Source organism: Hylobates moloch, unplaced genomic scaffold, assembly GCF_009828535.3.
Source record: "Hylobates moloch isolate HMO894 unplaced genomic scaffold, HMol_V3 SCAFFOLD_9, whole genome shotgun sequence".
Taxonomy (NCBI): domain Eukaryota; kingdom Metazoa; phylum Chordata; class Mammalia; order Primates; family Hylobatidae; genus Hylobates; species Hylobates moloch.
In genome coordinates, this window is record NW_026652284.1 from 23,526,904 (window position 1) to 23,671,011 (window position 144,108).

Consider the following 144,108-nt stretch of genomic DNA (forward strand, 5'->3'; position numbering starts at 1 on the left):
TTACTGTATGATTCCATGTATATTATCTCAGTTCATTTTCTGTTGCTATAACAGAATAACACAGAATGGGGAATTTATAAAATAAGTATATATAGCTCATGGTTCTGGAGGCTGGGAAGTCCAAGAGCATGCTGCTGGCATCTGTTGAGGACCTTCTTGCTGTGCCATAACATGGCAGACGGTATCACATGGCAAGAGGGCAACAGCATGTCAGCTCAGGTCTCTCTTCCTCTTGTAAGCCACCAGTCTCATCATAGGGGCCCCACCCTGATGACTTTATCTAATCCTGGTTACCTCCCAAAGGCCTCAACTCCAATTTCATCAACATATGAATTTGGAGATTAAGTTTCCAACACATGAAATTTGAGGGATGCATTCAAACCATAGCATTCTGCCCCAGCTCCCAAAATGCATGTCCTTCTCACATGCAAAATTCACCCCAATAGCACCAAAGCCTTTTTTTTTTTTTTTTTTAGAGATGGGATTTTGCTCTATCATCCACACTGGAATGCAGTGGCATGATCATAGCTCACTGCAGCCTCAAACTCCTGGGCACAAGTAATCCTCCTGTCTCAGTCTCCTGAGTACCTAGGACTACAGATGTGTGCCACCATATCCAGCTAAGTTTATTTAATTTTATTTGTAGAGACAGAGTCTCACTCTGTTGCCCTGGCTGGAATGCAGTGGCACGACCATAGCTCACTGCAGCCTCAAACTCCTGGGCTCAAGTGATCCTCTCACCTCAGCCTCCTGAGTAGCTAGAATTACAGGCACATGCCACAATACCTGGCTAATTTTTTTATTTTTATTTTTTGTAGAGACAGGTCTCACTATGTTGCCCAGGCTGGTCTTGAACTCCTGGGCTCAAGAAATCCTCCCACCTCGGCCTTCCAAATCACTGGGATTACAGGCATGAAACACCATACTTAGACAACCCCCAAAGTCTTAACTTGTTCCAGCACCAACTGAAAAGTCCAAAGTCCATGGTTTCATCTAAATCAGATGTGGGTGAGACTTAAGGTACAATTCATTCTATGGGAGATTCCCTCTGGCTGTAAGCCTATAAAGTCAAAACAAGTTAGCGACTTCCAAAATACAACAGTGGAACAGGCATAGGACAGACATTCCCATTCTAAAAGGAAAAAGAGGCAAGGGAAAAAGGGTAACTGGTTCCAAGAAAGTACAAAACCCAACATAGAAAACAACATGAAACCTTAAACCTTCAGAATGATCTTTTACCCTATGTGCCACCTCCTGGACACACTATGGAATTTGGACCCCGAAGCTTCGGGGAGCTCTGTCCCTGTGGTTTCGCTGGGCTCTGCCCATCTTGCAGTTCTCACAGGTTGGAGTCTCATGCCTGCAGTTCTCCCAAGCTGGCATTGCACTATGATAGCTCTACTGTTCTGGGGTCTTGGCAGTGGCCCCACCCTTGTAGCTCCACTAGACACTGCTCTACTAGGGGCTCTCTGTGGTGGCTGTTCGCAGCCTCCTTTGAAATGTAGGTGGAAGAAGGCATGCCCCCTCAGCTTTTGCATTCTGCACACCTGCAAAATTAGTGCCATGTGTATGCTGCCAAGGTTTATGACTTGTACCTTCCACATCACACCTGTGGCCACTTGAGCCACAGCTGGGATGGCTGAAGAATGCTGCACCAGAAATGTGGGGAGCAGAGACCCAAGGCAGCCCTGGGCAGCAGCTGGTCATTCCAAACCATTCTGCCCTCTTAGAGCTCTGAGCCAGTAATGGGAGGGGCAGTCTTGAAGATCTCTGAAATGGCTTTAGAGTTTTTCTCCCTTGTCCTGATGAACAGCCTCTGGCTTTGTTCTATATATACTAATTTTCTTTTTTTTTTTTTTTTTTTTGAGACGGAGTCTCGCTCTGTCGCCCGGGGTGGAGTGCAGTGGCGCAATCTCGGCTCACTGCAAGCTCCGCCTGCCGGGTTCACGCCATTCTCCTGCCTCAGCCTCTCCGAGTAGCTGGGACTACAGGCGCCCGCCACCACGCCTGGCTAATTTTTTGTGTTTTTTAGTAGAGACGGGCTTTCACCGTGGTCTCGATCTCCTGACCTCGTGATCCGCCCGCCTCGGCCTCCCAAAGTGCTGGGATTACAAGCGTGAGCCACTGTGCCCGGCCTATATATACTAATTTTCTTTCTTCCTTTTTTTTTTTGTTTTGAGACAGAGTCTTGCTCTGTCTCCCAGGCTGGAGTGCAGTGGCGTGACCTCGGCTCACTGCAAGCTCTGCCTCCCGGGTTCATGCCATTCTCTTGCCTCAGCCTCCCAAGTAGCTGGGACTACAGGCGCCCGCCACCACGCCTGGCTAATTTATGTGTACTAGTTTTCTTATCAATCGGTAGCTTGGTCACACTCTCAGTTTTCTCAGCTGAAAATGTTCTTTCATTCTCTACAACATGGCTGACCTACAGATTTTCTGCCTTCTATAAATAACTCTGGCACAGATGAAGTTCAGCTAAGATCTTCGCTTCTTTATAAGAAGGATGACCTTTGCTCCAGTTTCCAACACGTGGTTCTTCAGTTCTATCTGAGACCTCATCAGAATGGCCTTTACCAGCCATATTTCTATCAGCATTCTGATCTCAACGGCTTAAGTAACCATTAAGAAGTTCCAGACTTTCCCTAGTTCTGGGGTCTTCTTTTAAGCCCTCACCAGAACTGCAGAACTGTCTTTAATGCTCCATTCTTTTTCTTTTTCTTTTTTTTTTTTTTTTTTTGAGATGGAGTTTTGCTCTTGTTGCCCAAGCTGGACTGCAATAGCATGATCTCAGCTCACTGCAACCTCTGCCTCCTGGGTTCAAGTGATTCTCCTGCTTCAGCCTCCTGAGTAGCTGGGATTACAGGCGTGTGCCACCACACCCAGCTAATTTTTTGTATTTTTGGTAGAAACAGGGTTTCACCATGTTAGCCAGGCTGCTCTCGAACTCCTGACCTCAGGTGATCCACCTGCTTCAGCCTCCCAAAGTGCTGGGATTATAAGCCTGAGCCACCGTGCCTGGCCTAATGCTCCATTCTTGACAATACAGGCTTTTTCTAGCCTGCTCCTCAAAACTCTTCCAACCTATTCCCATCACCCAGTTCCAAAGCCAGTTCCACATTTTCAGGAATCTGTTACAGTAAAAACTTTACTTCTTGCCTTAATTTTCTTTCTTTGTCCATATTCTGTTGCTATGACAAAATATCAAACTGGGTGATTATAAAGAAAATAAATTTATTTAGCTCACAGTTTTAGAGGCTGGGAAGTCCAAAAGCATGGTGCCACCATCTGGTGAGGGCCTTCTTGTTGCATCATAACATGGAGAAGTCATCACACGGTGAAAGGGCAAGAGCATGCCAACTCAGATTTCTCTTTCTCTTCTTACAAGTCACCAGTGCCATCATACCTCAGCCCATGACCTTATCTAATCCTAATTACTTCCCAAAGACCCTTCCTCCAAATACCATCAACATAGGAATTGAAGGATTAAGTTTCCAGCACATGAAATTTGGGGGACACATTCAAACCATCACATATATAATGTACAAAAACAGACAAAACTGACCGATGCTGTTAGAAGTCAGGTTAGTGATTATCCTGGAATGAGACAAGAAGAGGTTCTGGGTGTTGGTTATGTGGGGATATCAGAAGATTCATCAAATGGTACTTGTATGATATTTGCACTTTTCTGGATATAGCTTATACTATGTAAGTTGGGTTTTGTTTTGTTTTGTTTTTAAGTAATAAGTGGCAGAATACAGGATAAAGCCAAACCTGCTGACTGCCACCCGACAACTCATTCTATACGATGCTGCCTGGATAAAGAAACAAATGAAGCAGAAATTCATCACCACGACAACAGTCTCCCTGCACAGGGTCTCCCCTGGCCAGACCCTCAGCTCAACACATATCCTCACAGCAGCCCTATGAGTGAGCTATTAGTGTCCCTATTTCACAGAGGGCAAGTTCAGGTTAGGGAAGTGAACCAAGAATTCCAATGTTTTGTGGCTTGGAATGGGTGGCTCTTGGGATTCAAACTAGGCAGGCCTGTCCACAAAGCTTGGCCAGATGCTTCCCAGATTTCAGCATTTGAGGACAACATTCATGAATTTAGCCATACTGGCATTCCAGAGATGCTATTAAAAATTTTATTTTCTCCAAATAGACTTATTTTTACATTTAAATAAATGAATTTAAAAGAAAACTGTGTTACTAGCTTGAAATAGAAGGGAAATGGGAGGTAGCTGTAAAAAGAGATACAATGAAAACAAAATGTTGCTAAAATCTCTCCCAGATATGGCAGTCTGAGGTTTTCTCTGCTATTCAAAAGAGTGGTTAACAAGAGCTAGAAGGGTGCAGAGATTCTCAGCCCAAGTGGGGACTTTCTTTTCTCCCTGATGTAATCAAAGGACTGAGAATTGAAAAAGACTATCTGCAACTGCATGATTCAATGCCATTTCACTGTGCCTTCCCATCACTTAAAAATCCCACAGTCTGTGGGAAATGCTCCATCCTGGCTCTGATCACGGCATCTGACTCAATCACATATGCTCATCTGAATAGGAAATTGGGAAATATTGTTCATGGAATTAATGCAAAGTCAACCGACTTGCCCAATGCCACCAAGTAGCTAATCCACAGTTCCCATTAAGTGTTGTGACTTTACACTTAATCCTCTCTCCATCTTTCCATTACATAGAGACGTCCTCATACTGATGCAGCATCAGTCATCGTGAAGAAAGGGGCTATGTTCTATTGCTAAATCTGCACAGCAACCCTGTGACATAGGTCTTATTTTCCCATTTTACAGATAGAAAACTGAGATTTAGAGAGTTTGAGTACCAGGACTAAGGCTGCGTGACTGGTTTCACGACTGGTGAAGTCCACGCCTTTTACTCTCAGCAGACCAAAGGCCTCCGGAAGAGAGATCATCACTATCACTATGCCCTTCCCTTTGCCTGGGTCCTGCAAAGGCAAGAGGATAACTGCTTCTTGGTCCTCAACTCACTCACCCTGATGAGAGTTGACTTGCAGAGATGTGCTGGAGCCAGTTCCCATAGGCTCAGTGTGCTGATTGTTCTCATCTCTTCCCAAGTCCATGTGCAGTGATGTCTCCCTGATGGCTTGAACTCAGTCACGTGGGAAGCGTTTGTACCATAGAAATTGCAAGTGCTACCAATCAAGGCTTTATTTTCTTGGAAAGCCAGTTGTTAAGTTAATCCTTTACCAGCAAACCACTGATTGGCTTTTTCTTTTTTGGCTACAGGTCAGTGGTTCTAAAATTTGAGCTTGCAAGAGAACACTTGTGGGGCTTGTTCAAACATGGACTGATAGGTCCCACCCTCAGATTTCTAACTGGGTAGATCTGGGGTGGGGCCGTAAGTAGTGCTTGCATTTCTAACAAGTTTCCATGTGATGCAGGTGCTGTGGAGAACCAATGCTTCCAGAGAACCACAGAATCACAGAATTGGGAAGCTAGGCAGCCCACAAGCAGAATTTAGCCACACAGTGTTACTAACAATCTTGAATTTTCTGCCAGTACTTGGGAGAGCACATGCAAAACTCTAGATTTTGAGCTCTTGAGAAGTCATTGCATCTGGCAACACTGAGCCTGAGTCCCTGCACTGTGATGGTGGGTGCAAGCTGAAGAGCTTCCCTTCCTTCACTGGCTTTTTTTTTTTTTTTCTAACTTCCCCTGCCTGTTCTCTACAGGCATCTGAGTGGGACCTTGCTAGGTCAAGTCCTCATCTTACAGAGGGGAACTCTCAGGCCCAGAGAGAAGAAAGGTTCTGCTTAGAATTGCACGGTTATTAAGATAGTGGCAGACACATCACTGGAACCCATTACAGAGGCGCCTTGCTTCACACAGGCCATCCCCTCCTCATCCCAAGCAAGGATCTCTCACCCACTGATACGTTATCCCTATAATTTGGGGCTACAGTTGTCTCTGTAGAAGGCATCCAAGAACGAGAAGGAACCCCAGCGCCTCCATGATTTCTCTGAGACACCTCCAAACACATCAGCTCCTCATCACCTGCTTCAGCCATTTTTACAGCCAGGTTCCAGCCGAGTGACCTTGGGCAGATAACTTCTCCTAAATTTCATTTCTTAGAGTCTGAGAATACCTCAGTAGGCGGTTGTGAGAATTCAAGGAGATAATGCATATAATGGTTTTTAGCACAATGCCCAACACTTTTAAAGCAGTCAATAACAGTAGTAAATGTTATCAGTGAATGTGATTATCATCATGCTATCAGTTCATCTCTAAAAATCTATCCCTATATCGTGCCCAATTCACTTTTTCATTTTATATAAGCCATGTCTAGAAAATATTCACACAACATCCAGGAGGTAATGGCTAGAGCTCTGGTGTGTCAAACTGACCATTGCTGTCCACTGTCTAGGGGCTACAGGACCTACCTCTGGTCTGGAGGCCCACATTCCCACCTCACAGAGAGACCTCAGCCAAGGTCCACCCCTCTCTGGGCCTCAGGGATGGGTTGTGCTTAGTGTGTTCCTGCATTAGCTTATGAAATCCAGTAGCATCCCAACAGCCCTGTGAGGGGAGATAGTATCATTATCTCCACTTACAATGGGGCGACTGAGGCCGAGAAAGGTTAAGCCACAAGCCCAGCCAGTACGCAGTGGGAGCAGGTCCACAGCAAAGCTCTGCATCATGACCTGAACCACAGTCTCAATTGGCTTGGGCCTATTTGACCTGCTCTGTGTTTGTGGGGTCTCAGATTTCGCGTCTTTGTCCTACACCTAGGCTGCCCTATTTGGAAAGAAGAGGTGGCCTGGAGAGGTGATAAATCCATCCAAGGTAGGGGCTGGACAGAATTTCTGAATAAATCAGCCAATAAATATTCACCAAAGCCTACTGAGCACCTGGCCCTGAATGCACACGCCCCAGCTAAGGACTCTGTGCACATTTCTTCCTGAGTTGGAGGGGAGTGTTAAGGGGATGGGGGGTAAGCCCAGTGACCCACATGTAATTGCCGGCCCAGACGGTACGAAGCACCACCAGCACAATGCAGGTGATCTCTCCAAGCAGAGCCGGCAAGCCGAAGGTGTAGTGCACGCCGTGGCTGTCGTGAATCCCCAGCACTCTGTTAAAACACACCTGTGGACAAGTGTTATTATAAGCAGACTGGCAGGAGAGACCCATATTCCCTACCCACCCCTTTCACACACCATTGGTATCCAGGGCACCAAAGGGGGATGAACACTAAGGCTCACCTCAAAGAAGCCCTTCTCGGACTTGAATGTGCACTCACATCATCGGGGAGTTTGTTGAAATGAAGAGTTGGCTTTACTGGATGTGGGGTGGGGTCTAAGAGCATTTCTAACAAGGTCCCTGATGATGCCGATGCTGCTGGTCCACAGACCACACTTTGAGTAGCAAGGGTCTAGTGTAGGCACTATTCACAATTTCAGCTGATAATTCCTTGTGGTGGGGGCTGCTCTGTGCACTGTAGGATGTCAAGCAGCATCCCTGGTCTCTCCCCACGAGCTGCCAGTAGCAGCCCTCACCCCACTGTGTCAACCAAGAACGCCTCCAGGCATTGTCAGATGTCCCCTGGGGGGTGACCGAGACCCACTGGTCTAGCCCAAATTTAAGCACCATCCCAAAGACAACACAGCTGGTTAGAAACAAAGCATGAGGCCACACCTCCTGATCCCTACTCAGTAATCCTTCCTCCCCATCACTCAGCCTCCCACACAGCCATGAGCCAGCAGATGTGGACACATGTGCAAATCCAATCAGGCTGGTTCCTTCCTTAGGATCCCCATTAGTCTTCAGAATAAAAATCCAGGTCGGGCGCGGTGGCTCACGCCTGTAATCCCAGCACTTTGGGAGGCCGACGTGGGCGGATCACCTGAAGTCGGGAGTTCAAGACCAGCATGGCCAACATGGCGAAACCCCGTCTCTACCAAAAACACAAAAAATTAGCTGGGCGTGGTGGTGGGCGCCTGTAGTCCCAGCCACTCAGGAGGCTGAGGCAGGAGAATGGCGTGAACCCGGGAGGCGGAGCTTGCAGTAAGCCGAGATCGCACCATTGCACTCCAGCCCGGGCAACAGAGCGAGGCATCGTCTCAACAACAACAACAACAACAACAAACAAAAAACACACACACACAAAAATTAGCCAGGCGTGGTGGTGGTCACCTGTAATCCCAGCTACCCAGGAGGCTGAGGTAGGAGAATCACTTGAACCCGGGAGGTGGAGGTTGCAGTGAGCCGAGATTGCACCACTGCACTCCAGCCTAGGTGACAGAACGAGACCCTGTCTCAAAAAATAAATAATAAACAAATAAATAAAAATCCAGACTCCTCAACTAGCCCAGGAAGTGTGCCTGAGCACCTCCCATCTTTCAGGGATCTGGGTCCACCACGCTCCTGGGTGGACCCTATGCCTTTAGAATGCCTGTTTCCTGGTTGGGCCACACACTCTTCTTACCATTAAGCTTTCATACATACTGTTCCTTCTGCCTGGAATACATTCCCCATGTCTCTGCCTGGCTAATACTACTTATCTGTCAGCACTTGGCTGTTAACTGTTTCCTCTGCTCCAGGAAGCATTTCCGGACCCATCCCAGGCTAGCTTAGACGTGCCCTGTAGCTGTTCTCACACTGTATTGTGTTTATCCATTTCCCTCACTAAACTATAGCTTGAAAAGCAAGATGAGTGTTAAAACGTATGTGTTGAATGAAGGAATGATGAATGAATGAATATATGAATGAATGAGTGAATCATTTTTGAACAGTCTTGCCAGTGACGAAGTCAAGGAAACAGGCTCAGGGAACGCGATGGGGCTGAGCCTGATGATAACTTGCTATGTGTTCTTTTTTCTGCCCTTCCTCCTTTCATTTCAGGGTTTCAAAGCCAGAGGAGATAAACGAAATTTGTTCCCCTTGCAAAGATGAAAATCAGATTTGCCCTGGTTTTGGCCAAATCAAAGTATTGATACGTTTTTCCTTATTTATTTTATTTTATTTTTTAATGACCTCCAATTCCATCCATGTTGCTGCAAATGGCAGGATTTCATTCTTGTTATGGCTGAATAATATTCCACTGTGTATATAAACCACTTTTTTTTTTTTTGAGACAGAGTCTTGCTCTGTCGCCCAGGCTGGAGTGCAGTGGCGTGATTTCGGCTCACCGCAACCTCTGTCTCCCAGGTTCAAGTGATTCTAGCGTCTCAGCCTCCTGAATAGCTAAGATGACAGGTGCCTGCCACCACGCCTGGCTAATTTTTGTATTTTTAGTAGAGATGGGTTTCACCATGTTGGCCAGGCTGGTCTTGAACTCCTGACCTCAGGCGATCTGCCCGCTTCGGCCTCCCAAAGCGCGTGAGCCACCGCGCCTGGCCAGTTTTTCCTAATTTTAGGTTGAAATGGACTCCCTGAATAGCCACGGTTCATCCAAATCCAGCCTTCGAAAATCTACTCCTTTTTCCTCCATCAAGCCTTCAAACCCATGAAGATTTGCTGTCCCTAAATATTTCTCTTAGAGAAGCACATTATAACCAATTGGCTATAATGAAGTCTTCTGGAATGATCAGGATTTGCTGAGTATTGGAGAAAGATCCATCCACTTAGAAGAAGAATTAAACAATCAGAAGTAGACACGACCTGGACCATCAGCCCAGCACTCCCTCTTCTGGGTGCTGCTCCTCTCACATCATCCACGTGGTTCCCCAGCAGCAGTGACATATGCACGATGTGCCCACCCCCAGCTGAAGACAACATTATCCAAGTTAAACCAAAGAGCCCCTTCTCCAGAGAATTTGGGATTGGGGCCAAGAGATTCCATCCACCAGGCTGCTTTCTTGAAGCAAAAGATTATAGCCCACAATGTGGGGTGAAAGAGGAGGAAGCAGGTCTACAGAGTAAGAATAAAGCAGATATTCAGGAAAAGCAAAGAAAGAAGTAAAACAGGGGCTTCTGGGCTCCCCACAACACTCCAGTCCCTGTCCTTGAGTTCTGTGACACCCCAGTAGCCTGATAACAAATTCTCCCCAATGCCCAAGCAAGCTCAAATGGGTTCTGCCACCTGCTCCCCAGCATCCTAACAAATGCACCACCGAGCCAGGATGGATCCCTCACTAGGCGTTGAAGCCAACAAGAGAACGCGCCAACACCTGCCTAATGCAGCTGTGCACTGCACAGTGGCCCATCAGGTCCCAGCGTCCTGCTGGCCTTCAGCCAAAGCAGAGAGGGTTAGTTGTCTAGTTTCTTACCGGCAGGCACTTGGCTCCCCCGATGGAGATCAGCCCAGCCACAAGACCCAGCACCATGGCAAGCCATGGAGAAGAGATCAGGTGACACGAGGTACCCACAGCCACGCCTCCTGCCAACACCGCATTGTGCATATAAGTCTGCAAAGAAATAGCTTGTGGGTAAAGGAAGCAAGGTAGAGAGAGAACACCATCTTGCTGCGAGTGACCAGCGCGCTGGGAACAAGTCAACCCTGTAACATCCTCCCTGCTTTGCTGATCCTGAAACCACCTCTCCCCTGTGTTGGGGCAATGTGTCCTTCATCAGTGGACATGATGGGCCAGCTCACTACTGCCTCTTAGGCTCAGGGCACAGTTACCCTGATTGTGCAGCATTTAGGGAATGAGCTGGGAAATCCAGGTGCTCAGCATCCTAGCCACCCATCACGCTCATTAGTGATGTGTCCCCGGGCAGTGGGGAGAATGGGTTTTTGTTTTATTTTTCAGAGAGAGGGTCTCTGTATGTTGCCTGGGCTGGTCTTGAACTCCTGGCCTCAACCAATCCTCTTGCCTCAGCCTCCCAAAATATTGGGATTACAGGTGTGAGCCACTGCACCTGGCCTAGAAGAATGGGGTTTTGGATGTACCTTCTTCACAAGGTTATTTTAAGGATTAAATGAGTTTCCACATATAAAGCTCTTGGCCCAGTGTCTGGCATAGAACATGACTAAATGCCCAGTAGACACAAATCATTGTTATTGTTTTTATTATTATTATTGGCTACTTGGTGCCTGTGCCACCCTGTATGACTGGGCCCAGTTCCAATAACCTGGGCCTTGTTGCTGGGTCATAGCTCTGCTATGTCCTTCACTGCTCCAGAACCGGAGTCTGGCCTTGCTCTTATCTGACACCCTCAGCTGTCACCTAGGATTAGCCTCTGGGCTTCCCTGAGCTGACACCCACTCCTGCCTTGCTGGGTGTCTTAGACTTGCTGTCACCATGGAACTCATGGCCACTCACTTCCTCTTAGCACTGAATTCTGCTGAAGCTGTCATCTGTGGCCACATTCTTTCCACTCCAGCCCCCGAGTCCCTCCCACCCCAGCCCCACCACTGGTCTGTCCAGACTTCCCTCCAACACCACCAGCTGGACCCCCTGCCCCCATCATCATGAGAACTTGTTTTGTCTCCCCTCTCACCCATCTCTGCCCACAAGACTCACACACACCATCCTCTCTCTGTATTAATAGCAGCAGCTAATGTTTGCCTACTGCTTACTCCCCGTTAAGCACTCTACATGCACCATCTCTTAATTCCCACTTTACAGATGAGGCCACTGAGACTCAAAACGTTGAAGTGGCTTGACCAGGGCCACATGGCTAGTGTCACATACTTCTCAACTTCTGATTCTGATGGTTCCATTCTTGAGATTTGTTGGGGGGAAGAGAGAGGCTGGCTAATTCTAGTCTAGTCTGTTGCTGCTGACTCTTGCTCATGGTGACAGACTTTTAGCAACTAGCAGAAACGGGGTTCAAACTCAGGTTGGTTTCATGTTAGCGTGGATGGATCTAATCACTCCCCCCAGAAAGGCTTTGGTCACTGGACAGTCTCCTGAGTCCCAGGCCCACTGTGACCCACCGTTCTTCCTAGAGCTCCACTGTAGAGGCAGGCACAGCTCCACCACCCGGCATGCCCTCTCCCAACCCACGTTGGCCCTGGGGTGGGGAGGAGCATAAATATGTGTGTCAGTCCTGTTAGACCCAAGTGCTGCCCAAGGGCAGCACCCTACTCACCATGTTGATCTTCCCTTGAGGGTGAGCCAAGGATGACACTGAGATGGCTGTCACTGTGCTGACTGCTAGAGCATAGTAGGTGTTGAACACGGCATTCTTCCTTTCGATTGGATTTGTCAGCAGAGCAGAGTTGAAACTTGGCCAGAATATCCACAAGAGGAGGGTGCCTGGGGGCCAGAGAGGGTGGTTGGCCAGAACCACACTCCTGCTCCAAAGGTCTGAGCCTCAAGGGGTTTTGGATGAGAATCCTAGGGCTGGAGAGTCTCAGCCTTGTCACTTAAGAGTTAGATGGGGAAGTCACGTCTCCCCTCCAAGCTCTCAAGCTGATACCAGCTAACCACATTTTACAGACAAGGAAACAAAGGCCAGGAGGGTTGAAATCTGCATACCCCAGGCCTCCTGAACCTGCTCTGTGATGGTCAAATGCTTATTTTTATTTTTTTATTTTTCTTTTTAATTCAGATGGAGTCTTGCTCTGTTGCCCAGGCTGGAGTGCAGTGGTGCGATCTTGGCTCACTGCAACCTCCACCGCCTGGATTCAAGAGATGATCCTGCCTCAGCCTCCCAAGTAGCTGGGATCACAGGCGTGCACCACCACGCCCAGCTAATTTGTTTGTATTTTTAGTAGAGATGGGCTTTCGCCCTGTTGGCCAGGCTGGTCTCGAACTCCTGACCTCAGGTGATCCCCCTACCTTGGCCTCCCAAAGTGCTGGGATTATAGCTTGAGCTACCATGCCTGGCCCAAATGCTTATTTGTTTTTAAATGAATGTGCTGCTTTAACTTGACCCCATGGCCTGACAGTCCTTTGCCTACTATCAAGCTCACTGCCTGATTTTCTATTAGCCTCTCCCAGCAGTCTAAGTTCATCATTTTCAAAGCAGATTTTCAAAGTACAACATTATTACTATTCCCACCCTTGTTCCTTCACTCCTGGGCCCTACTTTCTTCACTTGTCCATTTCCCTCCTTTCAGTTGAAAATAAAGGGATTGGATAAACTTATTGAAACTCACACATAATGAGTCTCTCCTTTCTAGTGGATATTAATGAAGAGAGGTCCCTAAAAGGAAACGCTTAATTCAAAGGTATGAATTTAACAAACACTACTCAAAGACATGAATCATGATGAAAGGGCTTCAGACACGCAGGGGAAGTTGGTAGAGTGAGATTTTTCAGCCAGAGCCTTTTCTGAGCCATTGTGCTCAGCCCAAGTATGAGACCACTCACCCCACCTTGTCCTTACCCAGCATGGCAGACAAACTGGGGCTGTTTCGTATCTGTTCTTTATCCTCCGTTCCCTCGGGTGGAGGCTTTGGCAGGCACCAGGCCACAGTCAGCCCAAAATAGGCTGCGAACACGTGGATGTGCATTATGTTCACGTGGTAGTCTGTCTGCAATAAAACCCAGTAAGAGCAGTGAGTGTCGGCATCCTCTGCCCACAGGCAAGCCCTGATGGTCCTTGGAGAAAGTTCAGAGCTTCACTTAGGAGGTGTGACTTGAAGCCATGAGACTGGTGGTCAGAGCTTACCCAGCCCAACCCAGCAGGCTTTGCCCAGACTGGAGTGCAATGGCGCAATCTTGGCTCACTGGAACCTTTGCCTCCCAGGTTCACGCGATTCTCCTGCCTCAGCTTCCCTAGTAGCTGGGATTACAGGCATGCGCCACCATGCTGGGCTAATTTTGTAGTTTTAGTAGAGATGGGGTTTCACCGTGTTTGCCAGGCTGGTCTCAAACTCCTGACCTCAGGCGATCCACCCGCCTCAGCCTCCCAAAGTGTTGGGATTACAGGCATGAGCCACCGCACCGGCCTTTTTTTTTGATTGTTTGTTTTTTCTTTTTTTGAGACAGAGTCTTGCTTCATTGCTCAAGCTGGAGTGCAGTGGTGTGGTCACAGCTCACTGTAGTCTCCAACTCCCGGGCTCAAGCAATCCTCCCACCTCAGCCTCCTGAGTAGCTGGGATTACAGGAGTGCACAACCATGCCTGGCCAATTTTTAAATTGTGTGTAAAGATGGAATCTCGCTATGTTGCTCAGGCTGGTCTCGAACTCCTGGGCTCAAGAGATCCTTCCCTCCCAAAGTGCTGGGATTACAAGCATGAGCCACCACACCCGGCCTATCAGTAGCTCTTATATGCTTTTGACCAAGGTTCACTTAGGTGTGGCAAAAACCCACATGGACATGCACCTCACTGATTCCTACTTCTCAGCAGAATTTTAACTCTGCAGGGAGTGATGAGTGATACAAATTTTGCAACATGAAGCAGCCAGACTTCTTATAATACCAAACTAAAGTCTTTGGTAAATTCTAGATATATTCTAATTTTGCATCATGACTATCACATTTTAGTAATGCTTAATAACTTACTTAGTGGGCTACTGGAGAAAGCTGGCAGCTGTGCTTTCTAAAAATACCCAGAATTGGCAGGATTTTTAGCACCATTTCCCACTGACCCCATCTTGGTTTAAGCCACCATCACCACTGCCCCAAATTGTTACAATAACCTCCTAACTGGTCTCCCCATTTCCACCCTTGTCTCCCTGTGGACTGTTCTCCACACAGCAGGCAGAGTGACCCTGTTAAAATGCTAGTCCGGCTGGGTGTGGTGGCTCACGCTTGTAATCCCATGTAATACCAGCACTTTGGAAGGCTGAGGTGGGTGGATCACCTGAGGTCAGGAGTTTGAGACCAGCCTGGCCAAGATGGCAAAACCCTGTCTCTACTAAAAATACAAAAATTAGCCGGGCGTGGTGATGCTTGCTTGTAATCCCATATACCTGGGAGGCTGAGGCAGGAGATTCACTGGAACCTGGGAGGCGGAGGCTGTAGTGAGCTGAGATGGTGCCACTGCACTCCAGCTTCGGCGACAGAGTGAGACTTTGCGTCAAATAAATAAATAAAATAAAATGCAAGTCAGATCGTACTACTCCTCTGCTCAGAAGCCTCCAGAGGCTCCCATGTCACTCAAAGTCAAGGTCCATGTTCTTGCCATGACCCTGCAGGATCCACTCTCGCCTGACCTCTCAGGCATCACCTCCTATTGCACTCCTCCACTTGCTCTTCTCTCATCCTCAAACCCACTAGCGTGTTCCCACTTTGGGTCATTCAGCTGCCTGAAATATTGACCCCCAGCCAGGGAGTAACAAGGGCAGGGTGGAGGGAGTAGTCCACCCTGGGTGCAAACAATCAGGGTGCCTTGTCTGTAGAGAGTTTCTAACAATTCTAAAGCCAACTAAAAAGTCTGTCTGCTTTTTATTTTTATTTACTTATTTATTTATTTTTGAGACGGAGTCTCGCTCTGTTGCCTGGCTGGAGTGCAGTGGCGCAATCTTGGCTCACTGCAACCTCCACCCGCTGGGCTCAAGTGATTCTCCTGCTTCAGCCTCCCAAGTAGCTGGGATTACAGGCGCCCACCACTGTGTCCGGCTAATTTTTGTATTTTTAGTAGAGACGGGGTTTCACCATGTTCCCCAGGCTGGTCTCTACCTCCTGACCTCAAGTGATCCATCTGCCTTGGCCTCCCAAAGCACTGGGATTACAGGCATGAGCCACCGCACCCAGCCTATTTTTTTATCACCATGTGCTGACAATTCTAAACAGCATGTGCGGCAAATAGCCCTCCCAGCGCCCTGCCGTTGTTCTGCCGCTGTTCTCAGGTACCCATGTGGCTTGTGCACTCGCTACCTTCAGGTCTGTACTCAAAAAACCACCCCCTTGATGAGATGAAGCTGCCCCTGGCCACCCTCTCAAACAGTTATCCTCTCTCCCCAACTTTTCGTGTTTCGTTTCTCCATTTTATTTTTCTCTGTGGTACTTACCACTTTCTAACATGCTATATCTTTTGCCTATTTTATCGCTTATTGGCAGTCTTTCCTTCTGGAACAGATGTTCCATGAGAGTTGTATTTTCCACTACCACAAGAGTGCCTGGTATATAGTAAATATCAAATAAATATTTGTGAAGTGAACAAATGATGGGAAAAAGCCCTCAGTCATACATAAAGATGAAAGTCCATGCAGTGCCCTGGTAAGAACTAAAAAGCAGGCTTGCGTTTTTCATCTCTTTGAGCTCCACCAGGAAGGAGTTCAGGAAGAACACTTGGGGATTCTTGGCCTGGTATATTCATTTCTTGAGCTGCCTGCACTGAAATGACTCTGGTCCCTGGCTCTGGTTCCCCCGAGCCCTCCTGCTGAAGAAACCCAGGATGAATTGAAGTTTTGAGGAAAATGAACACTCGAAATCAGTGCTAAGCCCTCCTCTAGACCAGTTAAGCTAGCAAGTCAAAGCTGCAGAGAAGAGAGGAGATGATATTACATGAATGCAGCCTTTTAAAGCAATCGTTATGAAGACTGCAACAAAGCAGGAAGAGGTTCGGGCTCACAGGGAGTGTTCTGCTTCTGAAATTTACCCCTCTTCTTGACAGCCATGTTTTTACTGTGTGAACTATCTCCCATGCCAGCTGCAGCTGGTTGGACCAGAGTGGAAAAATGACCCAGGGGACTGATCAGATTCTCTCTCCCTGGACTACAGAATTGAGACTAACTGAGAGAAAAGAGTAGTTTTCTGCAGGATCTGGGACATAGAAATGCAGGAACAAGTGGAGGTGGGTAGGTGGGTGGAGGGGACACGTTTTTTGCTAAAGAGAAAGCTGGTGTACAGAGATGTTAGATGTACAGAGAGAAACAGAGCCAAAAGATGGAGAGCACAGACTACCTGGGATCTCAGCGGCTTCTTATAGCCAGTTCCAGTGCCTTCCTGAGTCTGGCAGCACCTCCTGCCCTTGGAGGTTCTTTTTGTTTGTTTGTTTTTTAAAATTGTCCATACTACACAGATACGCCTTTATGGTTCTTACACTGAATTCTCTTCATTCTGCCTAAGAAAGCTCTGGTGACATTTTCTTCCTGGGAATCAGGGAGATCTCATTAATCCTTATATTAAACAGAGAGAAAAGGCAGAAAATGGGAGTGTGCAAACCGGAATCCAGGAGCCCATGGTGATATAAACAAATACATAGATGAGTGGATGAACAGAGAAGCGAAAGCTTTTCCTTACAGAAGAATGCCAACTATTGAAGGGAAGACGGAATTAGAAAACCAACATTGGCAATTATTATAGTACTAATTTATTCAGGGAACAATGAATGAACACTAAAATCAGTGGGTGAAAGTTGGATGATAAACAGGATTTCTGTAGGAAATTATCTCCTCACAAGATGTTTATTAATTACAAAGGGGAAAATAGTAACTTTGCAGTGGAAGATCCTGGCAGGTACCATCTTAACCCAATGATCACAGTTAACACACCTAGTAATGGGGCAAATTGATATCATGTCTTCTGATATGATATACTAAGAAGGGCACACACGGCTCTTGGGGAATTCCTACCAAAAATGCATACCCACAATCTATTCATGAGGAAGAGCAGACAAACCCACATTCTACAAAATAACTGGCTCAAAACTTCAAAACATGTCAAGGTCATGAAAGATAAAGAAAGATGAAGAAACTGTTCCAGATTGATGGAATTTAATAAGACATGAGAACTAAATGCAAGATGTAATCCTCAACCACAAAAAATATATGTATTTTTTTCTAGAAAGGATATCATTGAGAAAATTGGTGAAATGAGAATAAGGTAATCATAATATATCAATGTCAATTTCTCATTTTTGTTAACTGAACAATGGTTATGTAAGAGAATGTCCCCATGTTTTAGGAAATCGTGTTAGTCTGTTTTCACACTGCTATAAAGATACTTCCTGAGACTGGGTAATTTATAAACAAAAGAGGCTTAATTGACTCACAGTTTGGCATGGCTGGGGAGGCCTCAGGAAACTTAACAATCATGGTGGAAGGTGAAGGGGAAGCAAGGCACATCTTACCTGGTGGCAGGTGACAGAGAGACAGAAAGAGAGGAAGTGCCACACTTTCAAACCATCAGCTCTCCTGAAAACCCACTCACTGTCACAAGAACAGCATGGGGGAAACCACCTCTGTGATCCAATCACCTCCCACGAGGTCCTGCCCTCAACACATGGGGATTACAATTCGAGATGAGATTGGAGGGGGATACAGAACCCAACTGCATCAGAAATATACACTGAGGCTGGTTATGGTGGCTCACGCCTGTAATCTCAGCAATTTGGGAGGCTGAGACAGGTGGATCAACTGAGGCCAGGAGCTCAAGACCAGCCTGGCCAATATGGTGAAACCCCATCTCTACTAAAAATACAAAAATTAACTGGGCATGGTGGCATGCCTCTAATCCCAGCTACTCGGGAGGGTGAGGCACAAGAATTGCTTGAATCCAGGAGGTGGAGGTTGCAGCGAGCCGAGATCACACCACTGCACTCCAGCCTGGGTGATCTGGGTGATGGAGCAAGACTCTGTCTCAAAAAAAAAAAAAGAAATATACACTGAAGTATTTAGGGGTTAAAGTCACACACACAGATGAAGACAACCAAAAATTAATAAATACAAACTTCCATGCTGGGCGTGGTGGCTCACACCTCTAATCCCAGCACTTTGGGAGGCCAAGGTGGGTGGATCACCTGAGGTCAGGAGTTTGAGACCAGCCTGGCCAACATGGCGAAACTCTGTCTCTACTAAAAATACAAAAGTAGGCCAGGCGTGGTGGTGTGTGCCTGTAATCTCATCTACTTGGGAAGTTGAGACAGGAGAATCACTTGAACCTGGAAGGCAGAGGTTGCAGTGAGCTGAGATTGCAACATTGCAATCCAGCCTGGGTGACAACAGCGAAACTCCATCTCAAAAAAAAAAAAACTTCCCATATTCCCTCCCAGACCATTGTTCTTTTTTCCACCCCAAACATCCCCAGCTCCCTTGAAGAAGATGCCATCACACTCTCCCTTCCTTGCTGCGGTCTCAGCCTCCTGGCCGCCTCTTGGTCACTGATGATGTCAGTTCCTGCCCTCTAGCCTTTCTCTCCATCATTCTTCCACAAATGATCTTAGTTCACCCAACTCCTTCCTTCTCGGCTCCTTGACCGCTCATCTCTTTCCCTACGTTACACTTCTGCCACCCACTGTCAAGCCTTAGACCTTGTCATTACCAGCAACTGTGTTGCCTCCGAAGCCTCAGTTTCAAGCATTACACCTGATAACCACCACCACCTCCTATCTGTCCGGCTCACTTCCTTAAATTGCCTCCCTTCAGCAGCTCCAGTCAACAGAGCCTGAGAACAATGGTGATGATGAAAATAACAGCACTGCTGTAACACTTACCCCATGCCAGGCACTGTTCTAAATGCTTTAGAACAGTGTTCAAAATTGAACAAGTGTTCGTTCACTCGTTCAATTCTCACAACAGCCCTAGGAAGTAGCATTATTCTTATCCCCATTCTATAGATAGGGAAACTGAGGCACAGAGAGGTCAACTAAGGGGCCCAAATGGATTCAGCTAGTGTGGGTTGAGCTGAGATGTGTACCCAGGCTGCCAGGCTGGGCTCCCCATTTTCGCTCTCTCTCCTTTCTTAACCAGCTCACATTTTGTGGGCTACCGTTATACTTCCTCCTTTGCAAACAGCCCCATCTCTGGTCTCCCTTGGGCTTTGGGCTCACTCTGGGCAGCACCCCAGGCTAGGCAAGTTCAACTCTGCTTCTTCCACACCTGCCTGGAGCAGCTGCACACAGCCCTGGTCACTGATGCACTTTCCACCAACTACAAGCCCTAGGGACCCTGGCGCCAGCCTGCAGTCCCGCTGCACCCCTCCAGCCCTCTCACTCTCTTCCACTCCCACAGATGACCATACCACACCTTCCCTCTCCGCAAACCCCACCCCTCCTTCCCACCCTCACATGAGACTGATGATGGTGCCCCTTGTTTCTCTGAGAAAATACGAGTAATTAGTAAGGGATTTTCTCCTCTCCCTGCAGGAGACTGAACCTGTGGCACCCACCACCAAATCTGCCAGCCTATTCACAGTCCCTGCCATTTCTCTCGTTAAGATGAACTGTCCCTGCATCAGCCTAAAGGTATCAGTGCTCAAAATCCCACTCCTGCTTTCCAACTCAAAGGCTTGACTCTTACAATTCATCTCTCTTCTGTATCATCAGATTTTTCCTCTCGCTATCGGATTATTGCCCTCCTGCTTCTCCTCCATTTCTCTGTTCCCCTTTACAGCAAAGACCTTGGCAGGGCTGCCCCTGCATGCTGTCTCCACTTTCTCATCTCCCGCTCTTGAATCAGTCAAGCCAGGCTTTTGCCTTCATCCTCCTCTAAAACCATGCATGCCAAGGTCTCCTTGCCAAATCCAATGGCTACTTCTCAGCCCTCATCCTACTTGACCTCTCAGCAGCATTCAGCCCACCTGGGGCCCTCTCTTTCCTTGCCTTCCAGGACCTCACCCTCTCCTGGACTTCCTCCTGCCTCTCTAAGCACAATTCTGTCTCTTTTGCTGGCTCTTACACATGTCCCCCTCTAAAATGCAGGGTGTACTAGGACCCAGTCCTCAGACTTCTTCCCATCTCTCTTTATCCTCACTCCTGATGATCTCCTTGGGTCTCATGGCTTTAAACACCATCTGTATTGTAACAACCCCCAAATGTATATCCCTAGCCCTAACCGTTCCACTAAGCTTTAGACTTGTACATTTCCATTCAGTGTCTCCACTGGGGTGTTTCATACACATCTCTACCCCCACCCAACCTTAACCCTAACGCTACCACATTCGACACTGAACTCTGGGTTTTCCCTCCCAGATCTATCCCACCCCAGTGTTCCCCATCTCAGTAAATGGCACCAGCAGCCGCTGAGTTGTGCCAGATCAGAACCTTGAAGTCATCTTGACCCTCTCCCACCCCATGTGCAGTCCATCAGCAAATCCTGTCAATTCTGCCATTAAAATACAGTCAGGATCCAACCGCTTCCCACCACTCTCGCAGCTATTGTCCTAGTCTGAGTCTGGATGATGGCAGTCGCTGCCGCTCTGGTCTCCACCTGCTTCCTCTCTTGCCCCTTCAGTCTTTTCTGAACCCAGAAGCCAGAGTGATTATCTTAAAACATAAGTCAGATCATAGCTCTCCTCTGCCCAACACTCCCTAGTTCTCCCTGTATTTCTCAGAGTAAAATCCAAAGTCCTTTGGGATACTGAGGCACAGTAAAGGGGCTTCATGCTTTTTTTGGTAAACATGCATCATCTCATGTGATTAATTCAATTACTCCCTCAAAACCCTATGTGGTAGTACTGCTACCCTCATATTACAGACAAAGAAACTAAAGCTCTAAGAGGTTAAATTGCCCAGAGTCACAGGGGGATTTATGGCAGAGCTGGGATGCAAACCCCAGCCTTTGACTCCAAGTCCAGTGCACTTTCTTCTAAGCCAGGCTGGAACTGTGGGTTCTCGCTTGGGTTCTGCCACTATCTTGCTATGTGATCTTGGGCAGTCCCTTCCCCTCTCCAGGCATCAGCTTTCTCACCTATGAGATGGGAAGGTTGGCTATGTCCTCACTCAGGGTCAGGGTTACAGCAGAGGAGCTGGGAGAGCCATTTGGATTGGCCTTCCCTTCACAGCTGCCTTCAAACTTAGACTTTCGACAGGCTCTCCCAATGAGAGGACACGTGCAGTTACTGACACGCACTGACTGAAAGAAGATGCTGGCTGTACAAACTTGCTGGACCCACTGCTGGTGAGGCTCTGAGAATTAATTACTTTTATACAACCATAATTATGTCGTGAATAGCACAATCCTACAGGATTATACTGTAGTAGTTAAAGGCACTGGTTTGTTGTGTTTAAACATTTGCACAGACCACACTTTTGTAACCTCATTTGGGTATCTATCTATCTATCAATCTTTTCTTTTCTTTTTTCTTTTTTTTTTTTTTGAGATGAAGTCTTGCTCTTGTCCCCCAGGCTGCAGTGCAATAGCGCGATCTCGGTTCACTGCAACCTCCACCTCCCGGGTTCAAGCGATTCTCGTGCCTCAGCCTCCTGAGTAGCTGGGATTACAGGCACCTGCCACCATGCCCAGCTAAATTTTGTATTTTTAGTAGAGATGAGGTTCCACCATGTTGACCAGGCTGGTCTTGAACTCCTGACCTCAGGTGATCTGCCCTCCTCAGCCTCCCACAGTGCTGGGATTACAGGTGTGAGCCACCATACCCAGCCTGTCTGTCTGTCTATCTGTCTGTCTGTCTATCTATCTATCTATCTATCTATCTATCTATCTATCTGCCTATCTATTTATTTAGAGATGAGGTCTTGCTATGTTGCCGAGGTTGGTCTCCAACTCCCAGGCTCAAGCAATTCTTCCAACTCACATCTCAGCCTCCTGAGTAACTGAGACTACAGATGCATGCCACCACAACTGGATCATTTAGAAAAAATTACTTTTTAGAGATGAGGATCTTGCTATGATGCCCAGGCTGGTCTCAAACTCCTGGCCTCAAGTGATCTTCCCCCATCAGCCTCCCAAGTAGCTGGGATTACAGGTTGTCTTTATTTTTTAAAACCCTGGAAACCCCACCAAATGGAGATTTTGGCCCTTTTCTCCCAGGTCCCTCCTCCCAGCACCGTGACTCACTTTGAAGGTATTATTGATGACCATCCTCATGGTGCCAAAAGCTGTCAGCTCCACCAGCACCATCACCACCAACTGCACCAAGTTGACCTTCCCCAGGACAGCACCCACTGAGATCAGCGACGACATAGCACTCATGGTGGCCAGCCGAATACTGGGGGAGAGAGGGAGAGCCAGGATGACTGAGAAGGAAGGATGCCTCCCATTCATTCATTCATTCAACAAACACTGTTGGACACCTACTTCCTGTGGGAATAGAAGACAAGATTTCTACTCACCTGGACGCTGATGCTGCAGACTGGAGTGACCATCTCTTCTCCCGTTAAGGTGGCCTCTGCAGCCTGAGCCTTGTGGTCTGGCAGATGACTTAACCACCCTGTGCCTCAGTGCCTTCATCTATGAGGCATTGATCTACACACACTCATCCGACTGAGGATGATCAGGGTGACTGTTCCCTCAGGGGATCTGACAACTGGGATTCTGCCCAGTCTTCTTTTCTGCCGCCATCATTCAGATGCTCAACAGAGGGCACTCTTCCCCCACGGGCCTGCCCACATCCAGTCACCCCCATCCACATCTGGGGCCACTGTCCCTTCTCTCCCTCTCCGTGGCAGTGGAAAGAAACTGGATTTGGAATCAGGACAAGTCTGGCTTCCAGTCCCAGCCTTGCCACTCGAGTGGCTATTTCATCTCACTGAGCCTATTTCTCCTTCTGCAAATTAAGAATGATGATCAAACGTATCCCATGTTGGTGTCCTGGGGATGTGAAGGAGTATTCTTCCTATCGGTGTGTCTAGCACCAAGACTGGCACAAAGAACCAACTCCTGAAAAGACGCTAGCGTTATTAACACTATTACGATTCCTTCCTTCCCTCGACCAATGAGCATGCTCAGGAGGAGAAAATGATTTTTGTCTTGAAGGTACTTATGATCCAAAAAAAAAAAATGTACTTATGATCCAGACAGGCTACACCATTAGCCTGTCAACTAAGAATATATGTGATATCACAAGGCTAGTGGGGTTCATTGGAAGGAGAGGGTGATGCTGACTGGACTTATCAGGGAGGATTTCCTGGAGGAAGTGGTACTGAGCTGGACAATCCATGGACATCCAGTCTCCCCTGAGCACTTTGCTCTGAGACTCCCTCCTCCCTCTGGGAGTTAATGATGACGATGTTACAACCACAGCAACAGTGATGATCATGATTTATTATAAGAGCATTTTGTAAAACAGGCTTGTAAGAGCATCACCTCTTTTAAATTTTAACCCTATAAGGCTGGGCGCAGTGGCTCATGCCTGTACTGCCAGCACTTTGGGAAGCCAAGGCAGGTGGATCACTTGAGGCCAGGGGTTCAAGACTAGCCTGGCCAACATGGTGAAACTCTGTCTCAACTAAAAATACAAAAATTACCTGGGCATGGTGGCACATGCTTGTAATCCCAGCCACTCTCGAGGCTGAGGCACGGGAGTCACTTGAAACCGGGAGGCAGAGGTTGCAGTGAGCCGAGATCGCACCACTGCACTCCAGCCTGGGCGACAGAATAAGACTCTGTCTCACAAAAAGAAAAAAAAATGTAACTCTCTGTGCGACTCTCTGTGAAATCGTGCTAGCTTACCATTCAGTATCCCCATTTTACAGAGGGTCACGTAGAGGATTAAAATGGATTTTTTGGAAACAGTCATGCCAGCTGATCACAAATGTGAGGTTCAAATCCAGCTGGCCTAGATCCAAAGCCTGTGCTCTGAAGTCTGGACTCAGCTTCCCCAGTGTTTGCTGCAGACTATGCCCGCTTAAGCCTCAAGGACTTTAGGGGAAGGTCAGAAAAGGGCAAAGGGCATGGGGAACGACTCTTACAGGGACCAGGAATTTAGAATAAGGGGTTACTCAATGTTCCAACGTGCCCGGACAGGTTATTCCTTTTAAGTGGGTGTTCATTTCATTGACAAAGGCTTAACTCAGGAGCGTGTGTGCCAGCGGCAGTACTTCGTTCCTCAAGGGCCAGTTTGTGCTGGGGAGGTGCTAAGACAGTGATGTGCAGTGGTTAGGAGCGCGCTCTCAGGTCTAGGCTGCCTGGGCTGGAATCTTGACTCAGCCACTTTCTGGCTGTGTGATCGTGGGCAACTTATTTAATCACTCTGTGCCTTGGTGCCTCCATTTATAAGGTGGACCAAATGCCTCTGGAGCCACGGTAAGGGCAAAGTGAGTTGATATATGTCAAGTGCAATAAAAGAGTTGGTTATTGCTATTATCTTCTAGGGAGAGTCCTGGAGATTTCAAAATACATTAAAAATGTCGCACTTTTAAGGCCAGGAATGGTGGCTCACACCTGTAATCTTGGCACTTTGGGAGGCTGAGGTGGGAGGACTGCTTAAGGCCTGGAGTTTGAGAACAGCCTGGGCAACATAGTGAGACTCCATCTCTACAAAAAGCAAAAAAAAAAAAAAAAAAGCTAGGTGTGGTGGTGTGTGCCTGTGGTCTCAGCTACTCGGGAGGCTGTAATTCCAGTACTTGTCGGAGCCGAGGTGGGCAGATCACTTGAGCCCAGGAATTTGAGACCAGCCTGAACAACACAGTGAGACCCTGTCTCTGCAGAACACAGAAAAATCAGCTAGGCATGGTGGTGTGCACCCATAGTCCCAGCTACTTGGGAGGCTGAGGCAGGAGGATCACCTGAACCCAGTGAGGTTGAGGCTGAGTGAGCCATGATCGTGCCACTTCACTCCAGCCTGGACAACGGAGTGAGACTCTGTCTCAAAAACAGTTTTAGGCCAGCCACAGTGGCTCATGCCTGTAATCCCAGTACTTTGGGAGGCCTAGACGGGTGGATCACTTGAGGTCAGGAGTTCGAGACCAACCTGACCCACCTGGTGAAACCCCATCTCTACTAAAAATACAAAAATGAGCTGGGCATGGTAGCGGGTGCCTGCAAAAAAATTTAACTCAGGAGGCTGAGGTGGGAGGATCACTTGAGCCCAGGAGGCAGAGGGTGCAGTGAGCTATGATTGTACCACTGCACTCCAGACTGGGCAACAGAGCAACACCCTGTCTCTAAAAAAATACAAATAAAAATTTTAAAACATCCCACTTCAGGGTTCCGTTTATTTTCATTTTTGTTCCAATAGCCATTTGCTAAGTTATTAGTATGTGAGGAAAACAAAGAACAATGTTGAGTAAGATAGGCCCCTCCCCTGAAGGGACTCAAAACAGAACCAAATCAGTCTCAAGTCAAGTGGCACAAGCTGGAGTGTTGCCAAGGGGGAGTACCCCGTCCCCAGGGGCAGGCCTGGGCACCACCCATCAGCACAGCCCTGACGGTCAGGAAGGAGCCAGTTTCAGCAGGGGTCACCCCTAGGGGGATCCAAGCAGTCGGGGTGGGGCAGGGGAGTTCACTCAGGCTGTGAGTGACTTCTCTTCTCGTCTTCCTGGATTAAGTCAAGAACAAACAGGTCCCTGTGGACATCAGATGAAGGGAGCAGCCCTAGACGCCTCCTGCCCCATTCTGCTGTGGTGCAGAAGGCTGAAGGCTGGTGTGACCTTAAGCTAAGGCAGCGACACCAAACCAGGGCCACCACCGTTTGAATTCCCCCAGGGTGCCCTTTGTCACTTCCCAGGTGGATGCAGTGTGTGAATGTGTGCATGCGTGTGTGTGTGTGTGTGTGTGTGTGTGTGTGTGTGTGTGTGTGTATTGAATCCCCATGGGAATTAACTCTACGACTGCTTTTTTGTTTTGTTTTGTTTTGTTTTTGAGACGGAGCCTCGCTCTGTTGCCCAGGCTACAGTGCAATGGCACGATCTCGGCTCACTATGGCCTCCGCCTCCTGGGTTCAAGTGATTCACCTGCCTCAACCTCCCAAGTAGCTGGGATTACAGGCGCCTGCCACCACACCCAGCTAATTTTTGTGTTTTTAGTAGAGACAGGATTTCACCATGTTGTTCAGGTTGGTCTCGAATTCCTGACCTCAGGTAATCCACCTGCCTAGGCCTCCCAAAGTACTAGGATTACAGGCATGAACCACCACGCCTGGCCTAAAACTGGTTTTTTGTTTTTTTTTTGAGACGGAGCCTTGCTCTGTCGCCCAGGCTGGAGTACAGCGGCATGATCTTGGCTCACTGCAAACTCCGCCTCCTGGGTTCACGCCATTCTCCTGCCTCAGCCTCCCGAGTGGCTGGGACTACAGGCGCCTGCCACCACTCCCGGCTAATATTTTGTATTTTTAGTAGAGACAGGGTTTCTCCATGTTAGCCAGGATGGTCTCGATCTCCTGACCTCATGATCCACCTGCCTCGGCCTCCCAAAGTGCTGGGATTACAGGCGTGAGCCACCGCGCCCCGCCCCTAAAACTGTCTTTTGAGACAGGGTCTCACTCTGTTGTCCAGGCTGGAGTGAAGTGGCACAATCATGGCTCACTCAGCCTCAACCTCACTGGGTTCAGGTGATCCTCCTGCCTCAGCCTCCCAAGTAGCTGAGACTGTGGGTGCACACCACCACGCCTAGCTAATTTTTCTATTTTCTGCAGAGACAGGGTCTCACTGCATTGCTCAGGCTGGTCTCAAACTTCTGGGCTCAAGTGATCTGCCCACCTCGGCTCCCAAAAGTACTGGGATTACAGGTGTGACCCACCATGCCCAGCCTCTAAACCTTTTAAAAAAGAAAAATACATAGAGTTTTTTTCCCCCAGGGCCAATCGGGAGCTGGCTAGACTGTGTTTCATGTTCTGACCACTCTGCATCATGTGGAAAAGGTTATAATAAAAAGTTGGAGCCACCTCCACCACTTAGCTGTGTGGCCCTAGGCAATGCCTTGCCCTCTCTGAGCTTCCACTTCCTTAACTGTATACCAGGTTAGATCCCTACCTGGAAGAGTTAAACAAAATAATATTTGTGGAGTGCTCAGCACAGTTCCTGGCTCCTAGAGAAATGTTTAACAGCAGTGCCCAGAGGTTTAGCAGGGTCTTAGAAGGGGAGGCTGGAATGGCCTTGAGAGGTCCCTAAGATGTCTAGGATGAATGTTTACCATCATCTGGGCAGCACAGAGATTCAGAGTTTTGAACAAAACAAAACAATGTTTCAGGAAAAAATTTAGCCTAGTTCCTCCTATTAAGTGCCAATGCCCTTTTAATACGTGTATAGTTGATGTGTAACCATCACCCCGGTGAACATAGAGAATATTTTCTGCACCCCATGAGGTTATTTTGTGTTCCTTCCTAATCAATATCCACTTCCTGCCCAGGTAACCACTATTCTGACTTCTAGCACCATACATTAGTTGTGATGGTTCTTAGCATTTCACACAAATGCATCTAAACGAAGCACAGGTAATTTAATGAAAATAAAGGCGTGGCTATTTCTTGTCTAGCAGCATTAGGGGGCTGAAAGTCCTTTCTTTTCAAGAGAATGTCTCTCAGACTGGACGCATTGGCTCATGTCTGTAATCCCAGCACTTTGGGAGGCCGAGTCGGGCAGATCACCTGAGGTTAGGAGTTTGAGACCAGCCTGACCAACACGGAGAAACCCTATCTCTACTAAAAATACAAAATCAGCCAGGCGCGGTGGCACATGCCTGTAATCCCAGCTACTCAGGAGGCTGAGGCAGGAGAATCGCTTGAACCCAGAAGGCTGAGGTTGTGGTGTGCCGAGATAGCGCCATTGCACTCCAGCCTGGACAACAAAAGCGAAACTCCATCTCAAAAAAAAAAAAAAATAGAATGTCTTTCTAGGTGTGGCATGCCTATTTCTCTCTGTCTAACGTGTTTCTTTCTTACTTTTTCCATAAACTTATATTCATTATGTAACTTTACAAAATCATAATCGACAATAACAGGAAAGAAAGGATGCAGGAGGAATGTAGGCCTGGACTCCTTGTGATACACAGAGTAGGGCTGTCCAGTAAAATACAGGATGCCCAGTTAAATATGAATTTTAAACAATGAATAATCTTTTAGTATAAGGATGTCCTAAATATTGCACCGCATTGGTGCTAGACAGAGAGGGGGCAATAACCCAGATCTTTTGGAACCTGTCCTTTCGGGTTCCATTCCCTCTATGACCCAGAAGTGATCCAGCCACCATCCCAATACCTGAGCAGTTTGATGACCACCTTCCCGGGAGGGAACTGGCTCAGGAAGCCGTCCAGCAGGATTGCCCACTGCACACCAAGCGCCAGCATGAAGAGGTTGAAGGCCACACTGCTCCAGCTGTGTCTCCGCAAATTCGAGGTGAGGAAGCCCAAGCCAAGGGCCGCCATCACGGTCAGATCTTGGCCGACTGCTCAGTGGGGAGATGGCGAGAAGGAGGAGGGGGAAGCAGACGAGATTTAGGGTGGTGTGAAATTAGAGTCTTACAAAATGGCAGCTGGAAGGGACATGCGAGATCATTTAGAAGTATTTTGTCAAGTTACTTTGCCTCTTTGAGCCTCAATGTTCTCAGCTGAATAATGGGGATAACATACACATGCTGTGTGGGGATAAGGTAAGGATTAGAGGAGCTAAAGCTAATTAAGCACTTAGGGCAGGGCCTGGCCCATATGACTGCTCAGTAAATGTGGCAATTATTGTATTATTAAACCTAATAATAAGAACAAGTGTAAAGCACACGTGCTTGACGCACATGGACACTCAGTAAATAAAGGTCATTGCTGCTGTTATTGCATATCAGGGCCAACCCCCTGGCTGGGCACATGAGAAAATAAGGCCACAGAAGCCAAGTGACTTGGCCCAGGACACAGAAAAGAGAGGGCAGAGATAGGCCCAGTGCTCTTGTTTTTGGGAACCACATAATCTTCACAGCAAACCTCCCTCCCTTTGCCACCTGCTGTGACGGACCTGGGGAGCTGGCTGGCAGAAAACATCAGGGCCACCTGGGTAGCCCTCACCTTTCCCAGTCTCAGACCCTGGGCAGAGGCTGCTGTGGCAGGTGAGTGGAAGAGACGCACCTGAGGACAGGGAGGGGCCCAGCAAAGTGAAGAGGGTGAGCACTTTGGTTTAATTCCAGTTTTGAAACGGGTTAGCAGCTTAGCTCCAGAACAAGACAAACTTGGGTTCAAATCAGGACTCTGGCACCCTCTAACTATCTGGTCTTGATCTAGTTACTTAACATCTCTGAGCTTTATAACAGCCTACATTTCTTAAGCGTTTACCATGTGCCTACACTGTTTTAATCACTTTACACAGACTATCTTGTTTCATTCTCACAACACTTTGACGTGGGCGCTGTTACTGTCACCATTTTACAGATATGAAAACCAAGGCACAGAGGAGTTACGTAACTTGCCCCGGTAGGTAGAGCTAAGATTTTTTTTTTTTTAATTTTGAGATAGAGTTTCACTCTTGTCACCCAGGCTGGAGTAGAGTGGCGAGATCTCGGCTCACTGCAACCTCTGCCTCCAGGGTTCAAGTGATTCTCCTGCCTCAGCCTCCCAAGTAGCTGGGATTACAGGTGCCCGCCACAATGCCTGGCTAATTTTTGTATTTTTAATAGAGAAGGGGTTTCACTATGTTGGTCAAGCTGGTCTCGAACTCCTGACCTCAAGTGATCTGCCCACCTCGGTTTCCCAAAGTGATGGGATTACAGACATGAGCCACAGGGCCCGGCCTACAGCAAGATTTAAACCTACATAATCTGCTGGAGCCTGTGCCTTGGACTACCACACCATCTGTCTTGTTCTTGTCTGTTAAATAGGGGAAATGAGCATACCTCCTTCATTAGGTTGCCAGAATCAAATGGTATATGTAATGCACATAATTGCTCCAAATTGTAAAAGCCATTTTATCAATAATCACCAACTGTTTTCGCACATGAATAAATGACTGGAGAGAGATCTTGAAGAATTTTTTTTTTTCCATCATGAATATTGCCTCTAAGTTTGGGAGATGTTTTACTTTTTTAGTTTTAGTGTTTAAATTTTCTGCAACCAGCATGTAGACAATTTTATTTTTTTTCGAGACAGAGTCTCTCTGTTGCTCAGGTTGGAGTGCAGTGGTGTGATCTCGGCTTGCTGCAACCTCCGCCTCCGGGGTTCAAGTGATTCTTGTGCTTCAGACTCCTGTGCTTCAGCGGGAACCACAGGTGCGCACCACCACGCCTGGCTAATTTTTATATTTTTAGTAGAGACAGGGTTTCACTATATTGGCCAAGCTGGTCTCGAACTCCTGACCTCATGTAATCCACCCGCCTCCGTCTCCCAAAGTGCTGGGATTACAGGCATGAGCCACCGTGCCCAGCCTAGACAATGTTTTTTAAAAAGGTGGAAGGGGAAGCATAGGCTTTGAGTTCACAGAGCTCTGTTCGATCCCAGCTCTATCATTTCCTATTAGATTAAACCTCACTAAATTGCCACCAATTGACTCTTTTGGACATATCAAAATATTAATTTAGGAGGCTGAGGTGGGCGGATCATGAGGTCAGCAGTTCGAGACCAGCCTGGCCAACATGGTGAAACCCCATCTCTACTAAAATTACAAAAAAATTCGCTGGGTGTGGTGGCAGGCACCTGTAATCCCAGCTACTCGGGAGGCTGAGGCAGGAGAATTGCTTGAACCTGGGAGGCAGAGGTTGCAGTGAGCCGAGACCGCACCACTGCACTCCAGCCTGGGCGACACAGTAAGACTCCGTCTCAAAATAAATAAATAAATAAATAAAATAAAATAAAATATCAATTTTTGTGTTTCAACTTCATAGCCCTGTGGTCTTGTAAGTTGCTTACTTTCCTTATCAGCTAAATAAGGGTAATTAGACCCACCTCAGAGGTTGCTGGGAAATCCAAAGGAAATAATGTTTTGTTCAGGTGCTTAGTACAGTGCCTGGCACATGGAGAATGCTCAATAAATAGTGGCTATTCATCAACATCATCATGACAATCACAGCAATAGGAACTCACCTGCCACTGGTCTCCGGCCCTGGCTTTGATAACAATGAGAAGCTCTCATTACTGGAACTCTCCAAAGTCTCAGAAAAAGTCTTTGATTTATAAAGTACATTTAAAGTCACTTCCATTGAAACATACACACACCTAGGGTCTGCCAGAGAGGACAAGGGAGGACACTGACATTTCCAAATCAACCTGACACCACCAGGATATAGGAGACCCCCAAGGACCTCCACGGGACCTGGGGATTTGGGGCGTGGGTGAGAAGTGGGCATTAGGAAGGATTCAACTCTTTGCACTTCTTCTGACAGCAGGGAGGGAGGTGCAGGGAATGTTTCTGTCTCCTGCTTGCATCCTTAGGAATGGGGGTGTGTGGCCAGGGGACATTATATACAGAGGTTCCTCTTGGGATTACTCAAATTCCCTCAGGAGCCAAGCAGGAAATATATATATGAAGGTGCAATGCACATGTGGGAACAGTGAGGCTCGTGTTCAGTAGGAGACTGCACGCCCCACTTAAGATATGCAAATTCAACCTTGTATTAAACACGATTGTTAAAGTGCATCTGCCATTTTGCAGCAATGCTGTAATGCATGGGGTCCAGACTTACTGAAGATTCCATGAGTAGCGCCAATTCTCCCATTTTCCTCTCATTTTACAGAAGGGGACCAGAGAGAGCCTGTGAGGGGCGCCCATGACCGGGCCCAGAGGAGAATTGTACTTTCTAAGGAAGACCTTCAGGAAAAGTTTATGAAAGCCCCACAACTTGGAGAAAGAAAATCTAACCTGGTAGTTCAGCAGTGAACTAACTACCAGGCCCCAAAACATGCCAGCAGCAGAGCCCAGCTCTGAATGCCTGGAATATGTCCTTGCACAGGCTAGGCTGTCTCTAGCTCTTTTTCTCTCACCTCACTAAGCGATCTTAGGCAAGTCCATTACCCTTTTTAGGCCTCAGTTTCCCTGTCTGTAACACATAGGAGTTGGACTTGATACTCTCTAAGGCTTTTACAGCTCTGGAATATTCCAAAGAAGTTAGTGGAAGATGGGGAGAGGAGAGTTGCCTGGATAAGGGCAGAGGTGGGGCCCTAAAGATGAGGAAGTCAGACCGGGTGTGGTGGCTCATACCTGTAATCCCAGCACAATCCCAGCACTTTGGGAGGCCAAGGAGGGAGGACTGCTTGAGCTGAGGAGTTCAAGACCAGCCTAGGCAACATAGCAAGACCTTGTCTCTACAAAAAATACAAAATTAGTTGTGCGTGGTGGCGAGTGCCTGTAGTCCCAGCTACTCGGGAGGCTGAGGTGGGAGGATGGCTTGGGCCTAGGAGGTTAAGGCTGCAGTGAGCCGCGATCACACCACTACACTCCAGCAGCCTGGGTGACAGAGGGAGACCCTGTTTCAAAAAAAAAAAAAAAAAAAAGGCCGGGCACGGTGACTTATGCCTGTAATCCTAGCAATTTGGGAGGCTGAGGTGGGCAGATCACTTGAAGTCATGAGTTTGACACCAGCCTGGCCAACATGGTGAAACCCCAACTCTACTAAAAATACAAAAATTAGCCTGGCATGGTGGCGCATGCCTGTAATTCCAGCTACTCAGGAGACTGAGGCAGGAGAATCGCTTGAACCCAGAAGGCTGAGGTTGCAGTGAGCCGAGATCGCACCACTGTACTCCAGCCTGGATGACAGAGTGAGACTCTGGCTCAAAAAAAAAAGAGAGAGATGAAGAAGTCAGAGGATCCTGGGTGGGGGCTTTATCGGTCACAGCTGCTGCCCCTGATCCCGATTTCCTGATTCCAGGTAGAGGCGCTCGGGGCCTTCCTCCCCAAGGCTCCACACTGTCCCTGAGAGAGGAATTGTGCCTCAGCCAACAAGATGAAATTAAGGCAGCAGTTTCCATGAGCTGTTGACAGAGCTCATGCACCCCAAACTGGTCAGGAAATAACATTTGATCAGGCTTCTCCTCCCCCTGCCCCCTTATCCTCCCACCTCTCCTGGGCTCCAGGCCCATTTCCACCCCTCCATTATCTGGGCTCCCGCTTCAGGGCTGGGCCCTAGCTTGGAGCATCCTGATTGGTGTCAGCCTCCACCTCTCACAGTCTGCTCTGCACTCACATCAGCTGCTGGTTTGATAAGCTAATGGGCTCTAAGGTGTTCAGGGGTGATAAGAAGTGGATGTGCTACCTGGGCGCCCATGCCTGGGCCCAGAGGGGAATTGTACATTCTACGGAAAGCCTTCAGGAAAAGTTTATGAAAGCCTCATGACTTGCAGAAGGAAGTCTAACCTGGTAGTTCAGCAGCGAGAGATAAGGCAATACTCACCATCGTTGTAACCGCAGGCACATAGACAGTACCCCACGTTCCAGGCACTGTTCTACGTGCCTTACAGACTTAGCCCACAACGGCTTCAGGCAGGAGGTACGATTTATTATCCCCATTTTAGAGATGGGGAAAGGGAGGCACAGAGAGGTGCTATAACTAGTCCAAGTCACAGAGCTAGTAAATGGTAGCAGGAGGATTCGAACCCTACCTACCTAGATTTAACCATTATGCCATCCTGCCTTTCTATACAGCATATATAGCGTTAACAGTGATGAACAGTGTGGGTCTCTGAATCAGGTTGTCGGTGTTCAGAGCCTGGCTCTTCCCCTGTGTCCCAGCTTCCTGAGCTGTAAAATTGGGATGAAACAATGCCACCTGCTCAGAGGATTGCCATGAGCACTGAGCTCACTGGCTCATGCAAGTCACTTCGCCCAGCATTGGGTACGTAGTGAGTGTTAGTAACTATTACCCCGTGCCGGCTGCCGATTAGCGGTGTGACTTTACGCAAGACTGCTCTCCCCCAGGCCTATTGCAAGGAGACCACTTGCAAAGAGTTCGTTTGGATAACAGCATTTTGGCCTTCTGAGTCCATCCCCGTGGGCAGCTGCCTCCTCCGGTCAGCTGCCTCTGTGATTCTGGATCTGCGCCCCCTCCCACTCTTGCCCCTCCCTCTGGCCTGCAGAAACTTCAGCACCAACAGCTCTGAAGACAGACCCAGCTTCACTCCCCCAGGCTCTAGGGTTGACCTCCACGCTGTGCTCCCACTGCTGCCTGGGAAGACCTCTGCAGCCTCAGGCTGCCGCCACCTCCTCGCCCACAGCCTCTACTCTACCGGCGACTCTCACCCCTGCAGCAGCCTGGGAAGAAAAACAGATTTCCCAAAGGGGCAGACCAAAGCCGCAGTGTGGAAGGTGCCAGGGTTTGGAGTGTTTACATGTCACTGGGAAAACTCCTCTGTCTTCTAGTAGCCCCTCTCTCTGCCTTTGAGGAGTATGGGGTGGGGATGCGGGACTGAGTGGTATCCACAGCACAGGACCCAGGATAGTCTCCCAGTTTGGTAGCCTTAGGGAAGCTCTGCCTGGTAGGCAATTGTTATAGTAATGGCCCCCAATGAATCACCAACTGCCAAACATGTGAATGAGGTCATCTGAGGCCATCCTACCCCAAACTGCAGATGCATGAATGACCCTGGGTGAAACCAACAGAAGAACTGCCCAGCTGAACCCAGCCCAGTTGTTGCACCACAGAATCACCATCATGAGTATATTAAAAGGTTGCTATTTTAAGCCACTAAGTTTAGGGTGGCTGTTATGCAGCAATAGGTAACTGATACTCTCTGCTTCCCCTAAGCATATCATAGGCCCCTTAACTCCAAGCCCAGAATGAACATATCATTGTTCATTCATCCTCACAACCTGTCCCTCCCCTTCTGACTCACATCTCAGGAACTGGTACCTCTCTATGCCAAATCATACATCTGCAGCCAGCCTTAACTCCCCACTCTTTTCATCAAGTACAGCTGATTTTATCTCCTAAATATCTCTAGAATCTCCTCCACTGCCCCTGCCCATCTGGTCTCATCACAGGTCATCCAGACAAGTAGTCACTACAGCAAAGAACACACACCCCAGAAAATGCTCAAGACAATCACCAGGGTAGCTGGAAGAAAACAAGCAATTCTAGTTTTATTTTTATTTAAAAAATTAAGAAATTAAAGCTTTGGGGCCAGGCACGGTGGCTCACACCTGTAATCCCAGCACTTTGGGAGGCTGAGGCGGGTGGATCACCTGAGGTTGGAGGTTTGAGACCAGCCTGACCAACATGGAGAAACCCCGTCTCTACTAAAAATACAAAATTAGCTGGGCGTGGTGGCGCATGCCTGTAATCCCAGCTACTCGGGAGGCTGAGGCAGGAGAATTACTTGAACCTGGGAGGCGGAGGTTGCGGTGAGCCGAGATCGCACCACTGCAATCCCCTGGGCAATAAGAGCAAAACTCTGTCTCAAAAAAAAAAAAAAAAAAAAAAGCTTTTGATAATAAAAGCTAATACTCTTTATGTGTGTCAATTCATTTATCCTTTCAACAACTTAATGAAACAAGTACTATCATCCTCTGACAGAAGTTGAAACAGAGACAGAAATAAGTTGACTAATCTGCCCAAGGTCTCTAAGATACAGAGGCAAGATTTGAATCAGTCTAGCTCCAGGAATTCTCCAACTTTCATGCACAGAAGAATCACCCAGAGGGCTTGTGAAAACACTGATTGCTGGGCCCCAGGCCCAGAGCTTCTGATCAGTAGGTCTGGGCTAGGGCCTGAGAATCTGCATTTCTACTAAATTTCCAGGAGATGCTGAGGCAGCAGGTCTGGGGACCACACTTTGAGAAACATGAATGTAGGCTATTCTATCTCTAAAGGTACTTTGTGAAGTTTTCAATTCTGCAAATATTTAATATTCAGATTCACCCAGAAACCACCCCTCACTTGCTCAGGATGTCATACAGCCTTGAGTCTCCTAGCTTTGGAAGGTGCCCTAAGGGAATATTGGTCCAATGAGAAGGATTCGATATGCATTTTTCTATATTCATCATGTTGCAACTAATGGCAGGGTTTTATGTTTTATTTATTTTTACTTTCATTTTTTTTTTTTTTTTTTTGAGATAGAGTCTCGCTCTGTTGCCCAGGCTGGAGTGCAGTGGCGTAATCTCAGCTCACTGAAAGCTCCGCCTCCTGGGTTCACGCCATTCTCCTGCCTCAGCCTCCTGAGCAGCTGGGACTACAGGCACCCGCCACCACACCCGGCTAATTTTTTGTATTTTTAGTAGAGACGGGGTTTCACCGTGTTAGCCAGGATGGTTTCCATCTCCAGACCTCGTGATCTGCCCGCCTCGGCCTCCCAAAGTGCTGGGATTACAGGCGTGAGCCACCGCACCCAGTCTTTATGTTTTATTTATATTTTTAAATTTGTTATTACATCCTCGCTTCACTTCAAATATTTTTATTTTTTTTGAGACAGGGTGTTGCTCTGTCACCCATGCTGGAGTGAAGTGGTACAATCCCGTCTCACTGCAGCCTCAAGCTGCCAGGCTCAAGCAATCCTCTCACCTCAGCCTACTGAGTAGCTGGGACTACAGGCATGTGCCACCACACTCGGTTAAATTTTAAAGTTTTTTTGTTGTTGTTAGCAATGGGGGGGCATGTCTCCCTATGTTTCCTAGGCTGGTCTTGAACTCCTTGGTTTAAGCGATCCTCCCCACTTGGCCTCCCTAAGTGCTCAGCCAGGGTGGTTTTTTTTTAATTAACTATTATAGAACTTTTAAAGCATATACAAAAACAGAGAGAACAGCACGATGACCCTACGTGCCCATCTCCAAACTCTGATGATTGTCACATGAGATCAATCTTGTTTTTATAATCCTTTTCTACTTTTTCTTTTCTCTGGCATAAAAGCAAACCCCAGATATCATGTCATTTCAATGTGCCGCTCTAACAGATGGAGCTTTAAAAAAAAAAAACCCACCATGCTTTTATCATACCTAACAAAATTAACAATAATTCTTGTATATCATAAGACATTCATGCTATATTCAGATTTCCTGATTGTCTCAAAATGTCTTTTTAGAATTGGCAGGTTTTAATAATCTATTATAGCTTACCAGGACTGAATTCAATTAAGTGGATTGACAGATTAAGTTACCTAAGTTTAACTCAACAAACTTTCACAAAATGAAGTAATGGCTTAACCAACTCATGCAAAAAAACACAGATTGGAAGCATAGAAATAATGGCAGTCAAGTGAACAAAAAGGAAAAGGCAGAGTGAAACTTCTCCTCGTACAAGCTGTCAGTCACATTTGAGATTAAAAAAATGTCAATCTAATCAGATCTGACAAGTCAGTCAAGACAATTTCAAATTATCAAGAAGACTCTGAGGAGTGAATTTTCATCCACTATCATCAACTGTAGCAATGGACCCTGCCTGGAGATTGACACCATTATGATTAGTAATTTGAAAGTATTATATATTTCATTTTGATCTCTTTCAATTTCCCTAATTTGTATGTATTTATTATAACATACAAAATACATTAATGTAGTAATACTTAAAGTGTAACATACAACCATGGTACATGCTCAAAAAATGGTGTGTACACCATCAGAAGGTTGAAGCCCTCGAGTCAATACTACACTACAGCCTCCACGCTGGTCTTGTGTCTCAAGCCCCTTCCCCTGTCCCCTACACTAGCCCTGGCATGGCTTCCTCCATGACCCAAACCCAAACTTGTTGCGCTTCTGTTTACTATTCAGACCTCAGACTGAAGCCAAACTGCGTATGCAGCCCAGTGAGTCTACCACCCGCTGCTTCCCTCTTTATTTTTATTTATTACTATTATTTTTTTCAGACAGAGTCCCACTCTGTCACCCAGGCTGGAGTGCAGTGGCGTGTTCTCAGCTCAGCAACCTCTGCCTCCTGGGTTCAAGCAATTCTCCTGCCTCAGCTTCCCAAGCAGCTGGGACTATAGGCATGTGCCACCACATCCGGCTAATTTTTGTATTTTTAGTAGAGATGGGGTTTCACCATGTTGGCCAGGCTGGTCTCGAACTCCTGACCTCAAGTGATCTGCCTGCCTTGGCCTCCCAAAGTGTTTGGGATTACAGGCATGAGCCACCACGCCCAGTCCCTGCTTTCCTCTTTGTTTTTTTTTTGTTGTTGTTGTTGTTTTTATTGTTTGGTTTTTTGAGATGAAGTCTCGCTCTGTCACCCAGGCTGGAGTGTAATGGCCTCCCAAGTAGCTGGGATTACAGACGTGTGCTACCACACTCGGCTAGTTTTTATAATTTTAGTAGAGATGGGGGTTTCACCATGTTGGCCAGGCTGGTCTCGAACTCCTAACCTCAAGTGATTCCCCAGCCTTGGCCTCCCAAAGTGCCAGGATTACAGGCGTGAGCCACCTCACCTGGCCCCTTGATTCCCTTTTTAAGCTCCAGGGCAATGCAATGTTAAGCCCAGACTCAGTCTGCTCCCGTGTGTGCACACGCAATGGCACCCACCGTGCCCTCACTTGGATGACCCTCCTTTGTCCCACAGGTAATTCCTATTGAGGCTTCAAGACCTGGCTGGGCAGTCACCTCCCTCCAGAAGCCTCCCCTGACACCATCGTCTCCCCTGCCTGGGTTGTGGACCCTCCTCTGAGCTTCCATATAAAGTGAGTTTCTGAGGACAGTTTGTACCTAGCTTAGAAGCACGGTGCAGGGGTAAAGAACATGGACCCTAGGGTCAATCTACAGGGTTGGAATAGTGGCTGCTACACCTACTGGGTTATATGACAAATGACAACTCCACTGTAAAATGGGGCCATGATGCATAATGGTTAAGTGTAAGGAAACTAAATCCAGGATGGCTAAATTTAAATATGCTGTGCTATTGCTAGCTGAGCGACCTTGGGCAAATAACTCAACATCCATATGCCTAGTTTCCTCATATGAAAAACGAAGATCATAATAGTACCCACCTCATTGGGTTGTTGTGAGGGTTCAATGTAAAGCATTTAGAATAGTGCCTGGTAAATAGTAAGTGCTCATAAATACCAGCTCTAATCATCATGTGTTTGGATCCCACATTGGATATCATACATGGTTGAATGAATGGAATGCATTGAATTGTATTGGATTGAAATGAATTAAAGTAAATTGAAATGAATTAAAATTGTGCCGGCTCTTGTTTGTCTGTCACTGAAGGCTCCTCTCTGGGCCAGCCCTTTAAATGGTATAAGAGCTTCCCTCCCTAAGTCCTACTTGTCACTGCCATGGCCCCCAGGATGACTTCTCTTTGCCTGCAGTTAACTAGCCGTTAATATCACCTAGGAACAAGCAAGCACTCAACCAGGCTCAAGCTTCAACTTTGTCTCAGGGACATTCTTCAAGGAGGCCCTGTCCATTATCAACAACCTATCAGCCCACTGAGATGCCTGAAACTCATTTCAATATTTTTAAAAAAGCAAAGTCACACCATTGTGGACATCTGTCTTATTTACAGTTGTCTCATCACAGTCTGGGAATATTTTTAGCTGAATATAAAATAACCATCATCCTACCCTCCCTTTCAGCCATACCTTCTGGTTCTGGATTTACAAACAGCATGCAGACTTCCCAGCCCCTAAGTGAGAAGAAAGCTGGGGTCGGTGGGGGTGGGGGTGGGGGTGGGGGGTAGCAACAGGCTGAAGCTTCCAAAAGAAAAGTAGTATAGATATGAGCAAGAGAGCTGGGCACAGTGGTTCACGCCTGCAATTCCAGCATTTGGGAGACTGAGGCTGGAGGATCGCTTGTGTCCAGGAGTTTGAGACCAGTCTGGGAAACACAGGGAGACCCACATCTCTACCGAAAAAAAAAAAAAAAAAAAATTAGCCAGGCATGGCAGTGCACTCCTGTGGTCCCAGCTTCTTGGGAGGCTGATGTGGGAAGATTGCTTGAGCCCAGGAGGTCAAGGCTGCAGTGAACCATGATCATGCCACTGCACTTCAGCCTGGGCAACAGAGTGAGGCTCTGTCTCAAAAAGAAATAAGAAATGAGCAAGAGGCCACAAAAAGGAAACAAAAACCAAAAACCCAACAACAACATGAAATTGTTTGCATAAGATAGCTGCACTTGTATCCCCTAAATCTATAAAAATAAAAAATTTTAAATAAAAAGATTCCTTGCCACTAAGGAGAGAGAAGGGGAAGCAGAGAAGCAGAGAATTATGAAGACCATTTGGCAGAGGGAATTTGAGGAACACCAAAGAGGATGCCTCTCACTGCGCTGAAAAATCAAGGCAGGCTTCACGGAAGAGGGAATGCCCAGGCTGCTTCTAAAGGAAAGCTTACATTGTTGGCTGAATTTTGGTGCAGTCTACCGAAGAAGATGGCGGAATCTTTTTCCTTGGAATTTTGTAGAAAGGAACATCTTTGCCCCTGGAGAACCACAAGCCTCCCCCACCCCTGCCCCTGCTATTTGCTCCTGTGACCACTTTTCCAATGAACCCTCACCTTGATAGGTCGCCACGAGCCCCTTTTGATCTTCTAAGGAAGCGTCGTAGTGGGTAAAAAAAAAGAAGAGGAGAATGAGAGCTGCTTCCAGTGTTAGGGCCCAGAGGGGCAGGCAGCCCCGGACAGACCGCGGGTACTTAGAGCTCATCCTGTGTCCGTCTCTGTGCAGGGGTTCCACCAGAACCAGGCATCACCCCTCTCTCCAACACCTACTTGAGGGCTTGAGGGAGCGATAGGGGAGACACCCGCCAAAGGCCTTATCTCAGGCTGCAAGGCTGGCTGTGCTGGCCTGTCTATGGAGTTAACACGGAAGCAGAGGGACTGTGATGGGGAGGGGAGGAAATGTATGTTTTCCAATATTAAGTCATTCATTCAACAAGTTGCTGTGTTCCTGTTACAGGTTCCTGCTCTGCTCAGTTTGAAAGAAGGCATTCTATTCCTTTGACACCCAAACATAATCCTTCTTTACTCTGTACTTCAGTCATCTTCACCATATCCTTGTAAGAAAAGCAAGGAAGGGATCAATACTCCTATTTTATGAATAAGGAAACCGACGCTCAGAAGAGGCTTTCTTTTTAAAACCTTACAACATGACAGAGAGGGCACCCAGTGAGCTCTTAACAACAATGTATTGAATGAGAATGAATGAAAGCAAAGAATGGAGCTGAGCCCTGGGGAGGATACAGATAGGACCCACGTAGAATTGACTCCTCATAGTTACACAGTTGAAATTACTTACATTTGAATTTTTATTTAAATCTATGTGTTTCTAAGCATTTTAAGGGTGGGTGGCAGAAGGGAAAGGAGACGTGGGTTTGGCTTAGTAAAAACCTGGAGGGGATCCTGATCCAGCCTTAGGGTGAAGTTGCTCTACCTCTGGTCACCTCCTCACAGGGCAGCCCAGGACTCTGCCTGGGGCACTACAGTGCATTTGAGGAAGGCCACCAGCCTCAGCATCCCCATCCCTCAGTAGTGGACAGTCCAGTCCCCTGGCATGAGCTTTAGGGGACTTGGGACTTAGTTCTAACCCTGCAGCCAACTTCCCCTGTGGCTCCCATCCATGTGCCTGGCAGAAGGTCTGGTACATGGTGTCAAGGAAGGAAGGAAGAGAGAGAGGGATGGAGGGAGGGAGGGAGGAAGGGATGAAAGAGGAAGAAAAGAAGGAAGGAATTGGAGTTTCCTTATTTTCTACAATGGCCCCAGCCACTGGCCACTGAGTGTAAACCGAATGTGCGGAGCCCCAGAGAATAAAGCCAGGGCCAGGAGCTGCAGGGAGGTGGAAAGTGGAAAGTGGATACTTTATTGACCATTACAGTTGTCCACTGAAATACTCAGGAGGTAGTGAGCACCCTGTCACTAGAGGAATGCAGAAATGTCTTGAAAACAATTCCTATGTAGATCAGAGATTTTAATCACCCAGTAGAATCCTGTCATTTTGTTTTTAGACGAAGAAACCAAGACCCAGAGAGGTCATACCTAAGGTCATCTAGTCATTTGGCATCGGTCACTTCTTGCTTAGTGCAGCTTTATTTACAGAAGGAAAAAACTGAGACTAACCTAAATGTCCACTAGCAGGGGCTTGGTTAAGAAAACTACAGGACATGAAACTTGCTACCAATATGATGGCTCTGAACATATGCAGGAAAAGCAAGAGGAAAATGCTTTTATCAAAACTGACACAGAGGATATAGTTTAGTGAAAAAGCAAGTTATATAACAGTATGTACAATATACTCCCACTCTTATAAAATAATATGTTAGTACATGCATAGAAGAAAGTTGGCTGCAAACCACTAAAACATTGGTTAATTTTGCTTTATACATTTTCAGAGCTAACTGTTATTAAGTACTTGCTAGGCACCATTCTAAGCACTTTACATATATGAACTTAGTTCATGACACAGGGCTAGTAAGTAGTAGAGCTGGGATTTAAACCTAGGCAGCCTAACTTCAGGACCTGGGTGTTTGACCACTTAACTGTAGCCTAGATCAGGGGTCCCCAACCTTTTTGGCACCAGGGACGGGTTTTGTAGAAGACAATTTTTCCACGGACCAGGGTGAGGTTGGAGGGATGGTTTGGGGATGAAACTGTTCCACCTCAGATCATCAGGCATTAGTTAGATTCTCCTGAAGAGCATGCAACCTAGATCCCTCTCATGCGCAGTTCCCAGTAGGGTTTGAGCCCCTATGAGAATCTAATGCCGCTGCTGATCTGACAGGAGGCGGAGCTCAGGCGGTAGTGCTCGCTGGCCTACCTCTCATGCTGTGCGGTCAGGTTCCTAACGGGCCACAGCCTGGGGGTTAGGGACCCCCGGCCTAGATTACTTCTAAGTCTTCTTCTAAATCTAAAAGTCTAGGAACATGGGCTTCTAAGCCCTCTGCTACCCCAACAGCAATTAAGGGGGTGGGTACCCCAATCCCCAGAGGTCAGAAGTCTCCACTCCTCTCACAATTGCCTCCTGGTTCTGATTTCTGCTCTATTTCTGGCAGTCAGTACTTCTTATAAACTGGGTTTCCTGAGAAGGAACTCCCCTGTGCAGTGGGATAAATGGATGTGACCCCTGCTAACCTGGGCCCAGTACAAGCTCTGTAAACCAGGCAGCCAACTGCACTTACCTGCCCGAGGGCACCAGATGTCAGCAAGATGAACACTAAAGATTTCCAGGCAATGCCAACCCCTGGACCTGACAGGCATGTTTACCAGCTGGCAAACAGCATGGGTGGTGGTTGCTTCCAAGGCACTCCAAATCCCTGTGTGTCCTGATCCTGCCCCAGTAGGCAAGCAGCAGGGACTGACTGCTTGACAAGAGGACCCCGTTCCTCGCAGAACAGAAAGGCTTTCATTAAAAAAGGAGGTATCCCTGCAGTTGGCCTCTCCCGACAGATTTGTCAAAAGCAGAGTTTTTGCTCTTCCCCTCTGACTCTTATAAAAGGCCCCAGTTTCTGACTACATTTCCTGATATTCTGTCTTTAAATCTGAAGGCAGGTCACCTGCTACAGAAAGCACAAGGGATCTAGGATAGATAAGTCAAAAACCAAATACAGTAAAATGTTAATTGTTGATTCTAGCTGTGAGATGTATGGCTTTTCACCGTACAAGTCTTTCAACTTTTTTTGGTAGATGTTTGAAATTTTTCATAATAAAATGCTGGGAAAGAAGCCTCTGTGCACCTGCTGTTCTCTCTGTCTGAAACACTCCTCCTACCAGATACAGATGGCCCCCGACTTACGATGGTTTGACTTAACGCTTTTCAACTTTATGATGGCACGAAAGCAACACATGTGCAGTAGAAGCCGCGCTTAGAGTACCCATCCCACCACTCCATCTTTCGCTTTCCGTACAGTACTCAGTACATTACATGAGATATTCAATACTTTATCATAAAATAGGCTTTGTGTTAGATGATTTTGCCCAACTGTAGGCTAATGTAAGTGTTCTAAGCATGTTTAAGGCAGGTGACACTAAGCTATGATGTTCCGTAGGTTAGGTGTATTAAATGCATTTTTGACTTACAATATTTCCTACTTACTATGGCTTTATCAGGACATAACCCCATTGAAAGTTAAGGAACAACTGTACTGGCTTGCTCCCCACCTCACCTCCCTGGATCTGTACTCCACCATCCCCTTCTCAGGGAAGTTTTCCCTGACTGCCCTATTTTTTTTTTTTTTTTTTTTTTTTTTTTGAGATGAAGTTTTGCACTTGTTGCCCAGGCTGGACCACAATGGCACAATCTCGGCTCACTGCAACCTCCACCTCCCAGGTTCAAGCGATTCTCCCGCCTCAGCCTCCCAAGTAGCTGGGATTATAGGCGCACAATACCACACCCAGCTAGTTTTTGTATTTTTAGTAGAGGCAGGGTTTCACCACGTTGGCCAGGCTGGTCTTGAACTCCTGACCTCAAGTGATCCACCCGCCTCGACCTCCCAAAGTGCTAGGATTATAGGTGTGAGCCACTGTGCCCGGCCTCTGACTGGCCTATTTAAAAGGACAGCATCAACTCCCCTTTCTGCTCCCATTGACAAGGGTTCCTTGTGTTCCCCTTTTAGTTTCCTTCACAGCACTTACTAGCATCTGACGAAGTCTATATTTTTACTTGTGTATTTAGGTTTTTTTTTTAGACGGAGTACTCTGTCACCCAGGCTGGAATGCAGTGGCACGATCTCGGCTCATTGCAACTTCTGCCTTTTAGGTTCAAGCGATTCTCCTTCCTCAGCCTCCCAAGTAGCTGGGACTACAGGCATGAGCCACCACACCTGGCTAATTTTTGTATTTTTAGTAATGACAGGGTTTCACCATGTTGGCTAGGCTGGTCTCGAAATCCTGACCTTAGGTGATTTGCCCACCTTGGCCTCGCAAAGTACTGGGATTACAGGCGTGAGCCACTGTGCCTGGCCGTGTGTTTGTTTATTATCTGCGTTCCCCTATGAGAATCTGAGCAACACGAAGACAGGGACTTTTGACTGCTGTGGTTGCTGTTGTACCCTCAGCACCATGGAAGTCCATAGTAGGTGCTCAATAAATATTTGTTGGCTGAATAACAGCTACCATTTCTGGAATGCCAAGCACAGAACCAATCATTTTGCATATGTTATTTCATCAGATCTTCCTCTCAAGCCTGTGAGTGTAGGCATCATTACGCTTACAAAAGAGGAAACTGCTGCTCAGAGAGGTGGCGTGAGTACCCAAAGCCACACAGCTAATAAATGGCAGAGCTGGGACCTAACCCAGATCCATCTGACACCATGGCTTGTGTTGCTAATTACTTTGCAATTCTGCCTCCCAAGTTACTAAATCGCCCAGTCTCAATTTCCTTATGAGTCAAATAAGATGATGTACTCTGGTCTCCTCACAGGGTTATTACAAATGTGAAAATTTGTCAGCAGGCCTGGCAGCCTGAATTACGGAAATGAAGCTGAGCAAGTGGTGCTACGACCGCGGCGTGCTGGTCTGAGCAGCCAGGCTTCCTGCAGGTGTGGTGAATCAAGCCAGGGAGCCCACAGCTTTCACGTGTAATCATGACTTTCCTGTAAAAACTGGACTCCATGAGAATACCTGCCATGCCCTCCTACCTGAGTCAAGCTCAGTCATGGGCAGTGACCAATGAGGTAGGAGGTCCTCTGGTCCCTCCCTGGAAATGTGTCCACGCCAAGGGTGTGGCCTTGCTCTGGGCACGTTTGGCTAAAGTGCAGCTAAGTCAGTCATTCACTGATTTAACACACATGAGCTTTGGAGTTAGACAACCTGGTTCAAATTCTGGCTTTGGAATGAGCTGTGTGACCTTGGGTAAAACAGTCAGTGTCTCTGTGCCTGTTTCCTCATCTGGAAAGGCAGAAAATCAGAGTGTCAATCTCAGTGCATAAAGTGTCAGATGTGTAGAAAGCACTCCATAAATGTTAGCAATTATGATTATCACACAAGCTTGGCAAGTTTACTGTAGAAACCTTTGAAAATACAGATGCATAAAGCTAACATAAAATGTCCATTTCAATCTCTCCAAAAACCAGCACTATGTTTTGAGTGTATATCCTTTCAGATGTTTTTCTATTCCTGTCGATTTAGGCCTTGTTTTTCTCCCTACAAAAATGGGATTACACAGCACATACTGTTTGGTAACTTGTTATTTTCATGAACTCTATATCATAAGCAGTTTCCAAGCCAGGAAAATCTTTCTACAACACTGTAACATGGTGGTTAAAGAGCCCAGGCTCTGAAAGCAGACTGCCTGGATTTGAATTCCCAACTCTGTGACTATGTGACCTTAGGTAAGTGCCTTAACTCCTCTGTGCCACAGTGTCCTCATCTGTAATATGGTGCCAGTAATCCCTATCTCATGGGATTGTTGTGAGGATTAAAACAAAATGTATCTGATACTTGGAGTGGTGGCTGCCATAGTTAGTGCTGTGTATAATCATCCTCCATGCCACACTGACTTCCATGGTACGGATATGTGATAACGGGTTTGGTCAGTCCTCTTCCAAACTAGCCCTGTTCTAAACACTACAGTGAACATCTTCCATTAACATGGCTCTGGCCTGGTGTGGTGTCTCACGCCTGTAATCCCAGCACTTCGGGAGGCCGAGGCAGGTGGATCACCTAAGGTCAGGAGTTTGAGACCAGCCTGGCTAATGGCAAAACCCCATTTCTACTAAAATGACAAAAATTATCCAGGTGTGGTGGCGTGTGCCTGTAGTCTCAGCTACTCTGGAGGCTGAGGCAGGAGAATCACTTGAACCCAGGAGGTGGAGATTGCAGTGAGCTGAGAATGCACCACTGCACTCCAGCCTGGGTGACGGAGCAAGATACCGTCTCAAAAAAAAAAAAAAAAAAAGATTTCTCTAGGGGATACAGGTACATGTGTAAGAGGTGGCCATTGAAATGTTTGGACTTTTCTGTGATTCTTATAGGGCGGGAACAAAGCTCAAGACAGCTAGTGGGCTTGCAGGGATTGAACAGGATGACAGAAGTGGGAATACTATTTCCTTATATGTGAAACAGGGTTTAATGATCTGGCCTCTAGAGCTGTTCTGGGCTCAGCTGAAGCCCAAGTGCAAATCCCTTCATCAGAAAGTCCCAGAAGGAGGGACAAGCCTAAATTCCTATGTAGGCCTTGATCTTCTGAATGAGGGTAAATTACTTCCCTTCCTTGTTTTACTCATTTGTAAAATGGCCACCGCTGATCTCTGCTTCCTGACTGGTGAAGGTGTGGGGAGCTGGGGCCTTCTGGCAGGAGGCCTGCCTCAGGTCAGCCCACTTCTGTGCCCTTAGAATCCCAAAGGGCCATTTCAGGTCTCAGAGGAAAAAGGCTGGCACTTGGCTGGTGCCAAAAGGGCTTGTGCTAGAGTGGGTCATGGAAAAAAGAGCTGGGTCTGGAGGAGTGAAAGAGGAAGAGTATGGAGATGGGCAGTCCTGCTCTGGCCTTTCTTTGGGTCTCGGCAAGAAGGCCATTCCCATCATCTCACCCAACTCTATCCATCAATAGCTATATACAGGCACCACAGCTTGCTCAGCTTGCGCTTTGAGCTAGATTGCTCTACCACACCTATTATGTGACCTTGTTTCCTCTCAGCCTCAGTTTTCTCACTTGTAAAATGGAGCTAGCACGATCTGCTTCTAAACACAGAACTAGAAGCACCACCTCCAGAGGAGATCTTGGCACAGGGTGGGCTGGTGACTCAACCAAGGACACTGGTGAGTTGCCATGTGAATTGGGATTGGAACTTAGACCTCCAGACCTTCAGGATCGTTTCTCAGCCATCACCCTGAGATTTTCTCTGCCCTTTCTCTGCTTCCACGTAGTCCTAGAGCTCAACACTAACTCTCAGCCACACCCCCCATTGCTCCCAGCCACTCTGCACTTTTGCCACAGCATGAGATGCCCTGTCAGGAGCCCACTTAGCAGTAGGCTAGATAGTGAGCCTCAGAAAGCTGGCATGTGTCCCCAATGCCTCTCATCTTTTCTTTGGATTACTCATCTAACCATCCCACTTAGTCTCTGGCCCAGGTAATCTGGAACACTGCAGTCATGGGGATGAGGGATATTCAAGTCTGGGGTTCCCATGGAGTCTGGAGCCAGGACTTTACCATGTACCTGTTCCTGCCCACCCCAACGCCTTTAAGCTTCCATTTTGATTTGGTACCCACCTGTATCTTCCTCTGTGAACCAATCTGCCTTGGCAGCTGAAGACTTTTTTCTGCTGCTCCACACATAGCATTCTGTTCATATCCTTTCTCAATGATGGGCAGGCCTTGGTGAAACTTTTAGCTCACAGAGTTTGTTTTCTTGGCCACTCAGTGCCACTTGATCAATATACTGAAATAGAGTTAAGGCATGAGAAACAAGTACACTGCTAACAGCAGTTACTTTCTGTTACCTACTGCTTGTCTGGCTCTGAAGGCTCATTGTCCTCCAAGCCTTAAAACAAACCTGAGTGGAAACAGACTCTGAGAGATTTAGTAACTTGTCCAAGTTAGTAAGTGGCCAAGCTAGAATTTCAGCCCTAGTCTGAAAAAGCAAGTACTTTGGCTATTTTTCTGAACTGTATCTCTGCAGGGTATAGATTTGATCTCCAAGAAGCTTTTTGCCTAAGTGGATGGATAAGCCTTGCCTAAGAAACCACACACCAGAAGCGGCACTGACAGGGATGCTGTGTTGGGGCAGAGGCAGGAAGGGGGAAAGATCGATTGCAGTGGATTTAAGGATAGTGAGAAAAACGGTTTGCTTGCCTGGTGTAGCCTGGAAAAGGAGGGTGGGTCCCCATTGTGACCAGCTCTGGATGCCCTTCTAAACAGAATGAGTTTTCTCTTCCAGGCACTGGGAGATCTTTGAAGGTTTGTGAGCAGAAGAAAGTAACACAGAGTCACGATTGAGGACAATGCATTTGGTGTAAAGTTTCTCCCTGGGGTAGATGTTGATTAAGGGAGGGGTGATTACAGGCCAAAGAGAGTTCTGTGTGTCCCAGGACAAAACAAAATGGCATCTACTTCCTGGGAAGTTTTTTGATTTTTTTTTTGAGACAAAGTCTCGCTCTCCTGCCTCAGCCTCTCCAGTAGCTGGGACTACAGGTGCCCGCCACCACGCCCAGCTAATTTTTTCGTATTTTTAGTAGAGACGGGGTTTCACCGTGTTACCCAGGATGGTCTCGATCTCCTGACCTCGTGATCTACCCGCCTCGGCCTCCCAAAATGCTGGGATTACAAGGGTGAGCCACCGCGCCCAGCCCTTCCTGGGAAGTTTTTAAAATGCACTGGAAGACTAACTGCCTCATTGTCGTTGAGGGATTACACTGGTAAAGCTACTGGATAGGACATTCTGCAATATTTTCAGAAATATTTATAAAAGCTGCATCAAAACACGTAAAAATGCTTATGTTAAAAACAGTATGACTACTATTCTAGTATGACCACTATTCTATTTAATAGCAATAGTAACATTATCATCCATAGGGGAAAACTGGAAAACAAGCAAATACAATAAAATGTCAACTGTATTTGTGTTAATGTGATGAGACCCATGGGTGTTTTTTCCTTTTCGGCCACTTTCCTTCATTTTCCCCAGTTTTCTCTAATGATAAACATTCTTATTTCTCTTAAAAAAAAAACAAACCACCCTGCGGCCTTTTCTAAGTGTTATTTTGCCATACGTACGTGGCAGGGGAGTTATGAGGAGTAAACGAGCAAATACACGCAAATTACCCAGCACGGTGCCTGGCATAAAATCGGCGCTCAATGAGTATGACGCGTAAAGGGTCGCCGGCCCCGCCGAGCAGGCTCCCGGTCCGGCCCGGCCCGGAGGCCGATGCTTTGCGGTAGTGCCCTCGCGGGTGCTGCGGACTCGGCGCCCGCGGGGCCCACAGCGCTGCCCAGCCTGTGGACGTGGAGCCCGGGCCGCAGCGCCGCACAAGCCCCGGGCATCTCTGCGCTACGCCGCGCGCCCCCACGGCTCCGCCCCGTGACGTAACCCGGGGCGGGGCCGCCACCTCCGATTGGCCGGCGCGCTGTCACCACGTCGCGGGAAGCTGGCAGGGTGTGTGTCTGTGTGCGTGTGGGGTTTGCTTTGTCATTCGTACCCCCGGTGCGCGCTGACGCGGCCGGCCTGGCCGAGCTCTCCAGCATCCGCAGAAGGGTCCCCGGCGCTGTTCCTGGGATGCTGCCTTACATAATGACGCGACTGGCTGAAGCGCACGTCAGCGCAGACACCGCACATGCCGCAAACCCGGGCCTTCCGATTTCATACATTGCTAGACGAGAGCCTACAATGCCATGCCGTACGGTATGCTCTAGTAGGGATTACAATACAATGAAACGCAACCCAATAATAATAAAGCATACCTTCGCAACAAGGCGTAATATAGGATGTTATATTTATAGGGCCTATTTATAAGCCTCTATTTAAATCTTTTCTGATAGGCTCAGCCGCGGACCCAGACACCATAATGATTGGCGCATTCTTCTGTCCTTCAAAGAGGCGGGTTCTAGAGTCAGTTTTGCCTCAGCGGGCCCTGGGATTGGCCGACAGCGGTTTACCGGTGGCTTCGATTGGCCTCCCGGGCCGTCCGTCGGAGCTGGGGAGGCGGGGCAGGCGGGTGGCTGGTGCTGGGCGGGCGGGCCCCGGAATTGTCATTTCTTTGTTTCCGAAGGCGGAGAAGGCTCCGAGCCCCCCCTCCCCGTGCCACCCCCTCCCCCCGGGTGCTGGCTCCATGTCTGTGTGACCGGCCCCAGGGGTAGAGTCCAGGGCCGACGCGGGGCGGGCCAGCGGCGGCGGCGGCGAAGAGAGACGGCGGCGGCGGCGGCGCGGGCACCCGGCCCCCCAGCGGGAGGATGAAGCGGCGGAACGCCGACTGCAGTAAGCTCCGCCGCCCCCTAAAGCGGAACCGGATCACCGAGGGCATCTACGGCAGGTGAGCGGCTGCGCCCCCACCCCGCGGGCGCGGGCCCTGCGGTCCCCCTCCAGCTCCGAGGGGCCCGGCCCCGTTATGTAACCCCGAGTAGGCCGCACGCCCGCGCCGGGGGCTCTCCTGAAGAGCGCTGGCCCCGGAGCCGCTGGCCGGCCCGCCGGGGGTCCGCGCCGGGGGCGCGGGGCGTGGCGAAGGCCGGCCCGGCCGGGCGGGCAGGGCGCGGCGGGCGCTGGCTGAGGGAGCCGCCGCGCCGCGGTTGGTAAGCGCCGGGCCCGCCGTGGGGAGGGGCGGAGAGCCCCCCCCCCAACCAGCCCGGCGTTCCCCAGCATCCCGGCCATGCCGCTGGGCCCGGAGGGCCGCTTCCGGGACCCCTGACTGGCCGCCGCTGGCCCCCGAGCCCCCCGGTGGCCTGGGGGTTTGCCGGCCTGAGCCAGGAGGCGCGTGGACCACGGCGCGGGGGGGTGGGGGAGGCTGACAAAGTTGAGAGCCCACTGTGGCCCCTCGTTCCCCCAAGCTGCCAGCAGACTGGCCTGGGGCCATGCTGTCACTTCTTTCACCTTCTACTTCCCATATGGGATCTCAAACTTGGCACCCAGGGCTGAAGCTGATACCCCCAAATCATGCCCTGTGGCCCTGCTCCAGACTCGGAAGGGTCTGATGACCAGTTTTTCAGCAAATACTGTTTTGACAATTCCAAGCAGAGAGCTTGCTTTGAACGTTTTTAAGAAGGGATTTTCTCCAAACTCTTTTTTTTTTTTTTTTCATCCGCAAGAAAAGCAGTGTCCCTTTAAATAGAAATTGAATTCAGTCCACCGGTAGAGAAAGACAACAGGTTCATGGGGCAACTTACTATCATAGCTTCCCCAAGTCGATTTGTGCACCACTGTTATTTTCTGGTTCTTCTCAGAATGTTAATTGTAAATGGTATTTGCCTTGATACAGATTTCGGTGGAGTGGTAATTAGTTTACAAAGGAGAATTCTCAGCATGTGGATATAGACTTAATTGAGTCCTCATGGTGTTTTACAATTAGCTCCTCTAGCTGTGGGATTTCAAGAAATATGTGAGGTAGCTGATGACACCCAAGTTGTCTTAACATAACTGTACACCTTGCACATGCTCTTGTTTACAGATGTGGACTGATTGCTTTCCACAAGCAGCTGACTGATGTAAACACTGGGGATTTTCTTCAAGTTTCAAAGCATTAAGAAATCAATTAAAGTAAAAATTTCTTGGGTATATTCTTATAAAATGAGCCATAGAGCATAGGAGTAATTCATTCATTTAACAGTTATATATACTATGTGCCAGGAACATTTCTAATCAGTGACGATAGAGCAGTGAGTAAAACAGACTCGAATCTATGCTGAATCAATCTAACTTGACCATTTTAACTATAACTGTAAAAGCAAACAATTTTTTCTACACATAGATGGAGGAAAGGTCTCTTCAATTCACGTTACATACACTGTACATTCTTGAATTAAAGAAAGTTTTTCCCCTTTGGCTATTGAAAAATATTTGACCAACTTAACATTAATGGTAACATAAAAATAGGAAAGGGATATTAAACAGAGTTGGTAGACTTAGCACAACTGTGGCATTTAAATAGCTGCTATTTACAGTAACATAAGATGATGTACCTCCATTTATAGCAAGAAGATTGAGAGTCCCATATTGTTTACGTGTTTTCTGCTGTATTTCAATTTCTCTTTGTACTTGAACAAATAGACCCAGTTTACAACCTGCGCCATAATAGCTACTCAGTGTGAATCGATGTGAAGAAGTGAATTCATTGTTTAATGAAGATTTATCATCTTACTGATGGCTTTTGAAATTTGAATTTTCTTACCCTAAAGGTTAATTGTAAATACTCTATGCAAGTTATTCAGAGGTTCATCTGCAAAATTTTAAAAACCAACAGTGCATTAGCCTTAAATCTTCTTAGGCTTCTCTGTTTTGCATTCTTTAAGTTAAATGTTAATAAAAGATCTAAATGTATTTCTACCTGTCTTTCCTGGTTGGAGCATCATATATCAAATGAGCATTTCAACTCACTTATCTGTTTCTTGGTTTATATTATGGAGTATTGGACTGAAGAACAAGATTTTTTTTTTTCTTGCCCAATTCTGTTTTTAAAGAGATTCAGAAAAATTTCCTGTTATTTCTAAAGCAAACAGGATGAGTGGACTGGTTATAAACTAAAATGCTTGAGGATTCATGAATATCAAATTTCTGGTGATCATCAAATTTAAGTCTACGCTAAGTTGTTTTTCACACCATCTATTGCCCATTTTGTTTCTCAACAACATCTGGCCAATTTTGGATTCATTAAATAGAGAGCCTTGTTTTTTTCCTGGGGCAGTGTTGACAATTTTGATAACCACTGTCTACTGTTTCATAGCCAAACCTTTCATGGACTTATTATTTTCATGTTCTCAGTCTGTACAACTTTCTGAGCCTTGGCATAGGAAGGAGGCAGCTGTGGTGAAAAGCGCACTGGACTGCAGGAATCAGGAGACCCAGGATCAGACTCAAAATCCCAGCTCTGCTGCTTTAGGCAGACAGGGCATCCACAGCTTTGAGCCCCAGTTCTCCCATCTTCAAATGAGTTTTGAGGACTAAAGGAGATATGTACAGTTTGTGAAATGCTTTATAAATCCTGGTGTAGTTTACAGATACTATTTACCATGTTGTTGCTATCACAGTTTAACATGTGTGGTTTATTTTTTAAGGAGGCAGGAAATACTATAAGATTTGGTGCAACTGTAAACAAAATTTGAGTAGCCAAAACAAGGGTTCAGTTGCTGTTTGGTCTTGCTTTAAAAAATCCTGTTGTGGACTCACTTTTAAATCATGGGCTGCAGTCCAACAACTGTTACTGAGGTGACTGTCAAATGATATCATTTATTGTGAGTATCATGGCTGTCTTGGAATTCTGTTTCAGGGCGAGATACAAGGAAAATTAATTTTAGACATTATATTAATGTAATCTGCATTTATACATATGAAATATTTGAAAAGTGAAACATGCTATAGAAATATTTTAGTCCAGTTAGTAATTAAAAATAGGAGAAAGGAAATAGGAATAGTGATCTTTTCATCTTACTAGGGGCTAAAGTTCGACGTAGTTTTAAAAAAATCAGACCCAGCCCAGAGCCTGACACAGAGTTGACATTCAGTGTTCAATAAATGTTGAGTGAGTAAATTAATAAATGAATATAAGCTAGTCCATTTCATTCATGAAGTGCCTACGTTGTTCAGGGAATTGTGGAGGATACAGGATAACACATGGCTCATTGTCTTCAAGGAGTTTACAGTCTAGTAGGCCGTAGTAATACCATCTTAAATTTGTACAGTGGTTTAGAGTTTCCAAAGAACTTTAAGTTCTGTTCAAGTAAAAATATTTCTATTGTACTAAATTTTAGCTTACTGTTTTAGTGGTTCACCTGACACATTAACAGCTGTATTTTGCTCTGTGCTATTTTATGATAAAGTAGACAGTTGCCACTATATGAGGGAGTCTTTTCTATCTCAAATGAGATAGATATGAAAGTACTTTAAAAATTATGAACATAAGTTATTAAGTACCTAACTCTTATATTTCTAAGGTCCTTTGGTTTTCTGGGCTGGGTTCTCTCCCTGTGTCTGCCTGGACACATGTGCACCAGACACTCCCAATAGTAATATCTCATTGCCGGCAGTGATTTTCCAGGTGAGGTGAGGTTAGGGTACTATGTAGTTTTTAAAAGCCTTAAGGGGATTCTGTATGGTTTACCCCTACCTCTCACTCTGCCATACTTTCCACTCCCTTCCCTCAGAGAATTACTGACTTTATAATACAAAAATGAGGAGATAAGATGTGGTAAGTAGAAGAAGGAGGCAGAAACATTTATGTTTAAAGTATACATATATTCCAAGTCTCTACAGTTAAATGGTTATTTATACAAGTAGATATAATACGAATTTTAAGTAAGGTATATGTTTTAAGCTTCTGGAAATGATTTTATATCTGTGTTACTGGTGGCTGAAGGAAGTACCCCTTCACTGTGTATTTAAGACTGCTTCCTGTCTTCATGTACTGGATTCTGCTCGTAGTGCTGTGTGAAGCTCAGGCAGTGCAATATTGTACCTGTCATATTTTTGCAGCTTAATGCCTTAAAACTAGGACTAAGAACTCAGCACTGGTGTGTATGTTATTATTTCCCATTTTTATTTCAGAGAAAAATTCTCTGGTCCTTGGGGCTCCTCAAAAGTGACTTTAAAGTGATTAAATTTTGCATTCTTCTCAACTTCCCAATTTCCTTTTTCAGACCCTTGTCTACATCTGATCTCCAGAGGTTTCATTTGACTGCTTTTTCTGCCTCCTTAATGATGTTTTCTAAGCCTAGTTTTAGACTCCTTTGGGCTATGCTTATTAAAGTCACTGCAGGCTGTCATGACCCTTGGCTGCCTTGATTGTACATGTGTTCTGCAACTGAAACGCCAGATACCTGTGTTGCAATCTCATAGCCTAAAAGCATTTTGGTAATCTTGGTAGGCTTTAACTTTAACAATCCTGGACCTGGCACGAAAATGATAGATTCTGTATTGTTTTAGAGGAGTGTTGGGGAAGGAGAAATTGAAATGTTTTCACTAACCTGTGCAGTGAAGTGTTTATTAGCTAAACTCTTCTATTTGTGGTTTTCACAAAATACACTTTAAAAATCGGCCACACTGGGATGAAAAAGCACTTTCTTCCAACTTTCATTGTGATTCTTCCTGTCTGAGCAGTCTTGGCAGTTTAGTTTCATTAGGTGTTTTGAAAATCCCTTTAAATTGCTGCTGGGTTGAGGAGGGGAACAGGAGAGAATGTGATTCACTTCAAATTATTTGCTTAAAAGCTTCCTGTTTTATCATTGATAGTCTCCTTTTTCTTCACATCGATTCCTCATGGCCTCTCTTGAACCTCACTAGATTTAGAGATTGATCTTAATGGTAGGTTTAACAAATAATTATTTTCATTTTCTTACTAGTTATATGCTTGTATATATCTCATGGACCCAGTCCATGTTTTGTAAGCATTTATGTTCCTAGAATCTTTTTCTTTGGCCATTTCTCCCAGATCTCCCCATTGATATTGTTAAGCCTTTGGGGTTTTATGTATATAAATGTGCACTTTGTTTTATCTGTTTGTAGGCTACCATCTCGTGGAGTTTGGAGGGCAAGTAGAAATGTCACAAACATAGTTAAGTGAAATACTGTAATTAGGTTACTTTTCTTCATAAAATTTAGTGTGCTCTTCAAATATACTGATTACTTTATCCCCAGGCTTACTAGATTTGGGCATAATTATTTTACTTGGCTCTTTCTCAAGAATTAAGTCCAGAGGAAAAATAAGTTGGCTGTCCAGCAAGCTGCATAAGTACGATGGTACATACAACAGTAGATACACACATCCTTGTTAGACTTTTTCCACTGTGGATTTCTTCAGGTGCTTAAGTAGTGACTTTTCAAAGCCTCTCACCTTGCATCCTGGCAATGGAAACTTGAAAAAAGTTAATCAACTTTTAGAGAATATTGAGGCTTTGTATCTTTAATTTGACATTTAACTGACATCAAATTATCTCAGCTGATGAGCCTTCCAAGGCACTTGTCTTCCCTGGCCTTTGAAGACATTCATAGTACTGACCTTGATTGCTTTATATTTTTTTCTCTGCTGCCTTTAAGGATGATATGCCCACTTTGAGTCATGGGATTGTGGCACCAAAAATAATGTATCCCTCACCCCATCTCATCTCTGTTGCCTTCTCTTTTTCAGAGCTTTTGCATTTAGTGATTAAAATGGTGTCACTAGTCCACTTTCATGTATCTGTTCATATCACTGATGCCTTTGAGCCGTTTAGGACCGATCTCCCACCCAGCACAGAGGAGTGGCTAGAAATAATCTCATTCTGTTTTTTAATCATATTGTTACATTGTTCATCTTCATAACACTTTTTTTTTTTTTTTTTGACACAGGGTCTCATTCCGTCGCCCAGGCTGGAGTGCAGCAGCGAGATCACAGCTCACTGTATCCTTCATTTCCTGGGTTCAAGAGATCCTCACACTTAAGCTGACCGAGTAGCTGGGATGGGACCAAAGGCATATACTACCATGCCTGGCTATTTTTTTTTTTTTTTTTTTGCATTTTTGCGTTTTCATAAAGATGGAGTCTCGCCGTGTTGTATAGGCTGGTCTTGAACTCCTGGGCTCAAGTGAGCCACTCACCTTGACCTCTCAAAGTGCTGGGATTATAGGCATGAGCCACCGCACCCACCCAACACTTTTAAAAACCAAATAAATGGCTGAGTACTAAAATCGGTACTTTGCCTATCTTGTAGCAAGAACGGTTGAACATTAAAGAGAATGAATACTATGTTCATGTTCAAAGTAAGGATTCCTGTCTCAGAAAAGAGAGATACTGTCTGAGGCTTGAGTTGTCTTGCTCAGATGTAATAAGAATTTTTGGCCGAGTGTGACGGCTATAACCCCAGCACTTTGGGAGGCTGAGGCAAGAGGACCGCTTGAGTCCAGGAGTTCAAGACTAGCCTAGGTAACATAGCGAGACCTCATCTCTACTAAAATTCAAAACAATTAGCTGGGTGTGGTGTCACATTCCTGTAGTCCCAGCTCCTCAGGAGGCTGAGGCGGGAGGATCACGTGAGCCCAGGAGTTTGAGGCTGCAGTGTGCCATGATCGTGTCACTACACTCCAGCCTGGGCAATAGAGCAAGACCCTGTGTCATAAAAAGAGAATTGGCTGGGCGTAGTGGTTAATCCCAAAGTGCTGATATTACAGGCGTGAGCCCCCATAACCAGCCCCCAATTTAAAGGAAAAAAAAATCTAGAATGGAAATCGCTAAAAAAGGTTTTCACAGTTTTGTAGTATAACATTTTTATAAAGGTCTGTATAGACCACAGAGATATCAAGGACAGGTATTGTAACCTAATGCAGGTGGTGAGTTTTAGAATTTCTGTTTCAAGAATACTTTTAACAGTGTGGAGTCTATGGGGTTGAGGAAGGGGAGGGGTGAAGAAGCATAGGAGGAGAGAGAAAACAACTCACAGGCGCTAAAAAAAAACTGTTAACATTATATAAACATTAGAAATTCATTTCATAAGGGAATCAAAATTATGCTTCATATAATTGATAGTAATCTGCTTAATCACACCTTACATTTCTATCATACTTGTAACTTTTCCAAGTGTTTTCGTATTATCTCATTTTATCCTCACAAGTGTGAAATAGGCAGAGTAGTTATTGCCATTTTATAGGAAACAAACCTGAGGAATAGAGAACTAAAAAGCTGCAAGGCACTGTTGAAAGAGTACAGAAAGAGAAGTTAGGAGACTGCAGAGAACAGTGTAAATTCTATGTGGAACTCTGTGTTGCTGCTAAAATGGATAAGGGAAATTCTATATAAAGAAGTGGACATGGCTGGGCCCGGTGGCTTACGCCTGTAATCCCAGCACTTTGGGAGGTCGAGGTGGGTGGATCACCTGAGGTCAGGACTTCAAGACCAGCCTGGCCAACATGGCGAAACCCCGTCTCTACTAAAAATATAAAAATTAGCTGGGCGCGGTAGCATGTGCCTGTAACCCCAGCTACTTGGGAGACTGAGGCAGGAGAACTGCTTGAACCCGGGAGGCAGAGGTTGCAATGAGTCGAGATTGTGCCACTGCACTCCAGCCTGGGCGACAGAGTGAGACTGTCTCAAGAAAAATAAAATAAAAAACTAAAAAAAAAAAGAAGTGGAGATGGCAAACAGAAACCTGTTTTTGTTAAGAAAGAAACACATTTGTTTATATAGAAAAAACAAACTATATTTATGAGTTATATAACAGAAATCATCTTGGGGCAGGACTACTAAGGGCTTCTATATTATTATACATTATATTACCTTTTTAATAACAAGTATGTGTTGCTTCTTTTTAACTTCTCATTTTGAAATAATTTTAGATTTAATTAAACAGAAAAGTTGCAAAAATAGTACAAAGTACTTACACCTTAGTGAAAGGCATAAGGTACCCTATTTATTTATTTATTTTTAAAGGAAAAAAAATAGCCAGGCATGGTGGCTCTTGCCTGTCACCCTTGCTACTTGGGAGGCTGAGGTGGGAGGATTGCTTGAGCTCAGGAGTTGGAGGTTGCAGTGAGTTATGATCGTACCACTGCGCTACAGCCTAGGAGACAGAGTAAGACTCTGTCTCTGAAAAAAAAAAACAAACAAAAAAGGGCATATTTCACACTGTTAGATTTGTCATTGCAGTGGCTGCACATGTACGCGCACGTGTGTGTGTGTAATTGACACTAGAAAGGTTCCCTTTGCAGTATGCAGGAGGCCTAGAATAGAAAAGAGAAATATGGAACAGCTTGGTCTTCTCAGCCTGCTCCCCTTTTTTGGATTTTATACAAGGAGGTGCCTGCAGAATGCAGCAGTGGTTCCAGTTTATTTTATGTTAAGGCTCACACACAACTTTTATATATATATATATATATATATATATATTTTTTTTTTTTTTTTGGTCAAAAAATTTTTTTGTCTCTGGATCTCTTTATACTATACTTAAAAATGATAGAGGCTGGATGCTGTGGCTCACACCTGTAATCCCAGCACTTTGGGAGGCCAAGATGGGTGGATCACCTGAGGTCAGGAGTTCGAGACCAGCCTGACCAACATGGAGAAACCTCGTCTCTACTAAAAATGAAAAATTAGCTGGGTATGGTGGTGCATGCCTGTAATCCCAGCTACTTGGGAGGCTGAGACAGGAGAATCACTTGAACCCAGGAGGCAGAGATTGCGGTGAGCCAAGATCGTGCCATTGCATTCTAGCCTGGGCAACAAGCGAAACTCTGTCTCCAAAAAAAAAAAAGAGAATATCACAGAGATTTGGTTTATATGGATTATATCTATCAATATTTACTGTATTAGAAATTAAAACTGGCTGGATGTGGTGGCTCATGCCTGTAGTCCCAACACTTTGGGAGGTCAAGGTAGGAGGATCACTTGAGCCCAGGATCTTGCTATGTTGACCAACCTGGGCAACATAGCGACATCTCATCTCTACAAAAAAAAAAAAAAAAATTAGCCAAGCATGGTGGTATGTGCCCGTAGTCCTAATTACTCTGGAGGCTGAGGTAGGAGGATCACTTGAGCCCAGGTTGAGGTTGAGGCTGAGGCTGCAGTGAGCTATGATTGTACCACTGCACTTCAGCCTGGGCAACAAAGGAAGACCCCAGTTCTGGGGAAAAAAAAAAGAAGAAAGAAAAAAGTTAAAATAGAAAAATATAAAACATTAGTTCACTTAAAAGTAAAAATAAATTGCTGAGCACGGTGGCTCACGCCTGTAATCCCAGCACTTTGTGAGGCCAAGGTGGGCAGATCACCTGAGGTCAGAAGTTCGAGACCAGCCTGGTCAACATGGTGAAACCCCATCTCTACTAAAAATACAAAAATTAGCCAGGCATGGTGGTAGGCACCTGTAATCCCAGCTACTCGAGAGGCTGAGGTGGGAGAATCCCTTGAACTGGGAGGTAGAGGTTGCAGTGAACCAAGATCATGCCATTGCACTCCAGCCTTGGTGACAGAGTGAGACTCCGTCTCAAAAAAAAAAAAAAAATGAAAAGTAACAATAAATTAATAAATTCATGAGTAGACTGGTGTGGTTTTACATTTTTGCATAGCTCTTTAGTGTCTGGCTTACTAGAAGATACTTTGAGAACCACTGCTGTCGTCAGAGCCAGTGGCAGGTAGGCCAAATGGAGTGATAGTCTGGCACCCAGAACAAGGCTTATTAAATTTGTTTCTTCATAGTGAAGAACATTCAGAACAGATGGGAGCAGGTTCATGGTAATCCTTCAGGCAGAAGCTGCATTGGTTATCTTGGTTGTTGTTGCTTTGTCCAGATACCTTCCCAGTCAGTCACCTGTGTGTCATCTCTCCCTCTATATTCATTGTAAGTATGTGCTTTGGTAAAAGTCCTACTGTCAGTCCTGAACACTTTTCTACATTACAGATCATTCATTCAACATTTTTTTTTTGAGGCAGAGTTTTGCTCTTGTTGCCCAGACTGGAGCTCAGTGGTATGATCTCGGCTCACTGTAACCTCCACCTCCTGGGTTCAAGAGATTCTCCTGCTTCAGCCGCCAGAGTAGCTGGGATTACAGGCATCTGCCTGGCTAATTTTTTTGTATTTTTAGTAGAGACGGGGTTTCACCATGTTGGCCAGGCTGGTCTCGAACTCCTGACTTCAGGTCATCCACCTGCCTCAGCCTCCCAAAGTGCTGGGATTATAGGCATGAGCCACTGCATCCGGCCTCAACAAATATTTTTTGAGAAAAAAAATAGTTAAGCTTCTGTAGTCAGAGTACTGTGCTGGGCACTAAGGAGATAAAGCAGGGAACAAAATGGGCAGCTCCTTTTTTCTTGTGGACTTTACATCCGAACAGCTAATTACACAAAATATTATTTAACTATCATTGTGATTCAGTGTTCTTATAGTACAGGATGCTATGTGAGTATGTAATGGGGTCCTAGTCTTTACTTTGGGGTTAGGGCGGCTTATTGTGAGGAAGTGATATTTGTGCTGTGTGCCGAAGGATGAGTTTTATGCTTCGTTTAGTTTTAATTGTACTTAGGTAGGGATCTTGGCTTTGACTCAGAAAGAAATGTAGAAAAATGGAAGAACTAACCCTGAACAGTTTGAATGTTCCCAGTTATGAGGAGGAGAGTCAACCGTTGGGTGATAAGTACTGATTATCTGATTAGGGCATTGTCTTTTTTCTGAGACATCCTGTAATTGAGTGGAAATTCCATGACAATGAGAAATTTATATTATATACCAGTGCTTCTAAAATTTGATTGTATGCACAAGTAGCCTAGGGATCTGGTTAAAATGAAGGCTTAGATTAAATAGGTCCTGAAATTCTGCTTTTCTAAAAAGCTCATATGTGATGGTGATTCTGCTAGTCCAGAGACCAATACTTTGATTAGCAAGGCTATAATTAACAAATGGCCAGTGTGAGACTTCAGGTAGAGTACAAGCCAGATAAGGGGCTGAACAAATGTTCTAGAGGTGATGTCCAGTAGGGAGAGGTATTGGATAACAGAAAAGATAAAGCAGTTTGGTCTAGGAAGTATCATGGCAGATACTGAACGCAAAAGGTGACTCACAGTTGCCATTACCAAGAGGACAGGAAAGCTGGGATTGAGATGGATGGCTACTAGCAGAGCCAGTGAAATATTCCACAGACTCATTTCTGTAGTGAGGACCAAGTGAACTAAATGGCCATTAGTCTACCTAGGGAAAAGGTCAGGTACTAAGGATTGATGGCCAGCTCGTGGTAATTGTGTGGGCTCCAGAAAATGATCTAGATGATAAGCAGCTAGAGATACTGGAGAAAAGGTGCACTTTACTTGGAATAAGAAGAATGTTGAATACTGTTTCTCATTAATCATAGATGATTAATCTATGGATGGAGAGTACTGCTAAATGGATTGAGGTAAAAAATGGTTGTAAATGGCAAAGGTAGGAATAGAATGGGGGGAAAATCTTATAGTTAATATTCACTTTGATAGAGTCACCACCATTAAGCCTAACAATTGCATAAGACTGCTTAATTTCATTGGCACTCAGAATAGAAGCTTACAAGACCATCAGAAGATGTTACTCATTTGTCCTTGTTTCAATATATTATTTTGGAAAATATCTTTTTGTTGCAGTTATGCTTTAAAATTTTGTTTAACATACAGTATAGTTATTAGCAAATTTATTTGGATCAGAGAATCAAGGTAACATCAAATTAGCCATGAGTCATATAACGAACTGTGTATGAAAGTATTTTATATTTAATCATATTTTCTTCATAGTTTAAAAGAAATATTTTAGAATGCCATGATGGCTTAAATCCCTGCCTAATTTTCTCATCCTTTGGAATGTCATCTCTTTAGATTTGGCAAAAATCTTATGACCGTCAGAATATGAAAGGAGAGGAATTAGGGCTTTTACTCTGATGAGCAGTCATTTTAGATTACTTGTCTTTTAACTTCTGTACATGTACCTACAGAAGGATAAGAGGCATCATTTACTGATGGAGAGGGCTAAGTGAATACTGAATCAGGCAGCTGTCTTAAACTTCTAAAACCTCTAAGACTAAAATGACTCAATAGAATTCAAGATTAGTCTTAGAGAAAGTTAGCTTTGTTCATTAGGTTGTCTCTTGATTTTAGAGGCAGGCCTGCCTGAAAGGAGAGCCAAAGGAAAGTTGAGGGTATGGCATATGTTTGTAAAAGATCAAGTTTTCTTAGATATCTATACTTCTAAACTGTGACTCAGTAAGAACTGGGTTTCAAGGAACATCAAAGGTATGAAAGCAGTTGTTTGAAAAGAAATGTATCAAAAGGAGCCCCGCCTTAAAGTTATGCAATTGAAAAAGTATAGTCACTAACAAAGATGGTAATTTTTGAACTGCCTTAGTTTTAAATGATTGAATTATTAGAAAGTGCGTATTCAGCAGGCTGCCATTCTTTGGATGATGCTATCTAAATAGTGAAGCGGAATGTTGCCATGGCGGGATCTGACTGGGGTCTGACTGGGATCCTGCCATGCCTTGGGGGCATTTTGGGCAGAAAGCAATTGGTGATACTCTTTCTTCTCCACTTTGGGAATGGTAAGGACTAGACCTGATGGGGTACCCTTCATGTCTCATTCAGCTACATTCCAGAGATAGCTCCATGGGGAAAAGGATTAATCAGGAAAAAGAATATATTTCCATGCCTTTTTTTTTTTTTTTTTTTTTTTTTTTTAAGAGATGGGGTCTTGGCCAGACACAGTGGCTCACGCCTGTAATCCCAGCACTTTGGGAGGCCAAGGCGGGCAGATCACTTGAGGTCAGGAGTTTGAGACCAGCCTGGCCAACATGGTGAAAACATGTCTCTACTAAAAAAATACAAAAATTAGCTGGGCGTGGTGTGGTGGTGTGCACCTGTAGTCTTAGCTACTTGGGAGGCCGAGGCAGGAGGATTGCTTGAACCCGGGAAGTGGAGGTTGCAGTGAGCTGAGATCATGCCACCACTCTCCAGCCTGGGCAATAGAGTGAAACTCAGTCTTTAAAAAAATTAAATAAACAAATAAGTAAAGAGATGGGGTCTCATTTTGTTGACCAGGCTGGACTTGAACCCCTGGGCTCAAATGATCCTCCTACCTCAGCCTCCCAAATAGCTGGGACTACAGGTGCACGCCACTGCTTCTAGCTATGCCATTTTTTTAAAAATGCTCTGAAACCATGGTGGAGAGGCTGTTATTCATTTTTCAAAACGTAGACACGGTTCTAGACACAAGGAAAAAAACTCTTGGTTTTAAAGTCAAGCACCTTGGAAATCTAGTTTCAAACTAGATTTGTGCTCCCGAATACTTGCATGAGAAACTTGTGTTTTTCTTGTTTTTGTTTTTGTTTTGAGACAGGGTCTTGCTCTGTCACCCAGGCTGGAGTGCAGTGGCACAGTCGTGGCTCACTACAGCGTGGACCTCCCAGGTTCAAACAATTCTTTTACCTCAGCCTCCTGAGTAGCTGGGACTACAAGTGTGTGCCACCACACCTTTTAAATTTTTTTTAAATTTTTAAATTTTTTGTACAGATAGGGTCTCACTATGTTGCCCAGGCTGGTCTCGAACTCCTGGACACCTTGGCCACCCAAAGTGTTGGGATTACAGGCATAAGCCGCTATGCCTGGCCCTCATTTGTTCTTTGTAATAAAATGTGCATTGCTCTCCACTAGGTCAGTTATGGATTTAATGAGTGAGAATTACAAGGGCTCTATCTTCATCTGGCCAGCAGAACTGTAGTGAAATGAAACTAAAAGGTGGGACTTAGGATTCAAGACTGTGTTCTGGCCAGGCACATACCTGAAATCCCAACACTTTGGGAGGGTGAGACAGGAGGAGCCCTGGAGTTTGAGACCAGCCTGGGTAACATGGTGAGACCCCCATCTCTATTAAAAAAAAGATCGCCAAACGTGGTGGCGCATGCCTATATTACCACCTACTTGGGAAGCTGAGGTAGAAGGATCACTTGAGCCCAGTAGATTGAGGCTGCTGTGAGCTATGATCGTGCCACTGCGCTCCATCCTGGGAGACAGCGCAAGACCCTGTCTCAAAAACAAAAAAAAAAAAGATTGCGTTCTTTTGTGATTTGCTTCAGATTCCTTTATGGCAAACCTCTTAGTAGAAACTTATTTTCAAACCTAAAGAAGTTCTAAGGATAAATATTAGAAATCGACCCTAGATGACAAATTATGTATCACTGTGAATACTGTATCATTGAGGGTCAAATGTTTCTGTTCTTGACATCTCTTTCCTGAATGGCTTCAAAGGGCACAAAATAAATCCTCAATGCTGGATCCTGCTTTTTTTTTTTTTTCTTTTTTCTTTTTTTCTCTTTTCTTTTTATTATTTTACTTTAAGTTCTTGCTTTTGTTTTTGTTTTTTTCCTCCAAGTATGTAAGTCTTTTGTATCTTATTGGAATATGTTTCAAAATTATTTATTAAAAATCTTAATTTTGTTGTTTTTTTAAATGACTAATTTGATCACATCAGTATTGGAATATTTGTATTACAAAATACTGTGCAAAGCTTTATCCCAAATGAAAGTGAATTTTAGGGATTTCCAATTTGTACATTGTGGAAAATATTTTTTAATACCTAAATTTGACCTCCAGAATTGGCAGGATTAGGAGCACAGAAATAGAGGCTTGTTAACAAGTAGAATCTAAAGGCCTCTGTTGTCCATTATGCAACTAACGAACTGGAAAATTGACCTATAGAGTATATGAAAAATAATATTTTTTTCTGTGTCCTTGTTTGACCTACTGCAGTGGTTACATATGTGTCCTAACTGGCTTGTCTGAGTGTTTCTGTTTAACACAAGTCCAGAGGGAACTGGGAACACACATTTATATCTCAGCTGGAGCATGGCTTAGATGTTTAAGGATTTTTTTCTTTAATGTACATTTTTATGCTTTCACAGCCCTTGGTAGTGATTAGCATCTGCTCCCTAAGTTTGTTTCTGTCTATTTGGGGAAGTCATCTGGTTTTTGTTTGGTTAATGCAGATGAATACTATATACAGAGGCAAGAGGAAAAAAGGGAAAAAAAAAGACAGAATTCTTTAAGCATGTAAGGATGTGCATCAAGAATTTCAAAGACTCCTTCAAACAGATGTATAGGGGTGGGGAAACAGCAAATTTGAAGCCTTTCAACTGTGACATTTTCTTCTAATGAAGAACAGCTTGAAAGCTGTAATTTTGAGAGTGTTGCAGTATTTTGAAGTCAGACACTTAGCACATTTTTAAAATAGTGGTGGGATTTAAATGGTTTTTTTTCCATCTTAAGTGGAATTAAACATTTTTGGTTATCATCTATCTTGATAGTTTTGGGTCTGAGAATGAACACCAGAGCATTTAAAATGCAGATGGGCCACGGCAGCATCTCTTTTTTGTGCTTTATCTCCATTGTTTTCATGATATATGGAGGTATTTTTTTGTCATTTTAAACAGAAACAGTGAATTTTCTATTTCTAGTTATTCACAAATGACCTTAAATTAATTCTTTATTTTTGTATTTTGCAGTACATTTTTATACCTGAAATTCCTGGTGGTGTGGGCACTTGTCCTTCTAGCAGATTTTGTCCTGGAGTTCAGATTTGAATACCTGTGGCCATTCTGGCTTTTCATCAGAAGCGTCTATGATTCCTTCAGATACCAGGGACTGGTATGTCTACTAATACTCGTTTTCCATTTGTGGGGACCGTTCAGCTGTTTAGAGTAGATGTTATTAGCAATACTCAAGTGACTATGTTAGGATTAGCTAATAGGGTCTGTTAACTGAAATTGACCTCTAAACTATTTTGTCTAAACCCATTGATCAAATAGTTACATTTTCTCCTCCTCTCCCATTCTAGTGAAACAGAACAGTGGAGGAAGCAATAATTACTCAGGCTTTTGGAGGGCGGCAGCCTAGTCTGGGGATGGCATATTCCCTCCTCTTCCGTTTCCCATTGCAACCAATAAAGGCCATTCCTACCTTAAAAAAAAATTGCTCAGTCCTGCTTTGAAGTGTTTCTGGGTTCCCTGTTGCTAGGTTAGTGATTGGATTCGAGTTAGAGTAGTGTTTCAAACGTTTTGGTCTCAGGGCCCCTTTTCACTCGTAAACACTATTGAGGACTCCAGAGAGCCTTTGTTAATGTGGCTTATATCTATCCAGATTTACTGTATTAGAAATTAAAACTGAGAAAAATTTAAAATACACACTTATTAATGCACTTAAACATAATAATAAGCCCATTACATGTTAATAGAAATTACATTTTTAAGTGAAAAATAGCTATATTTTCTAAAACAAACAGAATATAGAAGAGTGGCTCCATTTTTGTACATCTCTTTAATGTTTGGCTCAATGGAAGACACCTATATTCTCATATCTGCTTCTGAAGTCAGTCTGTTACTGTATCACATGTCATGTAACTTACAGAAAATTCCACCATATGTATGAGTGAGTGTAAAAAAGGCAGATAACATCTTAGTATTGTTATGAAAATAGTTTTAACCTCAGAGAGCCCTTGGAGGGCTCTCAAAGACACCCCAGAAATCCCCAAACCACATTTAGACAGCTGCTGGATTGGAGCAAGCATAGGCCTGGGCTTGTTCCCTTGATTAATGTGTTAATTCTGTTGTGTGCTACAGCCACATCTTAAAACTATAACTCTCCCACCCAGGCCTGGTGCTTTGGTCAGAGCAAATCCATGCTTTAAAAAGATGGTTTCGGCCCATGTTCTATTGGCGGTAGTGGTGTCCAGAGGAAAGCTGCATTATTAAAATTATTATTAGTTTGGTGCAATTACTTTTGCACCAACCTAATAGCATCAGTATATTTCTTACTAATATTATGGTTCATCTGTGCTGCAGAGAGCCTGTCTTTTAAGAATGAAGCTCTTTAGGAATGGTTTGTGAGGAAAGAGAAGACTTTTCTGTGTTAAAATTCTAGTTTTTTCAGGGCCAGACGTGGTGGTTCACACCTGTAATCCCAGCACTTTGGGAGGCCAAGGCGGGCGGATCACAAAGTCAGGAGATTGAGACCATCCTAGCTAACATGGTGAAACCCTGTCTCTACTAAAATTACAAAAAATTAGTTAGGTGTAGTGGCAAGTGCCTATAGTCGCAGCTACTCAGGAGGCTGAGGCGGGAGAATCGCTTGAACCCGGGAGGTGGAGGTTGCAGTGAGCCAAGATTGCACCACTGCACTCCAGCCTGGGTGACAGAGCGAGACTCCATTTCAAAAAAGAAAAAAGAAAAAAAATTCTAGTTCTTTCAGGTAACCCACATTTATTTGGAATCCAAACGAATTCACTGTGGTCCCACCTCAGTTCATTCTGATCCAGTTCTTTTTCATGATTTGAGGACCATAAAGTAGTAGTATTCTTTAATGTTAAAGTAACCGCTAGTTTTTATATGGTTGATTTTAAATGTTTAACATTTCCTTTTGTGAATTTGCTCTGTAGTTACCAAGTTATCTCTTAGCAGTTTCAATAGTTTTGTCCAACATATGGTTAACAACGTGTGGTTGAAAATAACAGGTTCTAAGATGTATCTTTTATTTTGTTTTATTTTTCCCTTTAGGCCTTCTCAGTATTTTTTGTTTGTGTAGCATTCACATCAAATATAATATGCCTGCTGTTCATCCCCATACAGTGGCTTTTTTTTGCTGCTAGCACATATGTATGGGTTCAGTACGTATGGCACACAGGTAAGTCTTAATGATTTCTTAGATGGATAGAAATCTTAGGTTCAAATTTTTAAATGTGGTTATTTCTTTGAATACATTATTTAGAGTTGAGTTTAATGTGGACATTTTAAAGTTTTCTTAATAGATTATAATATACTTTCAAAAATATGTATCTTTTTTCATTATTTGAATAAAAACTTTAAGCTGTTATGATTTGATATTTCAGTTACAGGCATTGCAGGTACCAGCTCTCACTCTGAATATGTCTTTTTTTAAAAAAAAATAGTTGGACTGATTTCTATTTGGGTATACTTGAAGACAGCCATGTGCCAAAAAAGAAAAAAATGTTCATGGAATTTCATCATTGAAAGGAATGTCATTTAGATGAACCCTTAATTTGGCACAAGAATCCTCACAGCATCCCTGGCACGTGGTGGTTTTACCTCTGATGGAAAACCTACAGTGACAAGGAACTTACCTACCGTTCCTGGTACTGTACTCTGTTTTTGGGCAGCTATAAAATAAAGTTCTTCCTCATATTAAGCCAGAATTTTCTTCCTTACATTTTGACCCAGTATGTCTTAACTGTTTTGGGGCTTGTTTATTTCTTTTTCTAAATTTTCTATTTTTTTTTAAGATGGGGTCTCACTGTGTTGCCCAGGCTGGACTTGAACTCCTGGGCTCAAATGATCCTCTCACCTCAGCTTCCTAAGTATCCGGACTAAGCCACAGCTTGCTGATTTCTTAGAGGATCTAAAGAGGTTTTCCCAGAAAAATATAAGGGAATGTATAAAACTTTTCCTTAAAATGTCAGGGGGGCCAGGTGCAGTGGCTCACGCTTGTAATCCCAGCACTTTGGGAGGCTAAGGCAGGCAGATCACCTGAGGCCAGGAGTTTGAGACCAACCTGGCCAACATGGTGAAACCCCACCTCTACTAAAAATACAAAAATTAGCTGGGTGTGGTGGCACATGCCTGTAATTCCAGCTGCTCGGGTGGCCAAGGCAAGAGAATCACTTGAACCTGGGAGACAGAGGTGGTAGTGAGCCGAGACTGCGCCACTGCACTCCAGCCTGGGTGACAGAGCGAGGCTCCATCTCAAAAAAAACACACAAAAAAACAAAACAAAATAAAAAAATATTAAGGGACCTACCAGACCATCCCCTCAATCCCAAACATTGAACCTCTGCATTAGAGCCACACTGAATGAATGTAATCTCCCTTCCACGTTAACATTTCTTTAGAGATTTAAAGACACTGTCATAACCTCTTAAGTCTTTTCTGTAGGCAAGAACACCTCTGGTTTCATCATCTTTTCATTATATATTTTAAGCACTTTCACCCTCCTAGTCTGCCTACCTCAGTGGTTCTCTACACTGTTGCAGGTGTGTTCTGACTAGAGTACAGCTCCCTACTTCTTAGAGCTATACTTCTGTTACTTCATACTAAGATCAGATGAGATATTTTGACAGCCTCAGCCCACTGTGAAAGCCAGAGCTTGGTATGCACTAGGATTTGAGGATTGGCTGTCAGAGTCAAATTTGTCTGCAAAGCTGTGTGAAACTTGATTCTTGGGCCTAGCTACAACCTGTAGGATTTTGACCAGAGAGGGAGCACCAAATAATAATAAAAGCTGTCTAGACCAACATTCATCCTCTTCTCAGAACTGCTAAGATGATGATGTTGGCCCATGTAGAAGACACAGTTGAGCTGTGTTTTTTAAAGTATCTGCTATGAGCATGATTTTCTCCATGTTTCACACTCTTTCATATCTGACCTGATTTATAAGCTACGATGAAGGTTCTTTAGTCTGCTTTCCTCTAATTAAAGTGATTTTTCTTCCCACCAGTTTTTAATTTGTATTTTCTTATCCTGGGCCTCAGTTTCTAGTGAGCTGCATTTTACATTTATCACTCTCCCTAAGTCTCAGCTTCTCTGTTGTATAAAGGTGGAGTAATCTAAATAATGGCTAAAGAACCTTCCACCTCAAATATTCTGTGACTCTGATGAGCTGTGACGATTTCTTAAATTTCTTTAGTAATATCTTAGTAGTGGAGAAGAAACTAACCATATAACTATTAATAGAACCTATTGGAAACTAGTTCAGTGGGTGACCCACAGGGCAGCAGTGTAGCTAATGTCATAAAATGCTACTGGCCCCTGTTTATCCCTAGGCTCAAAAATGCATATTGGAATAGCTAAGTTATGAAATATGTTTTAATTTGGGATGACTAGTTCTTAAATGAAACAAAAAACTGCTCTTATTGGGCTGACAAATATGAGTCAATTCCTATAACTTGGGGTAGTTGTTAAAATTTAAAATTATTTCCTGACAATATTAGGAATGGTTGATGAAATTACATATGATTACAAAGAATAATATTGTAGCATAAGCATTTTTCCTGGTGGTTAAGAGGGGAAAAAAAACAGGATATAAAACTGTATGTACAATATGATTATTATACTTGCTCAAAAATGCTTTCAATGTGATTTTATTTCATAGATGTATAATACAGGTATTTTGTCCAATTTTTCTATTTTTTTCTGTAATGTGCTTATTATGTTTATAATAACCTTATAAATTAGAGAATAGGGCAGATAAATATTTGAAAGTGCATTTTGAAATGATTTTGAAAATGCATTGTCCTCTGGGTTGCTGTTCTTCCTCCTACATTGTGAAAATGCCTATTTTTGGGCTGGGCACGGTGGCTCACACCTGCAATCCCAGCACTTTGGGAGGCCAAGGCGGGTGGATCATTTGAGTTCAGGAGTTCAAAACCAACCTGGCCAAAATGGCGAAACTTGTCTCTGCTAAAAATACAAAAATTAGCCAGGCATGGTGGCGTGTGCCTGTAATCCCAGCTGCTCAGGAGGCTGAGGCAGGAAAATCACTTGAACCCAGGAGGCAAAGGTTGCAGTGAGCTGAGATCACACATGTACTCCACTGCACTCCAACACTCCACTGCACTCCAGCCTGGGCAACAGAGTGAGACTCTGTCTCAAGAAAAAAAAAAAAGAGAAAGAAAAGGAAAAAAAGTACCTATTTTTGATATGTTAAATTCATAAGAATGGTTGAGACCATTAGCTGGCTTCACAGAGCATCCATTGTCAACTTCACTCAGGTACTAGGACTAAGGGAGGTTCTCCTCAGAAGCAGATTTAGTACTGTCTCTGTGAACTTGGGCCCAGTTTGTTTAAACTCTGGGGTTTACTCTTCAAGAAAATGAGGAAGTTAGACAAAATGATCTTCCTAGTTTCAAGATACTATGATTTTTCTTTAGTTTCATCCCAAAGATCCTTAGCAAAAAGCCCTCACGTCACTGATTTTTTCTACCCTCATGCCTATGTAGTCCACATTCATAAATATCCCATTATTAGTCATGTCCTGATATAGATGGACCTTAGCCTGCAGATTTTGATTCTAAAAGCCAATGGACATTTGCCTTTATTTGCATCTTATTTTGTTGCAAGTTTCTTTTTCCTCCCTTGAAAATTGTTTTTAATTCCAAAAGGAATATGAGTTTGTGCTTCAGAAAAAAAATTTTTGAACAATACTTAAGTGTCAGAAACATTTCTTTGTCCTACAGCTTGTTCTTAAGGATTTTTTTTTATGTCATTCCATGACAATGTAGATCTTCCCCATTCTTTAGGAAACCTTCAACATATTTAATTATATAGATTTATCATAAACAGTTTCCTGTTGATGAACATTTAAATTCTAAATTTTTGCTATTGCAAATAATATTACGGTGAATTTTTTTTTTTTTTTTTTTTTTGAGGCGGAGTCTCACTCTGTTGCCCGGGCTGGAGTGCAGTGGCGCAATCTCGGCTCACTGCAACCTCCGCCTCCAGGCAATTCAAGCATTACCCTGCCTCAGCCTCCCGGGTAACTGGAATTACAGGTGTGCGCCACCATGCCCAGCTAATTTTTGTATTTTTAGTAGAGATGGGGTTTCACTACGTTAGTCAGGCTGGTCTTGAACTCCTGACCTCGTGATCCACCCACCTCGACCTCCCAAAGTGCTGGGATTACAAGCGTGAGCCACCACACCTGGCCCTACAGTGAGTTTTTTTTTTTTTTTTTGAGACGGAGTTTCGCTCTTGTTGCCCAAGCTGGAGTGCAATGGTGCGATCTCGGCTCACCGCAACCTCTGCCTCCCGGGTTCAAGCGATTCTCCTGCCTTAGCCTCCCAAGTAGCTGGGACTACAGGCGCCTGCCACCACGCCTGGCTATTGTTTGTATTTTTAGTAGAAACAGGGTTTTGCCATGTTGGCCAGGCTGGTCTTGAACTCCCGACCTCAGGTGATCCACCCTCCTCAGCCTCCCAAAGTGCTGGGATTACAGGCGTGAGCCACTGCGCCCAGCCCAGTGAATATTTTTATGTATTTATCTCAAGACTCTTTTATGTTTCTATAGGGTAGATTCTTAGAAGTGGAATTTCTGGGCCGGGCGCGGTGGCTCATGCCTGTAATCCCAGCACTTTGGGAGGCCGAGGTGGGCGGATCACGAGGTCAGCAGATGGAGACCATCCTGACTAACACGGTGAAACCCTCTCTCTACTAAAAATACAAAAAATTAGCCAGTCGTGGTGGTAGGCGCCTGTAGTCCCAGATATTTGAGAGGTTGAGGCAGGAGAATTGCTTGAACCTGAGAGGTGGAGCTTGCAGTGAGCCGACATCACACCACTGCACTCCAACCTGGGCAACAGAGTGAGACTCAGTCTCAAAAAAAAAAAAAGAAAAAGAAGTGGAATTTCTGGGTAAAAGAAAGGTACAAGTATTTAAATTTAAATATACTGCCAAATTGCTATCTAAAATAGTTGCCCCAATTTATATTTTCGCCAAGTATAAAAATGAACCTTTCCCCATACCCTCCCTATGCCATTATCTGTCTTTAAAAATTTTATCTAATAGTTAAGAAAATGGAATCTGATTGGTTTAATTTGTATTTCTCTAATCAGTAGTTAACATCTTTTTCTGTTTTTTAGCCATCTGTATTTCTTTTTTTGTGACTTGTAAATTATTTTCTTAAGTTTTTATTGATTTGTAGGAGCTCTTTGTATGTCAGGGCTATGAATCCTTTGTTTTACATACATTGTAAATATTTTTTGCCAGGATGTTTGTCTTTTATTTTTATCAGTGATTCTGTGGAATCATTTGTCATATAAAAGCTTTCAGTTTGGATCAGTTTGCCTTTTAATTTAGTTTAGGCGAAGGTCTTAATGAAAGTTACTGTCATTGAATTAGTCTCCCAAACAATCGATCTGTTAGTTACTATATCATTTATTAATGCTTGCCTCTCTGCTGCTTTCCCACAGAAAGGGGAGTGTGTTTGCCTACAGTGTCTCTCTGGATCCTCTTTGTTTATATTGAAGCAGCCATTAGATTTAAAGATCTCAAAAACTTTCATGTAGACCTTTGTCGTCCATTTGCTGCTCACTGGTAAGTATTACATAAATGTGTGTGTGTATGTATATGTGTGTGTGTGTGTGCGTGTATTTTTTTTTTTTTTTTTTTAGATGGAGTCTCGCTCTGTCACCCAGGCTGGAATGCAGTGGCATGATCTTGGTTATACAACCTCTGCCTCCCAGCTTCAAGCGATTTTCCTGCCTCAGCCTCCCAAGTAGCTGGGATTACAGGCGTGTGCCACCATGCCTGGCTAATTTTTGTATTTTTAGTAGAGACAGGGTTTCATCATATTGGCCAGGCTGGTCTCGAACTCCTGACCTCAAGTGATCCACCTGCCTCGGCCTCCCAAAGTGCTGGGATTATAGGCGTGAGCCACTGCACCCAGCCAGTATTATATATATTCTTTATCTATAATTCATTTCACTGTAGAATGCTAAGTTCAACTGTAAATTTATTCTTGGAAATTTTACATGGACCCAGAAAGCAGTACAGCATGGTTGGAAAGAGCATGAGCGCCCCCTTTTCAGGCAGATGAGTGAATCCCAGCTCTTTCCCCTGACAGCTGTGTTGCCTTGTCACTGCCTCTAAGCCATGGTTTTCTTACCTGCCTCACTGGGTCATGGGAAAAAGGAACTGAAGTGATACATGTATTCAACTTAATGCCAAGCACATAGGTGTCTGATGAATGTTAGCTATGTTTATTATAATCAGGTAATGATTCCAGAAGGTCTTGATGAAATATATGGCTAATTCATGAAACTTAAAATAATTTAGAATTTCCTTAGCCTATTATAAGTAAGAGAATATTATTAATAATTTTTGAATGAATATTATTTCTCTTTATAACATGTTAATGAATATTAAGATATTATTCATTTAATCTTAACCATGAAATATTTTTGAAAAATGAGCTTGTTTCTTATTTATATCTATTGTGGAACTTACCACCTAATGTATGTTTCTCCTAAACACGCCAATTTTTACTAATATTTATGGCAGAAACCAAAATAAACAGTAATCAACTAAAAAAATACTGTTTCCAGTATTTTTAGTCTTTTTACAAACAAGTAAATTAAATGAACTTGGTCAATAAAACATGTCACTGTAAGTTTGTAGTAAGACCACATTTAGACTAATTATAAATTGATACATTTTCATGTTAGTGAAACTTATGTGGGCTTGACAGTGTTTGCAGAGGCTTTGAAATGATGTTAGGCAGGCTGGTAAGTTCAATGAAAATATTTAACTTTCTATCCCAGAGATTAGAGTTCTAAGTACAGCTGGTTTAATTGGTGATACAAACCAAATGTTGGCACTGATCATATCGGATACTTATTTTAATGATTCTTGAATTTATGTATGACAGAATTTATATATGACAGAGTGTTTGTGAACCAATCTTCAAGGAATAGCTGGTGACAGTACCCCTCAGGCAGCAAGATTAAGTTAGTCACCTGAATTTGACCCTGCCTTCTAGTATTGAAAATCAAATGATGTCCTTGTGATTTTTTTTTTTTAACACTTAATGTTTACTTTTGGCTACCCATAAAGTCTCTACCCTTTTAGTTTTTAAAAGCATACAGGCCAGGCGTGGTGGCTCACACCTGTAATCCCAGCACTTTGGGAGGCCGAGGCAAGCGGATCACGAGGTCGAGAGATCGAGACCATCCTGGCCAACATGGTGAAACCCTGTCTCTACTAAAATTACAAAAATTAGCTGGGCATGGTGGCACAGGCCTGTAGTCCCAGCTACTCGGGAGGCTGAGGCAGGAAAATCACTTGAACCCGGGAGGTGGAGGTTGCAGTGAGCCGAGATCACACCACTGCACTCCAGCCTGGGCAACAGAGCAAGACTCTATTTCAAAAAAAAAAAAAAAGGGTACAGGTATCTGCCTAAGTTCTAATGCATAAGGCAATTCTTCAATATTTCTTCAAAGGCATTAGCCACTGTATCTGACAGTCACTGTGGTGACTCCTTGAATTAATTTGAAGAATGCCAAAGTCTAATGGGAAGTGTCCTCTTATGGTCTAGCAGTCCTGTTGTTCCTGGGGGTTTTGTTCTGTGTGCCAATTGCTTCTGATTTCCACAGTAGACATTACATTTATTTGTGTGTCTAGTGAATGCTATTCTCAACTACCATCATCAATTAGAATTTATTTTTAAATTTTAAGCCATAGGTATTCTCATGTGCTTGAGGCACGTGTGGTTCATTTTAAACCTACAGTTACTGGCTGGATTGTCTTCTTTCTAGTATTGGGTACCCTGTGGTAACTTTGGGCTTTGGCTTCAAAAGTTACGTAAGCTACAAAATGCGGTTAAGGAAGCAAAAAGAAGTACAAAAAGAGAACGAGTTTTACATGCAACTTCTTCAACAAGCTCTCCCTCCAGAGCAACAGATGCTACAGAAGCAAGAAAAAGAGGCCGAGGAAGGTAGGTCTTTACCCTAAAGCTGTTGGCTCAATAGGCTAGTCATTATTTTGTCTCTTGGTAGAATTTTCTTTTCTGGAAAAGTAGCTAGGATTTTGTTTTTTTCTGTCTAATGGTGTTCCTCCTCAGGGTCATTGTTTTATTTGATCAATGAAATACAGATTGTGAATGAAGTTTTTTACATACTGTCTGAAGGCTATGTGTTTAAATATGTTTATTTTATTATTTTAAAATATATTTATATCTTTTTTATATTTTCTGATATTTTTTTTTTAATTTAGTTTTTTGAGACAGGGAGGGTCTCACTCTGTTGCCTAAGCTGGAGTGCAGTGATAACAGGGCACACTGCAGCCTCAAACTCCTAGGAGCAAAGTAATCTTCTCTCCTCAGCCTCCTGAGCAGCTGCTACCATAGGCACGTGCCACCATGCCTGGCTAATTTTTTTAAATTTTTTTTTGTAGAGGTGAGGTCTCACCGTGTTGTTCAGGCTGGTCTCGAACTCCTGATCTCAAGCAATCTTCCCACCTCCACCTTCTAAAGTACAGGGATTACAGGCATGAGCCACTATGCCCAGCCTGTTTTACATATTTTAAAATATATATTCTCAGCAACAAAATAGTATGGAACTACGTGAACTGGTAATTGAAGCAAGCCAAGAACCAAAGTATAAGCACAATGGAGATGTAGACATGTAGAATTGAACTTTAGAAGCCAGATGTCTTCTGAATAGAGCCAAGATGGATAGGTCATGTTCTAAATGCTTCATGTAATGTAATGCAGATTTTAAATTGAATCATTTCTAATGGAATCCATCTCATGGGCATTTGACCAATAGAAATAGATAATTGGCAGTAGCTAGTTTCCATTGGTTTGAGAGTTGAAAGTTTGAGGTCATGTTTTTATTTAATATATTTCAAAATTATCTTTTTGTCTGATGTGGTGCAAAAATATCTCTTCAAGTAGACTTTAATAAATTGGAATGTGTAGACCCGATACACAAAATTCTTTCTGAGTGGTCTGGTAAATGATACAGACTTCCTTATTACCTCAACACTAGAGTCCAGAAAAAGGATAGATGTCCTGTATCCTAAAATTATTCTTCTTTTGTTTCATTTAACCTCTTTCTTTTCAGTAAAGTTATTAGCAGTTCGTTTACTCCAGGCACTTAAAAAAATATGACTTCTTAGGATCTGCCTGTGTCCTCTCACCTCAGTGATAGGCGAGTTTGATTTGACTAATACACAAAGTGTGACCTAATTATAAAACCCTGATCTTGTTTTCAAGACTAGACCTTTAGTGGCCATCATTTTCATAAATGATGGTGATTTTCTAAATGTGGAGTTTGTCAAATGTATTTGGATTTTCTTCTATTTTTTCCTACATCTTCTAGTAAACTATGAGGATTTGCTTCTTGATTAGCATATAATGAGTGTACAAACTAATGTGAATTTCTTAAGTGTAGATAATAGTTTGTTGAATTTGTGTTGTTAAAAAACTAAATATTCCGGTGTGGGCTTTTTGTTTGTTGGTTTGTTTTTGGTATTGTAGCAGCCAAAGGATTACCTGATATGGATTCTTCAATCCTTATACACCACAATGGAGGTATCCCAGCCAACAAAAAACTCTCCACAACTTTGCCAGAGATAGAATACCGAGAAAAAGGGAAAGAAAAGGACAAGGATGCCAAAAAACACAACCTTGGAATAAATAACAACAATATTCTACAACCAGTAGACTCTAAAATACAAGAGATTGAGTATATGGAAAACCATATCAATAGTAAAAGATTAAATAATGATCTTGTGGGAAGTACAGAAAATCTCTTGAAAGAGGACTCATGCACTGCTTCCTCAAAAAATTACAAAAATGCCAGTGGAGTTGCGAACTCCTCACCTCGAAGTCATAGCGCCACAAATGGGAGCATTCCTTCCTCATCTAGTAAAAACGAGAAGAAGCAGAAATGCACTAGCAAGAGCCCAAGTACACACAAGGACTTAATGGAAAACTGTATTCCTAATAACCAGCTAAGCAAACCAGACGCACTGGTCAGGTAAGTGCGCATGCTGCGTCCTTACTAACACTTTCCAGTAAACTTGACATACTCCTGACATACTCCTATATGGGCCTGTAGGGATTGTTCGTAATCAGATATTGTGACTAGTGACATGTGGTGTTTTACATGAGTTTGTTGGCCACCTTGTGTTATTGTGTTGAAGCATTGACTTCAGCTCTTTGCAGTGTTCTGAATAAGGAGTGACACTGATTACTTCCCACATGTGACAAATTGACCTGTAACTTGATTCTTCTAGTCGTGTTGTAAGGCACTTCTTTGGTCCTTGTCCTTTTCCGTTTGCATGTCCAAAGTTCTTCTGGCATAAACACAAAAAGAAGAGTTTGTGCTTGTTCATGCAAATCTCTGTCAAACAGATATACATTGCAGGAGAGGGGTGAGAAAGTTGTCCCCACTACTTTGTGCTTGTTTTGTTTTTCTGCACTTAGAATATGAATTATCCTAGATAACTCTGGGAAAGTTAGATTTGAAAAGCAATCTCTTTCACAAAAATCCATGGACAAACACAGTGTTAGACACGAAGTTTAATTAGGAATGTTCCTTTTCTCATTTTAATTAAAAGATTTTTTTTTTTTTTTTTTTTTGAGACGGAGTCTTGCCCTGTCGCCCAGGCTGGCACGATCTCGGCTCGCTGCAACCTCCGCCTCCTGGCTCCAAGTGATTCTCCTGCCTCAGCCTCCCGACTAACTGGGATTACAGGTGCTTGCCACCACGCCAGGCTAATTTTTTTGTATTTTTATTAGTGACGGGATTTCACCATGTTGGCCAGGCTGGTCTCAAACTCCTGACCTCAAGTGATCCACCTGCTTCAGCCTCGCAAAGTCCTGGGATTACAGATGTGAGCCACCGCGCCCGGCCATAAAAGAATAACATTGTTTTATTACATTGACTGGCTCAGACTTAATTTTACTATATTTTATATGGTGTATGTTAGGCAAACACAAATATGTTCCTTTCACCTCAGATCTTTAATTTGGAAACTGAGATCTAAACTGGAGCTTTTTTGTGTGTATGTAACTCAAGAGGGCAATTGAAACTCTCCCCTTCCAGTAAGTTATATTCTTCTTTCTCTGGCTTGCTTCAGGCAGCCCTTTAGGCAGTCCGTTTATTCTAGGAGGGAGGCTTTCCAGCATTATAAATTGTATGAACTAGATTATTAATTTGTTTCAATTTTCTGATTGGCAGTTAAACTAAGCGAGATATATTTGGGTTCTACTAATACAGGCTTTAGAGGTTTCACAGCCCCCAGGCTACTTTTGGAAGCGTGCTATTGCTATTGCCTGGCTGGCATCCATATCCATTTATTAGGACATTCTGGCCATTGTGCCCAGCAGAAAAAACACATGGAAGAGAACCCTCCTCCAGATGCCCATGGGAGAAAGACCAATTAGTTGACCTTCTATTTCAGAGGAATATCCCACAAATTCACTAAATGCTATACACAAAACATCTGTCACAGCTATTTACCATCCTTTCTCCTACACAATTTTTTTTTGAGATAGGATCTCACTGTTTTGCTTAGGCTGGAGTGTAGTGGCGTGATCACAGCTAATTGTAGACTCCATCTCCCCAGGCTCAGGTTTTCCTCCCACCTCATCCTCCTGTGTAGCTGGGAATACAGGCGCATGCCACTATGCCTGGCTAATTTTTTAATTTTTTTATAGAGAGGAGATCTCGCCATGTTGCCCAGGCTGACACAAGTTTAGTAATAGCGGTCAAGCCAAAATACTTTGGTGGTGGTTGCAGAAAAAGCAGTCAGGGCTCGGTCTTGTGCTACCGTTGCCCTTGGGCCCCGGTTGTGATATTGATTGACTCTACTATCTGATCTGCTTTTAGTAGAGAAGTTCAAGGACCCCAATGGCTAATTGTCCAGTAAGCTGGGGATGATGACATGGGTGCAGTGCCCCCGTGCCTACACCTAAGGAGTATGCTTCTTCTTGTGGTCACTAATGCGTACTCTGCCTTGACCTACAGTGCCCTAGGTATTACTCTGTTTTGGAGAACTACTTACTATCAAATGACTAATAGACAACATTATATTTAAGGTTTATAAGCTCCCATGGTATAATTTTCAACTTTTAATGTTATAAAAAATAAGGGGATGATCTAAATATCCAATAATGGGAGAAATTTAAAATAAATTATGGTCCATCCATTTGATAAACTTTTAATATAGATACTATAAAATCATACTTTTGAGCCATATTAAAGAATATGGGGAAGTATGTCAAAGCATTTCATGAATAAAGGAGAAAGCAATTTAATGAAAAACAATTTTTTCTAATATACATAGAAAAATGATTTAAAGGGAAAAGAACCAAATTGTTAGCAATAGTTGTTATCCCTTGATAGTGTTGGGCATTTATTTTTTCTTTTTATTTTCATACATTTTCACATTTTTCTATGATGAACAACAATGAAAGAGTTTAAAAGGAAAGGCATCTATCTGAGCAGATTATCCAGCTTGATTGGAGGAGGTCTTATCTTACTTCCTCCCACCCTTAACTGTCCCCTCTGTTTCCTCGTTTGACTTCATGTATCTTTTGATCCATGTCAATAAGATTGTGACTGATTCAAACCTGACATGTTTGAGTTGTTAGCTAGAGAGTGGGTTTGTTATCCAGATGGAGCAGGCTGGACTCAGCGGTCTCTAAGACCCCTTCTGATGCAAACATACAGGGCTGACAGTATGTACATGCACTGTTTGCTTCTGCAGGCACTCTTGGGTTGGTGCACAGTTTCAGGCCAACAAACTTCCACAGGGATTCTTTAGCGATAAAATTGATCTCTCCTTTTTTTTAAAATTTTAGATTTAGGAGGTACACGTGCGTTCATATGCAGGTTTGTTGCAAGGGCATATTGCATGATGCTGAGCTTTGGGCTTCTATTGATCCCATCACCTAGACAGTGAACATAGTACCCAATAGGAAGGTTTTTCAGCCCTTGACTGCCTCCCTCTCTTCCTCCTTTTCAAGTCCCTAGTGTCTATTGTTCCAGTCTTTCTGTCCATGTGTCCCCAAGTTGATCTACCCTTTTCTAAGTGTCGAAGACAAAATTTGAAAACCAGTACTATATTAACTAACCAGTAACTCTACTGTAATAATAGATTAATTGCAACACATTCTACAGCTATGTCTGTCTGAAAACTGTGGGTGAGAACTGCTATTTTTGAGAAAACAATTCAATGACTTTTGGGGGGAAAATTCATTTCTGCTCCACCAGTTTCAAGGAGAATTCTTGTAGCTCGGTTTGGCTGTCCAATTAAGGTTTGATGGCTATTCCCGGTAAAAGGGCGGGCAGTCTGGCAGGTCTTTCTCAAGCTCTCTCAGCTCTAGGGATGTTCTTTAGTATGCTGTATACCATGGGTTAGCAAACAACAGCACACAGGCCAAATCTGGCCCACTGCCTGCTTTTGTAAAAATAAATTTTACTGGAACACAGCCACTCTCATTCATTTACATCATATCAATGGCCACTTTCGTGCTACAGTGGCAGGGCTGAATAGCTGCCACAGAGACTATGGCCTGCAAAGCCGAAAGTATATACTGTCTGGCCCTTTACAGAAAAAGTGTGCTGACGTCCATCGTATAGTAGTCACTTGTTTTGACGATCTTTCCCCCTTATTAGATTGTGAGCTCCAGGGGGCAGAAACTGGTTCTCTTCATTTTTAATATCTCTCTATAAAAACAGTGCTTAGTGAATGTTGAATCAATGAATGATATATGGTGACAAGGAACTGGGTGAATGGAAGAAGCTCTGCTTTACGAGGAAATACAAGAGAAAGTGGAGCAGAAGGTGCTGGGTAGATTCCTAAGGTAAAGAAATGTGGAGGAAGGTGAGGAACCTGGGAATAAATAGGGGTTGCCTATAGGGTCCTTTCCTAGAAAGTTTGGGAACTTGCGAAAGGCAGTCTGGAGTACTCTGTTGGTTTTAGAAACATATACCTTACAAAATGACCCTGTTTTGTGCCAGTTTGATTTCTGAATTGTTTATGTAAGACATTTAAAAACACTTAATGTTGGAAGCCAAAAATGGTTTTGATTCCAACATGAGAAAAATTCTAGTCAAAAACAGAAAAAGCAATGAGGAAGATCAGTTGTTTTAACTAAGTACTGAGTTGGAAAGGAATAATATAAATTAGAATAAGGTTGGTTTAAAATTTTTCCTCAGTGGTCAATTAAAAATATTTTAAGTGTGAAAAAAATCATTACAATTTTAGATAAAGGAAAAAGAGAAAATAGTCCCACAATCATGACACAAATTGCTGTTAAAATTTGGTTGTCTTCTCGTAGGCTAATTATATATAGTTGTCATCATAGCATTTTATAGTGTTTTTTTTTAATAGATTTTAATTTTTAGAACAGTTTTAGATTCACAGAAAAATTGAGTGGAAGATACAGAGATTTCTCATATACCTGCTGTCCCCACACGTGCCTAGCCTTCCCATTGTCAGCATCTCCCACCAGAGTGGTACATTTGTTACACAGACGAACCTCCATTGACACATCATTATCATTTAGTCCACAGTTTACATTAGGATTCATTCTTAGTGTTAAATAGTCTTATGGGTTTGAATACATTTATAATGGCATGTATCTACCATTACAATATACAGAGTAGTTTTACTGCCCTAGAAATCCTCTGTGCTCTGTCCATCTATCCCTCCCCTCCCCTGACCCCTGGGAAGTGCTGATCTTTTCACTATCTCTTTAGTTTTGCCTTTTCCAGAATGTCGTATGGTTGGAATGATATTGCATAGCCTTTTCAGATTGACTTCTTTCACTTAGTAATGTGCATTTAAGATTCCTCCATGTCTTCTATACTTTTTTTTTTTTTTTGAGATGGAGTCTCACTCTGTTGCCCAGGCTGGAGTGCAATGGCGTGATCTTGGCTCAGTGCAACCTCCACCTCCCAGGTTCAAGCGATTCTCCTGCCTCAGCCTCCTGAGTAGTTGGGATTACAGGTGGCTTCCATCACACCCGGCTAATTTTTGTATTTTTGGTAGAGATGGCGTTTCGCTATGTTGGCCAGGCTGGTCTTGAACTCCTGACCTCAGGTGATCTGCCTGCCTGGGCCTCCCAAAGTTCTGGGATTACAGGCGTGAGCCACTGCACCCATCTATAATTTCTTTTTTTTTCCCCCCCCGAAATGGAATCTTGCTCTTGTTGCCCAGGCTGGAGTGCAAGGTGCGATCTCAGTTAACTGCAACCTTCACCTCCCAGGTTCAAGTGATTCTCCTGGCTTAGCCTCCCGAGTAGCTTGGATTACAGGCACCCGCCACCATGCCCAGCTGATTTTTTGTATTTTTAGTAGAGATGGTTTTTTAGTAGAAATGGGGTTTTGCCATGTTAACCAGGCTGGTCTTGAACTCCTGACCCCAGGTGATCCACCTACCTTGGCCTCCCAAACTGCTGGAATTACAGGCATGAGCCACTGCGCCCAGGCAATTTTTTTTTTTTTTTTTTAAATATAGAGACAGGATCTTACTATGTTGCCCAAGCTGGTCTTGAACTCCTGTGCTCAAGTGATCAACCTGCCTCGGCCTCCCAAAGTGTTGGGATTACAGGTGTGAGCCATCATGCCCAGCCTGCTCCGTGTCTTTTCCTGGCCTAATAGCTCATTTCTTGTTAGTACTGAATAATATTCCATTGTCTGGATATACCACAAGTTTATCCATTCACCTGCTGTAGGACATCTTGGTTTTTTCCAAGTTTTGGCAATTATAAATAAAGCTATCAACATCTATGTGCCGGTTTTGGGGTGGACATAAGTTTTCAACTTCTTTGGATAAATTCCAAGGAGCACAGTTGCTGGATCATAGAGCATGTTTAGTTGTAAGAAACTGCCACAGTGTCTTTGACAGTGGCTATACCATTTTGCATTCCCACCAGCAATGAATGGGAGTTCCTGTAAATCCTGGCCAGCACTTGGTATTATCAGTGTTATGGATTTTGGCCACCCTAATAGGTGGATAGTGGTATCTCGTTGTTTTAATTTGCATTTCCCTGGTGACATATGATATGATGTTACATCTTTTTATATGCTTGTTTACCATCTATGCATCTTTTTTTGGTGAGGTGTCAAAGTCTTAGCCCACTTTTAAAATTTGTATAAATCATGGTGTACAAGTGCAATTTTGTTACATGCATAGATTGTGTATTGGTCAAGTCAGGGCTTTCACCCAAATAATATACATTTTACCTGTTAACCAACTTCTCATCATCGACCCTCCTTCTACCCCTTCATCTTTCCGAGTCTCCATTGTCTATCATTCAACTCTCTGTGTCCATGTATACACACTTTTTAGCACCCACTTATGAGTACAAACATGTAATATCAGGCTTTTCGCATCTGGCTTGTTTCACTTAAGATAATGACCTCCGTTTCTACCCATGTTGCTGCAAAAGACATAATGTCATTCTTTATGTGGCTGAACAATATTCCATTGTGTATGTATACCACATTTTCTTTATCCAGTCATCCATTGACGGACACTTAGGTTGATTCCATATCTTTGCTATTGTGACTAGTGTGGTAGTAAACATACAAGTGCAGGTATATTTTTGATACATTGATTTCTTTTTCTTTGGGTAGCTAACCAGTAGTGGGATTGCTGGATCAAGTGGCAGTTTTACTTATAATTCTTTGAGGAATCTCCATACTGTTTGCCATAGAAATTGTAATGATTTACATTCTCACCAGCAGTGTTTAAGGGTTTCCTTCTCTCCACATCCTTGCCAACATCTGTTACTTTTTGTCTTTTTGGTATTAGTTCGGCCCATTTTATTTATTTGTTTATTTATTTTTGAGACGGAGTTTCACTCTTGTTGTCCAGGCTGGAGTGCAATGATGCCATCTTGGCTCACTGCAACCTCCACCTCCTGGGTTCAAGTGATTCTCGTGCCTCAGCCTCTCGAGTAGCTGGGATTACAGACATGCAGCACCATGCCCGGCTAATTTTGTATTTTTAGTAGAGACGGGGTTTCTCCATGTTGATCAGGGTGGTCTCAAACTCCTGACCTCAGGTGATCCACCTGCCTCGGCCTCCCAAAGTGCTGGGATTACAGGCGTGAGCCACCTCACCCGGCCAGTTGAGCCCATTTAAAAATCAGTGTGTTTGTTTTCTTATTGTTGTAAGAGTTCTTCGTATATTTTCGATAATAGTCCTTTATCAGATGCCTTTTGCAAATGTTACACTTTCTCTCAGTCTGAGGCTTTTTATTCACTTGACAGTGTCTTTTATAGAGCAGAGATTTTTATTTTAATGAGGTCTAGCTTATCAATTTTTTCTGTCATAGATCATGCCTTTAGAGTTGTTTGTGTAGTTTTTGTGTCCTGCTTTTTTCACTTAAATTATATAAAAATCATTTTCTCAACTTAGTCTAACACTCATTTTTACATAGGGTGGAATATTCCATGGCAGGCCAATGCGATCATTCAGAAATCATGGTCGGCCGGGCATGGTGGTTCACGTCTATAACCCTAGCACTTTGGGAGGCCAAGGTGGGTGGATCACTTGAGGTCAGGAGTTTGAGACCAGCCTGACCAACATGGTGAAACCTCGTCTCTACTAAAAATACAAAATTAGCTGGGCATGGTGGCACACACCTGTAACCCCAGCTACTTGGGAAGCTGAGGCAGGAGAATCACTTGAACCCAAGTAGTGGAGGTTGCAGTAAGCCAAGATCATGCCACAGCACTCTAGCCTGGGCAACAGAGCGAGGCTCTTTCTCAAAAAAAATAAAAAAGAAATCACTCTCTAAGATCAGGCAGAGCAGGGTGCGACACCTGAACTGCTGTCCTGAAGTTTCAAGGCCTGCAAACAGAGGAATCAACAGTTTTGTTTGCACTTGCCACAAGATTCCCTCTCAAAACAGCCCAAGACCATGTAGTTTCTTGTCGGCAATTGTTACTTCTTTCAGTTTCCTTCTTAAGGGAGAGAATTTAACACTTTGAGTTAACAAAATACTAAGTGATCCATAATCTGCAGAAATGTTGAAGCAAACGTCTCTTCTCTGTTTATTTCCATTCCACTGCCTTTTTTGTTAAGACAGATTTGTCTTTTTTATTATAGTGTTTATTTTTAATATGATATCAACCCTTTAAAGTAGTTGAATTGTATCTGGTATAAAGAGTCATAAAGGAAATATATCCAGAGTTTGCTTGGTAGAGTACCATTTAATAAAACTGAGTAGAATTTAGAATGATGATTTTTTTTTTTTTTTTTTTTTTTTTTGCAAGTAGAAGAGATCTAAGAGCTATCTAGACCAGCTTCCTTGAACTCTGTTGTTTTTCATTTTTATCAGTGAAGTGAATGAACCCTGGAAGATTACATGGCTGGTGTGGGTGACCAAGCTAGGGTGACGGTGCCAGGACCAGAGCTGAAGTTTCTTGACTTCTGGAACCCTTTCTCTTATACCATAGTACTTTAAAAATTTTTATCAACTCGCTTTTTCTGCTTTATATTTTTTTGGCTTTTTGTTTTGAATGCAAATACAACTAACATTGGCCCAAGGATTGGCACTAGAATGAGATTCTAGGATCTCATGGCTAAAATCTGTAGAAAAAATGGTTAGAATTTCAGAATTTTTTTTTCCTACTAGAGAGGTGCTGTTGTGTGTTAAAAATTCTTGCTCTTGCCAAAGACACATGAGTGTACTTACTTATCTCTAAATAGAAGGGGGCCAGCTGCTTGTATCCTTGAAAGCTTATAGGATCTCTGAGACTTCAACTCTGGTTAGGGCTAGCTTGGGAATTGGTCTGGTCCAGGCAGCCTAGAGCCCCACAGCATGGGAATTGTTCTTTATATCTGGAGTAGGCTTAGCTTGGCAGCAGCAGATTTAAGAACCCTGAACTAGAAGATGTTGAGACCAGGGTTGTAACCATCAACTTACCCTGCAGAGAGGCCACCATTAACCTTGTTCCTCATTCTTGCTTCGAAGGCCTAGAGTCCTGGGGTGTGCACATTGCCATGATGGTGAGCTCCTAGAAATTTTGAAGCCATGGAAAAGAGAGTGCCTTTTCTTAAGGAGAATATGGAAATCTGGGTAAAGTGTAATGTATTGAATACTCACTCTTTTATTCCACTTCAAATTCATTTGGTTATTTTAGGCACATCAAAATGATATTACTTATAACTTGGTTTGCTCCCATAATTAGTTCTGTTTATTTAGAGACTTGAGAGCCTGAAAGGAAATGGGGAAAACATTGCTCAGGATTTTTTCAGGAATCTCCAAGCAACTGGTAGACCTGCCTCAGAGAAGAGGGAAGCATAGAGAAGCACTTTGAGAGATTTTAACTCATTTGTTTACACTGAGAAGTGTCTTTTGGTTTTTTTGTTTTGTTTTGTTTTGTTTTTGGAGACGGAGTCTCACTCTGTCGCCCAGGCTGAAGTGCAGTGGCGCAGTCTCGGAACCTTCACCTCCTAGGTTCAAGTAATTCTCCTGCCTCAGCCTCCCAAGTAGCTGGGATTACAGGTGGTGCCACCACATCTGGCTAATATTTTTATTTTTTTTTAGTAGAGACGGGGTTTCACCATGTTGCCCAGGCTGGTCTCGAGCTCCTGACCTCAGGTGATCTGCCTGCCTTGGCCTCCCAAAGTGCTAGGATTACAGGCGTGAGCCACCACGCCTGGCTGAGAAGTGTTTAACTTACACTCATATGCAAGTACTAATTTAACAAATCTGAATCTAGAAAAATATTTTTAGAGCATATATATTGATAACAACATAATCTATAAATAAGCTATATAGTGTTCTAGTCATCAGTGAGTATGTTGATTAGTATTGTGTTTAGTTGTCTGTGATACAAGTTTTTGTGACTCATTCCTTTCTAGTTTAAGTTGGTGAGTGAGCAAAGTGTCATTGCCCTTCATTGTACTTTCTAGCCCACTTAAACCTTGTATTTATGTTTTTTGATTTTAAAACATAAATCTGCTCTTTTTTCCTTAAAAGGGCAGATGGAGATAGGAAACATTAAAAATGATCAGCTTTCCTCTGTGACTAGACTTTCCTGATGGCACACATTGCTCAAATGTGGCTTGACTAGGAATTCACAGACTTTCATACTTCTGAATTTAACCTTGTCTTCCAGCTACCAGCATTTAATACTGCTGTGTAACCTCTGACTTTTTTTTTTTTTTTTTTTTGAGACAGAGTCCTGCTCTGTCACCCAGGCTGTAGTGCAGTGGTCCGATCTCGGCTCACTGCAACCTCTGTCTTCTGGGTTCAAGTGATTCTCCTGCCTCAGCCTCCTGAGTAGCTGGGACTACAGGCGCGCACCACCATGCCCGGCTAATTTTTGTAGAGATGGGGTTTCACCATATTGGCCAGGCTGGTCTCGAACTCCTGACTTTGTGATCTACCTGCCTCAGCTTCCCAAAGTGCTGGAATTACAGGCGTGAGCCACCGCGCCTGGCCAACCTCTGACTTTTATAAGACTCCTTGGTGTATTTGGTCTTGCAGTTTAGGAAAAAACTAAAGTAGACATTTTAGGGTGCTTATTTTTTGTTTCTCCACATTATAAGATGTCTACACCCAATTTAAAATTATACCTTGGTTGAATAGAAAGGACTATATTTTTAGATACTGATTTTTCATAATCAGTGGATTCAATATGATTTGGTGTGAATAACTATAAAATAGAGCAAAGTGAAGAGAGAATCCAAGATGTCCCTATTGTGTGATCTTAGAGAAACATTTCAAAGCCACTAGTAAATTTGGGGGCTAATGCTATTTACTATCTATATTTCTATCATTCTCTATCTCTTATAGGGAACTGGCCTGGGTCAGGGTTAGGAGTGATTGAGGCTGGCTCCCAGCTCCAAGGCAAGAGAGTAAGTTGCAACAGAAGGTAGAGAAGAAGGTTGTAGGCATGAAGCAAGAATTGAATCCAAAGCTAGGACCTGACCATTGGATTGAAGCAAGACAGGGCAGTCAGTTTAGGAGACAGAGCCTGTGAGCATTCCCTGGACTGGTAACCCAGGGGCAGGTGGCTTTTTGTGGATTATTCCATCCTTCCCCCAGGGCCCTGACGAGTCCTTAGTGGGAAACCACAGTAGTTAAGTGGGAAAGATAACAAACAATTCTCTTGAAAGGTTCAAGCCCATCTTAAGGTAATTAAAGGAACCCAAGATTGTTTGCTAAAGTGGGGTGGGGAGGGGGCAGGTAGCAAAACAGATTGTATAGTATGAATCCATTGAAAAATATGGGTAGGGGCCGGGCTCAGTGGTTCACACCTGTAATCCCACACTTCGGGAGGCTGAGGCAGGTGGATCATTTGAAGTCAGGAGTTTGAGACCAGCCTGGCCAACATGGTGAAACCCCGTCTCTACTAAAAATATAAAAATTAGCTGGGCGTGGTGGCATGTGTCTGTAATCCCAGCTACTCAGGAGGCTGAGGCACGAGAATCGCTTGAACCTGGGAGTCAGAGGTTGCAGTGAGCCAAGGTTGCACCTCTGCACTCCAGCCTGGGCCACAGAGTGAGAACCTGTCTTTAAAAAAAATGAAAGATATATATGGGTAGGGCCGGGTGCGGTGGCTCACACCTGTAATCCCAGCACTTTGGGAGGTCAAAGCAGGTGGATCACGTAAGGCCAGAAGTTCGAGACCAACCTTGCCAACATGGCAAAACTCTGTCTCTACTAAAAATACAAAAATCAGCTGAGTGTGGTGGCGGGTGCCTGTAATCCCAGCTACTCAAGAGGCTGAGGCACGCAAATCACTTGAACCTGAGAGGCAGAGATTGCAGTGAGCAGAGATCTGTCTCAACCAAAAAAAAAAAAAAGAAAGAAAAATATGGGTAGATGTATTTCTCATGTGCACAGAAAATTACTTGAAATGTATACCAGATGATCAATTGTAGTTGGCTGTCGAGACATTTACTTTCTGCATTATTTCTGTATAGTTTAAGTTTTTATAACATGCTTATTATACCATAATAGAATGTAAGCTCAGTAAGGGCAGGGAACTTATTTTCACTGGTTTGTCACAGTACACAGTGCTTGGCTTGGCACAGAGTAGATACTCAATAAATACTTGTTGAATTAATAAATACTACCTTTGTGCAGGGAAAATACTGGGAAGCAGGGAGGATGGCACCCAGTAATTTTATCACAGTGCAACTCAAAGGCTTTTGAAGTTAGAAAACCTGAATATCACATTAGACCCAATCGAGGACTACACATCCAGTGTCAAACTCTTTGTTATTTTTGAGGTTATTAACAATTTTATTTCTAAATAGAAAGTCTTTTTGCTCCAAAACCCTTTTCTTGGTATTTCATAGGAAGTTTTAAAATCCAGCACTCTGTCAGTAGTTTTTCCCAAGGCTTTGAAAGAGATGTAAGAATTTCTGGAAGTTACAAGGGAAAAGAGAAAAGTCCTCTGAGACTGCTGTCAAAAAAGGCATTTGCTCTGGCATTGGGGTTGGTTGTGCTTCAGGGCCAAGGAATCTAGACACAAGCCTCATCTCAGCCAGGAACAGGAAAGATAATCTCAGTTTGCCTTATCTTATTCATCTTTCCTGGTGGGTCTAGCCCTCTCTCTCCTCGCCAGTCCCAGATCATTCTTTGTCTTTGTGGTAGCTGGAAATACAGCTCAGACCTCACATTAAAAAAAAAAATTACCTTAAGTTCTGGGATACATGTGCAGAATGTGCAGGTTTGTTACACAGGTACATACATGCCATGGTGGTTTGCTGCACCCATCAACCCGTCATCTACATTAGGTATTTCTCCTAATGCTATCCCACCCCTAGCCCCCCACCCCCCAACAGGCCCCGGTGTGTGATGTTCCCCTCCCTGTGTTCATGTGTTCTCATTGTTCATCTCCCACTTATGAGTGAGAATATGCGGTGTTTGGTTTTCTGTTCTTGTGTTAGTTTGCTGAGGGTGATGGTTTCCAGCTTCATCCATGTTTCTGTTCCAGCCTCTCCAAGGAGATCCTCCAGGTTAGAATATGTGTTTGGCTGCTTTCTCTCTAGTGCTACAGAGAGAATGGTACATTTGTTTCTTCTCTTCTGCTTTGAATGCATTTTGCTTGTGTCAGGAGTAGTTTGCGGAAGAAAATCTGATCTTGGTAGACAGTGATTCAGGCTTTGGGGGTTCCCCTAGCTGCTTTCCCTGCAGGTGGCTACACAACAGGGTGCTGACAGATTGCTGCAGAGTCACCTGCTTGTCCCCTCCTTGAGTGATGGCGACCACAGCCGGCCTTTCTGCTTCTGTGAGGCATAAAGTAATTTTCTGGAACAGCATTATTCTAGCTGAGAGATAAAATTGTAATAAAAATGTATGAAATTTTAGAATGGGAACTATGAAAACTAGACACTTAGATGTTCTAGCTAGACTAAATTGAATATGTTGGCTATAGCTGCTGCTAAATTATTTGGAAATTATCAAGTGGGAAAAAATAAGTAGTAGAGCCATCTGTCTAGTAAGTTTAGTGTGTTTTCTGTCTCTGTGGAAACATGTTTTTGATTTATGTTTTTCTAGCACTATGTCTGAGCAGATATACTTTGTCGGACCTGATTAATTTTCATTTTCTGCTATGCCCATAATATTTTATCTACCTATGGTTTGACTCTGTTTATATTAATATACAATATAGTTTGAGTTCATTTTAACCATTGCAGGAATTTAAAACTATCGTATTCTGGGATATAAATGTGGTAATAGAGGCATGATTTTATACTTAAACAGGGTTATTTTGTGGCTTGAAAACCATGTGGCATTTTAGAAACTAGGCATAAGTGAATTTAAGCAAGCAGTTTACCAAATGTCTCCATATCTAAGAGGCCAAACAGGAAAGTGATTATGGTGTATGGATAAATTATGAAGTAACACGTAGGTTATTGGGGAGGGGGCTTCTACATAAACATGAAAAAAAAAAAAACATTTTTATGTTGAGTCCCGAGAGTTTATTTTATCAAAACTGATTTCTAGATAGGCTGTTTGAAAGTTTACTCCCTAGAATTGAGAAGGAACTATTACACAACTTTGAAAGGCTTTGTGTTAAATTCTGAGTCAGTACCTCTGTTGGCATATAATGAATTTAGTTTTTCATCAAAGGGGGTTGGGGTGGATTCCCTGAAGGGAAGGTAACCGCAAGGAAAAGGAACCATATTCGTTAAATATTATTCATGCTATCATTTAGAAACTGGCTATTTGGATACTTTGCCAGCCAATGTGGGTATATTTCAGTCTTTGCAAATCTCTTGGGTACCTCTTAGATCTTTAAAACCAACTTTCAGTTTCTTTTTTATAGGAAGAATGACAACTCTCCTCTATCACAAGGTACATTTCACTCTTCTTGTTAGAGTGTTCCAATAGATTCAAAACAGAAACACAAATTAATGACTTAGAAAGGACCATTGCTCCCCCCACACTCTGCTCCAGAGCAAGGAATGCAGATTCAGACTCCTACAGGAGTGAGTGAGGCAGGCTGGGGTGAGCATTCTGGAGTCTGGCATTGTCATCATTCTCATTCAGTACTGAACCTGACACCCAGGATTTGGGAAGCAGAAACCCTTCCAAAGGGGACAGCCAGTTGTTGCCATGGGGGATTGTAGGCCTAATGTTGCCAAGTCTTCTGATACTTTGGAGAGATGCTGAAAATATCTTTACATGAAACTCTCAGTTAAAAAACTTTTTTTTTTAACATCATACAGGGGGAGGATCAAACAAAACACGTTTATGGGCCAACCTCTGTGCCTCACCTTTTCTGTTATACTTGTGTTTTGCTCCCTGTAGCCCTCTGGCCCCACCAGTGAAAACCTGACTTTCCTTTAGCAAGGACTTTTCTATTAGGGAATACCTGGTAAATCCTATGAACTAATCTGCCATATATTAATGGGACCTTTTTGCTTTTTCTTCTAAAATCTTCTGTGCTCCTAGAAAACAGGCCATGTTGACGGTACCTCTAGAGTGAAACACCACTCCCTTTACTGTTAAATTCCCACACCTGACTGTGAGGCTTTCATACCGCTTAGAAGGAGAGGGGACAGCCTTGTGATAAGGGTAGTTTGGGGCCTTCTGGCATTCCTCAAACTATACTGTGCGGAGAGCTGCTTACTCCATCTGTGTCTAGGACTGGTAACTTCTTCTACATCAAGATATTTTCTACTGTGTTCTCAGAGCACAAAATACACCAAAACTCAGAATGTGGGTCCTGCTTATTCACAGACAACACAGGGCTGGCTTAGAATTTGAACTTGGCAGCACCATTTCTTATAACGTGTGGTACAGTGAAGTCTCAAGTCAGAGCAGTGCCTCCTCTCCTGCAGTCAATGTTGTACGTGACCAAGAGATCTTTCCAAAGAGAGCAAGACAAGCAGGACAATAAACTGCAGCTACAGAATCTAAATTTAGAAAAACTATTATTTTGATAGGAGCTGATGAATAGGAAGTAGTTGAGGTAGATTTAAAAACTGAGGCATTCTTGGCCGGGCGCAGTGGCTCACGCCTGTAATCCCAGCACTTTGGGAGGCCAAGGCGGGCGGATCACGAGGTCAGGAGATCAAGACCATCCTGGCTAACATGGTGAAACCCTGTCTCTACTAAAAATACAAAAAAATTAGCTGGGTGTGGTGGTGGGCGCCTGTAGTCCCAGCTACTCGGGAGGCCGAGGTAGGAGAATGGTGTGAACCCGGGAGGCGGAGCTTGCAGTGAGCCAAGATCGTGCCACTGTACTCCAGCCTGGGCGACAGAGCGAGACTCGGTCTCAAAAACAAACAAACAAACAAAAAACAGGCATTCTCTGTATCAGAAAGTTAAAGTTCCCCTTTTTTGGAGTGACCTAAAAAGTTTATGTTGGCTGGGCATGGTGGCTCACGCCTGTAATCCGACACTTTGAGAGGCCAAGGTGGGAGGATCACTTGAGTCCAGGAGTTAGCTTGACCAGTCTGTCAACATAGCAAGACCCAGGCTCTACAAAAAAAAAAAAAAAAAAAAAAAAAAAAGTAAGAGACTTGGATTTTCCCTAAGGTTTTGGGTTGTTCTGAAACTGCCCTGTGACGTGGGCAAATCTGAGAGTGTCAGTGAATGCGGAACAGAATGGGGAGCAGATTAGCAGTGTCCTCTTTTAAAATTATCGAATAATAATTAAAATGTTAAAAATAAGTTATGCATATTATATCTGATTTTGAAAAGGAAAAGATAACCACTATTTTATATCCTCCCCGCATTTTTCTCTTGCATCTATATTCTTTTTACAAAATTAAGCTCATACTATGTATGTTTTGTAGCTTTTATTTTTCACAGACTCTATCATGAGCATTCTTCCATGTCACGGAATATTCTTCATTGGTGATTTTTTAATGATTTAATTTTTTAATGACAAACAAATGTGAATGTACTGTAATTTATTTAGCCACCCTTCTGTTGAATATCTAAGTGCTTATGATTTTTTTCTCACTACAACAGACAAGCTTTTACATAAGATATGAATATTAATGACTGCTGATACACACTTGTCAAATCTGACTAGATTCCTTTATGGGCCTTACTAAAATGACTAGTTCTTGGCACTCACAGCTTTATTCTTGAAGAACTTTAAGAAGTCAGTAAGTACCCTGTTTCCCTAAATGACCAGTTGGGTGAAAGTCTCTAGAATTCTTTTCTGTCTCTCTTTGCATTCCTTTAGGAAAATTAATGTGTTTGCCTTTTGTGTTTGACAGATTATGGAGCAGAGACATAAAGTACTTTGCAACATGGCTTCACCTAGTAATCAGGTCATCAAGCTCTTGCTTGTTTTTGTACACTTATGCCTTGTAGCCACTACAATGACACCAGAGGCAGCTTCATGTCAGTATTTCCAAATCTGTGGTTTATACCTGCTACATTGGAACAGGGTCATGTTAGTGTGGGCCTCACTTAAGATGGGATATCTCTACCATATACTTAAAATACATTTTTCTGTGAATGACCCAAGCTACCTATCCTGTCAGTGTGAGTGACCTGGAAAGGAGAGGGGGAGGAGTTGGTATAGAGGGTAATCAGTATTTCTTCTGGGGACAGAGCTTTGATTTATGAGTTCAACTTTCTGCACAGACAGCTGTGTGGTCCTTAAACAAGTCTTGTCTTGTATGATTAATGTGTACCAGGGGAACTCCTAATGGAATTAGGTACTAATCGAGATGAAGCAGTTGCTCTTCATTAATTCTTTTCATATGCACCTGCCTTCCTTAAAAGCAAATGCCCACTTACCCCTGTTCCCTTCAGCCACTATTTAAATTAAAAATCGGATGGTCTGCTGTAGATAGGTTTCCAGAGCCTGCTATGTTGTAACACTGACCCTGTTCTATTGTGAGCACTGAGGAGATAGACACAGAGTGAAGATTAGTGACATGATCTATAAGGATTGGGAGAAACTTTAGAAATACAGTCCCAGCTTCTAATTTTGTAGCACAGTCCCTGGCTTTAAAGAACTTATAGTCTTGTTAGAAATACGATACAGACACAGGAAAAGATTAAACATCAGAACAACAGCAACAGAAAGAAGCCCAGCACAGGGTGATGGTTTGATGCCAGATGTGAAACACTAACATGGAGAGCTTTAGGGTTTTAGAAGGAGAAGGGATGTTGGGCACCTTGTGCTGGAGAGTTTAATTTTTGTTGTTTTTTAACTGAGCCTTGAAGAATGGGTAAGATTGAAAAATGGAGGCCATTCCTCCCAAGGATGTAGCATAGTAAAAGGCAGAAAATGTCTGGAAAACAAGGAGCTTTGGCTGATGTGAGGGGTTCGTTAGAAAACCTACCTTTCAATCAGTTGGCTATATAACTTGGAGATGACTTTCTGAAGCCCCTTCTACAGAGCAAGCAGCAGGGTAAGTTCTGTATTGCAGAGCCTAGAGTCTCTCTGTCACTTGCTCTTTAGAGTTCATAGATAACCAGCAAAGCTGAGGCTCCTTATCATCCCCGGGGGTTCATGGGGTCCAGCCTGCAGCCCACAGACATATATCCTTAGGTAGTTTTCTGAAATGGATATGGGCTGTGACTCATAGTCACCCCTAGGTGAAGTCTTGGCTGAGAAAAAGGTCTGCTTCTTTTTTATAAGACTTGATTCCTGGGGAAATTTACTGCCCTGATGCCTTAAACTTCCCCTGTGCTTTCAGTTAGGCCTCATAAAGCTGAAGTCAGGCTTAAAATCATGAAGTTATTGTCAGTAGCCACTGAAGGCTTTTAAAGTTTCAGTGAAGGCATAGTGGTGTGGGCTGTAATTCAGGTAATTCACAAGAGATAAGAATTACAAACATTTAGACATAGTATCTCCCTACCTTTTCAGATACTTAAAAACAATACCCATTTCAACTAAAAGCTAATACTTAAATACTGTATTTCAGCTGGGCATGGTGGCTCACGCCTGTAATCCCAACACTTTGGGCAGCCAAGGCAGGCAGATCACTTGAGGTCAGGAGTTCAAGACCAGCCTGGCCAACATGGTGAAACCCCATCTGTTTCTACAAAAAATACAAACATTAGCCAGGCATGGTGGTACGTGCCTATAATCCCAGCTACTCGGGAGGCTGAGGCACGAGAATCGCTTGAGCCCAGGAGGCAGAGGTTGCAGTGAGCCAAGATCATGCCACTACACTCTAGCCTGGGCAACAGAGCGAGACTCTGTCTCAAAAAAAGAATTTTCAGTAAATAAATACTGTATTTATTTTACTACCAGGTGTTCTTCCAGATACTCAAAGATATTTTTCCTATTTAGCCTGTCTGAAAGGCTAACATTTGAACTTCATTCTTTTGGCCAATTAGCAGATTAACCTTTATTAAAATGTAAATCTCTTCCTCTTAAAATTAAATTTAAATAATTATTAATCAATTTACATTACAGTTTATCTTAATTGCATAGGATTAGGGAGAAGGTGAGATATAGTTAAGGTTTGGAATAAGAGTGATCCTTAAACTTGACACTTTTGCTTTGAAGTCAGCCTGGCATCTGACACAGGGACCTGAGAAAGTGCTGCGTATGGGTCCCAACTCTTGCTGTGAGTTAGATAATAGGATTCAGAGGTAGCTTCACAACTCCCTTAGAAGTTGAGTGCTATCTTTTGAAATTATCAGTAAAGTGAGTAGGAAAGTTGCCTGGACCTGATGTGTAATAATTTAGAACCCTGGCTTGTTCAGTTGGACAAAAATGGACATATTTATTGTACATATAAACTCTAGCTTTGCCATGGGCTCTGTGTCCAAAGTGGTGATGCCACAGGGCAGGCCTTTGTAAGGGTGAAAACTGGTTCCACAAGAGTTAGGCAAGAAGGAAGTGCATTTATTTCCTGACTAAGCCTTAATAAAACTTGGTTCAGATGTATCTGGCCCATTATTATTTTTTTTAATGAGATTGTAGCTCTTCTGGAGAAAACTTCTCTTTTATCCCTTAAAATCTATAGTCTAGGGAAGAGTGTGGCCCTTAACTCAGGTAAAAGGGGTTTGATGTTTTCCTCCATTCTGTCTATCCCTATCTGCTGAGATTAGTTTCAGGGCCTATAATCTATTACTTCTGCCTCGTTTTCTTCCTGATCATTGCTTTTAATTTAGGTTTCAGCTAATGACATTTTAATAGAATCATATTAATACATTTGGCGATTTTGCATTAACCTGTTAACACCATTTAATAAAAACTTCTTTGTACTTCACACAAATTATATAGCTGTATTTTACCTATAAAGTATTGAACTTCAGCACCAAAGGGTTAAGTATGCCATTAAGACAAGTAGTAGTTATCTGTTTAATAAATGCTTCTAGCACTCAACTATCTTGATTCAGTTCAATTTGCTAACACATAAATCTTTTTTTTTTTTTTGAAATGGAGTCTCCCTCTGTCGTCCAGACTGGAGTGCAGTGGTGTGATCTTGGTTCACTACAACCTCCGCCTCCTGGGTTCAAGCGATTCTCCTGCCTCAGCCTCCCCTAGTAGCTGGAACTACAGGCACGTGCCACCAAGCCCAGCTAATTTTTTTTGTATTTTTAGTAAAGACAAGGTTTCACCATGTTGGCAGGGCTGGTCTCGAACTCTTGACCTCAGATGATCTGTCCACCTCAGCTTCCCAAAGTGCTGGGATTACAGGCCTGAGCCGCTGCACCTGGCCACACATAATTCTTTCAAAACTCATGACATACATTTTTCTATTGGGCAAATGCAAAAATTGAGATATATCTTAGAAAATAGGATTGTATAGTACATCCATACAATGGAATATTAGACAGCAATTAATTATTTATGGAAAATGTCTAATAGTGTGAGAAGGTGCTTATGATTTATAAGGTGTATATGTGGTACTCTCTCACCAATATTAAATGTATTTACATGTATGAAGAAATAGAAAAAAACATACAGAAAAGAGGTACTCCAAATAGTGAGCTGTTCTGTCTGGATAAGAGGATTATGAGTTATTTATATTTTTATGTATACTTTTCCATTGTTTATTCAGTTTTTGATACTGTGACTGGGTATCAAAAATAAACTCAGTTCAGGTGGTAAATCATTTTGCTGCCTACCTTAGTAAAGATTTAAAATATATAGTGGACTTTCAAGGCAAATTAATGCTTTCTGTAGACAGCTAATGAAAAATTGTCCATCGTAAATTTTTTTAAATTGCTGAGAATTTTGCCGTTTACTGCTTTATGTTACCTGCATGCCATAAGCCATTAGGCAGTGTTCTTATAGAGCAGTGTTTCTTAAACTGGGAATGCTGGTATTAACTCTCAGGCCTGCTGCAGCAGTTTGGAAAATAATTCACAGTTTGGAAAATAATTCAGTTTTACAAAATTCATGGTAGCAGTTATGAAAATCCTGAAGTATTTTAGTTCTGTGTCTTGTGAGATTATTTTATTTTTTAAATAAACCTTTTCTTATTGAAGTATAACATGTATACACACCAGTGCACAAATCAAGTGTTCCATTTATGGATTTTCACAAAGTAAACACATTCCTGTAACCACTTCATTTTATTTTTGTTGTATTGTGCCACTATTAGTCTTTGACAACATTTTTATAGAAGCTTCACATTAAAAAATATATTATTGGCTGGGCACGGTGGCTCACACCTGTAATACCAGCACCCTTTAGGAGGCCAAGGTGGGTAGATCACCTGAAAGAAGTCAGGAGTTCGAGACCAGCCCAGCCAACATGGCGAAACCTCATCTCTACTAAAAATACAAAAATTAGCTGGGCATGGTGGTGGGCACCTGTAATCCCAGCTACTCGGGAGGCTGAGGCAGGAGAATCGCTTGAACCCAGGAGGGAGAGATTGCAGTGAGCTGAGATCAGCCTGGGCAACAGAGTGAGACTTGGTTAAAATATATATATATATATATATATATTTCATGTTCTTTGGTCTTCAGAAGTTATACTCTAGATATTTTATGCTTTTTGGTGTCATAACTGCATTAGCTCATTGGATTTTTGCATTTTTCAAGGAACTCTAAAATTTCACTCAGAATAAATATTGTTATTTTTAGTTTGTGGTGGGAAAAGATTAAAAAATGAAAGAAAGTAACAACTACAAAATTCTCACAATCTAGCCTCTACAGATTTAATTTTTCTTCCATTCCCAACTGTGGCATATGTTTTGCCCCAGCGACTGGTTGTGTGGAACTTGATTCCTGTGCATCTGCATATGATACAGCTTAGTTTGCTAATCTAAAGAGGCACATCAGCAGCCATCTGTAAGTGTGTCAGGCCTAGAAATCCTAGCGCAGACTGGGAGGAACTTTAGAGATATCAGCCGTAGATGAAGAAACTGAGGCCTGGAAGATTACACGCCTCGTTCAGGGTCAGAGAATTGGCGCCAGAGCTGAATGTAGAACCCTGATCCTAAACTCTGTTACTAAACCATGCTTAGCCCTATTTTCACCTAAAAACTCACCCTTTCTACTGAAAATGCAATCCTCAGACTGTGAAATCAGCTTCTCAAGAAAGACAAATTACCTAACACATTTTTCAGCCAAATTTCTCAAAGAGGATAGCATTGACCTGACAGCATTGACCTCTTTCGGAATATATTCTTTGGGCTACTTGGGAGTGAATGAGAGACAGTATGGTGATGGTATAAATGCCGATCTGTAATTGTTTAGAGCAGTTCTGAGAGTACATTCAACTGGAATAACCCTGGCAATAGGGAAAGTGTGGTGTGATGTCGACTTGTGACCCTTCCCTGGGGAGCAAGCTGTCAGGACACCCAGCGGTGCTTTTGGAACAAAAGGTTTCTAGGCCATGCTCCCAGGCACTGGACAGAAGGACTGGCTACTTGCACCTGCAGGGTGACTGTCAGTGTTTTATGATTTGGGGTTTTGGGGTTTTTTTTAAGTTGCCTAAAGGTAGATATGTAAATAAAGCTGCTCTGTGTCAGGCAACATTTATTGAGTAAGCGTTGATCATTGTGGAGGGCTCTGGGGATTTAGTGCTTAATAAAACATGTCTCTAAGACTTAGTCTTTGGAGCTGACAGTTCCAAAGAGATCACCATTGCCCTTCAGAAATCTTGGTTCTGTTGGTATATTGAATTAGTGACATGAACAAGAGTCTCATCAGAGCAAACGGACTTTACCTACCTGTGAGTTTGTATCCTGATAGAAAAAGCCTCTTCTAAATAAATATTGTTATTCCTAGTTTGTGGTAGGAAGAGATTAAAAAATGAAAGTAATAACTACAAAATTATTGAGATCTAGCCTCTGTAGATCTAATTTTTCTTTCATTCTCAACTGCAGCTCACATGGCAGCCATCCTTGACCTGACCTTCAGCACCACTCTCCACAGTCCTATCTACCAGAACTGTTCTATCCTTTCCTACTCTGTCCCCAGTACAAGCCTTTCTCAGAAGCCAGACTAATGGCTTGCCCACACATGTCGATGGCTATTCCTGCCTTTGAGTTTTTTAATACATTTCTCCCCTCATTTAGAATGTCCCCTCCTCCTCTTCTACTTCTCCAAATCCTATCCAAATATCAGGGCCCAAGTCAATCTCTACCTGCTCTGCAAAGCCTTTCCCAGTCTTCTCTCCTCAGACTCACATAGCACTTCTTCCTCTACCATGCTGTGGATGACATGGCTATAGTTTGGCCTAATGGTGGAGAATGGACTCTGGAGCTAGACTGCCTGGATGACCTTGGGCTGCATGCGTTCCTAGCCCAGAGTTCTTCATCTGTAAAAATGGGAATAGGAATTGCATTTGGCCCATAGTTGTACAGATCGTAGGATTAAACCCTATAGAACAGTGCCTGGCCCGTAAGTTCTCATTAAATAGTAGCTGTTGTTATTATTCCTTCTAGCATATATTTAATCATGGCCTTCCTTGTGTTATTGTTTAATCATGTAAATTATGTATTTCTTGGTTCCTAATTGTGAAGTTTTCCCATGAAGAAAGAGACTTGATTTTATCGTTTTTGTTTGTTTGTTTTTTGTTTTTTGAGACAGAGTCTCACTCTTGTTGCCCAGGCTGGAGTGCAGTGGCACAATCTCGGCTCACTGCATCCTCCACCTCCTGGGTTCAAGTGATTCTCCTGCCTCAGCCTCCTGAGTAGGTGGGATTACAGGCGCCCGCCACCATGCCCAGCTAATTTTTGTACTTTTAGTAGAGATGGGGTTGCACCACGTTGGCCAGGCTGGTCTTGAACTCTTGACCTTAGGTGATCCGCCCGCCTCAGGCTCCCAAAGTGCTGGGATTACAGGCATGAGCCACTGCGCCCGGCCGATAGTTTTTGTTGACCGTTTTCAGCACTACATATGCATAGTAGGTCTCCAATACCTGTCACTTAAAGTGAAACTATTACTGCAGTAAAGAAAATAGATGGAACAAGAGTAAGGAATTGAGGAGAAAAGATAGGCTCCATTTTGCATATGGAGTTCTCTTATGATTCTTAGAGCATGTAATTTGTTCCTTTTTTCATTGTTGTTGAGTCTCGTGAGCTCTTCTGCCACACTCACCAGAGGTGTGAACGTCATTCAGCAAGGATGCTAGCAATTTCTGGAGGTTGTCGCAGACGGTTTTCTTCTAGGCCCATGGTGGGACAGAGTCTCAGACAGTAGATTCTGATTTATCAAAATATCACAGAGCATTAAGTGGTAGGTCATGAGCTGGTTGTTTGAACGTATTTCCCTTGCTGAGGGCATGAAAAGCCACCAGAAAGGAGCCTTTAGTCTTCAGCAACCCTCTCTGCTGTCCCCTTCTCCTTTGTCAGCAGCTCGGATGGACATTCACAAGCACCATACTCACCGGTCAATATTCATAAACATTTGGGGGAAGTTGAAAGTTACACCCCAGTAGGAAGAGGTAGGGACCCAGGTGGAATCATTCAACAAAATTAACCCAGTTGCAGACAGGAGTCCTCATGATGGCAGGAACTGCTAGCGGGGTCCTTCTTCTGCCATTCACGCAGCAGACCAGGACCCCCACCAGGTCCCTCTCAGCTCTGTGGGTGCCCTCACCTGGATGAAAATGCTGCATTTCTCCTTCTCCTAGGCTGGAACAAGACATTAAAAAGTTAAAGGCTGACCTGCAAGCCAGCAGACAAGTGGAACAAGAGCTCCGCAGTCAGATCAGCTCCCTTTCGAGCACCGAGCGAGGGATCCGCTCAGAAATGGGCCAGCTTCGGCAGGAGAACGAGCTGCTGCAGAACAAGTATGTGCACCTTTTAGGTCTTTGGCCGTAAGCCCAGCAGCTTCACTGCTTCTCCTGTTTCCAGGGGTTGGAGCACAAGATTTATGGTGACAGAGACCTCCTGAGAGGTTTTTAAATAAAATGTTTAAAATACTTTATTTAGTACCAGATATTCAACATGTTTATAAAATCTATAAAAACTCATTTCATTGCCATAAAACAGTTTATTAATATTACTGTTTTTGTCTTCTCTCATTTAATAACTTCTTAGTTTAAAATAGTTATTGAGTTTTTGGATGGTAAAATTGACAAGAAGTAGTTCTGCCACAGTTTGAAAATTTTGCTCCTTTGAGTGAAAATTTCTAGAGTATTTGACTATATTTACTTTTATTTCCAGAACTAAAAGATGACATTGAACTTTGATTTTATTTGAAAAGGCAGGCAGAAAGCCAGGTCTTCTGTGTGAATTCTTTTAGGCTTTTGATTAGTTCATTCTGGAATTACTTCTTAACTCAGTGTGGGTCTTTCCTTTTTTCTTTTTTTAAATCTCCCAGCAATGTGTGCCCGTGATAGTGATGATCATTACAGGCTGTTGGCTTTCTGGGCTTTCCCTATTGAAAGAGGAGTTCAACATTTTTAAGGAATGTAACTCAAAAGCTAGGGCATTACAGGCAAATAACCTCTCCATTGCCTCTGACCAGCATTTGTGGTGGTTCTAGCATTGATACGTAGAGAACATCCCAATGATAAACTCACCTCATGCTGATAGGTAAAGCTGGGGGTGGTAGTAAGCAGGAAATATGGCTGAAATTTCTGTCTGAAATTAAGCATCCTGTGACTCTAAAAGAGGATTTGGGGACACTGTGAGCAAACATCCTGAACTGGAAAGGAAAAGCTGTAGTAGGCTACAGCAAAATTGTATTCAGGAAAAATAAAAGCCTTCCCCTTTCCACCCGTTACCTCAGTTTCACTGGGGCTGGTCCCATCAGTGGTTCTTTGGTGGGACTGAAGTTCTTTCAGGGTGCTCTGGAACATTAGAATTAGTTATACAATTATCTTCCCCTCTGTTCGAAATTTGTTTTACCCTGTTTTCTGGATGACCTTTTGTAGATCACTTACTTGAACAGAGCAGAGGCTAGGTCTGAATCTCTGTTTTGTAAGGCGGCTTGTTTATTGGTGTTTAGGAATTATTAAAGAATAACAATGTGTTTTCCTCAGGCATTCTGGGAGTTGACATTTTTGATTTGCTGTTCAAACCTCCTGTTTAGTTGGCCTTAAGGTGATAAAGAGATGTTTCTCAAGGGTTTATAGTGGGCATTTATAATTTTAAGACTTTGTATAACAATCATTTCCATATAGGTTACATAATGCTGTGCAAATGAAGCAAAAAGACAAGCAGAATATCAGCCAGTTGGAGAAAAAGCTAAAAGCTGAGCAGGAAGCCCGAAGTTTTGTAGAGAAACAGTTAATGGAAGAGAAAAAAAGGAAGAAGTTAGAAGAAGCCACTGCTGCCCGGGCTGTTGCGTTTGCTGCTGCATCTAGGTATGTCCATGTCACCTGAGTGTTTAATCCAAGGTTGGCTTTCCTTTACCAACAAAGACATGGGAATTTGATGCCTTGGGCAGGATTGGACATACGGCAACCATGCGCAGATGGATTGCTTTTAAGTACTGTTTTATTAGCTGGTTTAAACTCCATCTATGCAAGCTTGTACTATCTTATAACAGCTTTATCCCTCAGTGACCTCATCTATAAAGTGGGATGAGGGAATTACCATGTTTCCCATACCTGGGAGGCAAAGTACTGCTCATAAAAAGGTTTCCAGTCACTTTTTGTCAGACTGATGATTACTAAATGCATTGAGAGATTCCATCTGGAAGTTCATTTCCTTTAGAGAGCTATCATTACTCTCCACTCTTAGGTATATGTGTTTCTGAAGTTTTTATCTTAAAATGGAAGAAAGATAAAATCTTGGTTGCCCAAGCACTGTGTACTGGCTGCTTAAATGGATATCAGCAAACTGTCAAATGAAATGGCAAAAAAGTGAAACATAAGTCTCTACTAGATGGAATTACATTTGTGGCATAATGAAAATTGGGGACTACCTCCAGTACCATTGGAAAGTACCCCTGTGTGCAAGTATTCCAAAAACTATTAGATAGTTAAGAGCTTTCTTTTTTTCTTTTGCTTCTACTTCACTTACCACTTTTTCCTTTGTTTTCTTGACTAGTGAAGTCCCTCTGCATGTGGGAATCAGTTAGGTGTTTGCAGATATAGAGCGATGGTAAATTATTATTTATTTCACTTTTAAATTCCATCCTAATCTGTATCTATGTGGTATAATTCAACTGTAATTTTTCCTTGAATTTTGCTTTGTTGTAATTTAAGTAATTTAACTTTTGGCATGTCGATAGCCTTCTTTGTGGGTTCTGGCATTTGCAGAATAATTGGTGAATCATTTCACCTTTTAGGAAATAACAGCAAGTGAGAACTCTGTCCTGTGTGATCCTGTCTCCCCCCAGCAGATGGCTGAGCTGGCTTGGCCCATCAGCATCTATACAGACTTACAAGGCCCTTGACTAGCCTGCCTACAATGTGGGGTTGTTTGTTTGAAGATGTATTTGCATTCTGAAGCACTTATACTTGCAGGAGATGTTCCTGAACAGTCATCTAGTGATGACTGTTCTCCTCTCTCCTCAATTCATCCAGCACCTGCCCTTTCTGAAAAATTCCACTCAGGAGGACATAGCAGTTCCTTAACGATATTGCTTAGTGTCTCCCATGCCTGAGAATCAGCAAGTTGGTTTCAGTGTCTACCCCAAATCCCTTTTGCTTCCAGTTAAGCTTATTTATCTTATCCCTGGACAGTCCTTGTTTGCTATAACTTATTCTTTTTTTTCCTTCTTTTTGAGACGGAGTCTTATTCTGTCACCCGGGCTGGAGTGCAGTGGCACAATCTCAGCTCACTGCAACCTTTGCCACCCAGGTTCAAGCGATTCTCCTGCCTCAGCCTCCCAAGTAGCTGGGATTACAGGCTCCTGCCACCGCGCCCAGCAAATTTTTGTATTTTTAGTAGAGACGAGGTTTCACCATCTTGGCCAGGCTGGTCTTGAACTCGTGACCTGAGGTGATCTGCCACCTTGACCTCCCAAAGTGCTGGGATTACAGGCATGAGCCACCACGCCAGGCCTGCCATCACTTATTCAGTAAATCTCAGGGCATAAATCTCTGACTGGAACTTCCTTTTTGGTAGGCAGAGAACACCTACTTCCTTCATTGGGCTGTTTCTGGAACCTAGACAGTTCCAGCTTTGGACTGGCCATTGCCATCATCTCTTTTAGCTCAACCTTATGATAGCCCTGAGAAGCAGCTCAACGGTGTGCCCTTATTTTTCTGTTTACTCCAGTCTTGTGGCAACTTTATGACAAGAAAGACAAAAGTCCCAATGCATAGCCCCTCAAAAGTGGGGGGAAAATTTTTTTTCTAGTTCACCGCCCCCTGCTGGACATAGTACATGTTCAGTTCTATCTGGCTTTGTGTGTATTGTCTCAAGTCTCATGGCCTGGTGGGAAGTTTGCTGGATTGGGACGCCAGAAAACCTCAGTTCTTATCCCTGTTCTACGACCTAAAAGCTAGGTAATCTTGGACTAGTATTTTATCTATGTAGCCTCAGTTTTCTTATCTGGAAAATGGGATAAATATACCCTAGGTTGTTATAAGGATTGAAGAAGGTAGTATGGGTAAAGTACCTTAGTGTCTGGCTCATCTAGACACTCAGTAATAATTATTATATATATGTATGTATTTTGAGACAGGATATCATTCTGTCACTCAGACTGGAGTGCAGTGGTGCAATCATAGCTTACTATAACCTCAAACTCCTGGGCTCAAGCTGTCCTCTTGCTCAGCCTCCTGAATAGCTGAGACTACAGGCATGTGCTACTATGCCCAGCTATTTTTTAAATTTTTTGTAGAGACAGGGTCTCTCTGTGTTGCCCAGGCTGATCTTAGACTCTGGGCTCGAGCAGTCCTCCCACCTTGGCCTTGGGAGTGCTGGGATTACGGGCATGAGCCACCATGCCCAGCCCAGTTATTTTAGAGTATTATTGAAATTATCAAAGGACATAGAGAACTGAGCAGACTGAGCCAAAAGCTAAAACCTGACAGACCCTGGAGTATAAAATAAATTAAATATAAATCCCACAATACAGGTAAACCTATAGTCTTTTTTTTTTTCTTTTTTTTGAGACAGAGTCTCACTTTGTCACCCAGGCTGAAGTGCTGTGGCACCATCTCAGCTCACTGCAGCCTCTGCCTCCCGGGTACAAGCGATTCTCCTGCCTCAGCCTCCCGAGTAGCTGGGATTACAGACATGTGCCACTACACCCAGCTAATTTTTGTAGAGGGGGTTTCACTGTGTTGGCCAGGCTGGTCTTGAACTCCTGACCTCAAGTGATCCACCTGTCTTGGCCTCCCAAATTGCTGTGATTACAGACGTGAGCCACTGCACTCGGCCAACCTATAGTCTTTTTTAAAATTTTATTTATTTATTTATTTATTTATTTATTTATTTATTTATTTATTTATTTTTGAGATGGAGTCTCACTCTGACTCCCAGGCTGGAGTGCAGTGGCACAATCTGGACTCGCTGCAATCTCCACCTCCTGGGTTCAAGCAATTCTTCTGCCTCAGCCTCCCCAGTAGCTGGGACTACAGGCATGTACCACCATGCCCAGCCAATTTTTTTTTGTATTTTTAGTAGAGACGGGGTTTCACCATGCTGATCAGGTTGGTCTCGAACTCCTGACCTCAAATAATCTGCCCGCCTCGGCCTCCTAAAGTGCTGGGATTACAGGCCTGAGTCACAGGGCCCAGCCCCAACCTATAGTCTTTTAAATCACTTTATTTCCTTCTCTTCTTTTTCAAAAGGGGAGAATGCACCGAAACCTTACGGAATCGGATCAGAGAACTAGAAGCAGAGGGCAAGAAGCTCACGATGGACATGAAGGTGAAAGAAGACCAAATCAGAGAACTAGAACTGAAAGTCCAGGTAAGGGGGGAACAAAAGACTTCCCTTGTATTTGAATTCCACTTTTATGCTAAACTTGTGCTCTGTGTTGCAGTGTAGAGATGATGCCTTTTAATACAGATCAAATCTCATTGCATCTGAAAAATCTCTATGTGACAAAAAGATTTGAAGTTCTAATCTTGTCCAGCTCATTTCAAGTCATATTAATGTAGCCAGATTCTAATACAAACCAGAAATGTTGACAATCCCTTGGTATGTTTTATACCAGGATTTAACTTGCTGTAGATTCATTTAACTTTTTCAGGTTGTAGGCCAGATTAGTGTCCTCTGAAACTTACCTCCTTTTAGCCCCAACCCTCTTTCTGTTGCCAGGGGATTGGCCCTCCTGCATGGCTCTGAGCCTTGCAGCTTGTTGTTCATAGCAGTGAATAATAGGAAAGGTGCTAGTGCTATGGACATAGCCTGTTTTATGGGCTATGTATACTTTAGCCAAATATTTGTCATTTAAACTAATGTCATATATATGTAAAGTTACAGTAATTTGAGCCAGGTGGGACAAGTGAAAAATTACTGTCAAGTCAGTGGACTAGAATGATGGCCTGGAGTACAGTACCGAAAAAAATACCAAAAAAAGTAAAGGTGGCATCAGAGATAGATGGGAAAGGTAAGGATTAGTCAGTAAAAGGCTTTGGAATAGCTAAATAACTGGAGAAAAAAAATTAGAAGCTCATCTCATGGCACATATAAAGAAATTCCAGATGAAGAGTTGAAGGCAGAAAAAACAAAGAATAAATGAGTTTTTAAAAACTAGGTGGAAATATACTTGACCTTGAAACAAGGGAAAGATTTTCTAAACATAAAAGCAATGGAAAAAAATCACAAAGCAAAAATCATAATAATAAATGAAAAAATTGATTGGGGAAGGTACAAATATTGCAACAAATATTATAATAAGGAATTAATATTCTCAACATATCTGTAGCTCATAAAAGTTGCTAAGGAAAGCTCAAATATATAGCAAAATAGGCTGAGGATGTGAACAAATAATTCAGAGGAAATACAGGTGACTGATAAGATCATAAAAATATAAACTCACCCATCATGAAAGACATGCAGATTAAAAGTAGATATCATTTTTCTCCTATGAAATTAGCAGATAATTTTTAAATGAGAATATCAATCGTGGTGAGGATGCAACAAAATAGGCCTCATACATTGCTGGTGGAAATGTAACTTTCTGGAAAAGATCTTGCACTTTTTAAGTATTTACCTTTTTTAGGAATCCAGCCTAAGGTAAACAATTTTAAAACCTCACCAATGAGTGATGTACAGGTATGTTCATCATAGTGGTATAAAAATGCAAAAAAATTGAAAAGAGTCTTAACAATGGGAGAGTCATTTAAATTTTGGTATGTAAACATTCAGGAATATCGTACAGCCAATAAAAATTTTATTTTCAAACAATAGTTGAAATCATTTAGTTTTTAAAAGACCATGTACAAAACTGTACACAATATTTCACTTATGCTAAAAGATACACATATGCATAAAAGATTAAAAGAAATATTAAATTTTTTAGTGTTGTATTAGTAATTTTCATTTTCTTCTTTGAATTTTTCTATATTCCTAAATTCTCTGTAATAAGTTTGGATTTTTCTGTTAAAAAGAAAAATTCAAATATCTGTATATATTTATTGTTTACATTAAAGTGGGCTTATTCTGCAGTATGCCCTGTCAAAATAATTAACATTTTTACAATTATTAATGCAGGTTGAGAGAAGAGTTTTGGCAAGTTCGATTACAGCATTATGATAATTTGCATGTGGCCAGCAAGGAAAAATGTTCTCCGTGGTTCTGAATTAGGCTTATAAGAAAAGTGTTTTATTTGGAAGCAGATTCCATTGTTTTCTAGACACGTGCCCAGCACAGTCAAATGATTATCTTCTAAATGTTTTTGTGCATATTGCCATATAAACACATTTAGCACTTGCCTAAACCCATGAAACACCAGATTTTGTGTTCTAGTGGCCAGACCAAGAATAGTGGGATTTAATTTGTGATTTCAGGCTAATTTATAGACATCGATGCCAAAACTACCTTGTAGCATTGCTGTTTTGATGATATTGATAGGAGCTTCGGAAATATAAGGAAAATGAGAAGGACACTGAGGTGTTAATGTCAGCCCTCTCAGCCATGCAAGACAAAACACAGCACCTGGAGAACAGCTTAAGCGCAGAGACGAGAATCAAGCTGGACCTGTTCTCCGCACTGGGTGATGCAAAGCGGCAGCTCGAGATTGCCCAAGGTAGGAGAACGTGGGCCCCTGGTGAGGTGGTGTGACTGATAATGCCCAGGGATGCACAGGCCAGACCTCTCCTGAGAGCTCTGAACCAAGGGGCATTTCAGTTTTCTCTTCAAGAGTCTTGGTAAGTGCCCAACATTGAAATACGGGAACAATCATATTAATTCATTTGCAGATATATTTTGAGATGAGAACATGTCAAGTGCAGAGCATACAGAGAATAGTATGATTTCTACGTTCAAGGAGCTCACAGTGTTGTTGAAGAAGTAGAGAACTGCAGAGGCATCAAAAGATGCTTAGGTAGAAGGATATACGGGGCCTGAGGGAACATAGAAAGAGGCAGGGACGAAACTAGTTTGGGGAATTGGAGAGGGCCCCTCCCCAGGGGAGCTGATGTCTGAGGTGGGCCTGAATGATGAGCAGTTGGCCCAGTGAAGCAGCAGTGTGGTGGAGGGTGAGGGGTAGAAGGGTCCACACAGAAGAAACAGCTTAGGCAAGGGCTGGGAGCTAGTGGGGCTTGATGTGTTCCAAGCTGCAGCCAGCCTGCTTGGCTGAAGCAGAGGTTACGAATGAGGGAGCCGCAGGCGAGAGTCTGGAGAGTAGGCCGTGGTCATCCACTTGGCCGATATTTACTGAGACCTACTTTGTGCCAAGCACCATAAGATTCCTTGAAAATACAGCCCTGGCGATGACAGGTGATGAACAAACCAGCAGGGAGTATGTCAGGTGGCCGTAGGTGCAATGATGGAAATAAAGCCATGGTGAGGCAGAACGTATGTAGCAGGGGTCTCCCTTTTTAACAGGGCAATCATGGAAAATCCCTTGAGTAGGTAGTATTTGAGCAGAGACGCAAAGGAAGAGAGAGGAGTGAGCTGTGTAAAGAGCTGGAGGAAAGCACTTCCGGGGAGGGGGCAGCAAGTGAAAAGCCTGGCAGGGGGAGTGTGGGTACTCTGCAGGCAGAGGGTGGGGGCTGTAGCCTGTGTGATAACGGGGAGAGTTGTCAGAGCAGGCAGGAGTAACAGCAGCCAGATTGTGTGGGACTTGAGGCCCATGGAAAGAACTTAGGGTTTTACCGTGAGTGCCATAGGGGAGCACTGGAAGGCTTCTGAACAGAGGCATGGCATGACCTGAGAAAAATAAATTTGGATTTTTGTCCAAGAAATTGATTAGCTATCCAACCAGAGTACTAAATTGAGTATAGTACTGGAAAAACAGAGTACTCTATAGAGTACTAAATAGAGTACTGCATAAAATAGAGTACTGAAAAGAATTTTCAAATGGTTAACTTAGTGGAAAGAAAAGAGTATTTCAAGCAAGGCATGGTGGTTTGTGTCAGTGCCTGCCCATAGTCCCAGCTGCTCAGGAGGCTAGGGCAGGAGGATCACTTGAGCCCAGGAATTTGAGACTAGCCTGGGGAACATAGCGAGACCTTGTCTCTAAAATAAATAATATTTCAACAGGGACTGACAGAGTAGTCACACTCTGTGCGAAGCATTGTCCTAGAAGCTCTGGGGGAGACAAACCTGAATACAACATGGTGTGTGAACTTTTGTCTTAGGGACCCCTTTACACTCTTAAAATTATTACCCCAAAGAGGTTTATTTCAAGTGGATTATATCTATCAATATTTACCTACTAGAAATTAAAACTTAAAACATTTATTTATTTTCAAGACGGGGTCTTGCTCTGTCACCCAGGCTGGAGTGCAGTGGCACAATCTCAACTCACTACAGCCTCGACCTTCTGGGCTCAAGTGATCCTCCCACCTCAGCCTCTCCCTAGTAGCTGTGACTATAGGCATGTGCCACCATGCCCAGCTAATTTTTTTTTTCTAGAGACGAGGTCTCACTTTGTTGCCCAGGCTGACCTTGAACTCCTGGGCTCAAGAGATCCTCCCATCTCAGCCTCCCAAAGTGTTGGGATTGCAGGCATGAGCCACTGTGCTCAGCCAAATTAATTATTCATTTTAAAATAACATACAAACATATTACATGTTAATATAAATAACTTTTTTATTTGAAACTCTATTTTCCAAAACAAAAAAAAATTCCTGAAAAAGTGGCATTATTTTACATTTAGCAGATCTCTTTAATGTCTGACTTAGTAGAAGATAGTTTGATTCTTTTTGTTTGTTTGTTTTTTGAGATGGAGTCTTGCTCTGTCAACCAGGCTGGAGTGCAGTGGCGCGATCTCGGCTCACTGCAAGTTCCAGCTCCTGGGTTCACGCCATTCTCCTGCCCCAGCCTCCCGAGTAGCTGGGACTACGGGCGCCCGCCACCACACCTGGCTAATTTTTTGTATTTTTAGTAGAGACGGGGTTTCACCGTGTTAGCTAGGATGGTCTCGATCTCCTGACCTCGTGATCCGCCCACCTTGGCCTCCCAAAGTGCTGGGATTACAGGCGTGAGCCACCGCGCCCGGCCAGATAGTTTCTTAGCTCTGTTTCTACATTCATTCTGTTGTGATTTCACACTCCACCTAATTTCTAGAAGACTCCACTTACACTTGTGACAGAATGAGCATGAAGAAGGGACGTAATGTCTCAGTACTATTATGAAGGTAGTTTTGAGCCTGTGGACCCTGACTGTACTTTGAGAATTGCTGAACTAGGGTGAGCCCAGCAGAAAAATAGAGGCATGAGGTAGAGGCAGGGGGCTAGAAAAGCCAGAGGGAGATGAGGGAAGGCCTCGTGAAGGAGGGGGCATTGAGTGGGCTTTGAGGATGAATTTCAAGAGCAGAGAATGCCAGGAAAAAACATGTTGCCTGAGGAAGTAGTATAAACAAAGGAAAGAAGGTGCCGGGATGTTCAGGTGAGCAGTCCAGCAGCCTTAAGCTGGGGGCAGGGAAGGAAAGAGTGGGAGGGTAGGGGACCATGAATGAAGCCATACTAGAGAGGGTATTCCCTAGATCTTCCTGAGGGAAGAAGGAGGGGACGTGTTCAGACTGTTAGGTGGGAAATCTCCCTCCTATAGCAATGTGAAAGACCGATGGAAGGGGTGAGACTGAGTGGAGACAGACTGTGAGGAAGTTACCACTGTCCTCTAAGAGATGATAAGTATGGGGAGGGTGGACGGGCCAGACAGGTGAATGGAGAGTGGAGGTGCCTGAGAGTTCTGGAAGGACGAAGTTGTTGGAACCAAGGAAGGAGAGCAGAACAGATAGAAGGAGTGAAGGAAGAATAAGTTTGGTTTTGGATGTTTTGATTTGAAGGTACTCCCCAGAAACCCAAGTAGGAAATATTCCTCAGTCAGTGGGAACTTTGGGCCTAAACCAAAGAGGCCCAAACCCCTGGGAGAAGGGGTTGGATTTAGAAGTTGTGAGAAGTTAGTGAAGCGCAAGAGTAGCTTGGGATGGCACAGGTAATTGAGCAAGAGAAGGAGTTTGAGAATCACACTGCTTTAATCTGTGGACTCGAGGAAAGGCATTTAAGAAGGTTCCCAGGAATCCTGCTTTGAAGCTGAGCTTCTGACCTTACACTGACTTCTTTTTGCCTGCCTGGCTTAGCTCCCTGAGGAGTGGCCACCCCTCAGTTCTTCAACCCTGTTTACTTGGTCTTGCAAACTTGGAAAAGATTCCCCCTGGTGTGAAGTAGCACCTGGCCTCAGAGTAGCCAGAGGAGCTTGGCTTCTCAGCTCACACTGTGTGCTCTGCTGTCAGCCCAGAAATCCTCATAAAGTGACAAAGAAGCAAAAAGAACTTTTTCCAAAGCACTGGGTATGTTTTCCTGTTACTGATTGAAGAAATCAAACTTAAATCGGCAGGGAAAAAGATACAGTGGCTCATATATCAGATGCTTTTAGGTATTTTATTCATCTGAGGCTTATTTTGTTCAAAGAGAAGGTAGATATTTGATGCTTCCTTGAAGCTTAGGGGACATGAAGGAAGTGAGGGGGGCAGTTCCTTTCTACTGCTCTCACTGCTGCCTTCCCCACTCCCTCCCTCCAGGGTTGTGCTCAGGATATTCTAATAAGAACCCAACTTTGTAATTTAAATCAAACCTCTTGTTGCTTTTCTCCTTCCTACTCTCTATATCATTTGATACATCCTGGTTCCAAAATGACTTTCAGGCCAGGCGCTGTGGCTCACACCTGTAATCCCAGCACTTTGGGAGGCCAAGGCGGGCGGATCACAAGGTCAAGAGAACGAGACCATCCTGGCCAACATGGTGAAACCCCATCTCTACTAAAAATACAAAAATTAGCTGGGTGTTGTGGTGCATGCCTGTAATCCCAGCTACTTGGGAGGCTGAGGCAGGAGAATTGCTTGAACCCCGAAGGTGGAGGTTGCAGTGAGCAGGGATCACACCACTGCACTCCAGCCTGGCGACAGAGCAAGACTCCATCTCAAAAAATAAATAAATAAATAAATAAATAAATAAATAAATAAATAAATAAAACGAACAAAACCAAAATGGCTTTCATCTCTACTACATCCTTTTAAAAAATATACTGCCAAGCTTTCTTATATTCCAAAGATTATTGTCTTCTATAGGACCCATGAGCAATCTCAAAATTAATGCAACTCAGATGCAACCTTTTTCTTTTTTAAGCATTTTTGTGGGGTTTTTTTGGTTTTTTGTTTTTTTGTTGTTTTTTTTTTTTTGAGACAGGGTCTCTGTCGCCCAGGCTGGAGTAGAGTGGCACGATCTTGCCTCACTACCTCCGCCTTCTAGGCTCACGTGATCCTCCTGCATCAGCCTTCTGAGTAGCTAGGATTACAGGTGTGAACCACCAAGTCTGGCTAATTTTTGTATTTTTTATAGAGACAGGGTTTTGTCATATTGCCCAAGCTGGTCTCGAACTCCTGGGCTCAAGCAGTCCACCCACCCGGTCTCCCAAAGTGTTGGCATTACAGGCATTAGCCACCACACCTGGCCAGCATTTAAGTTTCTGAAAGACTACTCCTAAGTGTTCTAAGTGCTTTTACATATACCAACCATGTCTTTCTTCTGGTCTCCCTAGAAGACCAGGAAGCTACATAGCTTGATGAAAGTCACGTGGGGCTTTGGAACAAAGTGGTCCTGGGTTTAAATCCTGCCCTACCTTTTGATAACTAAGTGACTTTGAGCAAGATACACAACTTGTAGAACTCCAGCTTTCTACTGGACTGGGCAATAGGGAGCTAACAATGGAAAAAAAAAAAAAAGGTAGACACAGTGTCTGCCCTCATGGAACTCATGGTCCAGCAGAGAGATGATGGACACAGATCATCACCAAATGAATAGTTGCCAGAGATTGAAGAATGCTGTAGGTAGGAGTGTACATTTGAAACAGACTGCATGGAATTGAATCCTGGCTCTGTCGCTAGCTGTATACCTTGAGCAAGTCACTCAACTTCTCTATGCCTCAGTTTCCTCATCTATAAAATGGGTAATAATAATTCCCCCATCATGAGGTTGTCGTAAGAAAGAAATGAGTTAGTATACATAAGCATTTAGCATGCCTGGCATATATGAAGCCCTATGTGTTAGTTTTTGTCATTATAAGTGACAGAAAGGGAAGTTGAGGGTGTGTTAAGAATCTAGGAGTTAGGCCAGGCGCGGTAGCTCACGCCTGTAATCCCAGCACTTTGGGAGGCCGAGGTGGGCAGATCACCTGAGGTTGGGAGTTCGAGACCAGCCTGACCAACATGGAGAAACCCCGTCTCTACTAAAAATACAAAATTAGCCAGGCGTGGTGGCGCATGCTTGTAATCCCAGCTACTCGGGAGGCTGAGGCAGGAGAATCGCTTGAACCGGGGAGGCGGAGGTTGCGGTGAGCTGAGATCTCGCCATTGCACTTCAGCCTGGGCAACAAGAGCGAAACTCCATCTCAAAAAAAAAAAAAAGAATTTAGGAGTTGTAGGAAGGTAATTTAGACAGGAGGCTCAGGGAAAGTTTTGCTGAGGAAGTAGAAACAGAATCCTCAAGATTTAGCTAGCTTCACAAAGAAAGCAGGAGACACACAGGACAGGAAGTGGCCCGAGGTAAGCAGGAGCTGACTGGATCAAGAAACTGAAGCGTAGTGAGGGCAAGCGTGCTGGAAGGCTGAATAGGGCGATGCTGCTAGGGCAAGCGATGTGGGTCACACTCGCGTTCCTCCCAGTGCAGCAGCCACGGAGCTTCCTCCGTTTTCTGTCAGAGAACCTGGTGGCAGAAGCGTATTACTGTGACTGAGTCTGAGGCCTTGGTTATGCTGTATTCCTTGGTCTGACATTCAGAGATAGTCTGTCCTCTCAAAAAAATTCCAGCTCAAGAGGTGGAGCCAGAGATCAAAATCACTAGCCCTCTTACTCCGTCATAGGTGACTGCCATGTTCAAAACATGGTTCCTGGAAACTGACTTCTTTACATCAATCACACCTGTATGAGCAGAGTCCCTTCTTAGCTCTAAGCCAAGAATCAGTAAACTGTGGCCCATGGGCCAAATCTGGCCTGCCACCTGTGCCTGTACTGCCTGCCCATGAAGAATGGTTTTTACATCTTTCCACGGCTAGGAAGAAAAGATGACAAAGATAGTACACTGTATATGGCCCACGACACCTAAAATATTTACCGTGTGTCCCATTACAGGACAAGTTTGCCTGCTCTTATAAATCACCGAACCTGGAGCTGCTCACACCGAACCGAATCTACGCAGGGATTGGCCCCTGGGGATATTGTGTTGGGTGAGGCCTCCCTTTTCACTAATGGTGGGTGTTTGATCTTACAGGACAAATCCTTCAGAAAGATCAGGAAATCAAGGACCTAAAACAGAAGATAGCCGAAGTCATGGCCGTCATGCCCAGCATAACATACAGTGCTGCCACCAGCCCCCTGAGCCCTGTTTCCCCCCACTACTCTTCCAAATTTGTGGAGACCAGCCCCTCTGGACTTGACCCCAATGCCTCTGTTTACCAGCCCCTGAAGAAATGAAGGCCAGCTGTGTGTTGTGCCCAAACATTTGGTTACCGGAAGGCATTGCAAAGGAGCGTCTCTGGCAGTCAAGATAAAAAAACAGTTTCTATTGTATTTTGTGGAACTGTATCTGTTGTCATTTTTAAAAAGGGGGGAAAAGATAACATCCAAGTCTGATTAGAACTGCCCATCAGTTTTTCTTGTAAATTTTTAGAAGACCTCACAGAACTTTACAGTTTATTTTTCTCGGCCAACACATTAAAACCGTTCTTGGATTTCAAGTAGCCAACTTTGCCTTTTATGTATTCTTACATAGTTTCCTCTTGAAGAAAAAAAAAGCAGAGTTTTTGTTTTTTAACCCTTTACATTTGTTTTGTTTTATTCTTAAATAAGCAAGCAAAACCTGCACATTGGATTCACATGAGATGATAATGAAAACTTTTAGTTTAAGAGTGAAGGGTTAAGTAACCTAACAGAGCTTTGATGTTATAGCTGCATTAAAGAAGGTGATTGTCAATATTACAGAAAACAAAAATGGATTGCCCCTCCAAGGACCAAACAGATTCAAGGAGCATCATTTAAGCTAAGAAGAGACCTAAGTGATGAAACTAGCTGTAAGAATGTAACAGGGGTTGTGTTTGAAATATTTATATTCCCATCAGTGTGTTTAGTCCTAGAAAATTGCTAGCAGCAGTCTTCTTCACAGTGCCTTGGGAAAAGACATTTCAAGAGGAAACTTGATAATTTTAAACTCTTTTCCCCCTTTACCGTCATCTATCCTCTATCTGTATCAAGCTCACTGCGGATCCTGCTGTAAAACTGGTGGGTAGCTGGGCTGTCCGTTACCACCACAGCTACATCTTCTGTTTCTTTGAATAGAAAGCACCACAGTGTTTTGCACTTGCCTCCAGTAAAGTGCCCTGGGAAGGGAGCCGGGCAGTGTTTGTGGACGAGAGACTGTAACGATGGCTAATAAAAGCTGCGGGTCTAGGTTCTTTTTTTTTTTTCATTTCATTTAACTGTGCTTTCTCCACTTTTCATCATTTTGTGTTTGATGATTTAAAAGAAGCTTGACTATTCCTCAGCTCTTGTGCCAAGGAGGGTTTTTTTTTTTTTTAAGACTCTTAAAACTCTGCACAAAGATTTCAGTTTCAAATGTGTATTATACATGGGTAGAAAAGTGTTTGCACAGGCAACTTTTGGAAGTGTTTAAGAATCAGGGTGGGGGTGGTGGGCGGGACCGGGTGGGGGCAATGCAAAATTGTATTTGGAAACTAGGAAAAATTAAGAAACCAAATAAATTGGTTTTGCTTCCTTGCCATGGATTCTGGAAGGACGTAGTTCTTCTAAAATTTCCTGTTAATTGGCATGTACGTCTCATTTAAAGCAAATTAAGTAGTACAAGCAAGTCAGTAAAATAGAAGTATTAAAAAGAATCATCCTTTAAATCACAGATCTTATTTTGAGATAAAAAAAATACTTCTAGCTTTAGCCAGGTGTGCATGTTGCTGCCATTTTGCATTTTTGAATCATCTTGTGTAATTGTCACCATGAAAGTGTTACTCAGAATTGTCATAGATTTTCTCTTCTTTGTGCAAAAACATGGAAAATTGTCACTGACTTTGTGTTGAGGTTTCCCCCATTTGCTGCCTTTTGGGACACTTCATTAAATACTGGTCTTGGCTGCATTCTTTTTTTTTTTTCCTGTGGGGTTCAAAAGAATAAAAATTTTCTTACAGATAAAACTAGTTTTCTGCCTTTTTAACTTTCTGGAGAGCACAGCAAGGTAGATTGTTCTGAGTGGGGCTTAGCCGGTTGCTATCTTGTTCTCATCTCGGCCTGGGTCAGGTGGGGGTCCCCCCACACAGCCGATCCCTGGGTAGGGGGCAGACCCAGGATTTGGGGGAGACCCATCAGGATCTCAAGTTGGTTTGGTTTCTGTGCGTAAGACATGTCCGTTCTCATTTGTTTTCTCCCTTCTCTGGCATCTGATTAGAGCCCAGGCTGACTTGTTTTCTGGTACAACCCTCCTTTCCTAAGAAAGCAAATTAGGGGTGGAGTTGGGGGGTAGTTGGTGAGAAAATCTTGAGAGCAAATTTCCTTCATCAATGCCTTGCCTTCTATTTTCTAGAATCTTGTTTGGCCACCTAGTGACCAATACCCTATTGGGTTTCCTGTCTGCTATAGATCCTGAACTAACCTCCACTTTTATCATCCTCCCTTGTTTTTAGAGGCTTTGTCTGTTTTCATCTTCTGAGAAGCCAACTGCCTCTCTTGGCCATTGTTACAATTGATCTTGGCTCTAGTTTTGGAAAATTCTGCTCTTGGCACCTCACCCTCTGTGCTTATTGCTAGATAGCCTTTCTGAGTCTTGGCCATCAAGTCTATTGCAGACACTCCACACTTAATATCATGAGCAGAATTCCCCAGGGGGAACACATTGGCTTGCCTTGGCTTTTGCCTTTGCCTTCCCTGAAGGAATGTGTCTGCCCACAGAACTCTCATTGGCACGTTCTTTTCCACCAAGGAAATCTCCAGTTGTTGTCTTTGTTATTTTAGGCCCATCATAAAGCAGCAATTAACTATGAAAATCAAAAGGCTGTAATCGTGATGAACTAATGGGGACAGACTAGGAGAGAGAGAGAGAAAACTCAGATCTTCAAGTTTCATTGCTTCTTTTTCTTTTTTTTTTTTTTTTTTGAGATGGAGTCTCACACCATCAGCTCCACATCTCAGTACATAATTTGTTACGTGCTATATAAAGCAGTGTTTGCCATTCTACATGGTTAAATATTTAGAGGAAGAGTAGGCTGAGTGTGTTTTGACTGGCCAAATAACCTCTCTCTATTGACTTCTCCCACCTTTACATAAGGAAATAGCTGTCTATGTTCATTCTCCCTGTGGCAGTCTTTCCAGGAGATCCTATGGAATGAGAATGAACAATTCCTCGTGACTCCCAGCCTGCAGGAAGGGCGTAATCCTTTTTCCTGCCATCCCTCTCCCCTGCCTATGTTAATCTGGGCTATGAAGAGCCACCTGGGAGGGCTGTACATTTCTGACAGCTGCCCTCACTGCTGCTTTTGAAATTCACACCACAGCAGAGAACTAAAGAGGTAAACCAGAAGCCTACCCCCAAGCCACTGGCCAGAGTAGCTAGGCCTGTTTAGATTAAAGGGCCTCTGAGCCCCATAAATGCCTGGTTACATATGACTCTCAAAGACACTTACTGCTGAGCTGGCCTCTTCCCAGGCCTCACAGGACTTGCCCAAAGGCATCACCCTCATCCTTCATGCAGAGCCCTAGGGCCCAGCCAAGCCCTCCAGACAGGGATGGGAGTCAACTCCCAGCTTTGCCTCCACATACTCTGTGACTGCCCTTAACCTCTCTAGGGTGCCGTTTCCTCACATGACAGAGTTGCTATGGAGACTGGGTGACATGATGCAAAAGGGTACCCTGAAAACCATCTAGGGCGCTCCCAGGTGGAAGCGCAGACCTGCCACAAGGAATCATGAGGAGGGCAGGACCTGGCCAAGAATTCCTGCTTGTGGGGCTACTCCATCCTTAACAGCCTGACTCCTAAACTCATGACACTCAAAAACATGGTCTGCAACTGCAGCCCAGCAGCATCGGTGTCCTATGTGAGCTTGCATGGGGCTCTTGCCCAGAGCCGTCTGAATCTGCATATTACAGGATGTGAGTGGGTAATTCAGTTGCATATTATTTTAGAAGCCCCATCCTGAGCTGACTTTCCTAACACGAAGACTCTAAACATTGTCACCCTCTCTCTTCTAGTCCAGAAAAAAGCTGATACACAGGCTTTGAAAATTTAGAATTAAAAATTTGGGCCAGGCGTGGTGGCTCACACCTGTAATCCCAGCACTTTGGGAGGCCAAGGTGGACAGATCACGCAGTCAGGAGTTCGAGACCAGCCTAGCCAACATGGTGAAACCCTGTCTCCACTAAAAATATAAAAATTAGCTGGGCATGGTGGTGGGTGCCTGTAACCCCAGATACTCAAGAGGCTGAGGCAGGAGAATCGCTTGAAACCAGAAGGCAGAGAGGTTGCAGTGAGCCAAGATCGCGCCACTGCACTCCAGCCTGGGCAACAAGAGCAAGACTCTGTCTCAAAAAAAAAAAAAAAAAAAAAAGCATTTATTGACGAGAGGCCATGCAGGAGATGAATTCTAAGGCTTACTCCTTTTTACTTATTTTGTTTATTATGTTTCCCCACCATTAGAATGTAAGCTCTATGAGGGCAAAGGTTTTTGTTTATTTACTGCTGTAAACCCAGAACCTAGAACGATGACTGCCACATAGTAGGTATTCAATAAACACTTATTGAGTGATTAAGGTTTTAGATTAGACATGTAATCTGAAGTACCATGTCTTGATTGAATCAGAGCATCTCTGTAATAGTATTAGTAGAATGACAAGCATAAACAGAATTGTTTCTAGAAGGAGAGGGATAAATTTGAAGTAGCATATTTACTATGACATCTCCCATCTGCCTGTCTCAAACCTTGCTTTTTTGTCAGACTTTCTCTACAAACTCCTGCTTGATTTAGCGAGGTGCAAAAAGATTTCCTTACCAGCTGGATGTGCTGCGAACAGTCACTTCTCTTGGAAGCCTGGCAGCAGGGGCCTGCTGGGGGCCTGTCCATGCTTCACCCCTCTGGAGCCTTAGACCAACTTCCACAAGAGCCAGCACTGCTGCGTTGTGAGTCAGTGTGGGGATTTTTAATGTTGACAGTAATTGAATTATAAAGCATTTCCTTCTGGAAGGTATCTGGGTGATTGAATGTCTCAGAGAATTCCTTTCCATCTGACCAAGGGGGCCACACTTCTTTTCTCTCCTCCCTCCTTGAGCCTATTTTAAGTGTTTCTGTTTGCTCCATCTCAACGTTTGCTTTTAGTTCCTGTCTTTGCCTGAGGTTCAAGTCTTATTTCCCCTCAGGATGGGCTTTCTAGGGTTCTGGGACCACTCTGCTGTGATACCCTGATTTTTCTCCTAAGAATCCCAGACTTAGCTTCACACACGTGGCGGGGCCTTTTAAACCCTGTCCGAAGGAGCCTGGACCGGTTGCTCTGAGAGAGGTGCATTCTGCCCGCTTCCCAGCTCTGCAGCCTTCGGGTTGAGAGGGAGGTGCAGGTGAGTGTGGGCAGGGACCTCCATGAGCCGCGTTTGGCCTGGCACCAGCGTATCCTGCATGCTGTTCTTCTGAGTCTATTGCAGACACTCCACACTTAATATCATGAGCAGAATTCCCCAGGGGGAACATGTTGGCTTGCCCTGGCTTTTGCCTTTGCCTTCCCTGGAGCCCTAGGCCATGTTGCCACATTTCTCCAGTACCAGGCCCATACTTCCTTAGAACAATCATTCTCAAACTTGTTCACCAGAACAGCCTGAAGTCACCTGCGAAAACACAGATTACTGGGTCCCACCCCAGAGTGTCTCATTCATGAGGTCTGGGGGTGGGCCTGAAAAACTGCATTTCTAACACATTCCCAAGTGAGGCTGGGCCCCACCTTGACAACCACTGGCTTGAGCACGAGGGCTGACACAGCCCTGCCCGAAGCCACCCCCCAGCTGCCACCAGAGGGCACATGCAACCTGAGCCAGAGATCTTGTTTCACCTCCAGCTGCCAGCTTCCCGCCTGCCACCCAGCAGAGGTTCGTTCCAAAAGATTTCTTTCTAGTTGTAATTTTTGTTATCATGTATTAGGAAGAAGAAACGCAGATCTAAAAAATAAGGTGGGTTCTCAAAGTCTGTCTCTGACAAATATTAAAGGTCAGATGGATCAGCCTTTTGAAAGTATTGAATGTCCTGACTTTTAAGAAATGGAACAGGCTGGGTGGGGTGGCTCACGCCTGTAATCCCAGCACTCTGGGAGGCTGAGGTGGACGAATTGCTTGAGCTCAGGAGTTCAAGACCAGCCTGGGCAACATGGGGAAACCCATCTCTACTAAAAATACAAAAATTAGCTGGGTGTGGTAGTGTGCGTATAGTCTCAGCTATTTAGGGGACTGAGGTGGGAGGATCATTTGAACCTGGGAGGTTGAGGCTGCAGTGAGCTGAGATCACACCACTGCATTCCAGTCTGGGTGACAAAGTGAGACCCTGTCTCAAAAAAAAAAGAAATGGAACAAATGGTTCCCACTGGAGGCTTCCAGGGTTTCCGTCACACTGGAGTGGGGACTTCCTTTCAGAACATCGTAGAATCTTTGTGTATTCAGAACCCAAAAGGCAGTTAAGATGATAGGTGATTTTCATTTTCTTCTTTATACTTTATATTCCAAATTATCTAATATTACTTTTATAACAAAAAAATGATTTTTAAAACACATTTTAAATGTGACTAAAAGCCAAAACAACAACTCCAAAATAATAAAAACAAACCCGAAGAGGAACTTGGAGTGAGCAGCGTGGGGTGAGGAGAAAGCCCCCAGCTGGCACTTGTCCCCTCAGTTGGTCCTGCTGAGGTATCTGCTTAGGAGTGGGGGTCTAGTGGGATCACAGTTGGCCGAGTGCTCGAGAAAGTGATTTAGGACCGAGGAATAGATGGTTACCTGTGAGGACTCGGCCTGTCATCTGTGTAAGTCATGTGTTGCTGAAGCTTGTGGCCAACTGTTTGGCTTCAGGCAGCCCCAACCCAAGTACAACGCTTCATCCACATTCAGTGCTGATGTTCTCACTGTCCGGGGACTCTCAGAGGCCAAGGGCCTGGGAGCAAAGCCAGAAACGGGAAAATGTAGGCACTTTACAGCCTTAGGTTCCTATTTAGTAGCTTCCAGACATACTTTGTTTGATCTGCAGATAATACATTTGAGCTAACATTTAAAAATCGGGAGATTTCACATTATCCAGATTCTTTTTGTTTTCGGTTGAAAAATCTCAAGCTCTGGCATTTCAGGGCTGGCATCCCTCTCCACGCACTGCAGAGTTCAGGAGAAGTAGGGCAGTGGGTCTCAACCCTGGCTGCTCATTCGAGTCACCTGGGGAGCTCTTAAAAATGCCCATGGCCAGGGCCCACCCCGAGAGCGCCTGATTTAACTGGGCTGGGGAGGAACCCGGACTTTGTTTGTTGTTTGAATTCCCCAGAGGTTTCTAATGTGCAGTCAGGGTTGAGAAACTGGGAACTAGAGGGGAGTAAGAGGAAGCCTCCATCCTGCTGGGGCCTGGGACCTCAGAGGATGCATGCAGGTGTCTGGGGGCTGGAGCTGGGGCTGGGACTTCAAATGTTTTTAGCTGGCCAAGTGGAGATATGAGCAAAGTTGGTCTCTGCTGTCTTCCCACCTCCCCTGTGGAGACCCTCATGTCTCTTCTTCCTTCTGGCCCCTGGGCTTCCTTCCAGGCCCTTGTCCTAGATTCCCCTTGTCAGCCACATTTATCACACTGTCTGCAAATATAAATTGTTAGCCCTCCGTTTCCAAAAAGGAATTCTGTTAGCATCACCCCAATTTGTGGTTATTATGTGTCTGCTTATGAGGGTTTTTTTAATTATTATTATTGCAAGCCACAGAAGCTGACTGCGGCCAGTATAAGCCCAAAGAGGAACTGAATGAAAAGAGATGGGGCATGCACATATGGGGCTGTCGAGAGGGCTGAAGAAGCCATATGGGAAAGACAGGAGCCAGCCAGCATGGGCAGTTTGGAGGCAGGAGCTGCTCAGCAGAGCCCATGGCTGAGTGAGTCCGTGTCCCAGCTTCTCAAGTCAAAGTCTTGGGGGATGGTGGTAGGTGTGTGCTCCTGCTCCCGATTATCCACTCCACCCCTGCAGCGAGGTTGATCCATCCCAGTCTACTCAGCGTCCAAGTTGGCCATATAACTTGCACTGGTCAATGGAATGTGAGTGGGCATCACGTGTGCCAGGTGCGGGCAACCTGAAATGCACCTGAGTGCTTTAGATCAGCCTCTTGCTCCTCTCTGCGGGAGAACAGCATCTCCCAGAGAGGGGCCACGGCTGGGTGAGAGGTGAGCCATGTCAAAGCCTGCCCTCAGACGTGGGAGCAAAAAATATGGGTTACTGGTCTTAAGTCACTGACATTCGGGGGCTGTTTGTTACCAGAGCAAAAACTAATATAGACAAAGAGTCCAAGCTTGAGTAGTATCTCCTCCCCTTGGCTGAACCTTGGGCTGGAGAACACTAGCTGAGGGAAGGAGATTCAGGGCCCTTTTGTGGTCTGAATGTTTGTGTACCCTTAAAATCCTTATGTTGAAATCCTCACCTGCAAGGCCTTTTGGGGGGTGATTAGGTCATGAGGGTGGCTCTATGAAAGAGGTCCAGGAGAGCTGCCTTGCCCCTTCCACCATGTGAACAGTTAGGAGGCACCCTCACCAGACCCCAGATCTACCAATGCCTTGATCTTGGACTTCCCAGCCCCCAGAACTGTGAGAAATACATTTTAGTTGTTTAAAAGCCACTCAGTTTGTGGTATCTGTTGTAGCAGCCTGAACAGACCAAGACAGGCCCCCTTGGCTTCACGGCAGGAGACAGAGCTGTGTCCCCTCCAAGGCTGCACACAGAAACTGGTAGCTTTTTCAAACGTTTAATTTAACTTTTTTTGAAACAGTCTTGCCCTGTCACCCAGGCTGGAGTACAGTGGTGTGATCTCAGCTCACTGCAATATCCACCTCCTGGTTTCAAGCGATTCTCATGCCTCAGCCTCCCAAGTAGCTGGAACTACAAGCACTCGCCAGCACACCTAGCTAATTTTTGTATTTTTAGTAGAGACAGAGTTTCACCATGTTGGCCAGGCTGGTCTTGAACTCCTGGCCTCAGGTGATCCACCCGCCTCGGCCTCCCGAAGTGCTAGGATTACAGGCGTGAGCCACCACACCTGGCCAGAAACTGGTAGCTTTTACAAAAAAGAAACCAAAGTACCACTGGGCTGGAGGGGCCAAGAACTCCACAGATGTTCACCACACCAACAGTTCCAGTGGCCAAAGCTCAAAGCAAAGAGTTTTAGCCTTTCTGCCACGAAGGCCCTTTTTATTATCTTCATCTTCCAGAAGCTCAATTTCTTAAGGATTTTGCCAACCAACGAAACTAACTATATGCATTAATTCATTACTAATATTGTATTAGTCCAGGGTGTAATTGCTTATAGAACTTCTGATTGACCAACATGGCAGTGGAGCTGCAAAGAGAGTCAATCTTTCAAGTCACCTGTGCAGCCTTATCATGCTTTTTGAAATACCAAAAATAGCCCTAGGAATATACACCACCACCTTCCCAGGCATCTGGGCCCTCAGGTGGGAAGGGACAACTTAATATGTTTCCTCTCCTGAGAGTGCATCGTTCTTGCAGCCCACTAGAAGCCAAAAATGTCCTCAAGAGCCAAAGGAATTGGCCCAGCGGGGCGCTTCAGGCATAGCGGCAGGCCTTGCCGCAAATCCTGTGGTTAAGGCTGCTCTGCAGACTGGCCGGCCCTGACTTCCAGGAAACTGAGTTCCTTGTGAGAGCAGAGGGGGTGTGATGTGACCCCCCCAGGATGCTTTGTCAGGTGGACAGAGCTTGGGCCAAATGCCTCCCTTTCCTCATCTGCCAGGTGGAGATGTTGACATCCCAAAGGTCACAGGCTTTACTGTAAGAACTCAGTGAATTGGTACCTGCCAGGCACTGGGCTGGTTAGTACTTCACCTACCACTTCATTCATCCTCCCTGAGTCTTTTAGGAGGAACAGACAAGGAGTGGGCTGGGGAGCTTCTTGCAAGGATGAAATGAGCAAATGCATGCAAATCTCTATGTGCATAAAATGGTGTTTTGTGCTTGTGTCTGTCTGCATTCACCCCTCCCCCAGCTGACTTCACCCCTCATCCCAGGTGCCAGGGCATACACTGTTTCTTTCCTGATGACTCCACATTCATAATCTCCAGGTTTGATCTCTCACCTCCTGACGTTTCCACTCACAGCTCCTGGGGGTCTCAGGTGCAGTATGTTTGTTTGTTTGTTTGTTTGTTTGTTTGTTTTTGAGATGGAGTCTCGCTCTGTCACCCAGGCTGGAGTGCAGTGGCACGATCTCAGCTCACTGCAAGCTCCGCCTCCGGGTTCACACCATTCTCCTGCCTCAGCCTCCCGAGTAGCTGGGACTACAGGTGCCCGCCACCACGCCCAGCTAATTCTTTGTATTTTTTAGTAGAGACAGGGTTTCACTGTGTTAGCCAGGATGGTCTCGATCTCCTGACCTCGTGATCCGTCCGCCTTGGCCTCCCAAAGTGCTGGGATTACAGGTGTGAGCCACGGCGCCTGGCCAGGTGCAGTATGTTTAAACCCATTCCTCATTCCCCCTCATCCTCCTCATCTCATTTCATGTCAACTCCATCCTTCCAGTTGCTCAGACTGTCCTTGGGTTCTCTTTGACTCTTCTCTTTCTCTCACACCCCACATCTGACCTGTCAGCATATGGTCAGCTCCACCTACAAAATGTTTCCAGAACTTGCCCAGTTCTCACGTCCTCCGTGGCTTCCGTCCTGGTCTTGTGCACCATCCTCTTGCCTGCACTTCCGCAGGAGCCTCCTCACTGTCCCGCTTCAGCCCTGGCCCCACACAGCTTCAACAAAGCCGCCAGAGGAAGCTGTTGGAATACAAGTCAGATCGTGTCACTCCTGCACTCAAAGGCCTCCAGCGGTTCCACATCCAAAGGACAGGGTCCTGAGAATGTCCCAGCAGCCTGAACACAGTCCATTCTCCACCTGCCTCTCCAACCTCCTTCCTCCCACCCTCCCTCGTGCCTCTTGCTGATTCTGTCAGGCACGCTCCTGCCCCAGGGACTTTGCACTTGCTGCCTCCCCACTTTGGATAAACATTTTATTTTAGAATAATTGTAGATTACAGAGAATTTGAGAAGATAGTACAGAGAGTTCCTATAAACCCCACACCTGGTTTCTCCTATTCCTAACATCTTACATTAAAGGTACATTTGGTACAATTCATGAACCAATATTGATATATTGTTAGGAACTAGAGTCCATACTTCATTCGGATTTCCTTAGTTTGTATCTAACAGCCTTCTGCTCCAGGATCCCATCCAGGATGCCACATTCCATTTAGTTGTCATGTTTCCTTAGGTTCCCTTTAGCTGTGACAGTTCTGTTCCCTCTTTTTAGAATGCCTCACTCATTCATTCACCCCTTATGATCGGCACTCAAATGTTACCATCTCAGCTAATCAGATAATCAGACAGTCTCTATCCCTCTTCTCTGCTTTAGTCTTCTCAGTATTGGGCACTACAATATTTTTAGTCTATTTAATTTATATTATTTGTTATCACCGTCTATCGTATTTTTAATTTTTACTTTCTTCTTTTTTTTTTTACCTCAGGCTGGAGTGCAGTGGCACAATCTTGGCCCACTGCAGCCTCTGCCTCCTGGGTTCAAGCAATTATCCTGCCTCAGCCTCCCGAGTAGCTGGGATTACAGGTGTGCACCACCATGCCTGCTAATTTTTTTCTTCTTTTTTTTTTTTTTTTTTTTTTAGTAGAGATGGGGTTCGCCATGTTGGCCAGGCTGATCTGGAACTCCTGACCTCAGGTGATCTGCCTGCCTCGGCCTCCCAAAGTGCTGGGATTACAGGCGTGAGCCATCACTCCCTGCCTATTTTTACTTTCTTACTTTGTGGTTTGTCTCCCCTGACAGAAATGTCAGCTTCGTGAGGGCAGGGGTTTTTATCTCTTTTCACTGCTGTATCCCTGGCACTTGGAATCATGCCTGGCACATAGTAGGTGCTCAATAAATGTTTGCTGAATGAGGGAAGGAGCACTAGAATCTGGCTGGCAACCTCCGGATCCTCTTTCCATCCGTAGTCTGCACTCCTGCCTCTCTTCCTCCTCAGAGCCTGCCCAGTCCTGAAGACACCAATAAGAGAAAAGCTTTCAAAGCTCCTCCCTCGTGCCAGACCCCACGTGCCCTTCTCATTACTCTCACAGCAATCCTGGGGGGTTGGGAGAGTTACCTTGACCTCACAGGTGAGGAAACTGAGGCTCAGAGAGGCAGGGAATCTTACCCAGGGTCACACAGGCAGGAAGTGGAGAAGCTGGGATTTAAACTCAGGCTGGTCTGCTCCAGGGCCTGGGTGCTTTAATCACAAGATTGTCCTACAAGTCCCCAAGACTGGATGAGGGTGTCTAGGAAGTCAGGACCCCCTGGATGTCACCCCCTCCCAATGTGCTGTATTATCTTGTGGGCAGGAAACACTGAGGCTCTGAGGTAGGGGCTGAAGGGGCTACAACAAAGAGGTCACTCTGGGGAGTCCCTAATGCTACCCTTGAATAGCCTCTTCCCCCCACTGCACCCGTTTTTGCTCCTGATGTTGGCCACGCAGCTGCCCCATTCTGTTACAGTGCTGTCTCCACAGCTGCTGACACCTGTCTTCCCCAGCTGTCCAGGAAAGCATCTGAACCTGAGTGACCACTTGCAGCTGCCATGACCAACACCCACCACCCACCACCCACTCTGGGAGGCCTCACCCTCCAAGGCTTTTACCAGGGCCTTATGCGGCTGACACTCAGCCTGGCTGTAAGGAAGTGGTCTCTGTCCAGCTCTGTCCCCGTGGCCTGGAAGCTCTCTGGAGGAGACCCTGAATCCCAATCTTTCCTTACCACCTCCACCTTCTCTTCTGTACCCCAAGCTGAGATGGCATCACCAAGGGTTAGGGTTAGGGTTAGGATCTTTTGGTTGCAAGCAACAGAAAACCAAATCAAATGGGATTAAGCAAAGGAGGTTAATTGGCTCATATCATTGAAAACTCCAGAGGGTACAGCTGGCTTCAGGAAGGGTGGACAAAGGGGCTCAGGTGTCACCATCAGACCTGTTTTCTCCTCAGTCTTGCCTCAGCTATGTCTCCTTTGAGTGTTGGCTTCATTGTCACTCTCTACCTGGTGGCAAGAAGGTACTGGCAGCCTGTAGTTCTACAGCCAGGTTCCCTCCAACGGTAAAAAAGCAAAAGTCCTAAGAGCCACTCAGACTGACTCTGCCTGGCTCTGGCCACCCCTGAACCAGTCACTGTGGAACACGGCACAGACTATGGCTGGGACTGGGCTTGGGCACCCTATACCCAGGAAAAAACTGGGACACGCTTACCGCAATGGTAAGCAGGTGCTGGACACGAAAAACAAGAGATGCTGCTGACACCTGGGGGAGACACGCCCCCTGCCACCATTCCAGGGGCAGCAGGGTCAGCCTTTGGTTGCCGTCAGTCGGCCAGTCTCCCACATCTCTGGGACTCCTCTTGCCACGTCGCAGCTGGGAGAGGCTTAGGGAGAGGGGCTGTTTGCACGGATTGGCAGTGGGAGAGAGATGTAGGCCAATCAGAATATCACACGGGTTGGAGAGGGGGCTACTGTGCGCGAGGTGCCTTCTCGTGCCCTGCCTCAGTGGGACCCTCACCTTAGTTCCGTGCAGGTGGGGAGGCTGGGCGTGGGCCAAGCTCTCACAGCTACAGGGTGCTGGGTGGAAGGGGGCCTCCTGCACCTGGAGCTCTTGGTTTGTCTCTCCCCAGCAGCTCCCTTGAGGAAGGTGGGGAAGGTCGCAGCTTTGTGCAAAGGGAGCGAGTACACAATGTGGCTTCCTCCGTATCCACCCCCTCTTTTCCATCCCATCCCCTCTCATTTCGCCAACCTGCCTGAGGCTGCAATCAACTCTTCCCGCGTGTGGGGGCGGAGCCAACCCACGAGGCCATGCTTCAGGCCCCTGATTGGTTCAGGGGTGGGCGCTTGACTTAATGAGGGCCAATGGGATGCAAAGAGACATTCCCTGGCCTTCTGCCAGGGCGGTTTCCCTCTTCTCCCAATAAACATACCTGGACCACGTGGCGCGAGGATATTAAGTTTAAGATGGTGGCAGCAGTTTTTGAGACCTTGCAGAGAGAGCTGCTGAAAGCTGCTGGGGGCGCAGCCTTTCAGGTTGTACACGAGGTGCTGAGGCTTTTTGTTTTTAATTTATGTATTTATATTTATTTATTGAGAGGGAGTCTTCCTCTGTCTCCTAGGCTGGAATGCAATGGCGCCATCTCGGCTCACTGCAACCTCTGCCTCCAGGGTTCAAGCGATTCTCCTGCCTCAGCCTCCCGAGTAGCTGGGATTACAGGCACCCGCCACCACGCCTGGCTACTTTTTGTATTTTTAGTAGAGACGTGGTTTCACTGTGTCACCCAGGCTGGTCTCAAACTCCTGACATCAAATGATCCACCCGCCTCAGCCTCCCAAAGTGCTGGGATTACAGTTTTTTGTTGTTGTTGTTTGTTTGTTTGTTTGTTTTTGAGACGGAGTCTCGCTATCGCCCAGGCTGGAGTGTAGTGGCCCGATCTCGGCTCACTGCAAGCTCTGCCCCCCAGGGTTCACGCCATTCTCCTGCCTCAGCCTTCCGAGTAGCTGGGACTACAGGTGCCCGCCACCTCGCCCGGCTAATTTTTTGTATTTTTAGTAGAGACGGGGTTTCACCGTCTTAGCCAGGATGGTCTGGATCTCCTGACCTCGTGATCTGCCCGCCTCAGCCTCCCAAAGTGCTGGGATTACAGGCGTGAGCCACCGTGCCCAGCCTACAGTGTTTTTTATTTTTTATTTTTTTAAGACAGAGTCTCAGTCTGTCACCCAGGCTGGAGTGCAGTGGCACGATCTTGGCTCACTGCAACCTCTGCCGCCTGGGTTCAAGCAATTCTCCTGCCTCAGCCTCCCGAGTAGCTGGGATTACAGGCACCTGCCAGCGCACCCGACTAATTTTTGTATTTTTAGTAGAGACGGGGGTTTCACCATCTTGGCCAAGCTGGTCTGGAACTCCTGACCTCGTGATCCACCCGCCTTGGCCTCCCAAAGTGCTAGGATTACAGTCGTGAGCCACTGCGCCCCGGCCCACTTTTGATTTTTTTAGGGTCAGCGTCTCGCCCTGTCACCTTTCAGGCTGGAGGGTGGTGGCATGATCATAGCTCACTATCATCTTCAACTCGAGGGCTCAAGCCATCCACTCATCTCAGCTTCCTGAGTAGTTAGGACTACAGGCATGGGCCACCACACCTGGCTAATTTTTAACTTTTTTATTTGTGGAGAGCCAGAGTTTCGCTATGTTATCCAGGCTGGTCTCATAACTCCTGAGCTCAAGTTATCCCCTTGCCTCGGCCTCCCAAAGCACTACTAGGATTATAGGCGTGAGCTACCAGGCCTGGCCCAAGGAACTGAGATTTGGACTCAGGCTGCCTCCTGCCTCAGCCAGCCTCCTGCCTCAGCCAGAGTGATGAGCACTCATCCCTTCTGTGTGCTCACCCACCACAGGCCTAGCAGGGGCATCTAACTATAGTAAACTTGTCCTGAATAAATGAACAGCAGGATGAGTGATGCCTGCCCTCAACTTCCTCTCCCAAATGAGCTACTGAACTGGACTTATGTCCCCTTCAGTTGCTCCCTCCCCCATCTCAAATGTCTCTCAGCCTCAGTTCCCTCATCTGCATAATGCACGTAATAATGGTATCCTAGAATTGTTGTGGGAACTAGAGTTAATATATGTCTGGGACATAGTAGGTACATAGCAAATGCCAATTATTATTATTATTATTGGTATTATTTCCCTCCAGGAACTTTAGTTTCCTCAGCTGTGAAATAGCAGTTCATTTATTCATTCAACCAACTGCTTATCATCACCCATGTGCCAGCCATTGTGGTTAAGACCCAGAACAGTAGCAGTTGAATGAGTCATGGTGTCTGCTTGGAGGGACTAACCTTCTGGTGTGGCAGACAATCATGTTAAAACCCAGGCCTGGCACGGTGGCTCATGCCTGTATTCCCAGCACTTTGGGAGGCTGAGGCAGGCAGATCTCTTGAGATCAGGAGTTCGAGGCTAGCCTGGCCAAGACGGTGAAACCCCGTCTCTACTAAAAATACAAAAATTAGCCAAGCATGGTGGTGTGCGCCAGTAGTCTTAGCTACTTGGGAGGCTGAGGCACGAGAATCGCTTGAACACGGAGGTGGAGGTTGCAATGAGCCGAGAGCCGAGATAACCCACTGCACTCCAGCCTGGGTGACAGAGCAAGACTCTGTCAAAAAAAAAAAAAAAGAATTAAAACCCAGTGGGAGGAGAGCCACGATATATGTAAAGTCTGTGTAGAAGTTAGGCAGCCTAGGGGTGGTGGGCAGCTGTCTCCAGAATTGGGCTAACTGAGGGGAAGGATGAGAGCTGACTGTGTCCCTTGCTCTTTCTGGCTTCTCAAGTTGGCATGAAAACTTTTGGGGTGGGCTTCACTGGCTGTTGACTAGGGCCATACAGACAGTTTACCAGAAAGCCCAGGCTTAGGGTAGGTAGATGGAAAGTTAAGGGTCAGGGAAGAATGAACCAAACTGTATCTCAGGCATTTTCCCCTAAAATGTTACCTTAGTTTTTAAAAATCAAGTTAAATAATATATAAATCTAATTCTTTAAAGACTTTTATCCTTTTGAAAAATGAGTGCAATTTATTTTAATAGAGGTGAATCTGTGATATGAGTAGCCACATTACACCGCCACCTGGTGGCAGCATACTAAAGTCACAGGTTTGTTTTCCTTTGAGACTAAGGGTACACCGCAAGCTCAGTTGTTTTCGGACGTGAGCAAAGATACCAAAGCCATTTTCGCCTTTCCCCTTCTCCCCAACCCTCTACTAAAACCCACTTCCATGGTTGAAGCACCCAAGTTTCCAGCTTTTTTGACTCAGCCACACCTGCTCCAGTTTCCAGCAGAGAAGCCAGCCTAGTTTTCCTCCCCATCTCCTGCCTCAGGCCCATCCTGCCCCCCAGCTCTACATCAGAGCTAAACTCCCCAAGCCCTCGGCCCAGGCCCCAAGGGGAATGTGGATCAGGGAGAGAACCCTGCCTGAGGATAAAGGTTAAGAGTGCAGATGCTACAAGCACTGATGTGGGTTTGAATCTCCAGCTGACCACTTATTGGCTGTCGTCTCTCTACCTCCCTAAGGCCTCTCTGAGCTTCACTTTCCCCATCTGGAAAAAGTGGGATGCAGTCTGGATTTCTTTTTCTTTTTTTTTTGAGATGGAATTTCGCTCTTGTCACCCAGGCTAGAGTACAATCTTGGCTCACTGCAACCTCCACCTCCCAGGTTCAAGCAATTCTCCTGCCTCAGCCTCCCGAGTAGCTGGAACTACAGTCATGTGCCACCATGCCTGGCTAATTTGTTTTTTGTTTTAGAGATGGGGTCTCACTGTGTTGCCCAGGCAGCTCTTGAACTCCTGGGCTCAAGAGATCCTCCCGCCTCAGCCTCCCAAAATGCTGGGATTACAGGCATGAGCCACTGCACCCAGCCCTAAAAGAGATTTCTTGTTCTTTCTAATACATGTCCTTCTACTCTTCTTTCTACAAGAGCTGGAGTGGGTGAAGACCAAGAAATGCTGGGGAGGAGAGGAATGGAGAAGATCATGAGAAGCAGAATGCTGCTTCACTGCTCTTCCACCCTTTGCCAGAAATGTCTAAGGCCTGTCCCGTAGGACCTCCCTCGCAGGCGCCTCTCCCCATCCCAACCTCTCCAGTTCCCTCCTCCAAAGTTCCTCTGAGCCTGGTCCCCAACACCCTGGGTCAACTGAGAACCCACTTCGCATTGAATGGGCCATGACTGCCTCCCACCCACCCTGACCTCCCCACTCCACCCCCAGCTTGGGTCATTTGCACTGTGTTCCAGGCATCCTGGAAGGGGAGAAGTTTTGGAGCTGGGCTTCCTCAAACTTGGCAATCACTGGAGTTCTGTCCTAAAGCTTAGGAAATCAGCTTTCCACCCAATGGTGATGCTGTCTGGATCTTGTGTGGCCTTGGTCAAGTCACACACTCTCCCTTGAGCCCTGAATTCCCCATATAGACCAGCTCTGACAGCATGGCTGCTGGGCCTGCTGAAGGGGTGGGCAGGGAGGGCGGGGGGTTCGGTCCTCTCCCCCACCCACTTTCTCCTTGGAGAACACCAGGATCCTGCTCAGAGGAGGAGGCAGCGCTCCCCCTGGGGAAGTGGATCCCGGGGGACTCTGGAATCCTCTCCCACACTCTGCGGGCAGCCAGCACTAAGTGCTGTATTAATTATTACCAGCCTCCCCTGGGAAGCAAATTCAAAGTGAGGTCACCATGGTAACCCAGACACTGCAATGTGACCAAATTTTTAAAGTGCTCAACACGTTCCAGGCAGATTACCTATCGATGGAAGAGAAAAGAATGAGGCTTCAATCCCACAGCTCAGTGGCCTTAGGAAGAAAAGCCCAGAAGCTCCCATGGGGCCTGGAACCTTTCTACAAAGGAGTGAGGCAGGGGCAGGGATGGCAGATCAGAGCCCCCACCTTGAGAGAGCAGAGCAGAGATGGAGATGACATCCAGGGTCCTGAATGATCTCTTATGGGCGGGCATGAGGCCTGGCCAGAGAGCCAGAGGGCCTGGGTCCTAGGACCAGCTCTGGCACCATTTAGCTCTGCAGCCCCAGGCCAGTTCCTTGCCCTCTCTGAGCCTCCAGTAAAGCCTCACCCAGAAGTATTTCTTAAAGGACCAGAGAGATGAACTGTAGTGAGTTATTAACCTCATATATGAGCATACGGGGGTGGTAAGAGGAAGGGTGAGGGGTTTTTGCAAATCAGGCTTCTAAGGTAGAGACCTAGATTCAAATCCCACTTCTGCCATCCAGCAGCTGTGTAACCTTGGGTCAGAGACTTCACCCCTCTGAGTTGGCTTCCTTACCTGTAAGAGGGGGGCCAATCACAGTCCCACCGCCTCTGGGTGGTTATGAAGTTTAAATCAGATAATCCATGAAAAGCACTCGGCACAGCACCCTGGACAGAGTAAGGTCCCCTGTCATCATCTCTGCTGCCAATTAATACGTGTCCCACGTGCCAGGCTCTAAGCTGAGCATGATGAACACGATCCATCACCAAATCCTCGCCACATCCTTCCCATGAGGCAGGTGCCATTGTTACTCCGCTTTACAGATGTGGAAACGGAAAGTAAAGCTAGCAGGGCGAGGCAACTCACCAAAGCACACAGATACCCATGGTGGGGGCCTGGATTCTGACCCAGGACCGTCTTCCTCCAGAACTCAGGCCCCTAACCATTCACCTGAGTGAAATGAGATGTGTGTTGAGTGCCCAACACAAATGCATGGCACATTGTTGGTACACACTAATAGTGGCCACCCACTGGCACATTCAGGGTTCACGTCATAGCCACCGTTTTGCCCTGATCCCTGTCTTCTGGCACTTGGGAACCTGGATCTGGTGGATTCAGCACTTGCATGGCTCAGGCAGTGATGAGGGAATTAGAGGCAGAGACCTCCTCCCTTCTTCCTGAGCAAGGGTCCCCTCTTCAGGCCACGGCCCAAAGGTGCATCACACTAGCCTTGTCGCCTCCTCTCACTGTCCCTGGGGCATTGGCTACCCTCATACTGCGGAGACACAGATATCCAGCAGTTGTCTCTGACCTCATCCCACCCAAGCTACTCTCTGGCCTTGCATAGCCCCCGCCCACCCTTTCCTCCTGGGTCAGCCCCACCCCTTCCACCCCACCCTAACCCCCCGGCCAGCCCAGGCAGGACTGGCTTATGTGGGACAGAATGAAGCCAGGCCTTCTGAGTGATAGATAGTTTTAATAACCAGCCATTCTTACTACCAGCCCATTTGCTCTTCACTGTCCCAGGCCCCAAGTAGGGGCTAGAGTCAGCCCGACCAGTCAGGGAGAGCATCAGAGGGGCAGGGACCACCTGCCCAGCCAGCTCAGGTGGTCCTGAGGGACCTCCGGGGACCCAGAGCCACTCAAAGCTGAGCCTATGGGAAATAGCCAGCCCAGTGCTAGCCCTTCTGCTTAACAGTGGGGTGACCTCAGCAAATCACTGCTCTTCTCTGAGCCTCAGTTTCTCCATCTGTAAAGTGGAGTACATGGGTCCCGCTGCCTGTGGGGTCACTGCAGGGACCAAGCACGTGTGGCCTCACTGTGTAAATTTCAGTAGCATTAAGAGGCAATTCTGGTTATTGATCATCTTGGCTGCTGCTGGGTTGGGGTCCTCCACAAGCTGACCCTGAGACAAGGACGAGCGAGCAGGTAGTTCCCTTGGGCAGTGACCCCAAGAAGCACGGTGGGAAGTGAGGAAGTGAGGCAGGACCAGTTCAGGCTGCACTGGCAAACTGGCTATGGCCAGGGATGCTGGGGCTCAATCCTGCTGGAGTCCGCTGGGAACTGGACAGGATGTGCCTCAGATTGTCCTAATCAAGGGCTGAGAAAGCTGGGGCATTTATCCACCAATTCCCACCCGCCTCTGGTTGAGGACTGCTCTGAAAGACAGCAGCTTCCCTGCCCTTCCAACATCCTCTGTAAGGAGGCTGGGCCTGCCCCATGGCCAGAGAAGCTCCCCAGAGAGTCCCAGGGACTTGGAGTAGGAGGGTGCCACGTGCACGGGAACGATGCTGAAGTGATTAAGGCAGCAATCCCCATACGTGATCCTGTTTATCCTCACATCAACCTTATGAAGGAGGTACTATTAGATCCACTTTGCAGATGAGGAATCTGAGGCGGAAAGAAGTGACATTCACTTGCCCGAGGCCACACGGCTCAGAAGGAGCAGGATTAGACACGGCTCCTGGATCTTTGCTCTTTTCACTGCCTCCCACATGGGCAGGATCTCTCCTCGTGTGGGTCGCAGTCAGCAGTGTGCTCATAAATGGTTAACGAAGGGAGGAAAAAAGCCCTGACTTGGGTGTTTGCTAATCGCCGTGGTGTAAATACTCCCACCGTGGCCAATTTTAAGCTACCAAAGCAATGTCACTGACACAGAGCTGGGCAAAGATGCTAACAGTTGGCTCTCATGAGCCAGTATGAGCTGGCTCTAGCACCCCACTAGTTGGAACATATTTGATCGCAACTCCTACCCAGCATAGCCCTCTGTGCCAATCAGGCTGAATTTCTCTCTAGGGTGCAAACACATCACACCTGTTCCTACTCCCACCCCTTTGCTCCTGCTATTTCTTCCCTCTGGAATACGCTTTTCCTTCTCTCCATGTATCCAAATCTTACTCGCCTTTTTAGAACCTGCTATGGTCCCACTTCTTCCAGACTGTATTAGTCAGGATGAGTACCACTAGCTGCTATAGTGAACAGCCCCATAATCTCAGTGACTCAACATAACCTAAGTTTATTGTTCACTCATCCTGCAGTCCACTGCAAGTAGCAGGGGTGTTCTGCTCCTTGCAGCCACAGGAACCCCAATTCCTTCCCTTTGTAAATGCTACCATCATCAACACTTCACTTCCAAGCTGACCACAGAAGAGGAAGAGAGCATGGCGGATCCCACAGGAGTTTCATGGCTGTGTCTGGAACTGATGCTCATCAGTTACCTACTTTACTGGTCATCAGTTACCTACTTTATGGGCCTCTCTAACTGCAAAGGGGCCAGGAGGTGTGGTTTAGCTGGAAATGTGATTTTCTTGCAAAGGAGAGATGAAGCCACGAAAATAAACCAAAGCCAGCTTCAGTTTCTACTTCCCCAATGTCCACGGTACAACCTGACATCTTTATCTTCTGGATTCTTTCAGGGGCAATTTTCTTTGGTGTTTGAGTCAGATTGCCTGAAATGGTTACTGGGTTGGTCTCTTCTGCCTCCATAAACTCACAGAGGCTCAGCCGTTGAAGGGCCCCTAGAGGCAAGGTTCCTAATCCTTGCTTCAGGTGTGAATCCACCTGTGGATTCAAGGTTCCCAGGCCTGATTTTCGGGTCTGGGGAAGAGTCCAGGAATCATTATTATTGTTGTTGTTTTTAGAGACAGTGTCTTGCTGTATTGTCCAGGCTGGAGTGCAGTGGCATGAACATAACTTAACTGCAACCTTGAACTCCTAGGCTCAAGTGATCCTCCTGCCTCGGTGTCCCAAATTGCTGGGATTGCAGGCATGAGCCACCATCCTCAGCCAGGAATCATTATTACTATTATTATTATTGTATATTTTTTTGAGACAGAGTCTCACTCTGTCACCCAAGCTGGAGGGCAGTGGCATGATCTCAGCTCACTGCAGCCTCCGCTTCCCAGGTTCAAGCAATTCTCCTGCTTCAGCCTCCAGAGTAGCTGGGATTACAGCCGTGTACCACCAGCTCTGACTAATTTTTGTATTTTTAGTAGAGAGAGGTTTTCACCATGTTTGCCAGGCTGGTCTTGAGTTCCTGACCTCAAGTGATCCACCCGCCTCTGCCTCCCAAAGTGCTGGGATTATAGACGTAAGCCATTGCACCTGGCCCAGAAATCATTATTTTTTAAACAGCTCGTTAGGGAGTTCAGATGCACAGTCAACACTGGGAACCACTGATCTCGTCCAAATGTCCCATTCCGTGGATGTGGGTACTGGGACCTTGAGGGTAGGGGAAGGAATTTGCCGTAAGCCATGGAGTAAATTAAAGCTGGATCTGAAACTTAAAGCCAGGACTCCCAACTTTTAATCCTGGGTTCTGTCTACCAAAGCACGATGTGTGTCACCCTAAAGGATCTGACTGCTGACTCCAGCACAAGACACAGGTGGATGCTGAGTCAGTTGCAGGTTATCAAGATGACCTCAGAGGCCGAATGTGGTGAGTTGAGTGTGAGTTCAGAGGCAGGCCCACCTGGGCTCAAACTCTGCCTCTTCCACCTACTTGCTGTGGGAGCTTGGGAAAATCTCTTACCCTCTCTTGTGCCTTAGTTTCTTCATCTGAAAAATGGGAATGATGACAGTGCCTACCCCTTGGGGTGGTTAGGAAGACGAAATACACAAGAAGCGCTCAACATGGTATCTAGTAAGTTCTCCGTAAGTACTCATTGTTGGCTCTGATTAGCTGCCGATTGAATGGATATTCTCAAAGATGAGGCTGATCCAGGAGAGAGCCTTGCCTGGGTAAAGTTTCAGCCACTATGCAGACAGATTTTTCTCATGAAAATCAGCTCCCAAAATGTACATGCCGATCACTTGGAAACTCGAGCCGCACAGCTTGATCTCGGTTTTTATCCAATTTGGCACATAACTAATTGTTTTAAAAATACACCCAAGCTGTGTCTGTGCATATGCAAGCCTGGGCTCGCTCCTGTGCACGGCGGCTGTGCGGGACGCAGCCCGCCGAGGGCCAGGCTGGTTAGAAGGGGGACCAGGCTCTGCTGCGGTAACCAAGAGCCCCCACATCTTGGTGGCCTAGAACAACACTGAGACATGCTACAACATGGATGAATCTTGAAAACATGCCAAGTAGAAAGCCAGTCACCAACAGGCCACGTAGAATAGAATTCTATTCATATGAAATGTCCAGAATAGGTAACTCCATAGAGACCGAAAGTGGATTAGAAGTTGCCAGAGGCTGGAGGGAGGAGGGAACGGGAGTGACCGCTGCAAAATACAGGGTTTCCTTTTGGGGTGATGGAACTGTCCTGGCATTAGCTAGTGGGGATGGTTGCACCACACTGTGGATGTATGAAAAGCCACTGAATGGTACACTTTAAAATAGTAACATTATGTCACGTAAATTATATCTCAATAATATTAAAGCCACAGAAAATAAATAATAAATAAACGATGAGGAATATTCCCTTCCCGGCTACAGAGTTGTTCGCCCCCACCCAAGCACTGCCAGCCGCCCACTAGAGTTTTTGTGTTGTCACTTCTTGTGGACTGGTCTGTCTCCCTGGCCCTGGAACCCTTCGAGGGCAGGGCAAAGCCGGGCTACCTCTGCTCCTCTCTGCAGCCCCAGGCCCTGGCGGGCAGGCAGCGTCAGGTGTCCAGCCCATGCGCTCTTGCTGTCACTCCCAAAGCTGTGCCTGTGCCCTCCGTGTGCAGCTTGGGCTTGGAGCCTACGGGGAACTGGTCTCACATCCGTTCCATGACAGGGGCGTCCTCCCCTCTCAGGTCTCCCCAGGCCCGTCTACTGCTGCCCCCAGGACCCCATGAGATGCCTGGCGGGGAAGCCCTTGGCCACCAAGCATCCATCCCCTTCCATTCAGTGATGAGGAAAGCCAGGGCCAGAGAGAGAGATGCCCAGTGTCACACAGCAAGAGTAGACCAAGAGCCCAGCCACCCAGTGCCCTCCTTGCTGGTGGCACGCCAGAGGACAGGCCTGCAGGGCTGGACAAGCACCAGGGGACCCTTGCACCAGGCAGGTGGCCCACCTGGTGTATGAGGATGTGGAAGGACAGAGGGCTGGTTGGATCGGGAGGCTGAATGAAGTCAGGAGGGAAGGTCCCAGCGCCGTCCTTATTATACGCCATGTTTTGATCATGGAGACAGCCGTTACCACAAAACCGCAGCCATGCCAGACTCATGGGCTTCCCTTTGCAAACACCCCTCCTCCCGCTCCAGGCTCACAGAACTAGGGTTCCCGTGTCAGGGATGGGGCTGGACCCTGAGATGAACCAGCCCTCTGGGAGCCATTGCGGCAGCCAGGACCGCAGCTCCCTGAGGCCCAACCTTTCCCATCTTCCAAGGGCTCTGTGTTCGTGCATTTATTGGGCACCCATTGTGTGCCAGCTCCTATACCACAGGCTGAGGTTAAGGGGACAGCAAAACTGGCACAGGCCTTGCCTTCATGGAGCACACAGTCAAGGGGGAGACAGGCATCCAACAATCCCACAATCAAGCTTTCCATTGGCACCGCCCAGACTGGTCATTGTGGACACACAGGGAGCCACGTGTGGGAGCCCTGCCCTGGCCTGCGGGCGCAGAGAAGTTTCTCTGAGGAAGTGGGGCCTGAAGCGGGGGGTTGGGGGGGTAGGGGGTGGAGGGCAGCCCCTCCCTCTGCTCTCCCAGCCTGCTGCCTCCCTCTGTGGAGTAGCTGCTGGGCATGGACCAGATGAGGAGTCCGTGGGTTTTGTCTATAGAATGTGCATGTGTGTGGTGTGTTGTGTGTTGTGTGTGGTGTGTTGTATGTGTGTGTATTGTGTTGAGATTATGCATTTGTGTGTATGTATGTGTTGTGCCTGTGTGGTGTGTCTGTATATATGTGTTGTGTGTGTTGTATGTTGTGTTGTGTGCATGTGTTGTGTGTGTGTGTTTTGTGTTTGTTGTGTGTATGTGTTGTGCGTGTATTGTACGTTGTGTGTATAGTGCCTATGTGTGTGTGGTGTGTATGTTGTGTGTGTTGCATGCATGTTTGTATTGTGTGTATGAGGGTTGTGTGCTGTGTGTTGTGTATATATTGTATGTGTTATGTGTATGTATGTCATATGAGTGTGTTCCGTATATGTGTTGTGTGTGGTCTATGTATGTGTGTGGTATGTGTTGTGTGTGTTGTGCATATATGTTGTTTCTGTGTATGTATGAGTGTTGTGTGTATGTCGTGTTGTGTTGTATGTATGGGTTGTGCCTGTGTTGTGTGCTGCATGCATGTTTGTGTTGTGTGCTATTTATGTGTCTATATTGTGTATATGTGTTGTATGTGTGTTGTATGTATGTGTAGTGTATGTGTGGTGTGTGTGGTGTGTGTGATTTGTATATGTGGTGTGTGTCTGTTATGTGTATGTATGAGTGTATGTGTTGTGTGTGTGTTGTGTATGTGTTGTGTGTATGTGTGTGTTGTGTACATGTGTTGTATGTGTGTTGTATGTGTGTATATGTGATATGTGAATGTGTGTGTTGTGTGTGTTGTGTTGTGTGTATGTATATGTGTGTTGTGTATATGTGGTGTGTGTTTTGTATATGTGGTGTATGTATACGTGTGTATGTGTGTTGTGTGTATGCATGTGTGTATGTGTGTTGTGCCGTGTTTATGTGTGTTGCGTATATGTGTGCATTGTGTATATGTGTTGTGTGTGTGTGTGTCGTGTTGTATGTATGTGTTGTGTTGTGTATATGTGGTGTGTGAATGTGTGTGTTGTATGTGTATGTTGTCTGTTTTTTGTGTGTATACGTGGTGTATGTGTGTTGTGTTGTGTATATGTGTTGTGTGTTGTGTATTGTGGGTCATGTGTATACTGTGTGTGCTGTGGTGCACTGTGTGTTATGCAGTGCAAGGGGACAGCAGAGACAGCTCCCCTCCTCTCCCTTCCCAGCAGGGGAAGTGGCTTGGTGGTCAGGGAGGGGCTGTGGGGAGCCGGTCCCCCTGCTGGCACACCTCACCCACTGGAGCAGAAGAAGGAAGGGGTGCGCAGTCCTGTCTGCAGTGGGATGGGGGTGCTGCCCATGCTCCTGCCACAGGACTTCTATCCTGGCTCCACCATGGGCATGAGGGGTGGAGGGAGTCCCTTTCTTCATTTGTAGATGGAGGCGCCTACGGCATCTGCCCCAGGGAATAGCCGAGAAGAGGTGCGTGCGCAGGGCATGCCGCACTGCAGGTGCGGGGCATTCTTCTGAAAACACCGCCTTCGTTAGTTTTTCCTCTTCAGAATCCCTTGGTGCCCCCGATGGAGTCAGTCCTAATTTTTCTCACTGGTGTGGGAGACCCTGGGGGCCTGGTCCCTCTGCTCTGTCTAGGGACTCTCAACACCCCCTCTGCCCACCCCCACACACCTGGCTCATTCCACTGCCCTCCC

General features: G+C 44.8%; 2 protein-coding genes across 3 annotated transcripts in view; one reads left to right on the forward strand and one right to left on the reverse strand.

Moving 5' to 3' along the window:
• RHCE (Rh blood group CcEe antigens) overlaps window positions 1-40,936 on the reverse strand; it is a 57,938-nt gene extending 17,002 nt beyond the window's left edge. Inside the window, exons 1-7 of one of the 2 annotated variants that reach the window (XM_032759365.2) lie at window positions 40,750-40,936; window positions 28,625-28,811; window positions 22,549-22,699; window positions 13,250-13,397; window positions 12,008-12,174; window positions 10,240-10,377; window positions 6,984-7,117 (exon numbers count right to left, since the gene is read on the reverse strand). In XM_032759365.2, coding sequence (XP_032615256.1) covers window positions 6,984-7,117; window positions 10,240-10,377; window positions 12,008-12,174; window positions 13,250-13,397; window positions 22,549-22,699; window positions 28,625-28,811; window positions 40,750-40,897 — 1,073 coding nt within the window. In that variant the 5' untranslated portion in view covers window positions 40,898-40,936. The remainder of the gene's footprint in view (window positions 1-6,983; window positions 7,118-10,239; window positions 10,378-12,007; window positions 12,175-13,249; window positions 13,398-22,548; window positions 22,700-28,624; window positions 28,812-40,749) is intronic. The other variant, XM_058444030.1, reaches the window with a different exon arrangement.
• A 9,913-nt stretch (window positions 40,937-50,849) lies between these two features.
• MACO1 (macoilin 1) lies at window positions 50,850-120,846 on the forward strand. The gene is made up of 11 exons (XM_032759369.2): window positions 50,850-51,149; window positions 66,791-66,932; window positions 68,837-68,963; window positions 74,260-74,383; window positions 76,603-76,781; window positions 78,327-78,828; window positions 103,306-103,464; window positions 104,803-104,985; window positions 108,373-108,493; window positions 110,603-110,777; window positions 117,463-120,846. Exons 1-11 carry the CDS (start codon window positions 51,070-51,072, stop codon window positions 117,663-117,665), a joined length of 1,995 nt encoding a protein of 664 aa, XP_032615260.1. The 5' UTR covers window positions 50,850-51,069; the 3' UTR covers window positions 117,666-120,846.
• The last annotated feature ends 23,262 nt before the right edge of the window (window positions 120,847-144,108 follow it).

Coding starts and splice junctions, on each gene's coding strand:
- MACO1 (XM_032759369.2), top strand. CDS start 51,070: ATGAAGCGGCGGAACGCCGACTGCAGTAAGCTCCGCCGCCCCCTAAAG. Junction 51,150..66,790: donor ACCGAGGGCATCTACGGCAG/GTGAGCGGCTGC, acceptor TGTATTTTGCAG/TACATTTTTATACCTGAAAT. Junction 74,384..76,602: donor CGTCCATTTGCTGCTCACTG/GTAAGTATTACA, acceptor TCTTCTTTCTAG/TATTGGGTACCCTGTGGTAA.